This window comes from Cucumis melo, chromosome 2 (genome assembly GCF_025177605.1).
Source record: "Cucumis melo cultivar AY chromosome 2, USDA_Cmelo_AY_1.0, whole genome shotgun sequence".
NCBI classification, from domain to species: domain Eukaryota; kingdom Viridiplantae; phylum Streptophyta; class Magnoliopsida; order Cucurbitales; family Cucurbitaceae; genus Cucumis; species Cucumis melo.
Genome location: NC_066858.1, coordinates 15,298,415 through 15,442,593, shown reverse-complemented (window position 1 = coordinate 15,442,593; position 144,179 = coordinate 15,298,415). Strand labels below are relative to the sequence as shown.

The 144,179-nt window shown below is 32.5% G+C and overlaps 11 protein-coding genes and 1 long non-coding RNA gene across 22 annotated transcripts; 9 read left to right on the top strand and 3 right to left on the bottom strand.

Moving 5' to 3' along the window:
• The first annotated feature begins 35,538 nt into the window (after positions 1 to 35,538).
• On the top strand, positions 35,539 to 36,335 carry LOC103487448 (uncharacterized). Its single transcript, XM_008445775.3, has 2 exons — positions 35,539 to 35,873; positions 35,969 to 36,335. The coding sequence occupies exons 1-2, from the start codon at positions 35,723 to 35,725 to the stop codon at positions 36,226 to 36,228; spliced, it is 411 nt and encodes a 136-aa protein (XP_008443997.1). The 5' UTR covers positions 35,539 to 35,722; the 3' UTR covers positions 36,229 to 36,335.
• A 7,055-nt stretch (positions 36,336 to 43,390) lies between these two features.
• LOC103487446 (uncharacterized) lies at positions 43,391 to 45,506 on the top strand. 3 transcript variants are annotated; one of them, XM_008445774.3, is made up of 3 exons: positions 43,391 to 43,503; positions 44,056 to 44,209; positions 45,142 to 45,506. In XM_008445774.3, exons 2-3 carry the CDS (start codon positions 44,058 to 44,060, stop codon positions 45,290 to 45,292), a joined length of 303 nt encoding a protein of 100 aa, XP_008443996.1. In that variant the 5' UTR covers positions 43,391 to 43,503; positions 44,056 to 44,057; the 3' UTR covers positions 45,293 to 45,506. The 3 variants fall into 3 exon arrangements, with proteins under 3 accessions (XP_008443996.1, XP_050937584.1, XP_050937585.1); XM_051081627.1 differs by having other exon boundaries at positions 43,435 to 43,534; XM_051081628.1 differs by lacking the exon at positions 43,391 to 43,503 and adding an exon at positions 43,505 to 43,552.
• An 863-nt stretch (positions 45,507 to 46,369) lies between these two features.
• Positions 46,370 to 49,786, top strand: LOC103487445 (uncharacterized). Its single transcript, XM_008445770.3, has 5 exons — positions 46,370 to 46,883; positions 48,639 to 48,895; positions 49,071 to 49,167; positions 49,314 to 49,380; positions 49,468 to 49,786. The coding sequence occupies exons 1-5, from the start codon at positions 46,825 to 46,827 to the stop codon at positions 49,519 to 49,521; spliced, it is 534 nt and encodes a 177-aa protein (XP_008443992.1). The 5' UTR covers positions 46,370 to 46,824; the 3' UTR covers positions 49,522 to 49,786.
• Positions 49,787 to 65,221: 15,435 nt separating this feature from the next.
• Positions 65,222 to 67,470, top strand: LOC103487444 (EIN3-binding F-box protein 1-like). Its single transcript, XM_008445769.2, has 2 exons — positions 65,222 to 65,439; positions 65,531 to 67,470. The coding sequence occupies exons 1-2, from the start codon at positions 65,415 to 65,417 to the stop codon at positions 67,348 to 67,350; spliced, it is 1,845 nt and encodes a 614-aa protein (XP_008443991.1). The 5' UTR covers positions 65,222 to 65,414; the 3' UTR covers positions 67,351 to 67,470.
• Positions 67,471 to 78,354: 10,884 nt separating this feature from the next.
• On the top strand, positions 78,355 to 79,619 carry LOC103487443 (EPIDERMAL PATTERNING FACTOR-like protein 8). 3 transcript variants are annotated; one of them, XM_051081626.1, is made up of 4 exons: positions 78,355 to 78,635; positions 78,742 to 78,797; positions 78,925 to 78,975; positions 79,332 to 79,619. In XM_051081626.1, exons 1-4 carry the CDS (start codon positions 78,563 to 78,565, stop codon positions 79,488 to 79,490), a joined length of 339 nt encoding a protein of 112 aa, XP_050937583.1. In that variant the 5' UTR covers positions 78,355 to 78,562; the 3' UTR covers positions 79,491 to 79,619. The 3 variants fall into 3 exon arrangements, with proteins under 3 accessions (XP_050937583.1, XP_050937582.1, XP_008443990.1); XM_051081625.1 differs by having other exon boundaries at positions 78,395 to 78,635; positions 78,742 to 78,975; positions 79,370 to 79,619; XM_008445768.3 differs by having other exon boundaries at positions 78,412 to 78,635; positions 78,742 to 78,975.
• Positions 79,620 to 80,415: 796 nt separating this feature from the next.
• On the bottom strand, positions 80,416 to 87,730 carry LOC103487442 (CBL-interacting serine/threonine-protein kinase 24). Of its 3 annotated transcripts, XM_008445767.3 has the most exons (15): positions 87,555 to 87,730; positions 86,909 to 87,429; positions 86,202 to 86,264; positions 86,027 to 86,098; positions 85,811 to 85,918; positions 85,630 to 85,704; positions 85,481 to 85,534; positions 85,099 to 85,224; positions 84,706 to 84,795; positions 82,486 to 82,608; positions 81,654 to 81,773; positions 81,342 to 81,458; positions 81,207 to 81,263; positions 81,056 to 81,130; positions 80,416 to 80,961 (listed from the first exon to the last, which is right to left on the bottom strand). In XM_008445767.3, exons 2-15 carry the CDS (start codon positions 87,071 to 87,073, stop codon positions 80,893 to 80,895), a joined length of 1,314 nt encoding a protein of 437 aa, XP_008443989.1. In that variant the 5' UTR covers positions 87,074 to 87,429; positions 87,555 to 87,730; the 3' UTR covers positions 80,416 to 80,892. The 3 variants fall into 3 exon arrangements, with proteins under 3 accessions (XP_008443989.1, XP_050937581.1, XP_016899826.1); XM_051081624.1 differs by lacking the exon at positions 86,909 to 87,429 and having other exon boundaries at positions 87,555 to 87,729; XM_017044337.2 differs by lacking the exons at positions 86,909 to 87,429; positions 87,555 to 87,730 and adding an exon at positions 86,341 to 86,469.
• A 6,272-nt stretch (positions 87,731 to 94,002) lies between these two features.
• Positions 94,003 to 96,496, top strand: LOC127148240 (uncharacterized). 2 transcript variants are annotated; one of them, XM_051081623.1, is made up of 6 exons: positions 94,003 to 94,167; positions 94,874 to 94,990; positions 95,080 to 95,336; positions 95,427 to 95,642; positions 95,718 to 95,909; positions 96,018 to 96,496. In XM_051081623.1, the coding sequence occupies exons 2-6, from the start codon at positions 94,879 to 94,881 to the stop codon at positions 96,459 to 96,461; spliced, it is 1,221 nt and encodes a 406-aa protein (XP_050937580.1). In that variant the 5' UTR covers positions 94,003 to 94,167; positions 94,874 to 94,878; the 3' UTR covers positions 96,462 to 96,496. The 2 variants fall into 2 exon arrangements, with proteins under 2 accessions (XP_050937580.1, XP_050937579.1); XM_051081622.1 differs by having other exon boundaries at positions 94,005 to 94,167; positions 95,991 to 96,496.
• Positions 96,497 to 111,908: 15,412 nt separating this feature from the next.
• LOC103487441 (uncharacterized) lies at positions 111,909 to 113,536 on the top strand. Its single transcript, XM_008445766.2, has 3 exons — positions 111,909 to 112,770; positions 112,875 to 113,047; positions 113,152 to 113,536. The coding sequence occupies exons 1-3, from the start codon at positions 112,210 to 112,212 to the stop codon at positions 113,315 to 113,317; spliced, it is 900 nt and encodes a 299-aa protein (XP_008443988.1). The 5' UTR covers positions 111,909 to 112,209; the 3' UTR covers positions 113,318 to 113,536.
• Positions 113,187 to 116,053, bottom strand: LOC103487439 (equilibrative nucleotide transporter 8). The gene is made up of 2 exons (XM_008445760.3): positions 115,340 to 116,053; positions 113,187 to 114,837 (listed from the first exon to the last, which is right to left on the bottom strand). The coding sequence occupies exons 1-2, from the start codon at positions 115,896 to 115,898 to the stop codon at positions 114,143 to 114,145; spliced, it is 1,254 nt and encodes a 417-aa protein (XP_008443982.1). The 5' UTR covers positions 115,899 to 116,053; the 3' UTR covers positions 113,187 to 114,142.
• Positions 116,054 to 116,181: 128 nt separating this feature from the next.
• On the top strand, positions 116,182 to 117,066 carry LOC127148239 (uncharacterized). Its single transcript, XR_007819090.1, has 2 exons — positions 116,182 to 116,318; positions 116,815 to 117,066. It is a non-coding gene; the product is annotated as an uncharacterized LOC127148239 (long non-coding RNA).
• Positions 117,067 to 120,915: 3,849 nt separating this feature from the next.
• On the top strand, positions 120,916 to 128,014 carry LOC103487440 (nuclear pore complex protein NUP1). 4 transcript variants are annotated; one of them, XM_051081621.1, is made up of 8 exons: positions 120,916 to 121,365; positions 121,760 to 121,815; positions 122,515 to 122,681; positions 124,051 to 124,264; positions 125,048 to 125,359; positions 125,468 to 125,554; positions 126,457 to 127,116; positions 127,278 to 128,014. In XM_051081621.1, exons 1-8 carry the CDS (start codon positions 121,095 to 121,097, stop codon positions 127,734 to 127,736), a joined length of 2,226 nt encoding a protein of 741 aa, XP_050937578.1. In that variant the 5' UTR covers positions 120,916 to 121,094; the 3' UTR covers positions 127,737 to 128,014. The 4 variants fall into 4 exon arrangements, with proteins under 4 accessions (XP_050937578.1, XP_008443983.1, XP_008443985.1 ...); XM_008445761.3 differs by having other exon boundaries at positions 120,919 to 121,365; positions 121,757 to 121,815; positions 125,045 to 125,359; XM_008445763.3 differs by having other exon boundaries at positions 120,920 to 121,365; positions 125,045 to 125,359.
• Positions 128,015 to 139,816: 11,802 nt separating this feature from the next.
• LOC103487499 (axial regulator YABBY 5-like) lies at positions 139,817 to 143,683 on the bottom strand. Its single transcript, XM_051081620.1, has 7 exons — positions 143,299 to 143,683; positions 142,280 to 142,399; positions 141,457 to 141,601; positions 141,273 to 141,321; positions 140,635 to 140,710; positions 140,434 to 140,502; positions 139,817 to 140,090 (listed from the first exon to the last, which is right to left on the bottom strand). The coding sequence occupies exons 1-7, from the start codon at positions 143,374 to 143,376 to the stop codon at positions 140,046 to 140,048; spliced, it is 582 nt and encodes a 193-aa protein (XP_050937577.1). The 5' UTR covers positions 143,377 to 143,683; the 3' UTR covers positions 139,817 to 140,045.
• Positions 143,684 to 144,179: the final 496 nt, after the last annotated feature.

Sequence of the window (144,179 nt, the reverse complement as noted above, 5' to 3'; positions counted from 1 at the left end):
TTGTGGTAGATTTTCAAATATTATCAAATAAAATCTCTTCTAATATGGAAATAATTTATGTATTAAATTTAACATATAATAAATCATTAATATTTTTTTCATCACCACGTAAAACATCATCAATTTTCATCCGGCGCTGGAAGAAGAAGGAAAGAAGAATCGGCGAGCTTCAATGTCATCACCATCATCGGCATCGAAGGGACATAAAAAGATGTAAATGTGGGAACCATCAGGTAAGCCAAAATCAATGAGTGAGATTCCATCATCACCCTGGAAGATGAGACGTTCGGGATCATGGTCGAAAATGAAGATCAAACGATGAGAAGGGAGGTTGCGTTGGAATAATAAGAAGAAGAATTATTGTGTGTTTTAAAATTAATTATGATGGAATAAGAATAAGAATAAGAAATATTTTAAAAAAAATCACCTACTTTATAGATAATTTTAAACAAATATCTCAAAATTTAATCTAATTTTTTCACATTTCCGTTCCCATGTTTTATATTTTTCATATACCTACATAATATATTTTTTCGTAATATACTATATATTTTTCATAAGCATGAATTATATAATATACTATATATTTTTCATATACCCTAAAAATATTTTAAAGCATGAACTACGTAATATACTATATATTTTTCATATACTCTAACAAATTTTGTATATAACCATAAACCTTTACTCACCGGAAAAATTTGAAGGAGATGAACAGAATAAGAAATAATGGACGGAGAGAGAGATCAGACGGAGTGAAAATTTTTTGAACAAAATCACCAAAAGAAAAGTAATTGCGGGGTAATTTCGATTATAATATTACCATAATAGAATTAATTACATACCATATTTATATATGATATCTAATAAATGCAAATCTTGGTCAACTTTCCTTATTTCATTTTTTTTATTTTTTAATATATTATTAATAATAAAGATGGGTAGTTTGGTCTTTTGAACTCTACATTTATGCAAAATTAAAGCTTAATTAAACATTTATGAAAAATCTGATAATATTAGGTCAAAATTATAATAAGAAATTCTATTTTAAGTTATAATGGTTGAATTTTTTTTTTCACTAATAGCCCAATGGGTCACAATATTTCATAAAAATTGGGTCAAAATGTAATATACAAGCACATTTAATCTTACAATTTTTAAAATAAATAAGGAAAGAAATACCACATAGAAAAAATAATTTAAGCATTGAAAAATAAAGAAACACCATAAAAGGAAATGTATCTGCATAAGAAAATAAGTACCTTATTGAAAAAGAAACAAACGAAAACGCGTAGAATCAATATAATTAAAAGGAGCGTTTGCAAAAATAGCAAAAGAAATTATGATAATAAGATCTATTATATTACATTTTCTAAATTTTAAAAGTAGTAAATTTAAAAACAAATAGTCTTCAGCTCTTTGATAGTCATCTAATATATTTAATTATTTGTCATATTTGTAATATGAAAAAAAAAATGTGTTGTGAGTTACTTTTTTTCTAAATCTTTTTTAATTTGATGCAATTTTTCTAATTAAAATTAAATAAAATCTATACTTAACCAAAAAATCCTTAAATGAAAGAACAAAATAGCGTATGAATCAGATATTAAAATAATATACATTAATTACAAACCAGCAAATTGTTGCTATAGATTTAATTATTTTGAATATAATAGCTATATTCGCAGCTTATCCATACCAAATTACCCACCCCCATTAGGCCATACCTAAAACCTAAGCCCATAACGCTGGCCCAGGCCCAGGAAACGGTAAATTTCCACCTAGGCCCACTAATTTCAAATTTTATAGTTTTATTATTTGATATGCATTAACTTTCAGAAAATAAAAAATACAATTAAATACTTTGCACATTTGTTTGTCCCAATCTTCCTATTTTTACACTGTTTAGTTGTTAAATTACTCCAAATCAAACATGTAAATGTTCTTCACCTTTGCCATTTGTGTTGCTAACTTTTTACCAAAATCTTGTTGTTTACACAATTTTTTTTTCTATAGTACTATTGTGTTCTCTCATCCCAATCATCCTTACAACAATTGGAAAATCCCCTCCCAACCTCTTCTCTCATCTCCAATTTCTTGATCCATTACTCCACTTAGACTACAATTATATCTTCATCATTAATTTCATTATAATCATCAAACAGTAATCGATCATCCATATGATTTAGATTGGATGTAATTCTAACTCTTTGCTTGTTATAAATGATGACTTAACCAAGTTTTGAACTTGCCTTGTGTAGTCCACTTCATCTAAAAATAAATTTAAAATGTTAATATGGATGTAATATTTCTAAAAATATTAGGGTTTAGATTTTGTGCTTAAATATTTTTTTAATAAAATTGAATTTCAAGAGGTACATAGTTCCTTGTTCTCAAATTAAATAGATTAAAGATTTACATTACCTTTTTTTTATGAAGTGAAAAATATATAGATTAATATATTTTCAAAAATGTTTTTAAAAATTACACCTTTGTCTAGATGCTCTTTAATTTGTGGGTGGAGCACAATAATAAATAATAACCATGTTTTTTATAGTTTAATTTAAAAATTAAAACACATTAAAAAATTAGTTGAAAAACGCCTAAACCTACATTGTTATCATTCATGTTGAAAAATTACCCTCCCTTCAAATTTTGATTTTAAGTAATATTTAACCAACAAATTCAATCGCTACAATTAGGACATCTACTCAATAAAAGCTAACTTAATATAAAATAAACACCCTATTAATCAAACACAAAACACTATGAGTGTGTTTGAGAGAGGGAAAGAGTTATGGGAAAAAAGGGTTATGATAATCCTAGTGTTATGATAATTATGTGTTTGGGAAGGGTTTATTGGTAGTTTTATTGTAATATGTGTTTGGGAGAAGGAATATGAAAGGTAGTGTCATTATACTATTTATTTAGGGAGGGATTATGATAATAATGTTATAATAGCATGTGTTTGGGGGAACGATTATTATGGTAGTTGTTCACACGAGATTTCAGAAGAAATTTAATTCACGGAATCGATCTTTGTATTGATTTATGTATTGTGGATATAATCTCTAATATTTACTCCTTTGATTCTTTCTCTCAAATACAAAAAGTAAAATTTAGAACTTCGTGGTCTTCGATCTTCAAGAAGTTGTAACTACAAGTCAATTCGAGCTTCAATCTTCTGGAATTCAAGGAAAGTTTGATCTTCCAAATCTTCGATCTTTCAGAAGGATGATTTCGAGGTTGATGATAACTTGCACGTCTTGAGAGTCTTCAGAAGTTTTTGTCTTCAATTCTTCAGAGCTTCGATTCTTCTCCTCAATCAAAGGTCCCCCAAATGAATGGTAGATGTCTCCATTTATAGAGAAATTTTATGGGCTTTAAGTGGGCTTAGGCCTGTTTGCTTGTTGGGCTTGGGCATGGGCTTATCTGTCGGTTGGACTTAGGCTTGGCCCATTTGCTTATTGGGCTTGGGCCCATTTGCTTGTTGGGGTCGTGCCCGGGCCCACTTGTTTGACAAGCTTGGTCCATTATTTCTTACCCTAATTTATATTTAGGGCTTAATTAGATCGGGTATAAGAAAACTTAATTATCCAAACCCAATCAAATTATGATTATCACAATGTTTATTGTGATCATGTGACAGAATTTAATTGGCCAAATTTTATTGCTCAACAAATGCCCCCTTTTCGAGATTCGTACACCTGCATGAGTGGATGAATTTTGAAAACAATAATCTGAGATAAAAAATACAAGCGATTTGTTCTTGATTTTGGCTCCCATTAAAAATGTCAAATTAATCACTATGCATTCGAATATGAGTGATTAAAACACTATGTGAAATTTAATTAATTAATTTATTATTATTATTTTTTTAAATAGTAATTGGAAGATTGCCGCTTAAAGTAATGAAATTGGAATATTGTCAATTCATGAATGTAAGTTGTTTATTGTTGTTATTATTATTTTTTTTTACTCTAATGTTAATTCTTTTTTTTTCGTGTTCGCACCAACCTGAAGCTCTATCAAAGGTTGGTTCCATTTTTTTTGTTTACTATTAATGATTTTTTTTTCTTCTTCTCTTTTTTTTTAAAGAAAGAAAAAAAAATTGGAGATCTCATGCGAGTATATATGAAGTTACGATCTCCTGGATGCCCTGCTTCTATGACTGTCAACTTTTGGGGTTTGTTCATGATAGACGATGCAACTCTATCATGACGCCCTGCTGCTTACTCGACGCCTAAGGTTTGTTCGTGATAGACGATGCAACTCTATCATGACGCCCTGTTGCTTCTTCGACGCCTGGGGTTTCTTCGTGATAGATGATGAAACTCTATCATGACGCCCTACTGCTTCCTCAACGCCTGGGGTTTATTCGTGATAGACGATGCAACTCTATCATGACGCCCTATTGATTCCTCGACGCCTGAGGTTTATTCGTGATAGACGATGCAACTCTATCATGATGCACTGCTGCTTCCTCGACGCCTGGGGTTTGTTCGTGATACACGATGCAACTCTATCACGACACCCTACTCAATCCTCGACGCTTAGGGTTTGTTCGTGATAGACGATGCAACTCTATCATGACACCCTGCTGCTTCCTCGACGCCTGGGGTTTGCATGTGATAGACGATGCAACTCTATCATGACGTCCTACTGATTCCTCGACGTTTGGGGTTTGTTCGTGATAGACGATGCAACTCTATCATGACGCCCTACTGCTTCCTCGATGCCTGGGGTTTGTTCGTGATAAACGATGCAACTCTATCATGACGTCCTACTGATTCCTCGACGTCTGGGGTTTGTTCGTGATAGACGATGCAACTCTATCATGACGCCCTGTTGCTTCTTCGACGCATGGGATTTGTTCATGATAGACGATGCAACTCTATCATGACGCCCAACTGATTTATCAACTTCTAGGGTTTGTTCATGATAGACGATGCAACTCTATCATGACGCCCTGGTGCTTCCTTGACGCCTGGGGTTTGTTCGTGATAGACAATGCAACTCTATCATGACGCCCTACTGATTTGTCAACTTTTTTTTCATATACTCTTTGTTCCAAGACAATGTCATCGACACTAACTTGCTTGTGATGATTTACTTTTACAGAACGATGGTTTACTTCACGGAACGATTCTTGTCTGGAGTCCGACATCTCGTAATACTTTCTGATAGAAATCAACCCAGAGAAGATGGACTTAGTCTCATTGTGGAGAAGCCATGGGCTGGCGCTTTTGCAGATCATTGGCCACGCTTAGACAACAACTCAGTTCTTCTTAGATTATCCGTGGAGGTACCTTTGTCTGAGGGAAAAAGCGCATGGGTCTTGCAATCTTCTATCCACAATGAGGCTCCTAATTCTGGCAGAGCTCTCACTCTTGGACAACGTTTAATTGAAGGCCAAACACGTTGGGGTACTATGACCAAGGTCCCTGGAGAGTTTTTCTTTACTGACTGTTATTGGGAGTGGTTGGATCTTGTAGTTGGTCGAAATACACGACTTCTTTACAGTACTCGTTTATATGGCGCCGTAACAGCTTCTTTGTACACTTATGATCGCAACAGTGATGTTGTTAGAGCATTTTGTGAAGCATGATGTCCTTCGACTAATACTCTTCATACTATAGCGGGCAAGTTATCCATTTCTTTGTGAGACTTATGGTCCTTTGGGGGTCTTCTCATTGAGGGAGATTTCTACGAGGAAAGGATTCCTTCTTTTAAGGAATTAACCTTCACATCGCGGGACAAGACGAAGTGTCTTCCAACGACCTGCCAATATCTTTTCCAGGCGTATTACTCAATAGTTTGTACGCAGAGGAATGATCGCTCGGCATCTTCTAAGAATGACTCCCAAGTAACTATTGACTCTTGGTTTCGTTCTGGTATCTTGGATCTAGGAGCTATGATAAGCCAACAACGCGAAAGCAAAAGAAGGCGTCGCGCTCTAAATCTACTCAAAACCCTTGTGGTTCGAAGATCCAAGCTCGTGAGTGGTCTTCTAGGGAGAGCATGTTATTTGCAGAACTTGGAATCAAGGATGATTTGAAGGATGAAACGTATTTAGCTGCCTTCTTATCTTGCTGGTTGTGCTTTTTCGTATTTCCTCAGAAAGGATCGTTTCTTCGTCCTAGAGTATTTAGGACTGCAAGCCTAATGGCCGCTGGCACTATTTATAGTCTTGCAGTTTTAGTTTTGGCGAACATATACCATGGGCTAGGTTTGATAACCAAAGCCTCCAATCCGATAGGACACATGGAATTTCACTTTTCCATGCATTACGTCCATGGCTGGTTAGCCCATTATTTTGGCACACATTATCCACTTCCCACAGAAGTTCGAGGTCCCAAGATGACTAACTTTTCAGGCAAAGGCGAGTCTATTTATTTTGGCGAATATGAGGCACGAGAATTGATCCATAATGGTGCGAGAATTCAGTGGCACGCTAACCTCCAGAAAATAAGTAAACATAAACGCATGGTTGATACCCATGATTCATCGTTTCTGCAAATGTAATATTTCGTAAGCATGCGTTCTTGCTACTTGTCCTCTCGTTGCGAAAATACCTGGATCATAACATCATACAGTCCATATCGATTTGGACGACAGTTTGGCTTTTACCAGGACCTCCCTAATGATATAGGGGGCATGCCACCTGCGATCACGCTGGATAATATATTATATCACTGGAGAATATGTACGAGGCGTAACACTTTATTCGAGCTATACTTGTCCGTTCGTTCGTTAGAGCCTTGCAAGCATGTGACTCAGCGATTTACAGACTGGTGGACCACGAAGCACATGACCTATTTTGAGGATAACAGACACCATTTGGTGAGTAGTGCCATTTCTCCCCCTTCACAGCCTAGACTACCGAAGAACCGAGGGAGCAACCTAGGTGGTAAAAAAATTGGATTGGTTGAGGCGATGGCTCCTAATCTTGAAGAGGAGGTAAAGGAGCATAAAGATGAGAGTGATAGCAGCAAAAGTGATCGTCATTGGAAGAGACCTTTGAAGAAAGCGAAGGTATCAGGTGATCATCCCGACTGGTTTGCACGTTTTCCCTTCCATTTTTTTTTGTTTTGTCCATCTTCTTCGTAAGTGACTTATTAATTGTTTACTTATGTCGTCACCATTGAATGTTCATCTTGAAGGACTTATAGAGCCAGACAGTGATGAATCCTTGACGGGACCTCACGTAGTTGATTCGGCCTTTGAGGAAGTTGGTACCTCGAAAACTCCCGTTAATAAACCAGCTGAACAATCCTTACGCCCATCTGCTCTTTTCGAGGAGATTCGTCGAGGCAAGATGACAGTGGGGGGAAAAGACCTTGAGAGCCATTCATCCAAAGAAGGTGTCTGTCCTAAAGCATCTTTACCAAAAGTTAGCTCAACACATGCTCCCCTTAAGTTTTCTGAATTACCATTAGGAACTTCTAATAAACAGACTATGAGAAACTCTGAACCTTCTCAGTGGGTTGGTGAAAAGGTGGTTTCAAACTTCTTCCAGAAAACAGCCTTATGTATGTGGGAGGATATTCAAGATAAGATCATGCGAACTCCTTTTGAATATATCCCAAGACTTAGGCCAGAAATAGCGACAGTTCTCTCGGGGATTGAGAAGATCCATGCGGATGGCCTGACTTCTCTTGAAGAGTATCTAAATAGTTACCTTAAGAGGGTAGACAATTTTAACGATGTGCAATCTTCATATTCTGCACAGTTGTTGTCGACGGACAAAGCTCGTCAATTAAATGAGAAGACATCTACCATCAAGGAAGCTTTGACTTTGGTGAAACAACTACGAGGAGATGTCAAAGTTATTCAAGAAAGAGCCGCAGAGTTATCTTCAGAAAGGAAGGAACTGGAGAAGAGACTTTGGAGCATAAATGCTGAGTCTGAACAACTGTCGATTTTATCTTGTGAAAAAGCGGAGGCCATAGACCAACAAGAACTAGAAGTTGTCATGCTCCAGGATGAAGTCAATACCCTTGAAAGCACCCCTGCTATTACTAAGGAAGCGATCGAGGCACTAGCTACGGTTCGCCAGAGCATGGAAGCTGCACGAGAAGAATTTAAGAACTTCAAGTGGAGGCTTTGATTTATGCCCTCTTTGCCCCCTTTTTCTTTTGCTGCAAACCTTGTAGATGTGAAGACTTTCAATTGAAGGCACAATCCATTTTTGGCAAAGGGAAATGTTTATTGGTATATCTTCTGAGACTGTTAAAGCAGTGGCCAAATTTGCAAGTGCATCAGCTTTCTTATTTTCTGATCTCGGTATATGCTCCAATATTATGCTGTCAAATTTGTCCATCAATCTTCTAGCATAACTAAAGTAAGGCTTCAAGTCTTGATGCTTTACCTCGTACTGATAAGAGAGCTGATTTATGATTAACTTCGAATCGCCAAATATTTCTATGCACTTTATCCCAAATTCTGAAGCCATTTGGAGGCCGATAATAAAGGCTTGGTACTCGACAACATTATTTGAACACAATTCACCGAGTGTGAAGCTATATGACAACATATGTTTCTCAGGAGAAATGAAGACAATGCCAACACCAGCTTCACTTCTTCGTGTCGCACCATCAAAGAACATGATCCAGGGCTCCATGCTTTCAACAAACAATACTTCCTCATCAGGTAAGTCGTCACATAACTTCCAATTTAATGGAACTGGATGATCAGCCAGGAAATCTGCCAATGCCTGGCCCTTCACTGCTTTTTGGGGGATATATAAAATATCATATTGTTGGAGTATAATAGCCCACTTCGCGAGGTGTCCCGAGATGACTGACCTTGATAAGATATATTTAACAGGATTAGCTTTTGCCACCAAGTGTATAGTGAAGGCTTGCATATAATGTCACAGTTTATCTATTGCAAAGAAGAGGGCGAGACACATTTTCTCAAATGGAGAATAATTTAATTCAGCTCCTGTCAGAGTTCTACTTAGATAGTAGAGTGCACATTCTTTACCCTTATCATTTTCTTGTGCAAGTAATGCCTCGAGCGAAGTCTCTTGAACCGCAATATACAGTATTAATGATTTTTCAGCTGCAGGCGCACTTAAGACCGAAGGGTTGAGCAGATACTTTTTTATGCTATCAAATGCATTTTGGCATGATTGGTCCCAATCAAAGACTGCATCCTTCCTCATTAGTTTCTGGAATGGTTGACATCGACCTGCAAGAATAGATATAAACCTTCTAATGTAAGCCAAACGACCTTGCAATCGTCTCAATTCGTGCAGGTTCTTCGGACTTGGCATCTTCTGGATAGCATCAATTTTTGAGTGATCAACTTCGATGTCGTGATGTCTCACTATAAATCCCAAAAACTTCCATGAAGTTACACCAAATGCACACTTGAGAGGGTTCATTCTTAGTTGATATTTTCTGAGGCGATCAAGTACCAGCTTCAGGTATTTCAAGTGATCGCATTTCTTCTTGGACTTGACTACGAGATCGTCAACATAACATTCAATGTGTTTATGCAGCATATCATCAAAGATCCTTTGCATAGCACGCTGGTATGTAGCACCTACATTTTTCAATACGAAAGGCATTACCTTATAACATTATATACCTTTTGGAGTTCGAAATGCTGTTTTCTCCTCGTCATCTAGAGCCATTCTAATCTAATTATATCCTGACGACCCATCCATGAAAGATAAAGCTTCATGCCCTGCAGTTGCATCTATCATGATTTCCATGATAGGCAAAGGAAAGTCATATTTTGGGCTTGCGTTATTTAGGTCGCGAAAATCGATACAAACACGTAGTTGGCCATTCTTCATCCTTACGGGAACAATATTAGCTATCAATGTTGGGTACTTGACTTCACGAATAAATCCAGCCTCAATGAGCTTATTTACCTCTTCCTTGATTTGAGAAATGAGATCTGGTCGAAATCGTCGTTGAGCTTGCTTGACTGGTCGATGCTCTGGTTTGATGGCTAAGCGATGAACGGTCACCTTTGGTTCGAGTCCAGGCATTTCCTTATATGACCATGCAAAGACATCTTTATATGCTTTGAGTAAGTTTACATACTCATTTTCATCATTGTCAGAAAGTTGGGTGCTTATGAAGGTTGGACGAGGTTCTTCTTTCGTACCAAGATTGACTTCTTTTAACTCGTCAATCGTTGATTGACCCCCATCCTCAAGTGATAACGGAGCCACTTCGGCATCCTCTTCAAATATATCATGATCAGATATCTCTTCTATTGTAACTTGGCAACAACCGGCCACATCTACTTCATCTTCTGGTTCATTATCTTCAGGTCGAGTAAAAACAACATCATGTCGCTTTACTTTCAATGAACCCTCTGTATTTACTAAGACGAACATATTTCTTTTCATTCTTGATGGAAATGCACTACGAATTTCCTCGTCTCCTGTCACTAGGCTAGATTTGTTTGAGACGGATATGGAGGCTTTCTTTTGGCCTCTTGTTATTGACATGCATAACTTTTTGAAGGTAGATTTTCTTGTGGTCGGAGTTGGGCTTATAGATTGTACTTTCTTTGCATTTGTGTTTAGCCTTTGAAAGGCAGAAAGTCGAGTGGAGCTGCAGGTTGAAACTTGATTACAGTCTTTCGCTATCGATGTACTCACCCTCTGGAAGACTGAAGGACGTATAGCAAAAAAAGCAATGCGATCAAAAACTGAACTTCTTTGACTTCTATCTTTTTTGCCCTCTTCAGAATCTTTGCTTTCTTCAACTGTAATGTGGCATGTATTCGCAACTTTTGCTTTTCCTTTACCAGTTATTCGGACTGGTTCAAAAGACTGATATCCAATTTCAACTCTGGAATTAGGTATAGAATATCCTTGTTTCTGAAGCTTCTTTTGAGTAGGAGAAAGCTCAGGCCTTTCGTCAAATATTTTCACGCTTTTAAGCTCAGTACGATTTGTAAAGTCATAACCCGTCTTTGCCATCAACTTATATGCCTTTGGGTCGAATCCCTCCACTGTTCGTCTTTCTAGAAGGTATGCTTCTAAGTTCTTTTTCTTAATTTTTTTCGCTTCTCCTTTCTCTATCTTGGTAAGTGGCGCGGTGAAATTTTCCTTTAATATCTCGGTATTTTTTACCGTCAGGTTTTTCGAACATTCTGCAAATGGTGATTCTCCCTTCTTACGTCGGGACAAAGGAATATAACGTAAAACAGGGGGATTTGAGACTTTCTTTTGTAAGGTTGCTATCTTTTCAGCCTCTGGCGCCCTTAACTTAGTTTCAGTCGTCGATTCACCATTTTGTTGACTATTAAGTGCATCCCCTTTATTTGATTTCTTGCTTGTGATCATTTCTTTCTCGTTCTTAAAAGTGCCCTTAGTCACTAGAACTTCAGTTGATATGATTTCACTCACGTCTTCACTTTTTGTATAAAATTTTGCATCAGCAAAGTGAGACTCGGCCTTTGTAAATGGCCTAGAGTCAGCATCAACCTTCCTAATTCCCTGTTTATAAAATTTGAAGCATTGATGAAGCGTGGAGGTTACTATTCCATTTTCATGTATCCATGGATGTCCCAATAACATTTTATAAGTAGTCCTCGAATCGATCACATGGAATATTGTGCTTGCCTGCAAATCCCCTATGACGATCTCCAAACGAACAGTGCCTATTGCCCGTTGTGCTCCTTGATTAAAGCCTTGAATCACCAGTTTACTATTTGATAACTCTTCTACTGAGATACCTAATTGATTCATTGTTGACTTGGACAGAATGTTGACGGCGGAACCGTTATCTATGAGAATTTGATTAAGCTTTTGCTCCCGAACGTATCCTGACACATATAAAGGTCTATTATGAAGCTTTGACCCAAGTAGCAAATCTTCATCACTGAATGATATTGACATACAACAAGAATCACTCGCCTTCGTTGGTGATGTAACAGTAGTCGAGACATCATCATTTTTTAATATCTTGATGATTGTATCCTTAACTTCTCGTGATAGTGTCAACAAATCATTTATGCCTAAAGGAAGTAAATCCTCTCACCTGGGTGTCTCCTCCATTGCATTTAAGTGGAAAGCGTCCTCCTCCGTCGTACTGGTAGTATGACACGAGACTATTTCCATTGGAAAGTTTTTAGGGAAGAAGTCCTTTAGAATTATCGGTCGTCGTGGTCGAGAAAGCCCCTCACTTTCTTCAATAATCGGTAGAAAATTTCTCAGGTTCTTTCTTATGTCTCTTCTCTGAGACTTACCTTTGCTCCTGTATGTTCGGTACGAGCTGGATTCTTTTTAGGAAAAACTCTGCTTGCGCTTCTTTCGACGCGTTACCAGCGTCCATCCCTCCTCAACATTATCTACTTGTTTTTCTTCTTCCTTGGGGCCATCAGCCCGGAAGTCCTTCATTTGTAAATCCTCCGGTGAAGAATATATAACAACGGGTTCCAACGATCCAAATTGGATTAGACTCCCTATAGCAGACAATCTACTATCTGACTGTATGATTACTGCGGCGTGATTTATTTGTGCCACATCATCAAGTTCTAGCTCGATCTTTCTGTCTAGAGCTAACTTTAGAATCAACTCCTTCAACAAAAAACATTTTTCAACGGGATGGCTGATGACCTGATGATATTTGCAGTAATTGGGATCGTTTACTCTCCCCATTTCTGTAGGTCATTTACATTCGGGAAGTTGAATGAGTTGTTTTTTCAGTAGTTGGTCTAACATGTCAGGTAAGTCAGAGTCTGGAAAAGGATAAATTTTTTCTTGCCTCTCTTTCAATGTTGGACGTCTTTTTTCGCCTTCGTCTTGGTGTTTTTCCATTTTCTTTTCCTTTGAGACAAGCTTCAAAGGGGTCGTACTGATGACCATAGCCTCCTTGGTAGCACCCTTCAATACCTTCTGGGTGCTCTTCACTTCTTTCTTTTCTTTTCTAACTTCTGAGACTAAAAGATCATTGTTTCTTCTATTAGCAATACTTAACTCCATATCATGAGCTCTGGTTGCTAACCCTTCAAAGGTACGGGGTTTTATTCCCTATAAGATGTACAGGAGTCCCCAATGCATTCCTTGAGTGCACATTTCTACAGCTGATAATTCAGATAATCTATCTTTGCAGTCAAGGCTTAATGCTCTCCAGCGATTAATATAGTCAATGACTGGCTCACCTTTTTGCTGCTTGGTTGCAGTTAACTCTATCATGCTAACAATACGTCGGGTGCTGTAGAAACGGTTGAGAAAGTCCCTTTCAAGCTGCTCCCAACTATCAATGGATTCAGGCTCCAAGTCGGTGTACCAGTCGAAGGCGTTTCCTTTGAGAGTTCGAACGAACTACTTGACTAACAAATCTCCTCGTGTACCAAAAGTTTCACAAGTTTCGATGAAATGAGCAACATGTTGTTTTGGATTGCCCTTTCCATCGAACTGTTGAAACTTGGGTGGCTGGTATCCATGTGGCATTCTCATATTGTCAATCCTTTTCGTATATGGCTTGGAAGATAAAGAGAACATTTGAGCAGGTCCACCGTATTGAATTTTGATGGAGTTTGCAATCATCTCTTGCAGCTGCTGGACAGACAACGATGCGATCGAGGTAGAATTTTGTGGTTGACTTTCTTGCATAATCGCTTTCCCTTTGTTAACATTTTTTATAGTGTGTGTGTGACTTGATTCAGCAGCGTCACGACTTTTGATGTGATTCTTCAATAATGCGATCTCAAAATCCCTTTCTTCAACCGCCTTCATGAGCATATTAACCTTTTTTTCGAGCTCTGCCATTCTGTATTCGCTTGTATCCACATCAGTTACCATAACTGACATTTTATTTGGCTGTGGCACCTCCTCGTTTGAGCGCTCAGACAACGAGTTGTGTTCGTCAATCGCAGGATTCTCTTTGATTACAACTCCACCTTTTAGTGGCTTAGAGATTTGCTCCCAAATATTCTTTGCAACTTCAAAAGGAGGCATATCTTCAGATGACTAAATCTCTCTTGAGCGGCTGCGAGTGTTTAGCCGCTTGCCGAGGTCACTGAGAGCTTTGGAAGTGTTGCCTTGAGATGTCATGATTTTCTTTGGATGTTCTTCAAAAAGAGAAAGAGATGAAAGGTAGAGATGGTCCCACTGAGCGTGCCAAATTGTTCACATGAGATTTCAGAAGAAATTTAATTCACGGAATCGAACTTTGTATTGATTTATGTATTGTGGATACAATCTCTAATATTTACTCCTTTGATTCTTTCTCTCAAATACAAAAAGTAAAATTTAGAACTTCGTGGTTTTCGATCTTCAAGAAGTTGTAACTACAAGTCAATTCGAGCTTCAATCTTCTGGAATTCAAGAAAAGTTTGATCTTCCAAGTCTTCGATCTTTCAGAAGGATGACTTCGAGGTTGATGATAACTTGCACGTCTTGAGAGTCTTCAGAAGTTTTTGTCTTCAATTCTTCAGAGCTTCGATTCTTCTCCTCAATCAAAGGTCCCCCAAATGAATGGTAGATGTCTTTATTTATAGAGAAATTTTATGGGCTTTAAGTGGGTTTGGGCCTGTTTGCTTGTTGGGCTTGGGCTTGGGCTTATCTGTCTGTTGGACTTAGGCTTGGCCCATTTGCTTATTGGGCTTAGGCTTGAGCCCACCTGGCACTCTGGGCTTGGGCCCATTTGCTTGTTGGGTTTGTGCCCTGGCCCACTTGTTTGACGGGCTTGGTCCATTATTTCTTATCCTAATTTATATTTAGGGGCTTAATTAGATCGGGTACAAGAAAATTTAATTATCCAAACCCAATCAAATTATGATTATCACAATGTTTATTGTGATGACGTAGCAGAATTTAATTGGACAAATTTTACTGCTCAACAGTAGTATTATTATAATATATGTTCGGGGGAAGAATTATTATTGTAGTAGTATTATAATATATGTTTGGGGGAAGGATCATTATTGTAGTATTATTATAATATGTGTTTGGGGAAAGGATTATTCTTGTAGTATTATTATAGCATATGTTTGGGAGAAGTCTTATGAGTATGATAATACTTGTTTGGAGCAAGGATTACGTTAATTGGATTTAGGATATTTTTTTAAATAAGGAATATTAATATAAGAATTAAAAAAATAACTTATAATTTTTTTTTGTAAATTATCAATATTCATTTATGTAATTGTAACAACTCAAAATATTTTTTACATACGATTTTAAATATTTTTCTTACGAATTCCATGAGTAACAAAATATTTGTTTTCTAAATCGTTAAGATGAGTCTCATTTAATTTTTTTTCTTCTCTTATGTTCTATCGTGCAAAATTAACTTGTAAATCTGTTAGCGCATGGAAACAAATTATTTCCACGTGTACGCAATTGAGAAAAAGTCTTTCAATAGAACCTCTGGTTAACAGTCAACGAAAACAGTACATTCAAACAATAGTACAACAATATGTTACCAATACATAGGAAAGCAAAATGAAAATACAGACCGTAATGCTTGAATACAAAGAGAAGTTCATATGATACGAAGACAAAGCATGTATTAAGAAGAACATATAGACAAAGTCTGAAAAGCCACTGATACAAATACAACAAACAAAGTGGTCATTGATTTTCATCAAGAATAATGTTGCAGTATGGGTACTTCATATTGTCGAGAACGTCAAGGAAAGCTTTCATGTCATCCACATTACGCATTAGTATATTCATTAAACGACACCTATCCATCAATGTCAGCTCAGGGATGGCCTCTAACTATCAAACGACCTCTTGCCGCGTTTGGCTTACGTCTTGAAGTTGTAGGACAGGCCATTCAACAATGTGGTTAAATTGTCCGTTTTCGTACTCAATCGCAGTGTGAATTACGTCCCTATTGTCTGTGGCCTGTCCTTCACGTTTCCGCTTAGACCCATTCGAAACACACCTACTGTCACTTACCCGAGCGGTTCTTATTCCCATTAATTCGTCAAGCGACATGTTCAATCCCTGACTATACATAGGCTAAAAGTCCATATCCGGTGCAACGTCAGCTGCAAATGCCTCATACCCAGCAAGATCGTTTGACCCAACATCCGCAAAAGTCTCGGGTCTGGCTTCCATCGTACGATTCTTACCAAAGACGTATGACAGTTCGTCATTATGGGAAAACAACTTATTAAGGAGGTCCTTCACCGCCGGATGACTCTATTCAAGTGCAACAATAAATGGTTAGTTCTTTTTGAAAATATACTACAATAATTGTTCAAATTACTAATAACGCACCTTGACCCAATTGTCGAACACTTTTTTCTTTGCGACAATGCACTTTTGTTCATCGTTCCATCCAAACCCACTACAAGTCGAGCCCACATCTCGACTACCGCATGGAACATTCTTTACAACAATTTTCTTTGACTATCGATTGTTGAAGCATGGACGTTACAACTTGGGATCTTGAAGGCCATCATTCTCACCAGCTGATTTAGGTACTCGAGTCACTCAACCAGACCTGCCTCTTCCCCTTTCGTCTAACTGTGCTTAAGTAGTCTCGATGTAGATTCCATGCTATAAATCAAAAGCAAACATATTATTGTCATTAATTTCCCTACGATTATAATACAAATACATAGTACATTCAACTCCTACTGAAAAACGGTTTGTCATTCATTTACTTGCGTAATCAATACATTCGAAACAAATATATTCCAAAAACTATGACAAAATAAGACCCAGTGCAATCACTACTTAAGTATGAAAATGAACGATAAACATTCAATTATGGTACACTAATTGTTCTACTGGTTACACAACTCCTAGTCACTAAACATTTCATCTGCAAGCTCGTCCCTCCACTAACTCCACTCATTGGAGGTCTCTATGTAATGTATGTCATCACTGATAGTAGTCGCGTGGGTGGCATCAACCTTATCTATGTCGTCTCTCTATTGATAAGGCTGTGCAGTAGACAACATGCGAGTATTGTGCGACATTGGACTTCTACAGGGTAGTATGACTTTTATCGCAGTATCGCTCACCGACTTTTCAAGACATCGAATGCTTTTTTTATTACATTACGTGCAGACGAATGCTTCATATTGAAAAACTCTTTGGACATTGAAGGTGCATTTTTGGTGCCACGTCATTCCTACAAGTGGTAGCTTTGGACTCTGTAGGGTGTTAGGAAACCCTTTGGATTTGGGTACACGGCATCAACCAGGTAGTAATAGCCTGTGATCACATTGCACGATTAAAATGCCGCAGCGGTTAATTGCTAAATTGCATTTATACATACAGTGTCGTAAGTAGTTACCTTTGAACACCTTCCGGCCATTAGGTCTTGAAGTGGCATCACGAAGAATACATGAGTCTGCAGCTAATCTTTCCCAACCGGCAAGTATGTAAACGAAATCTCATTTTGTGTCACACACGCCAAGGACATTTGTGGCGACCTCCCTTTTAGTGTTCTAGACCTAGCCTAGTCACTTGTTGGAATATTGACTTTTATGTATGTCTCATCTAATGCACCTAGGTAATTCTGCAACACATAACTGATGATTACTAACAAGATCTAATGTCGGATGGTTGGAAGTACATAGTTCCAGAGAAGTGTATACCTCAAACCACCTCCATCTTTGATTTGTGCAACCGTTAGGCACTGATTGTGGTTTTTACAAAAGCTCGTCATGCAGTCGAATAACGACCAATAAAATCATTTTGAAATGACGAGAAATTGTCTCACCCGATCGCATGAACTCCCGTTGAATCATATGGTTTTTCACATCGTGTGCGAGAATGTGGAAGAACATTTCTACCATCTTCTCAACATCGACGACTTTCGTCGACGTTAGTCCAGCAATGGTCCTCAGTAGGTGGCACTAAATGGCGAAACATCTTCGGTCTATTTCGTACTCAAGCGACACATTAAATCTAAGGCATGAATCATGTGAAAATAGGCTAACTGTCTAATTCAATGCCTAGTGTCATGCGAGATGTCAGTATCCTCTTCGTGTCGTTATTTAACAACTCCAACATTATTACGAATTGACGTTAGAATGTTATGAACGCATTTAGAAGAGACGCAAACTCGTGTTCGTCCATTATAAATTCGAGATTGACACCCTGTTGGAAAAAATTCCTAAGAACTCGTTACATTTGAATGCTGTTAGACTAATGACATACGTGAAATTAAGTTTACAAATGTTGAAAATATGTTCAATTTTATAATTTGTTTGTAAATTAACCAGGGGAGTTTGTAAAATATGTTTATAAATATAATTTGTTGGTAAATTAACCAGTGTCCTCAAGTCCCAGCTGCTAATGCAACTTGAACTGTTCGAGAAACACATGGCGTTGGGTCAAGGCAAATGAAAAAGCTCGAGCATACATCTTGGCAAGCTTATCTGAAGTATTGGACAAGATACATGAATCAATGCTCACTACTCGTGAGATTATGGACTCATTGTAGGAGATGTTTGGTTAGACCTCTTATCCGATCAAGCATGATGCTCTAAAATACATTTATAATGCCCACATGAATGAGGAGCCTTAGTGCGAGAACATGTTCTCAATTTTATGGTTCATTTCAATGTGGCAGAAATGAATAGGGCTGTCATCGATGAAGCCAGTCAGGTTAGCTTTATTTTAGAATCTCTGCTAGAGAGTTTCCTGCAATTTAGAAGCAATGCTGTTATGAATAAGATTGCCTATATCCTTACCACCCTTCTCAACGAGCTACGGACTTTCAAGTCTTTGATGAAAATTAAGGGACAAAAGGGAGAGGCAAATGTTGCTACTTCCACAAGAAAGTTCCTTAGAGGTTTGACCTCTGCAACTAAGCATGTGCCTTCTTCATCTGGCACTAAGAAGTGGAAGAAGAAGAAGGGTGATCAAGAAAATAAAGCTAATATCATTGCTGCTAAAACAAGCAAGAAAGTTAAGGCTGCAAAGGGAATATGTTTCCATTGCAACCAGGAGGGACATTGAAGAGAAACTACCTCAAGTACTTGGCAGAAAAGAAGAAGGCCAAACAAGGAAAATACGATTTACTAGTGCTAGAGACTTGTTTAGTGAAAAATGATGATTTAGCCTACATGATGATTTAACCTGGATAATTAGTTCCTTGTGGCAGTTAGAGACTAGAGAATGGCGATGTGGGTTAGAACTGGGCATGTCGTATTAGCGGTTGCAGTGGGAGGGCTTTGACTTTGTTTACAGAAATATTTTCTTTTATTACAAAATGTATATGTTGTTCCTGATTTAAAAAGGAACTTGATTTCTGTAAAATGCTTAGTAGAACAATCTTACTCGTTAACTTTTAATGTAAATAAAGTGTTTATTTGCAAAAATGGTATTGAGATTTGTTCTGCAAAGTTAGAAAATAATCTTTATGTATTAAGATCATTATCATCTAAAGCCCTCTTTAATATTGAAATGTTTAAAACTGCAGTAACTCAAAATAAAAGACTTAAAATTTTTCCAAAAGAAAATACTCATCTTTGGTACCTAAGATTAGGACAAATAAATCTCAATAGAATTGAGAGATTAGTAAAGAATGGACTTCTATGTGAGTTAGAAGAAAATTCTTTACCTGTATGTGAGTCATGCCTTGAAGGTAAGATGACCAAAAGACCTTTTACTCGAAAAGGTCATAGGGCCAAAGAACCCCTAGAACTTGTACATTAAAATCTATGTGGTCCTATGAATGTTAAAGCAAGAGGAGGATTTGAATATTTCATCACTTTTACTGATGATTATTCAAGATATGAGTATGTTTATTTAATGTAACATAAGTCTGAAGCCCTTGAAAAGTTCAAGGAGTACAAGGCTGAAGTTGAAATTGCATTAAGTAAAACTATTAAAACATTTTAATCGGATAGAGGTGGAGAGTATATGGATTTGAAATTTCAAAACTATTTGATGGAATGTGGAATTGTATCCCAACTCTCAGCACCTGGTACACCTCAACAAAATAGTGTATCAGAAAGGAGAAATCAAACCTTGTTAGACATGACTCGGTCTATGATGAGTTATTCTCACTTACCTAATTCGTTTTGGGGTTATGCACTGCAAACTATAGTCTATATTTTGAATGGTGTTCCATCTAAAAGTGTTTCTGAAACACCTTTGAAATTATGGAATGATCGTAAAGGTAGTTTACGTCATTTCAGAATTTGGGGTTGTCCAGTACACGTGCTTGAGACTAATCCTAAGAAATTGGAACCTCGTTCAAAATTATGTTTATTTGTAGGCTACCTCAAAGGAACTAGAGGTGGTTATTTCTATGATCCTAAAGATAATAAAGTATTTGTATCGACAAATGTTACATTTTTAGAAGAGGACCATGTAAGGGAGAACAAACCGTGTAGTAAGATAGTATTAAATGAACTTTCCAATGAAACTACTGAACCTTCAACAAGAGTTGTTGAAGAGCCTAGTACATTAACAAGAGTTGTTCATGTCGGTTCATCTACTATGACACGTCAACCTTAATCGTTGAAGGAACCTTGACGAAGTGGGATGGTTACAAACTTACCTATTCGTTATATGAGTTTAACTGAAACCTTAACTGTCATATCTAATGGCAACATTAAGGATCCATTGACTTTTAAGAAAGCAATGGAGGATGTGGATAAAGATGAATGGATCAAAGCTATGAATCTCGAATTGGAATCTATGTACTTCAATTAAGTTTGGGATCTTATAGATCAACCTTAAGGGGTAAAACCTATAGATTGTAAATGGATCTACAAGAGAAAAAGGGGTGTATAGTAAGGTATAAACTTTTAATGCTAGACTAGTGGCAAAAGGGTTATAGCCAAGTTGAGGGAGTTGACTATGAGGAAACTTTCTCACCTGTTGCCATGTTAAAGTCTATTTAAATACCTCTGTTCATTGCTGCATATTTTGACAATAAGATTTGGCAAATGGATGTTAAGATTTCCTTTTTGAATGGCAATCTTGAGGAGACCATCTATATGCAACAACCAAAAGGATTCAAAACTCCAAATCAAGAGCAAAAGGTTTGCAAGCTTAATCATTCTATTTATGGATTGAAACAAGCTTCTCGATCTTGGAACATAAGATTTGATACCGCAATAAAATCTTATGGATTTGATCAAATCATTGATGAACCTTGTGTCTACAAAAGAATCATCAACAATTCAGTAGCTTTCTTAGTTTTATACATAGATGATATTCTACTCATTGGGAATGATGTAGGTTTACTAATTGACATCAAACAATGGCTAGCAGCCCAATTTCAAATGAAAGATTTGGGAGAGGCACAGTTTGTTCTGGGTATTCAAATCTTTAGAGATCGTAAGAACAAAACGCTAGCTTTGTCTCAAGCATCGTATATTGATAAGATAGTTGTTAAACATTCAATGCAAAACTCTAAGAAAGGATTACTACCTTTCAAGCATGGAGTTACTTTGTCTAAGGAACAGTATCCTAAGACATCTCAAGAGGTTGAGGAAATGAGATATATCCCTTATGCATCAGCTGTTGGCAACTTGATGTATGCTCATTGGACTGTCGTTAAAAATATCCTCAAGTATCTTAGGAGAACGAGGGACTACATGCTTGTGTATGGTTCTAAGGATTTAATTCTTACAGGATACACAGACTCTGATTTTCAAACTGATAGAGATTCTAGGAAATCTACTTCAAGTTCAGTGTTCACTCTTAACGGAGGAGCTGTAGTTTGGAGAAGTATCAAGCAAGGATGTATTGCTGACTCCACCATGGAGGTAGAGTATGTCACAGCTTGTGAAGCTGCCAAAAAGGTTGTTTGGCTTAGGAAATTCTTGACTGATTTTGAAGTAGTTTCAAACATGTCAAAGCCAATTACTCTTTAATGTGATAATAGTGGGGTTGTGGCTAATTCTAGGGAGTCCAGAAGCCACAAGCGTGGAAAGCATATTGAACATAAATATACTTGATTCGAGAGATAGTGCATCGAGGGAACGTGATCGTCACACAGATAGCTTTGACGCACAATGTTACTGATCCATTTACAAAGCCCTTCATGGCTAAGGTGTTTGAGGGTCACCAAGAGAATTTGGGTCTACGTGACATGCCACATTTAATCTAAGGCAAGTGGGAGATTTATTGGGTGCGTATTGTATGCCCTAATTTCTTATTTTGTGTACTATTATAGTATTTTAGCTTTAATGTTGTACACCCCATTAGCTTTAGGACAAGTGAGAGATTGTTGGGGTTGATGCCCTAAATCTCGTGGTCTTGTAGTTTGTAATTGTATATATTAAACAAACTTTTTATTTATCTAATATAAAATAAAGTGTTTTATTTTGTTTGACATTTAATTGCATTAACCCACAAAACCAACAAACTAACATCTAAGGTTATCTTATGTAACCTAAACATGTATGTGGAGACATACAAGTGGATCATGTTTAAGTGATAATCTAAATGGTCTATAGTAAATGGATAAGGTTGGATACCTTATCCTGGTGACACTACGAAGACGGCTTGCTTTGTAATTGTTACAATTGTTCTAAAGTGCTACAAATGATTTGATCCTAATCATTCATGTCGAAACATTAGAATGAAGGTATTTTATACAAGGAGTTTGTATAAGACCGGACCATAAAATGAATAGTCTCTCTTATTAAAACCATTACTAGTTGAGCATTTCACCAAGATGACCATAGGTAACTTAACCTGGATCCTGAGTGAGTTGTGAACTCTTGCCTATGAAGGTGGTCCTTTGATTTGCATGGGTGAGAGTGGTTTACGTTGTCGACTCAATATGCCTACCATTTTGGGGATTCGTTTGATTGGGGAGTTGGGAATACAACTATACAATAAGGAATTCACTCCTCTATAGATAGAGTAAGTAGAGAAATTGCTCTCTTAAAGGCTAATTCCAGAGCTTAAACAATGTGGTGCCACATCCTCTCTTGGCATGAGAAGAGTTCAGTTATAGTAGGACTATAATTATTGTTCATTAGAGGAATTAGTGATACTTAAGGAGTTAGATGTAATTACAGAGGCAAAATGGTAATTTTTGGCTTAGTTGTACTTACAAGCAATTTATGAAGGGTTATTGCATTATTGATTGGTTATAATGGACACAAAAATATATCTACAGTAAGAAGAGTGCAACTATTAGTCTTTAATGGAATGATTAATAGTTAATGAATAGAGATTAATTTAATTAAAAATTTTAATTGATTTAATTTGAATTGTTCAAATTGATTACAGGAAATAAATTGTACATGATACAATTAATATAATGTATTTGATACATTATAATATAAAGTTCTTATGAGAGAAGTTAATATTTGAATATGATTCAAATAATAATAATAATAATATGAATAAAATTCATAGTTTAAAATTAATATGAATTCAATTTATATTAGAACTATAGATCATATGAGAGATCTAAACCATTGGTTATATTATATGAGATATAATATAGATTAAATTTATATTTATTTTATTTTATTTTATTTTAATTAATATAGCTTTTTAAATAAATATAATAACTCCCTATGTTGGAAAGATGGAGGAAGTTATTTTGATACATTCCCCCTTCATATCAATGGTTCAGATATTTCTTAAAAGGAAAGAGAAATATTGATAAAATGTTCTCTCTGTTTTTTTTTAATTAATCGATCTCTCTGCATTCCAAAAGATAGTGAATTCTCTCAAATTTTCCTCACCAAAATTACAGAAGCCCACAACTCTCTGAGATTTTTTACCTGAAGAATAACGATGAAGACTTCGTGGTGTTCTTAAAAGCTTGGAAGAAGAGTTCTTTAAGGTTCTACAAATGTTAGTTTCTTTACATCTTTTCCTCCATGGAAGCATGCTTAGGCTTTTTGTTTTTCCTTTGAATTTGTTGGTTTTACAAATTGAATTTCACTTGCACAACGTTCATACGCTTTCGTTTTGAGAATTCCATACCTTCAAGTCGGACATAGAATGCAAGGAGGAAGGTCCAAATATATAGTAAAGGAACTATCATAATAAATAAGGCAACCAGCATTAATTAAGTCCAACAAGAATCTCATAAAATAGGGGATTTTGAAAATGAGAGTGACAATTCAGCAAAGCTACAGTTAAAGTTGAAGAAAGTAGCCATGGTCATATTTTTCAACACAAGTACACAGTAGCCATCACATTGTTGACATAAAAACAGAATGCTAGAGGAATAGATAGTTTTATCAGAAACAAAGTGGCAGTAACAACAATTCCATGTAACCATGGAAATGGAAGAGCTTCTAAAACAAATCCATACTTGTGAGGAAGACAGAGTGCAAAAGAAAAACAAGTGAGGAACAAATGGAATGATCCTTTCTTTTAATTTAGATGCAGGGTTCATAAAATGGAATGGGGGATGCAAGACAGAATCAATCACATAGGGAGGAAAATCAAACGAATACATGTGAGAAACACATAGTCACGGTGATTAAACAAGTTGACAGACAAAGCATTAGAAAAAAAAATTAACAGAAATCAAATCATGCATCATATAGTGCCCAACATTAAATTCATTGCTGGCAATGGAAAAACAAATGTATATTGGATCCAAAAAAAAATCAAAGAGACCACCAATTTACTCATCATGAGCTGAACATACCTTTGGTGCAGATCGAAAACCTCTTCCATGCTCCGCCATGCCCCTATTCGGCTTCCTTTCAGCATATTGATGTAGTATCTATGACAATAATGGTCGTTCGGTCGAAAGAAAAGTGCAGTAAACTTGTTCTAGGACCGACAAGAGTTGGGGAGTGACAAGGGCTCCTCGACACACGAAACGTATAGAAAGATGGAGAGAGAATGAGAAATGTTTTGAAGGTAACGCACGTTTGTGGCAACCGATCAACGAAACACAACATAGAGAGAGGATGAGAAGCATTTTGGAGGCAGTGTCAAAACTCAACCGTTGCAAAATGAAAATAGGTTTCAAGGGCAAGGACAAAAGAAGGGGGGAGAGTAGGGCAAAAATCGAAGATGAACATCACGGAGAGATACTTCAAAAAGGGGAGGAAGGAAATGTAAATAACCTTTCTTTTCAGTTAAGTGAAAAGAGGAAAGGAGAAGAGATCAGAAAATGGGAAGATAATCACAAGAAAATGGAACGAAAAAGGAGAGAAAAATGAGGGATTTCGACCAAAAAAATCAAGTAGGTTTACAAGGGGTGTACGACGGAAGATGTGTAGGAGAAGATAGGTTAAATGGGGATTAGGGCCAAATTCATTATCCTTTTCCCCCTAACCCAGAGGCCCAAACACACCCAATATATTAAATAAAAAATTCAAATGTTCTTAACTTTCACAATCTATAAATGTACGATCTATACACATAGATCGAGATAGACATATAATAATGTCATAAATGGTGTTTTATAATATAGACAAAAATCTTATCGAACATAGAAGGTATGGTTCAACGTAGAAAATGAATTTTATTGTTTATATATGAACAAAAAACATGAAATTAAAAGTAGTAAAACGTTTTTAAATGTATACATAAATATGGCTTTCTATAATGGAAAAAAAAAACAAAAAAATCGATTTTTGCAAGGAAAGACTTACAAAAATATTTGTAATATAATATCCAAAAATAACTAGTATATAAAATTTAATTCTTTATTCTCCTCTCTAATTATCCAAAACTTTGCTAGGCGTTTTTTTTTAATATTACCAACAATCTATAAATTTCTCGTTGAATATTTTAGATAGTTATATTTTGAAAAAAAAAGGTATAACTAGTATCCATCCATCTTTTGCAGTTTGCACGACCTAACTAGCATCTTGATAAGAATACATCATGTTTGGTACTATCTTGATATGTAAAGAAAAGAAGGAGCATGTGATGTGATGTTGCCTGCACTTAATCATTTTTTCTACTAACTTTTTCTTTTTTCTAATATGTGGTTGAATTTTTATTCTCATTGATTTTGGATTGTGTTATGATTTAAATGAGTTGTGTTCGAATAAAAAAAGAATACGTGAAAATTATTCTCTCTTGTTGAATAATCACGTTGTATAAAGACTAAGAAAGCGAAAATAAATATAAAAATTGTTTAATGCATGTAACCAATGAAATGTATGCTTAAATAATATGAATACATAGGACCATAGTTTATTGTAAATCGTAATCAAATCGTAATCAAAGATGACAAGTTCTTTGGTTTTTGTGCATTGACCATTTCTACCAAGAAGAAATTGGCACCCACTCATCCAATTCCAAATATATTATATTATATTTTCCCAATTTTTCAACATACAAAATCAATATTAATGGTCATCGTCAAAGTTTTTCTTTTTCAAGGAGTAGGGTTGGAGAACACATGTTAAATTCAAACTTCTCTTTATTTTTCTTGGGGGTAAAATGTGTTTTTTATTGTTTCGTGTTTTTAACGTAATCTATATTGGCTTTTTAGGAACTTATTAGGATTAGAGCTTTATACGTTCTTTGGTTTATGTGGATTTGAGTTTTCCTTCTGCATGTTTGTAGAGTCTGATGATGTAAATCTTATTAATGTTATAAATTGTAAGTCCTTGATCATGGTCGAGTTGTCGGACTTTTGTTTCTAAGATGGTTGCGTTGGGTTTGTCTATATGTGTGGACTCTTTTTGTTGGTGTGGGCACTGGGCAAATGGGGGTTGCCCATTGTTTGGCGCGTACTGCCTTGTATGTTCGGGTTTGGATGGATTTTTTTTGCTTCTAGATCTTTTTCAAGGTACGTGTTGTATTTCGGATGTTGTCTTCGCCATTTTTAGGTAGAAGACATGTAGCTTTGGTTAGTTCTCTTCCAATGCATATCATTTTTTTAAAAAAAAAATTATTTTATCATTAGGTTTCAAAATGTTACATATTTAGTCTTTAAATTTTGATTTGTATTTTAATTTAGTCTGTAAGTATCAAAATGTTACAATTTTACCCTTAAAAATTTGAGCTTTGTTTCAATTTAATCCATGAATTTAAAGATTTTATATTCTTAATCTCATTTACTCATTAAATACTCCCTTACAAACATTGATGACAATAATTAATAATAATTTAAAGTACGTATGAAGTAAAATTTTTAATTTTATTTAAAAAGTGACGAAAATTCTATGAAATTTAATTAATTATAATTCATTTAATTGTTTGAAATGCATTAACAGTGAAGACAAAAAAAAAGTATTTAATGAAAATTGATGTTAAAATTTAAAAATATTAAAATTTAGGGAGTAGTCGAAACAGAATTCAAATATTTATTTATTTATTTGTATAATATTATTAGAGGTGAACCACGAAATTGACTTTTTATTTGTGGTTAACAAAATAAAAATGTACAAATTTGGTTTGATATTGATTTTAATTTTAATAGCATATTTTTATGAAAGAAAATAAGTAAATAAAAACAAGTTACTTGTTTACTTTTTGTTCTAATTCATTTTTAAAACGATATTTGTAAATTTCATTTTCAAAATTTAGATGAACAAAACTTATGGTTTTCTTCTTTTCTTTTTCCCAAAAAAAGTTATGGGTTTGTTTTCAAAGTTTGAACATTAGAATATAGCTTTAAAAATTTTGAAGGGGCCAAAAAATAAATAATTTACACTTCAAAAATAAAGAAAAGTATTATTAAATAAGTCATAATATGCTTCTCAAAAAAGTCATAAGTAATATTGTGATCAAAAGCAAAATTTTGAATTAACTTTTGTTAAGTAAACTATCAAATTCATTCTATCTTAGTCCACCAACCAAAGAATAACTCTTTTACCAATTTAACCAAAATGCTTTGAATTATTATCAATTTTTCATCTTTAATTACTAAATAATAAATAATATAAATGACTATCGACATTGATCCATAATATATGATAGTAGTTTTTTCTTTTGGTTATGTTCGTAAATATTTTGAATTTTTTTTGCTATATCTAAAATGAGTCTAACTTCAAACAACCAAAATTCAACATTTTTTATCCTTAGTTTAAAATTTTGAAAAATCTTAAAATCAATAAGAAAAAAAAAAAGAAATTAAACTTTGTGGTATGTGATCTTTTTTGATTAATTAATATATTAAATTTATGTGGAATGAAATTTAAAGATTAAAAGTATATTAAATACAAAGTTGGAAGTTCCAAAAACTTAATACAATCTACAAATTTAAATACCAAACTTGGGATCTAATCCGTAAAAGTATTTAATGGTGATTTAAATGTGTTGTGATTTGGTAACAGTAGACAACAAGAGGAAGAAAAAGAGAAAAGAATTTAAAAGAATTACTTGCAAAAGGACATTTTAGTTTGTATATTTAATTCCCATCTACTTTTCAATCTTTAACTTTACTCTCACTATTTTTTCAGTAACCTTTCAATTTAGTTCCTCCTACTTACTATTTATTGAAATTGTTTAAACAATCCCAATCATTTTCATGAAAAAAAAAAGAACAAAATATATGAATATATTGTTAAATTTTAAATTAAAATGCTAATGAAAATATAAAAGATAATGAAAATTTTACGATAAACTAGTAGTAGAGACTAAAATTAAGATATATTAAAAGTCTAGACACTAATATTAGACATTTAAAAATACATGATTGTTGTATAAATACCGAAATGATGTTTTAACCGTAATTTTATCGTGAATTTCTTTCTTTTTTTTTTTTTTTTTTTGCCATAAATTAGTATACAAATTAGTTGGAATGGGTTAGTTCCACAAGAAAACTTATTTGCATAATTATGCCCAAACATCATGACAAGCAGTAGTAGATCCAAAAATTTTGTATAGTGGGGACACTATATAATAAACACATTAGAAAAATGTTAAAAACAATTTTAATATCTTCAAAGATTGATTAATTTAACACATATTACAATTGTCATTTATGAGTTTTCATGTTTTAAAATGGATCCATGATAAATTTATTATCTAACTTATCCAATAAATTTTTCTCAATATAAGTTAGATGACAATCATTCATCAATTGATCTCTCATTCGATTGCGTAGTCGAGTATTCACAATATTCATAGTAGAAACTTAAGTAAATATATACATAAGTAACGTAAATGTGAATTTAAAATTGTATCATAAAAAGAAAAAAATAATAATACATTTTTTATGGAATATTGTTGAAAGAGTGAAAGTTTTTGTTGCATTTTTTTTCTAAATATTTGTTAGATAACGAATGATGGCTAGAAAACAAGTTAGGGTTTTATCTTAGTTATGTTTTTCTTCCTCTTATTAATAAATTTTCTTTCTTTTATGACATTATTGAAATTTAACTATAAAATTGATATTTGAAGTCTTTGTAGAAATAAAACTATTGAAATTCGGAAAGATATTTAATATTTGGGGAAAGAAAATTAAGGATGTTTGGAATAAAAATATATTTTGTGAAAATTTAGGAAGAAATTTTGATTTTTTGGGAAAGAAAATTATTAATATTTGGAATAAAAACTATTTTTTAGAGAAAGAAAATTATTGAAAATTTGAAAGATATTTGATATTTTAGGAAATAAAATTAAAGATATTTGGAATAAAATATATTTTGTGACAATTTAGAAACAAATTTAATATTTGAGGAAAGAAAACTATTAATATTTGAAATAAAAATTAGTTTGTTAAAATAGTTACAATGCAAGACTTCGACCCTTAACTTAAAGATTATAAAGTGGGGTTACAACCACTACACTAGAACCAAAAATTGATAAATATAAACCATTATATAATATATATTGTAACTAGACATTTCAAAGTTAACTAATTTAAGATTTCAGTATAAACCATTTTTAATTTTTATTGAATTATTATTTTAAATGATAAAATTGTTAAAAATATTTACAACTATAACAAAATATCAAAGTCATCTATTAGTATATCTATGGGTTATAATAGGTGTCTATCCTTCAACGATATTGATATTTTATTATATTTGTAAAATATAATAACTTTAAAAATTAATATGTAAAAATTAATATGTCATGACAAGAAACCAGAATTAATAACTTTAAAAATTTATGTATCAAAGGAACTCGTAGGTGTCTAATCCAGTTTAAGGCATCTCGATTAATTTTATGATGCAACATATGGATTCTATATTTATTATTATAAAAAGATTATAACAGTGAAAATATAGGTAATTTAAAAAGAAGAAAAAGTTACCAAATAGAAGTAGATAACAAGGGAAGGAGAGTTATGAGAAAGAAGTTGATGAAGGGGAAAGGAAGAAACGTGAAGAACAAGTGGGGGGGGGGGGGGGGGGGGGGGGGGGGGGGGGCACATGGAGTCGGGATACCAACGCCTAACGAAGTCAAAATAACGTGAAAGGGTAAAGGAATTTGATGTGATGTCTATGTCTATGTTTTATTTTATATGTATTTTTATTTCTTCATTTATTTTGTTTTCAAGATTACCACAATAAAAAAAAAAAAATAATAACACTATTATTCAATTCTTTTTCTTTTTAATAATTGTTACCCTATAATTACAAAAATGGCTCTTTCTAACTTCATATTATTTTAAAATGAGAATTTAAATTTCTAATAGTAAAAATGTTAAACTCGGTTGTGGTCCATCATCTTTGAAATTCATATCTATTTGGTCCTTGAAATTTCAAAATGAGCATTTTAGTCTCGAAAGTCTGAAAAATAGTTATAAATGGTCATTGAAGTTACTTAGAACGTTAGTTGATTAATGAAAAAATGATGTAGTAGTTAAATATGATTAGTCAACTTGTTAGATTGATAAAAAGTATTCTAACAAACATTAACTTCAAACTTTAAGAGCTAAAAAACATATTTTGTCCAAAAGCAATGGAACTTAATGTTGGATTTCTGACCTAAAATCATTAGTTGATTAATTTAATTATTAATAATTAATTTTGTCCAAGAATCAAATAACACGATCACACGCTTCCGTCAAGATCCAATTCCCTTCACCTAATTCATTAGATTTTTACTTATTTTTAAATTAATTAATATATATTGACAATGATGGCAAAAATGTAAAATAGATATTTGTGAAAAGTCAATGTTAAAAATACAAATATTGAAACATAAAAGACCAAGTGAAACAAAACATACCTTCTAAGAATAACATTGTAACATTTTGAAAGTTGTTGACTAAATTGAAATCAAACTAAATCTTTAATTAAAACCGTAGAATTATTATTATTATTATTATTTTTTTTTTGCATATTTTCAAAATTTCTTTAAATTCAATTTTAATGATTTGAAAATTGCATAAATTAATTTTGAGTGATGAAAGATGTATTTATTTTAGTATTTTAACCTAACAGCTTTTCAAAAATATGTTTTTTTTTTTTTTTTTTTTGGGGGGGGGGGGGGGGGGTTGGGAAACCTCCTACTAATACAACATGAAAAAGCATAAAAATAACTAAGAAATCAAACTAAAGCAATAAAACAGATACACATCAAAAGTAACGTGGTTAGAGAAGAAACCATGATAAAGAAAAATTACCCTTCATAAAAAATTATTATACTCACACCAAAATCTATCTACATTAGAGCACTCTTTTAAAACATTACACCACACACAAAATCGAGCTAGTATACCAAATTTAAAGTGCTTTGAATTGCAATGATTTATAAACCACATATCTTTTTTTTACGATGCTTGAAGTTTATCATTTCCTTAAAACTTTTAAATGTTGGATAATAACAGTTATAATGTTTTGCCAAAATCTAATAATTTTAACAATTTTAAAACCATCTTCAAACAAGCACTTGATTATATTATAACATCTATCGATATTATCTACGAAACTTTTACAAGCTACAATGACATAGATCAAATTGTTACGAAATTTTAAATAACTCAAACTACGTAAGTTGAATGGTTTTTTTAAGGGCATATACGGAAGTGTAATTTTTAGCCTAGAAGTGTGGAGCTATGAAGGGATGTAGAAAGAGAAATATATGGATTGGAATTTGGATAGGGTAGAAAGTGATTGTGAAAGTCCAAGTTGGAGTAGAACGACATTGTATGGAGCAATAATCTTCAATCTTGAATCTTCGATCTTTGCTAACAACTCCAATATTTTTATCTTCGACTAAATGTTGGAGTGCAATCAAAATCCTTGCATTGATTAGATTAGGAGATGATCTTGATTACATAATTAAGTAAGGACCACAATTTCGAGTAGTATGAAATTTTCAATGAATAAAAATAAATTCATGATCAAGAATAGTTAAGCCTAAAATGGATAGTAGGATACATAATCAAATATGTTAGAATTATATTAATATTATTGATCATATATTTTAGTTATTCATGTATTTCTAAATAATATAAGTGAATGTGCTTAAATTTTTATTACTATTTAATTATTGAAAAAAATAATAAACCTATTGAATAAAGAATTATGAAAACGAGATTAAGGATTAACCATGGTTTAAAGAGAACCTAATTCAAATATTCCTTTTATTAAATAGTGATCTCCAAATGGATTGTTGGGTCCTACAATTTAACTTTATTATTCTACTTTAGCCAACATCTTCAATCATAATAATTTGTTCCCTTCTCATTGATTTATTTTCATACAAAAAAAAAAAAAAAAAAACTAACCTTTAATTTATCTATATAATAGATCTATAAATCCTTTCAAACTATTGAATACATCCATGATCCATAAAATAAAATATTCAAAATATGAAGACCGATAATTAGAGGTTAAATTAAAAAAAATAAAAAATAAAAAGAATGGAAGTGAAGAATGAGCATAAACTCATTGCTACTTTTCCCTCTATGATACCCATTCCCCCACTCTATTTTGAAAATTGGTCCATATTATATTATCTGTCATTGATGTTCTTTAATGGTTATATACAATAGAAAATATTGACTTGGGATATTTCTTTATGTTCACTTTGCATTATTTGCATGACTCTTTATTTTATATTTCATCATGTCATAAATACATTCCATTCAACATATACTACTATTAACTATATATGGATCAAAATCCCAATCTTACAAAATATTAATCCTTTTTCAAGTTTTGTGCCTACTACTTAGAATCTCTAATTTTGAAAATAAAAATATAACTTTGGTCTTGAACTTTCAATAAAACAATAATTTAGTTCCTCGTACGTTAATTTTGTAACGATTCAGTCTATCTACTTTTCATTTTGTAACAATTTAATTTCAACTTTACTATGCGACTATTTAGTTCCTGTACTGTACTTTTGAAATTGCAACAATTTAGTTTCTAAAATTCTAAAAAATATCCGATGTCAAAATTTATTTTTTATTTACGCGAGAAATCTCACAAAACCATGACAATAATTTAAATGGTTTGTGATTTCAACTAGAATTCAAAGGTTTCCCAACCTAATTATAGAGAAAATAAAAGAACATAGTGTTGTAATTTGGCCTACATGGCCTTACCAAATCCCCACAAGCCCCCAACACTTCCATTATTATTCAACTAAACCCAACACATATCCAATACATTGATATACCCCATCCATGTATAGATTTAAAAATATATAAGAAAACATCATAACCTATTTAGATAAATTGGTAAATTAAAACTAATATTAATTATTCCTTATCTCTATACTTATTTATAAGTATTCGGTTCAATATAGCCATAAGGCATTAAGAAGAAAAAAAAAAGATGAAAAGGTGGTTTCTAAAAAAGAAAAAATGATTGCAATGTGAAAGCGATGGTTGAGAGCGGGAAAACTTGGTCCACATCCCACGGAAAATCATCTTTCCCAATTTGCCCTTCCCATCCCCTTGACGTGTCGTCCAATCCAAACTTCCCTAGCCACAACAATTCTTTTTATTCCTAAATTGGCCCTCTTCCTTTTTCTTTTTTCTTTTTCTTTTCCTACTTCCAATAAACTAAAATGATCACTCAATATTGTAGTAATCTCTTATATTTATGTTCCTAGGCTTTGATTTTCCAAATTTCTCTAAATTTATTTTACCCTTGTACTCATCTTTTTCTCCTTTACTAATTCCTTTTTTCTTTTCTTCCTTCCTCATGAAGTAAATAGTTTGATTTTTATTATTTTAACCCCTAATTCAAGGTTTTTTATATTTTAAAAAATATACCTAATTTTTATATTTTCAATTTTGTAGATAAATAAATAAGTAGATCAAAGTGATCGTCAAAGTCAAGTCAAAAGTGGTCGATAGAGTTGGTTACAATTATTGCTGTCGAACGTGACATTGGAATTGGTCAAAAGTGAACATCGAATGTGATGGTTGGAGTTGATTGATATAACAGTATTAATTATGACGATCTAATACGAGATAGATGATCTTTAAATATTTTTTAAATTTTTAACAATTCTATAAAAAAAGTAAAATAATTGAGATAAAGATTTTCTTTTCTTTTTTTTCTTTTATAGAAATTGATTCCAAAGGATATATCTTAAAACCGACTATTTTTTACCAACATTTTCTTTTTAAAATATGTGTCGAATGTTTGTCAAATTTTAAAAACAAATAATTTTTAAAACCAAGCCTTTTAAAAAATATATATATATATTTAATAGAGAGTTAAGTGTACAAAAATTGAATAGGGACGGAACTCAAAGTTTGAGACTAAAACTAGAAAGAGGTTTGAATCGATTATATAACCAATGAATGTTGAACACATATGAAATGAAAACGTTGATGATTAAAGCCAAAAAAAGAATCCCTAAAGCTTTTTATCTTGTAATGTGGCACGTGTCTACACATGCACCACAGTGACCAAAGAAAGAAACTTTGTTGGGTTTTCAAAACTAAAAAAATATAAAAATAAATAATAATAATAATAATAATAATGTGTTTTACTTTGGCATTCACTCATTCAATTGCTTTGCTTATCTAAGAAAGAGAAATCAATTTGGATCCATTTACAATCCCTCTTTCACATTATAAAAATAAAAATAAAATTTGGCAATGGCGTTATGTTTTTAACTTTAATACTTATCGGTTAATTTATTTATTTATTTGAAGAAAGTAAAAAAAGAAAAATGGAGAATCCAATCCAGCCGTCAGAAATAGACAAAAACAGGAAAGCAAAAAAGAAATAATTATATTTTATTTATACATCATAATAATAGGAGCTTTGGTTTTATCATACAAAATTATGCATCCATCTTTCATCTTTCATCTTTCATCTTTCTAGGTCCTCCTCATTTCCCTTTTCCTTCTCTTTCCCGAATTTGGTAGAAGCTACTCCCACTCTCCCATTCCGGTTTCCCACGAACCCCCCAACCAACCCAAATTATATATATATATTTCAATACTAATTTAATCAGATAAACATGCTTTCAAATAGTATTCATGTGCTATGCGTACTAATTGTGAGTTCATACTATGATATTCAATCTGAACTTGAGAAGATCAACATGTAGATTCCTAATATCGACTCCACCGGTACACATCATTCATACACTTACAAACATTAAAACATGACCACCTATTAATACAATCAAACTATCTATAATCAATTCCAAATACGCAAAGTCAAACAATGAAAGATTGTAATGTCCACAAACATTACTTCAAAATCAAAGAAGCTTAGACCAAGCCACCCATAATACCTGCCCCACAACTCCACTTCTTGCCCCCTCTTTTTTTCTTAAAAAAAAATACCCTTTAAATTATCTATAGTCTTAAATGAATTACTTAAAAAAACAAAGAAGAAAAAAAAAAAAAAAAAAACTATTGTCGCTTCGATTACATCACCTTCTCCTCTGTCCTATTTATAAATCCCTCTCACTTCTCTTTTACCTTTGTACTCTTCCTCTTCTTCTTCTTCTTCACCTTCTTCCACATACAAAAAGGAAAAAAGATATATGTCTTCCATGATGAACTCACAAGGAATGGCTCTGGCCACAGCCATGGCTGCCGTCTCCGGCACCGTTATTCTTCTCTCTTTCTGCATCCAAAAAACCATCCCAATCCATCAATTCTCACCTCCAACTCTCCGCTCTTGTTTTCCCTCCGGTACTAATTAAAGCAAACCTCTTCTAATTTCTTTTTTTAATCTCAATTTCTCTAATTATTAATTAATTAATTAATTCCTTTTTTTTTTTTATCAGAGTCCAGCAAGAAAAAGAAGAAACAGAATAATCACAAGAAAAGGGTTCATTTTGCAAAGGACGTCGTGGATCCAATAGGTAACGGCGAAGATTTTCGAAGACAACACGAAATCGCTTATAACAACAATTATTCCTCCTCTTCACCGGCGCAAAACCCCCCTACAGCGGCGGTAGACCCAAGAATGCCGGCGAACAGAGTGGCACTTTACAACGGGATTATGAGAGATCGTGTTGTTCATCGATACACTTACTCTTGTTGAAAATATTTTTCTGTACAAAAATTGAAGTTGATTTCTGGCTTCTGGGTGTTTCGCCAAATATTGTAAATACCATTTTTCTGTAGAAATTGAAGTGATTTCCTCCTCTATTTTTGTTTTAAGTATCAAGAATTGGGGGTTTATTTGTTTATCTTGACCGACAATAATTGGAGCTTGGTTTTGGTTTGGTTGAGGAAGCAACTGTAAGGCAACGGTAACGGCCTTTTTGGGGGTACTGAGGAAGGTGATGTTATGTCAACAAAAAAGAAAAAAAGAAAAAAAAAAAACTATAATTGAAATTTGAATATTTAATATGATGAGTGTGAGTGGTAAGTTAGGAAGATGAATGGGCAAGTTCTAGGATGCTTCGTTGTTTTTGGTAGCCCATACACACCCAAAACGCTTATTATATATAATCCAAGCGTGCCTTCACTTGTATTTTATAATATTTTGATTTTCAAATATAACTAGTTTCATTAATAAAAGGGTATGAGGATGTATTATTTGTTGTGTAAAGTCTCAATAATTGACCTGCTTAGTAGGTAGTTGGTGGTGGGTTTGTGAGTTTTGCTTCTCAAATTAAACCTACCCCTTTTCCAGCCGCTTTTTTTTTCAAAGAAAAAAGTGAATGTTAGTGAAGATAATGTGGGATTTTTAATTGTGGTATTGTGGTGATTGGGAAATTAATTAAAAGGAGAGGGCATTGGAAAATAAGAAAATTGTGGTTTTGTTTGGGGGCAAAGGCCATGTGAGGGAGCTGCAATTTCCATGATCGGTTCAAAATGGGGACAACCAAACACAATATCCCCAAACTACCATATTATTAAACAAATAAATAAGAACATGAACACCAAGTGAGAGAATTTTTGTTTTTCTTTTTCATAATAATAATAATAATTAACATGCATGTAGTAGTGTAGTGTATTATTTATTTATTGTAATATATGCATTAACAAAAAAAAAAAAAAAGCTGGATTAATAAAAAGAAAAAAAAAACAAATGAAGTTTAAAAATCGTTTATTTTTGGAATTTGTTTTTCAAAAGAGTCTTGGAAGTTTCCGATGTCAGAGTGATGGGACTTTGGTTTGAAATTTGGTTTAGGCTCCACATCTTTCCATCTTATTTATTTGAAAAATGAAATTGAAAGGAGAAGATATAAAAAAAATCCTACTTTTATAAGTTTTATGTTTGTTTTTGTTAAATAAAGAAACTATGTCGACACTATGACACTGCTAATAAAATCATAGTTAACATTTAATTTTGTTCCCATTAAAAAATTCAGGTATAACTAAGAATTTAGTACACCTCCTAATTCTATCAGATTATAAAAACTAAATTCTAATTTTTCAAAATCAACCTATTAGTATATTTTGGCATTTCAACTCTTTGGATTTAGTTCATTCATTCTTTTAGTCTTCTCATTGAATTTTCTTTTCTAATAAGTGTTTGTCAATGCTACTGCACCATTAGCCTAAGTTTTTCTTCTTTTAATATGTCTATAGATTAATATTAAAACTATTTTATTATACGTAACAACATTCTTATGATTAAAGTCACCGTTTACTTTATTTAAAAAGCAAAATTTACTTTATAAATTTCATTGAATCTTAATATATATTAGTCTCTTTGGTAAATGGTAAATATTAAATCATTGGCATATAGACCAAAGATTCTAACGAGATTAATAACAAGATTTGGATTGTGACAATAGTGACAAATAATATTTAATACATTAACTCATATACTTTGTAAAACTTGAACACCTACAATTGAGTTAGGATAAGGAGCATTTTGGATTCAATGACTAAATAAAACTACAAAAGACCCTTAATTAATTCTCTCAGGCTAGTCGAAGAAGCGTAATTAGCTAAGAAATGGAACACTTGGTTACATTGATGGAAGAGCAAAAGTGACGTTGATATGTAAGCAATAAATTAAGAAAAAAAGTTAATGTAGTGTTGTTAATTAATAAAAAGAAATGTTGGGAGAGGGAAAGTTGGAGTTGGGCCAATAATTGTAGAAGGTCGGTGGCCATATATATATATATATATATATATATATATATATATATATAGCTTGCAAATTCTTAGAGTTAATTGGACAACCAAACAAATATTAGGTGTATTAAGAAATTAAATCTCCTATATTGGTGTCTCGGTTGTTTGACTTTCATGTATCAATAATTTATGACTTATACTAAGTTGATTATTATGCTCATTTTATATATGTGGCATGATCAATTATTTGTGTTTCTAAGTAACATGCAGTTTAAGTTTGGTTTTTTTTAGTATATATAGTTTTAAATTAGTATATCATTATGTCTTTCTCGGACAAGGTTTTTGAAGTAAAAAACTTAGTTAATAGAGTCCATATCTTTCTAGAAAGCGTGAATGTTCTTAAGGTTGAGATTTTGAAAGAAATCTTTATAATTTTGGGGTATTTGTTTTGTTAAAGGATTCTATGATTTACTATGCAATTTTATAGTTATGAATCTAAAATGTAGGAGAGTTTCTCTATTTATATAATTTTATGTGGTAAGGCGGGTTTGGACTTAGATGATCTTTAAGCCAAAATAGCCTACTTTTTTAGGTATCGTTTGACAATGAATCAAAATATTATGACCTATTTATTTTACGTAGTGGTCCTAATAAGGACACATGGCATTATCAAAATCTATCAATATATGTTTATCTTTTATTTAATTTGACGGAGACATATTGAATTTTAATTTGTCCTAATTTTACCATTAATTTGATACATAACATGATGATTTTTGTTGGTCAAAAACTTTCATCCACTCGAAAATAAGCAAATATTTAATAGAACCACATCTGTTTGGTAGAGAAGCTTAAAACAAAAAATTAAAAACAAAAGGATTAAAGAAAAGATATCGTATTTCATGTTTTTAGATATAGGTTTGCTAGATTCTAATTTTAGAACAATTTTACGATTATCCACTAAATATTAGTTGACAATAAATTATTATTAATTTATGTATAAAGATATGTTTTGGTTAAAAGTTTATAAAAGCACTATTAATTAATATTATAGGATAAATTGAAATTCTCGTCTAACGTTAAAATTTAGGTCATACAATTTATAATTAGAATGTATTCCTATAGTTTGGTAAAAATTTCATATATATAATGATCTCTATGGTATGAATTTTTTTTTATAAATAATCTCTATGAAAAGGATAACCTCCTTAAGAACCTATATGAAATTATATCAAATCATAGGAATTAAATCTAAATTTTAAAACCATAAGGACTATATGTGAAGGTATATTAAATCATAGAAAAAAACTATATGGATTAACTTTTACCTTTTATCCACGTTAAAGGGACTAACTTTAGAGTCAACCTAATTTATAATACATTATGTAATACAAATTTTAATTTTTTTAAAATTGAGTTGAGTTTAATGTTTTTTTTACCAAATTTAGGCATCAAATACAGAAGCCAATAAACCTGAAAACATAAAACATAAGTCATTAATTTTTTTTTAATGTTTTTCTAATTCAATAACATTGAGGGAGAGAGAATTAGACCCAATGAATTTTTTAGTTAGAAGGGTACATAAGTTACTAAAATTAACTATTTAGTGAAGTTACAAAGTTTTTCAATACATTTTAGAGACAAATAAATATTCTCATTTTTCTAGAATTAATTCTTGTCCCAAAATTGAAATTGATTAAAATGGGAAAAAACAAACCAACAACCAAACATCAATCCTTCAGGAAAAATGAGAGAGGAAACAAAGGAAGGAAAAGTTATAGGTAAAAAGTAGATGAAGTCTCAAAGGAAGAAGAAGCTACAATTACTTAGATCATGAACAACTTTATTTGCCTCTCTAAATTTGACCTTGCTTACTTCTTATCGTCCATTTTTTTCTTTTTATTATTATCTCTACAAACTTTCATACAACTAACCATTTACTTTCTTAACTTTCTTTTATAACCATTTATTTCTTCTACTTTTAATTTTTTTTACCAATTTAATGCAATAAATGTAACAATTTAGTCATTATATATTTTTAATTTTTTTTTATCAATTCAGTCCTTATTGTAGAAATTTGTATGTTAAGATTTAATAATACTTTTTTTTATAAGTAAATCAACAAATAAATTAGAGACTCAATATTTTGTATGTAATACAAAGTTTACATTATTAAAAAAAAAAAAATAGAAATCTGACATTTCATTTTGACAATTTTTTTTAATGTTAGAGACAAAAATGTTATAAATTTGAGAATACAAAAATTAAATTTAGATTAAATGGTTAAAAAATGAAAAGCGTATAAATCAAATGAAAGGTTTAGGGAGCAAAATGTATTTCTAAACTTATTTATTTATCGTTTTTCCAAAAAACGTGTGAAATGAAACTTTGAATCTAAATCTTTATGGAATGGTTGGGGTTTAACAATATATATATATATATATATATATATATATATATATATATATATATATATTTGTCTCAACCATATTTTATATACATCGAGAAATTGTTCTAGATATAAAAATAATAAAATTATTTACATCAAAAGAAAAATGTTAAAGGTAGATCGATGAATTTTGCTATATTTTATAAATAATTTTAATATTTTACTATTTTGAAAAATGCTCCTATTAAATACTTTCTTATTTTTTATTTTTATATTGATATTAGAAAGTAATAAAATAAAATAAAATATTTGAGACAGGATCGGACAAGAACAAGATGGAATATGTTTCCTATCCCTCGTTCGAGACCCATTTAGTGTCCCCAGTTTAACTCCCTCCTCAACCAAATTGGGGATTCTCCATCATGGTTGAGGAAGGTCCCGCAAGATCTGATCTAACATAAAATTTTCTCAACCTACCCACAATAAATTATAAGAAAAATATATTTTTGAATTTTAAGATCAAAACTTATGCAAATTAATTGATTGACTAAAAAATATACTTTAATTTAATGGATGAATGGAAATTTAATATTACAATCATTTTCTTATAATAAACTTGGGTAAATGTAAATAAGACTGTTTTTCCCTGTTACAATCGAGAATAACTTTTGAGGGAGGAAAAATGTATCGTAAGTGCAATAACATCATATAAGCATACAAAACCAATTTGAAATTAAGTTAAAAGAAAAAAGTATTATAATTTAATATTATATTTCGTCATGTTTAGCTTCCAATTTACATATGACATATTGATCAATTAAAAGAAGAAGAAGAAGAAGAAGAAGAAGAAGAAGAAGAAAGAGATAAAGGGAGATGGAATAGTAAAAAGAGAAGATTAAAAAAGAAGAAAAAGTAAAGTTAGGGAGGCATAAGATTGTGAAAGTGGAGTATGAGGAGATTAGCATTCATCATATAAAAGTACACTTTAGAAAGCAAAAGTACTTTATATTTTGCCCTATGAAATTCTCCAATTACATCCTTTCTCAATGACTTCATACTCATTTTACTTTTTGACCTCTTTTAAATCAACCCAAATTATTGGTTCACCCTATACACAAAAAATAATTCCCACCTCTCTTTAGAAAAATGAACACCCACCCCTATATATAAATATATAAAAACTTTTATTTTAAAAACATTCCTAAAAAAGTAAGATGACACAACCATAGAGCTAACTTTCTTAAATTTAAAAAAAAAAAAAAAAATCACCAATGATCATCAAATGAAGCTTACGTTATGAAATCGACAAACAAAGAAAACAAAAAAAAAAAAAAATACAAAATAATAGAGAATTGACACAAATAATATAGTTCACAAACAATGTATTAGCTAAATTCACATGTAGATGAACAAGATAATTTTATTAGAAATAAAAGTCATAATGTAGATAAAGATGCTCTTTTAAGATTATAAAGTCTATATAATGGACTTTTCTAAACTTATGATCAAAATTGCAGATAACATAAATATAGCACAACTAGACATTGCCGTCAAATCTTACTAAAGTACAACACTTTCATACTCCAATCACAAATCTAATTAGACATCTAAACTTCCATGTAATTGATCGTTTGAAGCACTATATATATATATATATATATATATATTAGATTTAAGAGATCATAACTACTTGAACAAATATATTCATGGAGAATTTGAAAGGTCCATTTTTCATTTTTAATTAATATTTGGAGTAGCTCGGTGGAAAAGTTAATAAAAATAATAAGTAAATGAGGTATGAGTTTGATAAATTAAAATTGTAGTGATGTTTTAGTTTGGCATTTTAGGTGGGAGGGTAGGTAGGTGGCATTTTGAATGGCTAAAACTTTGGTCAAGAATTGGTTACACACTCCACACCATAGAAAAATAAGTGCTTTTTTTTTTTTTTTTTTTTTTTTTTTTGTTGTTGTTTATATTTATTGGATAAACTTTAACTTAGGGATTAATATTAAATTAATTTCTCTTATTTCATCATTATTGTTGGAATCTCTCTTAACATTGTCTCTCTGTTCATCACTTAGTTAATAAACAAATAATTTACCTTGGAAATTAAAACTAAAATAAAAAAATAAAAAAAGAATTTTCAACATCATTGATTTACCCCCACGTAATCTTGTTCCAAATTTTCCATTCATGTTTCCTTCTCCAATTTGTCTTCCCAATTGTTTATACTTTTGCGTTTAAAATAAAATAAAGTAAAGGTAATTGAAACAACATTGTTCGACTAATAAATTAATAAATTTATGAAAGTTTAAAGTTTAAATTGATATAATTATGAAAGTTTTTGATTTAAGTTGTACCTACAACTGTTAATTTGGAGTTTAAATTGATACAATTATTAGCTTGTAGTTTAAATGATACAAACTTCAAAGTTCACAAGTATAAAGTAATATTTGGCTTTAAATTGTAATTAAAATATAATAAATACCATTTCACAACTTTACTTGCTTCAAACAAAAAAGATTTACACAAACTATTGTAATTTAGGCTAAAACTTGATGTATCCATAACACGCTAAATAATAAATATGATTATTCATTGATTATAATAAGTAACTTAGTGCTCCAAACATCCTATGGTAGGTTAAAAGGTTTGAGTGCAATAAAGGAGAATTATAGAAATCAATATTCAATAGGACCTATCTTGTTCTGTTCATTGAATATGGGCCCTAATGGGCTGACCTAATCGATATGGACATATTGGCCTTTCTAGTAAGCCCATTAATTAAGAGTCTTGAATATCAATCAGATGGATACGGAAGAACAAAGTTCCATATTCCGTACTGCTTTTAGTCGTTCATCTCAGCTGCTGACCGTCGTTCTCGATCCGAGGGTATTTGCTAAGAAATCCTTCATTTTTTCAGTTAAGATTTGCATCAACAGTAGTTACTGCAACACCCTCTTCCTGTTTTTTTTCTTTGTTAGATTTCGCTTTCAATTTCATTTAGGGTTTTAGGGTTTTGTACCGATTTCTGTTTTTGCAAGTTCTCTTTTTAACTTCTTTATGCAAAGGTTGATTTGTTTCGATTAATCTTCTCTGAGTTATTTATTTATTTATTTATTTTGAATGATTGAGGAAGAATTTATTATTGGGTTAATCAAGTAAAAGTTTAGTGTTCTTAATCATAAAACGGAACTTCAATAATGAGATTGTTAGGGGGAGCTCATTGGATCTCTGCAAAATCCCATTCGTTTCACTTAATGAGATGAACAGTTGTTGTTTCATCACATTTCTTTTCTGGGTTTTCAATTCAAGTACTGGAGGACAGAGTTTTGCCTTGTAGATCCATGAATTAACCATTTTTTTACTGGAATTTTCAGTGTATCCTTATTATTTTCCCGTAATGGAGTGTCGCTTGATATGCTTGCTTTTATTTTTCTCCAGCCATGAAAGTCCGTTCTTCGGTGAAAAAGATGTGCGAATTTTGTAGGACAGTGAAGCGTAAAGGCCGAGTATATATATACTGCTCATCTAATCCCAAACACAAGCAACGCCAGGGCCTGTCTACATTTGCATGTGAAGGTCCTTCTCCTTCCTTGTAAGTGCTTAACAACTTTCCTTCGATATAGGCAGTGTTTGTTATTGTTCTTTGAAAACGGACTTTATCCATAATTAGGCCAAGGAATCCCAAGTTATTTCTTAAGGGGTATTTCATGAAAGTAGTTTGAGTTTATGTAAAACCAAAGAGGACAGAACTCTTACATATAAAATTGTAAAAATAAAATGTCCGAGGCTGAGCGCTTCCCTCTTGACTTAGGGGTGGCGTGGTATTCCACAGGAGGGTTTTTTTTTCTTCTTTTTTTTCCCAAATTGTGGTGCATTTCTCAGTCGCATTGAGCTTAACATTATCACTTTCCTGTGAGGGTTTCAATGGCCGCTTTACTGCCCTAGCTTTTGCAGTCAAAGCGAGGGGTTTTGCCAACATTAAAAATAAATACATATAAAATTGTAAAACTTTTGTGAATGAATGCTTGATTTCTGGAAACTGGTTTTTCAAATTTGGCACTTACAAGTCTTTCCAGTTCCATCCTCTACAATGCAGCTAGAGTTTTTTTTGGGATTGTTGGAAGTTGTTTTGTTATCATGAATAATATGCTCAGTTTACATATCCATATATGGTATGCAAGTTTATATTTGGGATTAATTTGTTAGGATTATTCCTAACTAGAATAGTATTTGAATATATTGAAATATAAAGAAGAAATACAAGATAATCCAAAACCAAGTTCAAGATACTTGGGAATCTTCCTCTTGAACAAACTAACTCAAGCCTTAAACCACTCAACTAATGCATACCTTCACTCATTCACGCTTCCATTCAGTAGCTAACTAACTTTCTATCTAACTATCTAACTATCCATTTATCCTGATACCCTTTACTAATATCATAAGAATATTTTCTTATCTAGATACCTTGCGTTATCTCATGATTGTTGTAGCTAAATGCACTAAACTTGGCCTGTTTTTCAGGTTCTCAAGAACCGAGGTGAAGCAAGAGATTCTTCCCAGTCAAGGCTCGCGAATGGGGCTGGCTTCTCTCATCCCCCAAAAGAATGAGCCAACAATGTTGCTTGGTTGGAGAATGGGTCTGGCTTCAATCCTGTTGAAGAAACACAATTAGCTTAGTAATAAACAAAAAGGAAGAAAGAATATTAGTCATTGGTTTCTCTTCGACCTTTGATTGACAATACCAGTATTTTCAACTAGGATTCTGCTCCTAAAAAGAAATAAGCACTGCTGCTCTGAGTTTTGTTCGCTATTTGAGTTGGTTTTGATATTTAGAATTGGAGGAAGAGAAGGTGTTACATTCAATATCATAATTGTGTTTATTGCTAGGTTGTTTTATTTTTAGATCTGCTAGCCATCTATAATGTTGTGATTTTCAATCCTTAATTTTCTTCCAAGTAATTCTGAAATCCTCAAAAATATAATTAGTTAAATTGTATGCTAACAAGTTGGGAAAGTTCAAATGCTATTTAAGTCTCAGTTTCAATATCCAATTCAACTATCTCTTTACTTTGAACTCCATACTTTTACATGTTATATGCTGCAATCAGTTAGCTAGTTGCCATCTATTGCAATATAAAAATTAAAATGATCCAAAAGTTTTCATTCTTAGAGATCAAAACTAAATTTACAGTCGCTAGTTTCAAATATAGTATAGCTAAAGAGTAGAGTAGGGGGGAAGTAAAAACAAAAGTTTGACAGTTTTGAGGTTGAAAAATGGGAAACTTATAAAATTTTGTTACATAGAATAAAATAATGTTGGTGTGGTTGACCTGATGTTCAATTTGTAATTCTCTTTGAGTTCAATTTGTAGGTTGCGTTTTACATCATAAGTACTCGCACGCATTTTCGGATAGGCCAAACCACTAAACTAAGTACACTCCTAATTTACAGGTATAAAGAGTTGGAGGCGCGAGTGGAAAACAAAAGTTAAGTAAATCTCTCCATTGTAAACCTAACTTTCAACCATAGTAAAGTATGATACTAAACCTTCAAATTTTTAAAATGGTAGTTATAATTTATGCATTAAGCTATTTTCAGATTGAGAATTCAATTATATTTTAGACAATAAGATATATCTATTATTTATTCAAAAGTTGAAGATTTGGTATTACTAATTCCAAAGTTGAAGATTTGGTCTCCTACTTTTGAAAAGAGAAAAAAAAAAATAGTTAGAGAAAAATATAGACCATGAAATGAAATGCTTTGAATGAATATAAATGAAGGTCTAAGCAGTAGATAAAAAATAAATCACTTATTTTGCTGCCAATAATGGGAAGCAGTGACTAGTGGGGGCCAAAGCCACACAAAAAGGGTGTATAAACCACTAGCAAAAATCCACCAATTGAACTATCCATAGTACTGAAAGATAAATTCATTACTCAAAATTGATACTTTGATACCAATCTCCTTTCTTCCCTAAATTTCTAGGAAACCCACCAAATTTCTTTTATGCTATTTGGTTGATTCTCAATTCCCACTCAATTAAAAAAAAAAAAAAAAAAAAAAACTTTCCCCTTTTTCCCTCATCTAACTTTCAATTTTCTTGCCCCAAAGTCCACTCTATCTCTTTCCAATTTAAAATACTGGGTTTTGGTTTTCCCCTCAATCGATGTTCTTCTCTGCGCTTTTGGCTTAATTTCAACCATGGTGATGCTCAATAGTTCTTTCGCTGCTTGGATCAGCCGGTTGTTTGCTTGCATGGGGTAAGTTCTTTTATCTTCCTTAACAATCATTCAATTGGGTTTTCGGAAACACTTGTTATCTTTGCTCTTAATGGAGTTCTATGATGACCCTTTTGTTTTAGCTTTCTAATTGGTTTTTTGTTCTGACTTACTGAGTAGTGAATAATACCATGGATTTTACTGTTTGAACTGTAATGTTGAGTTGAAATGAAAAAAGGGGTTTGGGGAAAAGTGTGGGATGTCTTGTTCTTTTTGGATTGCGAGTATTTGGTTATATAAATCTTTCATTATAATGAAAGAATTTTGATTGCTTATCGGTATTGCATAGCTTGTTGAGTTTTAAATTTTGATTGTGTATGACTATATTCCATTCCAAGTTGTGTGGAAATGGGGCCAATAATATGAATAAATTCATTTTGTTTGTTTTCTGGGCGAAGGAGGTGAAAAGCTAAATCTTTTTCCTTTTATGAGGCTGCCCTAAAAACTTTAATCATCTATGAAAAAGGTCTGCCCTAAAAACTTTAATCATCTATGAAAAAAGTTAAGTTCTAAAGAAACCATTACCGTCCATCATGTATTATTATGACTCTGAATTCTGATTATTCACGGAAAGGAGTTAGTTCTATGAATGACTACTTTATTTACTTTTGAACATATTCTCTTTCGTTTTCACATTGGACCATTCTACTGCTGTGTGAATCCATGGAGTAATTGTGGTCATGCTGATTTAGTAGAATGAATTGATGTGAATGTGGATCCTTGAAAATGAAACTAAATTATTACCATTTGAAGTTTTTAATTGGAACTTGGAAGTACGAAAGCATTCCCTATTCTTTGTTATGTAGAAGCTGAGTTTTGATTTTGAATAGTAGTTGAGTTGTTTAATTCCTGCGCAGTCATTCCCAGTTCCCTCTAAGCTCTTCTTTCACTTTTTTCTTTCCTGTTTAAATGGTGTTATGCTTATAACTTCATCGATAAATGCATAATCTGATAATCCATGTTGTCGCTCATTCTAGGTTTGCTCTGATTTTTAACATACTTGGTCCTTTTTCCAAACTGTTCTTTTTGTGTTCATGGTTCCATCCATCCAATTCATTATGAGAACTTGAAAAATTTAGAATTATTCGATGATCACCTGAGAAGCATGGAACAAATACGAGATATGGATACGGCACAAACGACATGGACACGATGACGCCTTTTTGTTTTTAAAATTAGGACACAGGAATGAAAAGGATACTTTTATTAAAACATACATTTTTAAAAAGTATGTATATATTTTTTAAACCAGAAAGCAATTCAAAATCAGTAAGTTTATGAATTTATATGCTTAGAAATTAGTTTGATGTATTTCACCCTCAAATTTTGTTCTTTGTGTCATATATATATGTGTGTTTAGTATATGATGGATGCTAATAAATGTTGGTTTGGTTCTATTTTAACTTCATATAACTAGTGTTTAGCACATCTATTGCATTAACAAGTGTATGATACGTATATCCAAGGGAAGTGTCCAACATGTGTCAAATACAAACATGATAACCAAACTAAAGTATTTAAGCTTCTTAGATGACCACACTTCATTCAATTTATAATGTGCATTTTCATAATTTCTGTTGTTAATAGTTGTGTGTTTGCATCTTCTTATTTTCAGTGGAAACTAAAAATGATATGATTTGACAACTGTCTCAACATTGTTGATGACTGGGTGCACATGCTATGTTTTTGCTGCAATTTTATATCATATAGTGCTTTATTAGGTTTATAACAGTGCAGGGGTTGTTTTGGATGCTGCACTAAACCCACACCTATTATTGCTGTGGATGAGCCATCTAAAGGATTAAGAATTCAAGGACGAGTTGTTAAGAAACCTAGCATATCTGATGGTTTTTGGAGCACAAGCACATGTGATTTGGATAATAGCACCATTCAGTCTCAACGGAGCATCTCGTCTATCAGTACATTAAACCTCACTCTCAGCAATAGCAATGTTGCTGGCAGTGTGAGCAGCTCTTCTGAATTTATAAATCATGGCAAGTTTCCCCTATTATCAAACCCTTGTTGAATAATTGGTAATAAAAAAAATGTCTGAAGTTGTGTAAGATTCAAGGTCGTTAACTGGAATTAAGGATGACTATCATTGCTTCAATAAAACCCGGTCAATGTAGAGACGAGGGAACTACTTATTTTCGTTTCCATTTCTTTCAGGTCTCCTTCTCTGGAATCAGACTAGGATGCAGTGGATTGGAAGTGGTACTACTAAGTTGACAGATGAAACTCAACAAAGACAGAAGGCAAAAATCAGGTCAGTTCACTCAATCTGTCTGCCTTTGTAAATAGTTGGCACCATTATTAAAGCGCCATAGGCATACAAAAATTGAGAACTAAAAATTTCCTTGTAGATCATATTAATCTCTATACCATGCGTACATATATGCATTTGTTTTGCAGTTGGCGTGCAACGTATGACAGTTTACTGGGTACAAGACAACCTTTTCCCCATCCAATTCCTTTGTCTGTAAGTTTGCTGTTGAAGCCGTGTCATTTCTTTCTCAACTGTTGATTGATTCTATGAATAAGAACTTCAAAATCTTTATTTCAACAGGAAATGGTCAACTTTCTTGTGGAAGTATGGGAACAGGAGGGTCTATATGATTGAAAATGCTTTTGTTTTTGGATACATTTCTTGAATCTTTAGGAAGCTTCTCTGTACGGAATGCAAAAGGGTTTTTCTTTTTCTTTTTCTTTATCAACAATCCTACATTTTTCAGCTGTACAAATGTATTTAACACCAATGTGCTTGTGCACTTTTGGCTTTTTAAGACAGACAACAGAAGAAGCAACTGCCTTTGATAGTGTTGAGTCAATATATATTATTGGCATTCTTGAAAATATGGAATCTTATAGCCACCATTTTCAATGTATTCTCCTCTCTTGTTCTTCACTGTTCATTCTATGAATAAGAACTTGAAAATATCCACCATTCACAGTTTCTGTCGGCTCCTCAAGCATCAATGAAAAACTTTGTTGCATCTAAGAACAGCCGCAAGTTTGAGTTGTTTTTGAATTTGTATCCACGATGGTTTAATTGTATATTCTTGAAGATATTATTAGTGAATATGGTTTGTCAATGGATGGATATTTGGAAGATATGATATTAGGGGAAAGATGGGAGCTAAAGTACATAGAAACTTTCAATTCTGGGAAGGTTCAAATAAAAGATTTGTTCTTGAACATTTATTCGTAAGGGGCTTTTGGGTATAAGCTATCATGTGATTATAATAACAGTCAAAGTCCTAGTATTTACTACTTTAGATTGTTTTTATTATTTTATATTTATCATTTTTTTTTATTTTTTGTTATATGGTTTACTAATTCTTTTTCGAATTAAAATAGTTTCCACCTCAAACATATTTTATTATAATCCAAAATAAAATAATCTTCAGATTACTCAGGAGTTTAATTATAATAATCAAACATTTATAAGTTTCAAAATTTGTAGTTAAAATTTAAATTTTTTTTTTAAAAAATGGATTGAGTATTATATACAAATTTGAATTTAAATTTTATAGAAGTTATTAACTTCAATTGTGTCGAGTAGTTTCATAAACCACAAGAATGTAAAGATATGATTTACCTGTCAAACATGTAATAGTGGACTTGTTATCTACTGAAAGTCCAGAGGTAGTTTTGTAATTTCCTTACCCTAATTCTTATTCTTTTTTACTAAGTTTGTGTTGTCTATAAAATTTTCCCTCTTGTACAATGATTTGCATGAGAAAATAATAAAAAAATATCGACATCATGACTTTTCTTTCTATACTAGAGTTACCATGAAAATTTGTGTGTCCTACGTCTCTACATTCAATATGGTATCAAAGTAGGATATTGAAGAAACCCTAAACGATCAAACACTTGATGGAACCCAAGCAGAGGAGACAGTTGTGCGTTTGTTAGGTATCCTCTGCACCAACAAGGCTATAAATGCTTCCACCCATCTTCACGTAAATATTTTATTTTAATTGATGTTACCTTTCTTGCGGTGCGAGTGCAAGTTTAACTGAGTGATCCCCTTATAGTCTATCTATTCTACTTGGATTACTTTACATGACCTAGACTCTTACAATATAGTCCTACCTACAAAACCAAGTTCCTTGGAAAACCAACTATAGGAGAAGTTCTAGAAAGGAAGTTGTTTAGCCAACTCCAATCTAGGACTCTGGATCTTTATGAGATCAAGGTATGACTGGTTATATTTACTCACACATTGTTAGGAAAGTAGGTGAGGATGAGAATGACAGGTCCAAGACTGTAGGTTCTAAAGATATATGTGAAAATGGTAACATTGATGAGATTGAGGTCATTACATATAAATAGGGCAATGTTGATGAAAATGACATGTAAAAGGGTCATCCAGGAGATGTAAGTATAATTCATCTCTTGATTTACCTATTGTACCGAGGAAATATGTCAGGTCCTTTACAAAGCACTCAATTTTTTAATGTTTCCTACAAAGATCACCCCTGTTCAAAGCCGTTACCCAAGAGTCTAACCGTGTGGTCCCCTTAGAGTGCTCTAGATGGAAAACTTGCAATCATGGAAGAGATGAGAGCCTTGAAAAAGAACAAGACTTGGGATCTTTGTACTCTCCCTAAGGGGCATAAGACCGTGGGATGAAAATGAGTATTTACGCTCAAGTACGGAGTAGATGGTACTCAAGATGGACATAAGGCCAGGCTAGTTGCAACAGAGTTTACTTACGTATGGAGTTGACTACTCTAAGACATTTTTTGCCTGTTGCAAAATTAAACACTGTTAGAGTCTTGTTGTCAGTTGTTGTGAATAAAGAATGACCTCTATATCAACGTAATGTTAAGAACACATTCTTAAACGTAGATCTAGAAGAGGAATTGTATATGAGTCATCCTCTAGGGTTTGAAGCTCGGCTTGACAATCAAGTTTGCAAGCTTCAGAAGTCCTTGTATGGGTTGAAATAGTCTTTGAGAGCTTGGTTTGATAGATTTACCACTTTCCTCAAATCTCAAGGATATAATCAAAGGCACTCTGATCACACTTTGTTAACAAAAGTCTCCAAGGTGGGGAAATTTACAATACTAATAGTTTATGTTGATGACATTGTGTGAGGATGACACAGTTGAGATCATCCAGGTGAAGAAAAAAATGGGGGATGAATATGAAATTAGATACTCGGGGAATCTAAAGTTCTTTCTTGGAGTGGAGGTTGCCAGATCTAGAGATGGTATCTTAGTATCCTAGAGGAAGTACACCCCTTTATTTACTAGCTAAAATAGATATGGTGGGATGTTGGTCTTGTTGATACGTCTATTGAGTTCAATGCCAGACTCAGAAATTCAGATGATAGAGTTTCTGTTGATAAAGAGAAGTATCAACGTCTGGTGGGAAAGCTAATCTATTTATCTCACCATGGCTTGACATCTCCTATGTTGTGAGCACTGACAGTTAGTTCATGCAGGCTCCTAATGAAGATCAAATGGAGAAAATTAACAAAAGTTCGAGGTATGAAAGTGATTTCTGATAAAGGTTGAGGTTCAGGAAGACTAGCAGAAGGTGTATAGAGGTTTGTACGATTCAGATTGGACGGGTTCTATTGTTGATAGAAAATTCACCTCTTAATACTGTACCTTTGTGTAGAACAATCCGATTACTTGGAGAAGTAAGAAGAAAGGAAGTAGTGTTGAAGCTGAGAACAGGGCTATAAGTTTAGGAATTTGTGAGGAAATTTGGCTTCAGAAGGTGTTGTCTGATCTTCGCAAGGATTATGAGATGCCTATGAAGTTATTATGTGATAACAAGGGGACTATCAGTGTTGCTAATAACCCAGTCCCGCATGGCAGAACCAAACATGTGAAGATTGATAGACACTTTATCATGAAGAGACTAGACAATGATAGTATCTGTATTTCTTACATACATTCGAGCTAATAGATCACTCATATTCTCACAAAAGGGCTCCTCATACCAAACTTTGATTTTTGTGTTAGCAAGTTGGGTCTTTCCAACATTTACTTGAGGGGGAGTGTAACAAATAGTGGGCTTGTTATGTGTTGAAAGCCCAATTGTAGTTTTGTAATTTTTTTACCCTAATTCTTATTTTTTATTATTAGGTTTGTGTTGCCTATAAAGTTCCCCCTCTTGTACAATGATTTACATAAGAAAGTAATAAGAAATACCAACGTTGTGATTTTTCTCCTTATACTAAGGTTTCCACATAAATTTGTGTTTGTTCTACGTCTCTACTTTCAATAAAACACAATGTTATTGAAACAATATGTAACAAGATAAAAGACAAAAAGGAAATAAAAAAGAGGAAAGCAATGTAAACAAGAATTGTTAACCTGGTTCTATATAACTGTACATACATATGGAGATCAACAATGTGCTCGATGAAAAGAACTCCACTAATAATGTCTAGCAATTACTCACTATCAACAATCACACTAAGCTTAGCTTACTACTAACGAAGAGTTTAGGCTCTCCCTAAACTTGAGATTCTTATCAATTGTACGTAATGTTTAGGCTTTTTTAAACTCGAGACTCCTCTTAAAACAATGCAAATCTTTCCGTTTTATGTTTGGAAAACTTTGTAACATTTTAGATTCTCCTCATGAAACTAATTTCTCAAAGCTAAGACACAAATTTTTTCAATAAGCTCAATTACAAAAAGAAAAAAAAAAGAAGGAAAAATTGCAGTACAAAATTCATAACCCTAAAACACCAATATAAATATATATATATATATATATATATATATATATATATATATATATATAACTAGAGTTTATCTTTTGTAATGCCCTTTAATTGGTTTGGATAAGTAAATCTTTTCTTTGTGGAAATTTTCTTGGATTGGTTCAATGTATCATTCAATTACCATAAGATCTTTGAAAATCAACAAAGTTTAATCACTGAAGAAAAAAGAAAGAAAGAAAGAAAGGTATCAACTTGATGTATTGATCACAAGATAGCAATTGAAAAATAATATTAAAAGTGAAGTTGGAAAATAGCAAAAAAGATAATTTTAGTTGGAATTTGGGAAATGTTAAAAGGCTGCAATAGCAATAATAATCCCAATTACAATGAATCTAAATAATCCCAATATTTATATTTCTTTTAGCCAACCTTCATTGACCAATAACACAATTTGCAGTCTGTTCTTTAAATTCCATAGACATTATGGGTTTCCTTTGCCTCTTCTTTGTCTTTTCAATTATTAAATATTATAATTGAAAAACTTTATGTTACATTTTATTTACCTCTTCATAAATCTAAAGGAGGGATCCAATGATTCTTTCCATTTTCTTCCCATCTCCATTATCATCTTCCTATTATTTATATATTAATATCACATTTAATTCACTTTTAATTATTTTGTACTCACATTCAACAAACAAAAATATATTTTACTAACAAGGATAACTAATTTAACAAACAGATGCTTCCTAAACTCTGTGTTTTGTGTCAAAAATATTCCTAAACTTTTAAAATTTTGAAAAATACCCTTACTATTAATTTTGGATGAAAGCCATTAAAGTTTTGTTTTCAAAATAGCCTTGAACTCCTTAAACTAAAAAAGTTCAAATATATATATATATATATACATATATACACACCAAATTTCTTAGCACCTAAAATAAAAACCAAAATTTTAAGTTAAAACCATAGTTCTAAATTGTGTTGAGAAATGTGCTTTGTAGAGTTGAAATTGTGTTGATATTGATTATGATGTAATGTGGTTTGTTCTCTAGTTTGATCCACTGATTCTCTCTCGATTGAATACTCACGCTTGATTTAAGGAAGTAGAGCTCTTGAAGTTAGAGTCTTGGAAGAAAAATTGTATATTCAAAGCAACTTCAATCTTTGATGATGGTTGACTTTCAGGAATTAGGGAGTTCTTGGGAAAATTCTCTCAAAATCTTTTGAAGTAAAATTTTTTGTGTCCCTTAAATTTATATAGAGAACTCTACTATTTATATAGAGAACTTCTCTATTTACAGAGACATTCGGTGGGCTTTATGAGCTTGAACTTTGTTAGCCCATTGATTAAACTCATGGCTCAACCACAATGATTTGAGTCATTTAGCATTTGGTCTAAAATTAATTAAGCTTATTTTTGTTCAATTGAACTTTAGCCCAAATAAATAATATTTAATTGAACTAAAATAATCAACTTGATCAAACGGTTATGATGAAAACACGTAAAATAATCAGAATTTATATCTTTAATTTCAATTTAGGACACATGTCAACTTTTAATTAGTCTCAAATTCAATTATTTGTACTTTTTGTCGTTAGTTTGGTAAATGATATGACAATTTGTGATTGATCCAAAATTTCTTGTTCAACAATAATGTCGATATCTATATTGATATTTTCACATTTCCATGAGTTCGATATTGTTAGGAGGGAGAATCGAAATTTTCGTCACATCTTTAAAAAATCCACAAATCACAAAAAATAAACATCAAAATGAAACTAACATAATATAATATAAATAATAGACATGTTTACTTATTTGAAAATAATAAATAATTTATTTAATAATTTGAATTCATTTTTTGAAATTTTTTTATAACTTTTCCAAAAATATCTATCGACGTCAATATTTCTATAAAATTAAGACTTTGATATATTCCTCGACATCGATATTTTAAACCATGGTTAAGACATAAAATTCTACAAAACTTTACCAAATTTCAAAATAAAAATTTCTCTTTAAAACATACTAAAACAATAATTAGCCAAACAAAAAAAATCTCACACTAATAAATCTATCGGACTATCATTGTGTTTTAATAATCAACTGCAACTTTTCTTTGACAATTAGTTCTATGTTAATTACAACAATAACTTATCTATCATTATATATATATGTTAATATTCAAATAATTTAAGATTATGGTTTTAACTTAAAATTTAAGTTTTTCTTGTTGGTGAGAAAGTTAATATAAAATTGGAATCCATGAGTTTTTTTAAAAACTTATTTTAACCTCAATTGTATTATCAAACTTTTTCAATATATTTTTTCAACAAAACTTTAACTTTTTCAATTAGAAAGGGTATTCTTAAACTCTTTTTTAAAAGTTTAAGGGGAGCAATTTTTAATCTTTTAAAAGTTAAAAAAGATATTTTTGACATAAAGTATGATGTTTAGAGACTTTTTATTTATTTATTTAACCTACTAGCAACAAAAAGGAGTGTCTACAAAGAAAACATATCCTTCAATTTGGAAAGCTTGGAGACTGTTAGATAGTCTCTAAGGGGTGTTTGATGAACCGTTATGGAATGAGTTTGCGTTAATGTAATCCAAATGCCGATATCAATTAAGTTATGCACTAGTGTCATTTTTATATATTTATGGTATAAAGTACAATTGCAAATATAACAATTAGTTTCAAAGGATTAACATATATAGCAACATTCTTTAAAAAAAAACAAATATAGTAAAATTTATTGAAGCCTATCACTAATAGATCATATGACAAATATTAGTTTATCATTGATAGGCCATAAGAGTCTAACATCGATAGAAAGCTATCAACATTATATTTGTGATTTTTTTCAAATGTTTCTATATAAATACTTGATTATTATCCCTAAAGTTACTACCAATTTTAGTTATCCTATGATATATTTAGAAGTAATTTTGAAATGGTAAAAATAAGTTGTCATTTTCAAAATCACGAGAAAATACACTTTTACTAATTCAAAATCAATGTAAAAAAAGTAAAAATTGCAATTAAATGTAAAAGCTAAATATTAAGTAAATTTTGAGTGACTAAAAACATGTTTGAGAATACTTTTAAAAATGTAACTTCACATACACGTGCACGAATCGAGGAAAAAATCAAGATCGATAAATTTGGACTTAAGAAAATAGGCAAAAGCTTAGGTAAAATAAAATCTTATGATCCTAATTTATTAGGATAGAAAAAATCCATCTCATCTTGCCCTACGAGGAAAAGGTAAATTTGAGTTAGGTAAAATAAAATCTTATGATCCTAATTGAATCTCATTCTCCCTATAAATACATCATTATAATTCCATAAGATTTTTTTTTTCAGTATGTGATATATACAATAGGGGTGTTTAAATAACTCAAATAATCCGAACTATCCAACGCAAATTGTAAGAATTGAGTTAGGTTAGTTTTTATTTTGGATTGAGATATGTTGAATTTTTTATGTTTTTTCGGGTTGGATTGGGTTCAGGTTACACTTTTAAAAATCTAAGTTGACCCAACCCAACCCAAATTTCTAATATTATTATATATATTACAACTTAAACATTATAATTGATCATACACATTATTATAAAGTTTTTTTTTTCTTTCTGAGTTTGTAATAGATAGGTTGGATTTTGATGTATTTAAAATTTGAGTTTTATGAAATTTTAGGTATTAAAATGTGTTGTAGACAAATTTAAGTATTTGGAATTAATAAATAATATACTTAAAAAAAATAACCTAACAACCCAACCCTAATTTTGAGGGTTAGGTTGGTTTGGGTCGAACATCTTATTTGGGTTGTCAATTTGACCAACATAAAAATTCGAATTGGTCCAAAAAATCTATCAAACCAACCTTGCCCGACTCATTTACACCCCTAGCTAATATGTAATATGTGATTTAAAACTTTGTTACAGAATTTGTTTGGCGTATTTTATTAAAGGCAAAATTGGAGCATCAATTCCTTATGGCTAATATTTATTTTTTTAAAGATAAGAAGTTAGATTGGGTTGTTATGTTGGGTTAAATTTATTAATAAATATATGGTTCATATTTATTAATAAAGATAAGCCGTTGATTTTGGTTGTTACTATATATTCTCTGTAGTTGGTTAATATTTATCAATAAATATATGGTTGATGGTTTTTTTTTTTTTTTTTAATCTTGATCTAAAATACATCTTGTAGGCTTTGTGGGCTGTCTGGTATATTTATTTATGTGGAAGATAGAAGTGGGTAAAAAGGTGCAATAGATTCTATATTGAAAAAGTCTTTTATGAAATACTCAGTTTGCATGGTATGTAGTGTTAAACACCCATTTACACTAGCATTGTGAGGTACTTGTTTGAGAATATTTGTGCAAGTTAGAGAGAGCCTAACATTGAAGGTTATTTTGAGGAGTCTCTCATATGGGAGCGTAGATTGAATCCTTGGTTCATACATCAAGTGGTTTAGGGGGAGCCTAAACATTTATCTTGTAAAAGTCATATAATTCAAGATAGTTGATTCTCAATAAATTATGTACTTGTGATCCTCTTCAATTTTTATAAATGATATTTTCAATCAGACTTAAGGTCCTCCATATATAGGTGTAATTACACCGAATTGGGTTATCAACGTGCTGGTGTTCTATTCTGTATTTTCGTATTGTTACTCACGTGTAACTTCAGTTATTAGCTTGATCGTTAATATAAGCCGCCAAGTAAATAATCGTGACTTCTTTTTTTAGAGAAGGTGGGTCAATTACTCGTCCTTCAATTTTAGATGGAACAAATTATTCATATTGGAAAGCTTGAAGGATTACTTTTCTCAAATATTCTATTGATTGCAAATCTTGAAAAGCTATTGTGATTGGGTGGTCTCCTCCTCAAGTTACTGATAAGGATGGAGTTGTCGGTGCAAAACCTGAAATTGAGTGAATAGTGGTAGAAGATGAAGCTTTGACCGGAAACTCACGAGCCTCGAATGCTAATCTTCAATGGAATGATAGGAATACATTCAGATTGATCAATACCTATATTTCAGCTAAGGAGGATTGAGATATTCTTGTTGTTGCACATAAAGGAATCTTTAAGGTAAAAATGTCTCGTTTGCAGATGCTAACTTCAAAATTTGAATTCCTCAAAATGATGGAAGAAAAAACTATAGCTAATTTTCATGTTCGTATCCTAGACATGGCAAATGAGTCATTCTCTCTTGGTGAAAAATTATCTTTCTTTTCCTATTTTTTTTCTCATGTTATTATTTCAGCTATTAGCTTGAGCATTAACTTAAGTCGTCAAGTAATTAACCATGACTTCTTTTTTCAAACTTCATCTAAATACTTCTGGCTTTTTCTATATATTAATAATTTTTCTTACCGTCTGATGCATTGGAGTTTTATTTTTATTTTGTAGTTCCTCTCTTTACTAAATTACAAATGTGTACTAGGTGAATGTTAGGTCAAATTTCATATCAACATACAATAAATAAATAAATAAATATAGACATATAGACAGATTTGCGTAGAAGAGGGAATGGAACATTTTATAGTTGTTTCCAAGTTGGTGAAGTAAAGATGAATGAAAATAATTTAGGTGAGAAGTGTTCAACTTGGATTTGCAAGAGCACTATAAAAATTAAAAAATGTGATGCCTTATAAATTAGGAGAAGCATATGTAAATTATTAATAATATTATCATTACAGCCATACATTGCAAGTGCATGCATTCCACTCATTCAAAAAAAATTAAAAAGGCCATAGGAAATATTTGAACTGGACCCCAATTTCCAAAACGCTAACCTAAATTAAGAAAAATAATCTTCAACTTTAGGTCTCTTTTGGGTTTGTTAACAAGGCTTAATTATGATTTTTTTAATTATTGAAATCGTTTAGTATTCACATCAATAATAATAATAATAATAATATTATTATTATGAGATGATGTATTTAGTTTCTTAATTACTTTAAATCAAAGGAGGTAGTGATGGAACAACCAACCTCTATATTAAGAGTATTGTCACCAAAATGTGTTCTATCAAGTATTACTTTGTGGGTCTATTTTATTCTGTGGGTCAAGTTCAGAAGTTTGAATATCAAATATGTTTGGGTCGAACTAAAACGAATAATAAATTAGGAAGTTAAGTATTAATTATTACATCGTCACACCATGATTTGGACTTGTGAAGTTAATATTTATTTTAAATCATCTGTACTTTTAATCTTGGGTTCGATTTCCTAGATATTCCTCTTTAATATCATGTCCATAATGTTACTCAAGAACAGGTTAATTGCATAAGTAACGTAATTTTCAAAATGAAAAATTACTTATTTTACTTCTTTCTTCTCTACATCCTATTAAATATATTTACAAATTCTAATAAAATTTTAAATTATATTAATAATAAATATTCATACACACAAATTTATCAATAATGGATCCAAAATTTTATTTTATTTTACAAATATTTTTGTTCTTTCAAAATCTTTATTTTTCTTTAATTTTGTTTAACATTTTTGTTTTTTTTATTCTTTTATTTTAAATTTAGAATTAGTCCTTAAAGAAAAAGGACTTTCTTAAGTTGTTGTTTTTAATCTTTTTTTTTTCTTTTTTTTTTTTGTCTACATATTTTCTTAAAAAATTATTTTACATATTTTCTTAAAAATTTATTTTAAATGACATACTTACGAAAGTATTTATAAATATAGTAAAATACCACTGTTTATTTGTAATAAACGATAATAAACTACTATTTGTCTCTATTTGAGGTGTAATATAAACTACTATTTGTCTCTATTTGAGGTGTAATATAAACTACTATTTGTCTCTATTTGAGGTGTAATATTTTATTATATCTGTTCGTATAAATTAGTAAAATCAATCAATTAAGTGACAGATTTTCAAAATTACTATCTTTTTATTTTTATTGTGATCTTTTATGTTTTATTTATTATTTTGAAAAAATTACATTTGAGTCCATTAAACAATCCACTTAAATTAAGTAGGGAAATTGTCGTGGATAGCAATAAAATAAAATAAATTAAAATAAATAAACAATAACACTATTTACAAATATAGACAAAAACAACTAAAATGAGCAACAAAGAATTTGATAGGTTTTGTTATAAGATAGTTTCAATATTTTGTTATTTTTTAAAATATCTTAATCAATTATAATTGATTGGCCATTTATTCCGTAGAAAATTAACCAATCAGACAAATAGAAAATAATTAGGTATGATGTAATTGAGTCTATTAAATCAAATGTAATTTTTTCAAAATAATAAATGTAACATAAAACATCAAAACAATCAAAATGGTAAATTTGATAAAATATTTAAAAAATATAACGAAATTTCATATTATATCAATAATAGACATTGATAGACACTGATATCCTTCTATCAGTGATATTGATAGACAACGATGGAAGGTTATTAGTTTCTAAAATTGATAGAATCCAAAATTTTACTATAAATTGTAGATATTTTAATTTATTTTTCTATATTTAAAAATGCTCCATCAAAGGATAAAATGAAAGTAACTTCCATGTTCCCAAAAATTAACTTGAATTTACTATACCTTATATTAAAAGGAAAACAAATTCAACACTTACAAAGATTTAAAATAGACAAATTGTTATATGAATAGGAAAATTTAGAAACTATACCCCAATGTAGCAAAAAGAGAAAAAAAAATCAAATAAGTAAACTAGCAAATAGAGAATTTGACAAGTTTTGTTATATTTTATAAATAGTTTTATTTTTTTAATTATATTTAAAAATGTTAGAAAAAATAATTAAGCTATTATTTTTAAAAATAATTGAATTTAACAAATAAAGCATTATCTTAACTCAAAATTTTGAGTAGAAAAATTACCGAAAACAAAGGAAATAATAGTTAAAAACAAATTAAAAAGTGGTGTTTTCTTTTTTCTTTTTTTTTTTTTTTAAATAGAATTTAGCATGAAAATTTATTTCATTTTAATTATTATTCAAGTAATTTTGCTTTTAGTAAAAAAAAGGATTTTTCAAAAATTGAAAAAAACAAACTATTTACATTCCAAAAAAACTACTAAAAAATAAAATTTAGTAAATAATTTGATTTTTTTTTTCTATTTTTGATAATTTCTTAAAAAATAAAAATATAGAGATATAAAATTTAGCCTCAATACAAGTAGAAGCATCTCGAGGTTAAGTTTTCATTTATAAAACAAAAAAGTATTTTGGACCGTTGTTTTAATTAACAACTTATTTTTTTAAAACTTTATTTGAATATATATATTTTTTTAAAAAAATTATATATGTGGTAATAATACAACCAGTGTGTAAAAAAGGGGTAAGATTGAGAATAAGAAAAATTAGGAAATGGGTGCAAACAAAACCATGGTTTCTTATTTTGAAACAAGTGGAAAATTGAACAAAAATTAAAAGGAAAAAGGAAAAGTAGTAATTAATTAATAATACAAAAAGGAATGTAAAGAACATAATAAAAAAAATAATTGTTTGATTTTTATAGGAATGATTATTTAAATTCAACTGGATGAAGTGGTTAAAGAATTGAAATCCAATTGGTCTCAGAAATCATTGTCTTTCCAACTATTTCTCTCTGCCCACATAATTATTTGACTTTCTTTTCCTACAATTTTTTAGTCAATTATAAAACTATATTTATCATATCTTACTTCAAATTCATTGCATTACTATGTACTTCCTTTCCAAACTACCAATTTAATTAGCATCTATCCATCATTGTCTCAACAAAAATAAAATTGACAAATTTTTGAACGAGAAAATATGTACATTGGTGTGGTATAAGTTACATGTATTACAATGTCTACGTCAAGCAAGTTTAGGGATCAAGCTAATTTAATTTAGAGTATCATAATTTACTTATCTCATATCTGCTTCTCTAGGTTTCCAATCCTTCTCTCCTTATCTGATTGGAGATTCCAATTGGCTTAGTTGCATATAAATCTTTTTTAGATTGAGATCAATCCGACTCAACATTCTTGTCATGTTCTCTAGGGTTTCATCCCTTACTTAGCTTATGTTGGGCTTTTGACCTTGCTAGTGTTGAGGTCGATTAGATCAAATTATCTAGAGTTCACTTTTATTTTTCTTTTGCTTCTATTTGACTATTTTTATCCTTGTTTCTAGAATTCACCCCATAACATATATACTATATTTGTCACATATATAATCAATAAAATTAAACTAATTTGTCAAATAAAAATATAAAAATTAAATGTGATAGTTTTGATTATGTAACATTAAAATGTCACGGCGATGCTAGACTATCATCACATATTTTTTCTCTACTCTTTCAATTGAAAATAAATTTCTTAAAAAGTAATCGACTTTACGTAACTACTCCAAAGGTTAAAAGCATGGGAAAAATTTAAAAGCTTAAAGTGTATATATATATTGAAAGACTTATTAAGGATTATAAATTTTAGAAGGTACAAAATATATCATACTTTTAGTTGTTTGACTCTCACTTCTGCCAAAAACTTTGAAATGACGTTGTCCTAACAATAATAACATTTATGTCTCATATTAGACCTCCCTTTTAATTACCAAAAAAAGAAAAAGTAGAAATGGGAGTTTTTTCCACCAAAATCAATGAACTTTATGGGTTTTTACCAAGTATATATCTTTTTGTCAGCATAATTTCATACATCCCTTCTTGAATGCATAGTAAAAGAGAGAGAGAGAGAGAGAGAGAGAGAGAGAGAGAGAGAGAGAGAGAGAGAGAGAAATCTATTTAAAGTTATTTTTATGTTTTAAAAAATTGGTACATGATAAAGTTTTAATTTGCAGAAACACCCCATTTTATTGGGCTATTTGGGGAAATAAGTGAAAGTTGAGGGGTAGAGAAGAAAAGTGGAGGGGGTGAAAAGTCATAAGCGTTTAAACATAGGTTTTAACTTGAAATGAAGCAATGGGTACATATTATGTGGCTGACTACATCCATTCTTCTCATTCAACAATATAATACACAAAAGCCAACCCTCCCCTCCCCCACTTTATTCATTTTTTTAAATCTTTTATGTCAAACTCAATTCATATTTCTTAACCCAATCAAATCATGCTACTTATAAACTTTTTACTTTTACTTTTTCTTTTTAAAATTGATAATGTAAATTTGGAGTAGAATAATGTGTGAATTGGACACCTATAAACAGGGGGAGAGTCCCTGGTTTTCTTACTTTTATCAAAATTTAATTCAACTGTTATTTTTTAAATTCAATGTTATACAATTTTAATATAATGCCAATTGCACACCTATACTTCATTCTAATCATTCCCTAACTAATGTTTTCTATTACATAATTTGGAGTAGAATACCTATTCGTTTTATTCAAACTCATATAAAACTTTACAAGATATTTTAGGATTTATTTAGATTAATTTATTTGAAAATGTTTGATAAAACTATTTTAATTGGTTGTCATACACTTCGATTCTTTTTTTAAGTAATAACATATCTTTAAAATTACAATCGAAAAAGTAAACCAAATACAATTTTAGTTGAAACCACATAAACACATGTTGCTTTTGAATGATGACTATTTTTGTTACACTTCCATATCATCTTCATTGTATATTCTAGTATGATGTTTTTAAAAAAACTGGTTAGGTCATGCCGATCTCACTTGAAACATAATAAATCAAATGTAATACAAAAACTATGCCTCGTTTGATTATGTTTGGTGTGACTTACCGATGTTTGATAATCATAATGAGATATAAAGCCCCATAATCTTATTAAGCAGATGAGGAAGCTCGATTCGATTGCAATTAAAAATTATGTGAAAATAACCATAACAATATAATTAATTACAGATAAATAAGGAGAGAATTATGAAAATGTAACCATAAGCAAAGAAGACAAATAACATTGGCAAAATATACAAGTAAGCATAACCAAAATTATTCAAATTACATGTGTGATTCAGAAATATTATCTCAGTACAATTACACCACATTACTTGATGGTTTGGTACACTAAATGTCAACAGGTCAATCAAATGATTAGTACATTTCATCCAAAGTGTACGAAATGGGCTTTTGACAAGATTCCCCTTTTTATATATCTTGTTTCTTAAAAAAATTGATAAATCATTTATGATATGTATATATATATATACATACAAGTGGAGTCTTGATGGATGCAATTCAACTAATATATATTTAGATTATAATGTAACCAAAAACAACGGAGCAAATTCCCTTGATTTAAGCAAAAGACAAAATCTAAAATAATATATATATATAAAAAGATGGATCAATTTAAAAATTTGTTCCTCATTGTTAGTTAACGTAATCAACTAACTTTTTTAATTCACGGATTTCTATCTAAATTTTAGATCCATCAAATGCAAAACTACAGTATTAAAAGAATTATTCTCTTCAGTTTTAGTAAATCTGATGTCTATTCTCTACCGTTCTACGTCTTTGAGACTCAACTTTTGATTTAACAAATAAAATGATTGAATGACATTGTCACCGTACTTACTTTTTTAAAAACAAAATTTTAAAAAAGTCTTTCCTTTTCAATGGAAAGAGTAGAAATTGGCTTCTTATGAACCATACATTGCATGCTACCACTTCATCAAACTTTCTCAATTTTCTCTTCTTTCATCACATTCTTCTCAACCTTTGTCTTCATTTTCAACCCCTTTATATTTAATCAACGACGTTTCCATTTATAGTCTCCATTTCATTTTCTTCTTCTTTTTCCTCCTTCTTCACCTTTCCTCCATTCAATTTCAAAACTTTCTGTTCATCCCTCTGTTTTCCTCATGCCTACTCTCCTTAATTACACTGGTGAGTTTCTACTTTACGTCTTCTTCGATTATTATCAATACCCAACTCATTAAATTGTGTACTAAATTTCGTTTATTGATCGATTAATTAGGAGATGATGAATTTCACCCCACTTCCATGGAGGATTTCCCCTGTTTTCTCCCCGTTTCTTCTCGCATTAATGTGTGTTTTCAACCCAACAAAAGGGTTCGTGCCAATCTCAAAATCCCATTTCGGAGAGACGATACAAATCCTTCTATTGATGATCTTCCTGATGAATGTCTCTTTGAAATCTTTAAACGTTTGTATAATGGGAAATCAAAAAGCTCTTGTGCTTGTGTTTCCAAGCGATGGCTTATGCTTCTAAGCAGCATCCGAGTGGAGGAAACTGAAAATAATGGATATCTTACAAGACATTTAGAAGGGAAGAAAGCTACAGATATAAGACTTGCTGCTATTGCTATAGGAATCAATAACAAGGGAGGATTGGGGAAGCTTTCTATTAAAGGGTTGAACTCTATTTGTAGAGTTACTAATGTTGGTCTTACATCCATAGCCTACGGTTGCTCTTCCCTTCGAGCTCTTTCGCTTTGGAATATCGCTTTGATCGGGGACGAGGGGTTGTTGGAGATAGCTAAAGAATGCCATTTGTTAGAGAAATTTGATGTATGTCAATGCCCTTTGATTTCCAACAAGGCTTTGATTGCAATAGCTGAAGGTTGTCCTAATTTGACTGTTTTGAGTATTGAATCTTGTCCAAATATTGGGAATGAGGGTATGCAAGCTATTGGAAGATCATGTTCTAAGTTGGAGTCCATCTCTATAAAGGATTGTTCTCTTATTGGGGATTCCGGAGTTTCGAGTTTGATCTCTTCTGCTTGTTCTTCGTTGCATAAAGTGAAGCTTCAGGGTTTGAATATCACCGATTTCTCTCTTGCTGTGATTGGACATTATGGAAATGTTGTAAATCATTTGACCCTTTGCAGCCTAAAAAATGTGAGTGAGAAGGGATTTTGGGTTATGGGAAATGCTCAAGCTTTGAAGCTATTGGTTTCATTGACAATTAGTTCTTGTCAAGGAGTTACAAATGTAAGCCTTGAAGCCATAGGCAATGGATGTAAAAGCTTGAAGCAGATATGTCTACAAAAGTGCAGTTTTATTTCTGGTGAAGAACTTGCAGCCTTTTCCAAGGCTGCAAGAACTCTAGAGAGTCTCCAATTGGAAGAATGTAACAGAATCACAATTTCTGGTATTATCGGTTTGTTGACAAACCATGAATCAAACCTCAAATCTCTAGTGCTTGTTAAATGCTCAGGAATCAAGGATACAACACTGCAATTTCCTTTGCTCTCTTACAGCTCGTCTCTTCGATGGCTATCGATACGCAATTGTACCGGTTTTGGTGCGGGAAGCCTAGCCTTAGTTGGGAGGCTGTGCTCTCAGCTTCAACACCTTGATCTTGTGGGGCTCTATGGTTTAACAGATGCAGTGTTGGTTCCTTTACTTGAGAGCTGTGAAGGACTAGTGAAGGTGAATCTCAGTGGTTGTTTGAATTTAACCGACAAGTCGATTCTCGCTTTAGCTCGACTCCATGGAGCTACTCTTCAACTAGTTAATCTTGAAGGTTGTAGGAAGATCACTGATCAGAGCTTGGTGGCAATAGCAGATAACTTACTAGTTCTCAATGAACTAGATGTTTCCAATTGTGCAGTTTCGGATCGTGGGCTCATCGCGCTCGCTCGTGCACAGCATATCAATCTGTTAATCCTCTCATTGGCAGGGTGTTGTGGGATAACAAGTAGAAGTTTGCCTTCTCTTGAAAGATTAGGAAAAACTTTGGTGGGGTTGAACCTCAAAGGATGCAACTCCATCAGCAATGGCTCAATTGAGGTTCTTGTAGAGAACCTGTGGAGATGTGACATCCTTGTATAAACAAATTTGGTTGTTTTGTTGTCCATATTTTTTCTCTTAACACGAATGCTTGTTTATACCTGAGAGCTTTTGTTGATAAAAATGAACTAATTTACAAGAATATTAAGCAACCAAAAGACAAGCTATGATCTTGGCTTCAACCCTTCTCTGCATTTTGGACATTCAATTCATTACAAACTTGTTTTTGTCATATCATTGTTTATTTTTCATGGGTTGGATTTAGCTTTTATGACTAAAAACAACGAAAACTAACCTTTTGTTTAAGTTACAAAACACCGGCCAACATTAAATTGTCGGCTCTTCGTCCAAGGTCGTCTCACACATTCAAGAAAAGATAAGAACACAAAATTTTAATAATGGAAAAGAATATGTATTTTTATAAAAATCACAATGCACCTTCAAATTGCGTATTGAGTTCTCATCAATTACCGTCGTTAATGGACTCTGCAAAGAATTCAAAGTTGATTGGTGCTTACTGACACAAGCAAAAATACTAGATTTTTATTGTTTTTATTGTATTATATATACCCATTAAAAAGTGATTGAGCATTGAATTGAAAGAAACCAAAACCAAACACAAGCCATGAAGATGAATTTAAGTAGCATATGAAGAATGAATTTTAGTTTCCAGATTTGATTTTAGTTCCTATATATGATGTTGACAACACTGTTGAAGTTCAATCTATTAAATATTTTATTCAATTTAGGTAATAAATGTTGTGAGTCACTTAAATGTCCATTTAGAGCTTTGAAGCTCCACTGAATACCTGAAGTGTTTGTCTTAAAGATGTACAATTTATTATAACATTTGAAAATTTAATCACAAATGCCTCTAAGAACTCACTTTGGTAATTAAAGTGATAAAATGATAAGAAGATCAGTGTGAATATAGGGACAAAGAGAGGAACCCTTTCAGGAGTAGTGTAGGGTACCCTTAAAAGTGAGATTAGGATAACATGGCCTTTGTAGAGTTGTTGAGCTGTTTGCAGTTGTAGCAGCAGCACCTTTCCCTAGATTTCATTTTAACATATATATATATATATATATATATACACACATATACATGAATTTTAATTTTAATTTATCAGTACTATTTCACCACCTAATTTGGTTCAAATATATTCACAATCATTTTTGAAATTTTCATCATTTTTTTCAGTTATTGATATTTATAATAATGTGGAACATGAACTAAAATTTGGCAAGAATGAATAATAGCACATGAGTTCCCTATTATAAATAAGTAAAATGAATGGAAACATAAACTAAGAGCATTGAAGTCATGTATGTATCATTATTCATTTTTTCTTTCTTATCTATTTTGTTTTTCTACGAAATCCATTTAATACTAAAAACTTGTACTTTCGTTTTAACATAGTATTAGAGTTAAAATATTGAAATCAAGATAATATCATATTTTTTCCATTAATATCAAGAGTAATGGATACTTGAAAAGACACTAAAAAACTTTATTGATCGAGAACAATTTTGGCATATATGATCTAATAAATGCTTATTGAACAACGGATATTTATATATATATACCTATTGGTATATATGTTTCTTATAATTTCTTTGTATTTTGTTGTAAACTTTTGTGAGGTATATAGTACTTAACCAATTGATATGTAGGTTAACAAGTAATAGATGATATTTGGTGGGAGGTCATATTGTTAACAAAGGAGGTTTTAATTTAGTAGGATGGACACAACAGTGTTCTCAATTGTGTGTAATTGTGTTGTGTATGCACCCATTACTAGGATTTGTATGTCATTGCTTCCAAAAGCAATTTAACATATGTTACTAACATACAAAATGGTTTTCACCCAATTATACCAATATAAACAATTATTTATTTGAATTGAAACATCAAGAATATTAGGAAGGTTGAAGAGAAACTAGAAAGAAATTAGTTGTTGAAGTGGAAAATATTGAGACATTTTTTTGCATTGTCATGTATTGTTAATACGAAAAAAGAAAAGGAAATATACTTTGGAAGAGTCATTTATTTGGAAAGAGACTTCTCCTACTTCTATTTAAGAGGAAAGGTCAATGGTAGATAACATAAATATTTCAAATACGAACTCAATTAAAGTTTTTTTCATATTTGGTCATTCAAAGCAATGCATTGTTTTCATTACTTTTTGATTTATTTGAAGTAAAATTGTAGTGGGTGGTAATACTGGGGATTTGCAAAGCTTGTCGCAATGTCACCCATTTTTCTCTTTTTGCAGATAAAGGGAAAAGAGTCTGATCTAAGTGATATACTTGATACACCTAATACATATATTTATATACATATGTTGAAAATGACAGATATTAAATATTTTTTAATTTAATGATAATTAAGTAATTATGACTAATGACATTTGGGTAAGTAAAATAATGAGAAATTTTTGAAAATAAGTTGATTTTTATCAACTTTAGGACAAAAAACGTAAAACACTTCTTTAGAAGGCCTTTAGGCAATAAGTGAGTTATTATAATTGTTTGTGTTCGGGTATATATTATTTTTGTTTGTGGTTTATATTTTTACAATAAATATAATATTTTTCTTTTCACCATCTTTAAACAAAAATTCAAAATCTTTTACCATAAATTCAAATATTTGGTATATCAAGTATATGTCAAGTGCCTATTAAAGGAGATCAAGTGTATCTATATGGACGTTAGTAGTGTATCGAATATATATTAATAGTATTGTATTAGTCATGCATCAATGTATATCAAATGCATTAGGTGTATCAAGTATATATCATATGGGTTGAACTTTTTTTAATTAAATCCGTTTTGTAAAAATAAATAACCCTGTGGTATGAACTTAATTTCTTTAATTTATTTTGTCATACATACAAGAAACTCTTATTTAAATATAATAAAAAGCATAGAAGTGTGTATATGAATCATTCATTCTTTTATTTATACTAGCTCTTGTCACGTGATTTGTGTTTCATTTTTATTTTATTGCCTAGCTTGATTTTTTCCTCCTAACAATTTTTTTTTTGTTAAACATCTTCATTTTCAATTGATTAATTTTCCTCTCAATTGTTCTTTAAGATTAAACTTATAAATAGTTCTTAAAATAGAATGTCATGACGATTGCTTGACAATTCTACTTTGCATAACTATTAAAAAAATAAGTTAACTATACTACATCGGTTTACCATTCTAAATTCTAGAAAGAGAGTTGACGAGGGAATAGAAAAATACAAATTAAGAGAGGGTGGCAAACCCAAAGTTTTTTTTCTTATGTAAGCACATATAGATATTCTTAAATATGTCAATTGATGAGATAATTTTTTTTTAAAAAAAAGAACAATAACTTCATAAATCACATACTATCAATTAAGGATATATTTTTTCGTAGAATCTTTTTCTATCGTTGTTTGTATTGGCCTTCGAATATACTTTCATTTTTAGTGATGTTTATGGATTTATTAGATCAAACTCAATAACTTCTCGATTTGATCAGCCTAGCCCCTAGGTTGGTAGATCGATCGAACACTCAGCAACTAATGGAGATATTCTAAAGTGCATGTTTTATGTATCAACTTGAAACATTGATGAAATGTAAAAAAATTTCAAGAGATATATTTTTAAAATAAACAAATCTAGAAAAGCATAAAAAACCAAAAAAAAAAAAAAAAGAATAGTAAGGAAATGAACAACCCAAGATTGAAAACTGCACGTAATTAAGATATTCCTTCTTATTTTGAAGACTATCCAAATTGTGTGCAAACTCCAAGGTAGAAAAAGGGGTTTTATAGCCATCCATATTTAAGAATTCTTAAAGGTTCATTCATAGTATTTTGTGTAAGAATTAATAATTAAATGGATTATTAGTTATTTTCATTTATTTATTAGTTACAACTTTTGGTTTTCTTGAGCTATTAGAAGTTGGAAAGATTTTCGGTTTTTTTTGAGCTATTAGTTATTCATAAGTTACAATTAATTTGCCTAATCAATTCATAAAATCACCCAATTTCTTCTTCGATTAGCATAAAAATAGGAAAGGAAAAAGACAACATTGTCATCTACCTTATTATAGAAGTTACTTATAATGAAATGTCAAAAATGGGAAAAAAAATTCTCTTCATTCAAGCTTTTATATATACTATAGATTTACTAGCAAACAACGCGTGCAATGCACGTAAAAATCACATACGGAAAAATTATAGTTTTAAATTAACTTTATAAAATTAGAACAGTCATTTCAATATTTTCATATTTATACATTTTTTATGTTTACATGGTACTGAGTGAAAAATGAATAATAAATTTAGAAATATCATAATTTACTATCTAATAACTTTAATAAAAAAATTAAGTGAAGAAAAAAACATGAGCGAGATTCTCATTGTTACATTAAAAAAGATTCTCTACATAATTTAAACTTAAAGAGCATATACACATTTACCTATCAACCACAAAGTTGGTGGTTTAAGTTTTCCCAACTTCTGTTGTGTACTAAAGAGAAACCTATAAGAGAAGAAATACACACAAAGCATACTTCTATATAAAAAAATAGAAAAACATAATTTGATTTCTTTTTTATCCCTAGTATTTTGTTGTGATTTGTTAACATGAGTGAAAATAAAATAAAAAATAATGACATATGTGTACCCAAATATTTGAAAATGAAGAACTTGAAAGGTTAAAGAGACACAAAAGAGTTAATATGAGATAAGAGAATATGAATAGTTGGAAGATAGGGAGATTAAAGGATAGAGAAATGTGAATGGATTTGGATAAATTTAAATGACTCAATTAATTGGAGACAAAATTTTAAAATTTTGAGAAAAATTATAATTAGTAGATAAAAAGTTAAAGAAGTGTAATTTAATGGCAATAAACATTAAAATGATGTGAATGATAAAATCGTCACTAAAACAAGACAAAAAGAAATTTATAATGAAGAGAGTAAAATAGGACTAAAAAGTTTCTCCACTTCCATCTTTTTATACTACCTTTTAGATATAGTATAGATGTTTTTCTTTTTTTAATTATCATGTGACTAAAATTTTAGAAATAAAATCGTTTTTTCATGATAACAATTGTAGAGATAAGGGAAGTGAAAGATTATATCAATTAGAAACTAAAAAGTTACATCACTTAAAGTTTTAAACATTACAATTAAAAATCTAAACTTAATTTTATAAGTAAATTAATAATTTATGCCACAAACCCATATGAAAACCATCAACATGTAATTTTGTAAGTAAAAGGACTTATTTAAATATATATATATTGAACCTAAATTTATGAACAAAAGGAGTATCAACAAATGTTTCGCCAATGGTTTTTCATATAATCTCTTCTTTTATCTATTTTCTACCATTTATTACAACAAAAGAAATGGTTAAGTACTTGCATTCTCATATCGTAAAATTAAGGAAAATCGTTATTAACGTCCAAATTACTAACAGTATTTTAAAATATAAATAAATTAAAACAAGTATACTTTAAGAATTTTTTAGAAAAAATAAAAAATTCACAAACTATTTACTCTCTATACTATTTTTACTTATATCGTCTTTTTTAACATTGTAATCACTAAAAACAATTTCTTTAAATGTAACAAATTGAGTCAACTTGCTTATAAGTATAATAAAATTTTATTTTATATTTGTGATAGACCTTCATATATTCAATTAGATATCTACTATTTTAGTGATAGACAGTGATAGAACTTATTTAGATTTATCAGATTTATCACCGATAGAAACTATAAATATTTCCAAAGTTTTATCGTTCAAAGATTTTTTTTTTTTTTTTTTTTTTGGTTAGGAAGGAAGGTGCATGTGTATGTAAACATCAAAATCCAATATACATTAAAGAGTGTGGGAGAAGAGGCCAATAATTGCATTTTTATAGGTAAAGCTTTAAATGAAGGGAAGATGAGAAAACTAAATAGAAAAGCAAACAAAAGCAGAGAAGTCCTTTTTGTAGGCAATTACACACTGTTTCTTTGTACCTCTTGATAACTACATTTCCATAAGTTTTGTCCTTTGAATATCGTTTTTATGTTTCGTGATCGATCAAGAATCAATTTTAAACTTTCGATTTTGTAGAAAGATACTATACGAAATGGTGTTCAATAAATGACTGAACCAATAGTATGAGATTTTATTTTACTTCGATTCGTTGTCGGTTGAGGCTTCTTTGTTATTTTATCTAATTGAATATTTTCTTTCTAAAAACTTATACGATTCTTCGTCCATTGAGAAATACAGAGATAAGGAGAAAATGATCAAGATTTACATATTACTGCTCTCTAATCTCGATTTGAAATGATAAACCTCAAGATTGAGAAAGACCCGATAGGCTTAATTTTATATATGAAATAAAACTAAACTAAATAATGATAGTACCTAAAATGATATCATAATATTAAATACTCTTGAACACCATTCTTTTTTTTTTTTCCATCAACTTTTATTTTTGATTATGTCATTTTCACTTTTCATATTAAAGCTTGGCTTATTAGATAACATTTATGTTAATTTACATGAATATAACAAGAACTCAAAAATATTTACGATCGATGTAACAAAAAATAAAAGTTCATGAAGCCGATAAAATATTTTCATAAATTTCAAGTTTACCCTTACGTCACTTTTCTTTCTTCTTCTTCCTTCCTTGTAATTGTTTTTCCTCTTCCAGATTTTCTTTCTTCTATTTTTAAACAATTTATTCTTCTATTTAAATCTTTTATTTCAACTTCAACACTTTCGGCAAAATTTTTTAAAACTACTTCATCTTTCTCATATTCGAAAATATCAAGATCGTTTAAATATCATTTTGACACTATCTAAATGATCGTTTACCATGGTCAATCGTTTAAATTTAAAGTCTTTTTTTTTCATCGTTTGTAAAGAATTACACAATCGTGTTGATATGATCTAAATTACCACTTACCATAATCAACACGATCTTTTAGCATGGTCAGCACAGTCGTTTAGATTTGAAGCATTTTTCCCATGATTTAAAAATAATTATACGATCATGTGGATATGATTTAAACGATCGCTTACCATAGTCAACACGATCATTTAGCATGGTCAACACGATTGTTTAAAATTAAAGCCTTTTTCCCATCATTAAAAAGAACTACACGATCGTAGGTCATTCATTTAGACTGTAGTACAAGATCATTTATAAGAAGATTACTCACACATGAGTGTCGCCGATTAATCGCGTGTTAATGGAGGTATTTTTGATATTTTTCATTATGAACTTGTGAATTTTTTTTTCGAAATTATTCTATAAATCGTAAATATTTTACTGATTTGTTATATTTAAAAAAAAAACCTAACATTTATTAAGTCTTTTTCAAAATAATTAAATAATTAAAATACTAATTAAACATATATACATATTAGCTCTTAAATAATCTCGTGTATACATCTCAATATAAACTTCATATATGTATATAAAAAAATGGAACAAAAATGAAAACCAAAACTTCTCACCACAATTTTGCATCAAATGTAGATTATGGTTACCCCTTAGATTATGACACCATTTTATAGATAATGTAAGCATACACAAAATAATGTAATTAAATTGTATCTTTCTTATGCAATCATTTAAAAGGTTAATGTCTTTTTTTTCCTTTAATTTTTAGTTTTTGATTCTTTGATTCTCGAATAAGAAAAGAAAAAAATTATTTACAAATTAGAGTAAAATCATTAAATTTTCTATACTTCATTCCATTTTTTTTCTATTTTTTTCTATATTTTATAAATAATTTCAATTTTTTACTATTTATGATAATTATATTTTTTATTTTTTATTTTTACTTATTTTTAAGATATTTTTTAAAATAGTAAAATATTAAAATTATTTATAAAATATAGCAAAATCCATGGAACTCTTTCTATAATTTTTTTTCTCAATACACTAAATAGTTTTATTTCTTTCTATTTATGATAATTTCTTTTTTTCATTATGATTTTACTTTTTTCGAAAATATAATCATATTTTTTAAAAAAATTTAGTAGAAATTGAATAAACAAATACATGGGTAAAAACAATGGTTATAAATAGGGGTGTAAGGACAACCTAGACTACCCAACTCATATTATATAGGTTGAGTTGAGTTAATTAAAATGTGAGTTAGGTTGGGTTGAGTCTCGGGTTGGAGAGTTGAAAAATCTGGTTTAATCCAACCCAACCCGAATTAATATATATATTGTATTTTGTTATTTAATTTTATTTAATAAAGTTAATAAGAAATTAGGTTGTTGCTTTTTCACTTTCCCTTTCCTCTCTTCTCCACCTCGCTTCGTCCATCTTCACCCTTGCTCACTTCTCAGAACTCAGTTCGTCTTCACCATTCTTCTTTTCCATTCATCTTCGTCATTCGTCTCCCTCTTCTTAGTCATCTTTTCTCTTCTTTTCTTTTTTCCTTTTTCTTTAAAAAAAATGTGGCGACATGTCTTTAGTGTTGTTAGTGCTACTTGGGTAATAAGAAGAATCTGGTGTTTGACATTCGAATGCTTTGAGATGATTTTTTTTTTATATATTTTTAGTTTGAACACATTGATTTGTTGCTCTATATTATCTATATACAAAGATTGACATTTGACATTAGCTTCAAGATACACTGAAAATGGAAAAACATAAAAGGTTGAAGGAAACCCTAAACCCTAAAGGAAAAAAACAACCCGACAACCTAATCCGATTCATATTTTACGGGTTCGGTTGGGTTGAAAACTTAATTCGGGTTGCCAACTAAAACAACTCGAAAATATGAGTTAAGTTGAGAATGTCTCCTAATCCATTTACACCCCTAATTTACTTAATTTTTCAAAAAATAATGAGATGATTATCAAATTAAATTCATTGTCTTTATTTTCTTTTGGGAAACGTAAATGAGCTTTGTTATACCTTTAGATCTTAAATAATAAATTAGTATAATTAGTATAACTTTCAATTCTAGATCTTGAATAATTCATCTAATTATGTTTTTGTTTTTGTTGTTTTCCGATAATTACAGGAATGGAGTTGGAACTTTTGTACTTTGGGCCATGAGGCATGAGCTAAATTTAATTTTCTTTTAACAACAATTATGTATTCTTTAAATATTCAAATATAGCATAATAACAAAAATATTTACAAAATTTCAAATTCTATTAATATAAATTTATTAACACACTGATATACAATAATAGAAGTTTTTCTATGTCTATCATTACTAAAATCTAAAATTTTGTTATATTTTGTAGGGATAGTTACAAATATAACAATTATATTCAAAATAATTAAATATAGCAAAATCTGTCCAAACCTACCAGTGATAGGAGTTTATCACTGATAGACCATGTAGTAAATGTTGGTATATCACCAATGTTTACATAAGAGTTTATCAGCGATAGAAGTCTCACTGACAAATTTTGCTATATTTGCAATTTCTAAAAAATATTGCTACATGCTTAAAAATTATTCTAAAAGTTTCTATCCATCATAATTACCATATTTTATAAATATTTAAGCAGTTTGATTTGACGTTAATTTACTTTCTCTAAAATTTGAACATGTAATATTATAAAACGTATACCTTACCACTGCATCTTCAAACAAAAAATACACTTGAAATACATGAGTAAATGATTTGAAATACGTGTAGTCGAGAGAAAGTGAAAATTTCTAATATCATCGTCGAATATAATTATTCACCTTCTTTATGGTTTAACCGTCAACAAATGATATATTAATCTACACATAATTTTAGTAACACTTTTAAAGATAATAAAAAAGTATCTAACATTTTCAAAGAATTACAAATGTACTAAAATCTATGATGTTGAACTTCTATCAGTAATAGACATTAAGAACTAAAATTAAATTTTGTTATACTTGCAAATTGACATATTTTTTTACTTAGATTTTCTAGTAAAAATATTTAATTTAGAAGGATATTGACTTGGTAAGGTTGATCATGCATCTTAATATGATGATCATAATATCTTCCTTCTTATTTGGTGTTCATAGAGATGATTTTACATAATATTAAACTAATGGAGATTTATTCATTTAAAGGTTAATCAATCAAAATGGGTTGAAAATCCAAAAACACATTTTTGGAAAACACAAAATTTGAAAAAGATAAAAGAAAAAACGAAAACCGAGGGCTGCAGAATGATTGAAAGAGAGTCAGTGTGGTAGACCAAAACACAAGCTATGGGTTTGACACTTCAATAATTTTAACTCCTAAACCATATAATTCATTTACCTACACAAAATTTATCACTCATATAAAATTTGTAATCTTCATTTTCTCTACTTAATTTACTTATTAAAGATTCATTTTAGTTTGTTGGTTTTGTGTAAGATTCCAACCTAAGGCCCTATAATGATAAAAAATGCATAGAATTACTTATTATACTCTTTAGATTATAATAGTTTATGTGGGTTCCGTACTATTTTAATTTAATTAAAATAATTTATATTTGAAACGTAAATTATTTTAGTTTGAGTAAAAAGTAGTGAACACTATTTCAAAAGAAACAAATAAGAATGAATTGAAAATAGTAAACACTATAACATATAATAAACAACTGTAATAAAGAAAGATTGAAAATAACAATAACATTGTAGTTAATTACATGTGTTATAATAGTTGAAAACACCAATTATTTTAATTGGAGACTCTTATATACGTGGGGCTGACTATTATAGCCCACAACCGACTCCATCAAAATCAACATATATATAATTTATATGATTGGGAAATGTTACTCATGACCGTTAAGATTCCTCCATTTTTTACACCTACGAGCACAATTCCAAATAAACCCATTGAAGAGAGAACCAATTAGAACGATAACTAATCATCTAATTCTTCAACACCAACCTGTTGGAACCTTCACCTAGTCTCATCGGGGTCATAGATAGATAACATGAGGCTCCAAATAAATAAATAAATAAACAAAAGTCCAAGCTTTTTCTCTTTTATGTTTCTTCAATGGTCTAAAGGAAAAAGGAAAAAAGGGTCGATTTATTGAGTTGGGACCCCCAAAAACAACTGATAGATGCACTGCACTGCATTAGGAAGACAAAGCCTACAACATTTCACTGTTAGCTATTTTGTCAACACACATACACACACAAACCTCTTTCTCTCTACTAACCCCATTTTTTCTTTTTCAATTTAACTCAAAATCCTCTTCTCTTTCTTCTCCCTTCACAAATTCATTCAAAAACAAATATGGCTTTAAAACACTCTCTCCTACTCATTCTTCCTCTCTTATTTTCCCTTTTTCTCTCCCACCCCACATCAGGTAAAACCCACCTCTTTACTCATTAATCATTCTTAATTCAAACTTAGAGGCAGAGTTGTATATTTTTATTTGTGTAATATCAATCCAATTTGTTTTGATATGTCAGGGCATGAACAGAATTTTTCTTCTTCTTCTTCTTCTTCTTCTAAGCAGAAGGAATTGGTAATTGGGTCAAGACCACCACAGTGCTTTAATAAGTGCTTAAATTGCAAGCCATGTGTTGCTGCTTTGGTTATTTCTCAGCGCCATAATAATAATAATAATCTTGTTGTTTCTAATTTGGAGGCAGATCTTCTTCCAGTTCCTGAAGATGATGCTTATTATCTTCTCTCATGGAAATGTAAGTGTAAAGATAAGTACTTTCAACCTTGAATTAATAAACATAAAACTTTCATTTTCCCTTGTATCATATATCTTATATTAATTATTAATTATTATTATTATTATTATTCCTCAAACCTTCTCTTTTCCTTAACACACTTTCTAGTCCTCTATTTTTAATTCCAAACACGTAGACATCACCTGTGAAATGTACAAGCTATTTAATGCGAGTATAAGTTAGTTGTTTTCGTTGATTGGTCTATGGACTTCACCAGTGAGTGTTAAATAACCTCAAATCAATTAATTTCAACGGTGGTGTTCACAATTGAAGTTTACATATTTATTATCTTCTCCTCTTTCTCTCTATCTATGTAGACTTTAGAGCTCATCTTATGGTCCAAATACCATACCAGGTTTAAAGAGAAGGGGTCTAAGCAAAAGAATGTTCTAAGAAAGGAAGAGACTAATGGGAAATTGAGATATTATGTTGTGGGTTTGTTTGTATCGGTTAGTCATGTGGTTTTGAGTAATTGAATGGTCATAGACATGATGATGAGTAGCAGAAAGAAAACGATAATGTTTCTGCTGGACCAATGTTCAGATCTTATGTTTGTGTATTCAGAGATAATATATATATATATACACACATACTTTTCATCAAAAGCTACCAGCCAAATTGAACCTCCCTTTCATAGTTATGAAGACATGTTCCATGAGTAAATGAAGAAAACAAAATTAAAAAAATGTTAACCTCTATCACCTCCTGTTTATTTTGTATCGCATTTGTATCGCATTACGGATGACCAAATCTATTGTATCTCATTTTATAAAATATCATGTTAGGAGTGACTATATGTAGCCCTAACGTGATAATCATCTCTGTTGTGATATCTTTTTTATTCATACGAAAATGCAACAAATTGTGAAAAAAATAGAAAAAACACAATGAAAATATTTTATTATCATCGCATTAAGACTACGACAGATCTGATCATCCCTAATATGATATCTAATATGATATCTTATAAGATGCAGTAGTGGACTATGACATAAGCAAATAGATTTCATATGTTTGCAAAGAGCAAGTTATTCATCAAAAAGAACCTTATCATCGTGTAAACAAGTCATCTGTACCTATACAAAAACTCTTAATTTTCACTCTCATTTCATTTTGTGGATGGACTATGTTCTGCGCAAGTAGTTTAAGATGAGAAAAGAAATTCATGAATACGAGTATTATAAGTTATAAACTTAATTTTCAAGAATCAAATAGTTGATATCAACTTCAAGCTGTTGATTTAAAGATTCAAACTTTATTAGTAGCCTAAGGTTTGAAGGAGGGAGAAGGAAAGCCTCAGATTTCTGACATACCACCATCATTCCTGTACAATCATCACTGATATGTTTAAGACTGGTACTATATAATTTCTTAGCATCTAAAATCACAAGAAGAATATCATAGCATTTAAAATCAAAATATTCCTTTATTAAATTTTTCTTATAATGTTGGAAAATGGATTATCTGAGACTTGTAAAGAAAATATAGTTTATAAAGGACTATTCGTTAGTTATTGACAAATTTACGTTCAACAGCTCACAGCAAAAAGATTCAAAATTTATTTTCAATCACATTATGTACAATCCAAGGCAAATTTCCTAAGGATGCCTTTTTCACTTTCCCACTCTTAACCATTTCTTTTCTTTTTCTCCTTCTGTGATGGAACCTTTAAATGCAGGAATGATGACAATTCCAAGTGGTCGGCATGAAGAAAATTAAACGAGCGCACATATACACACACTTCTTGAGTTATATCATAACAGCATATAGAAAATTCAGATCATGGAGAAAGTGAACCTTCATGATCCTCTGCTGCATCATTGATTAAATGTGTTTGTTCATTTGCTCCATGGAATCAGTTAGTAACCAAGCAGGGCTTCAGTTTCCCACACTCTCAGATGGTTTCCAGATTATGTTTTCTAGCTTAGCACAGAAATTCTTGTAGAACTACAAGCCCACACAAACAAAAAAGAGAAGTTTATGTAGGATTTAAACCTCCCTGTATCTTTTTGAGCATCGATGTCTAATTGTATGAAATTACCTTGTGATATTCTAGAGTATCTCCGGCAGCTTTGCGGACGTCCACCATAAAAAGGGATGGTGCCACCTCATAAATCTAAAACCCAGAAATAAGAAGTTTCTAAGAAATTTATAAAACCTTGGATTATCGATCATCATGTCTATAAGATTACCTCCAGCACAGCGGCAAACTGTGCAACCCTGTGTCCGGTCCTTCTTTCCAACCTTGTCTGTGAAGAAAATTGAAATTGAAATTAATATCATAGTATTACACTTTATTCTTCATGAGGGAAGAATAAAAAGTGCACCTTGAAATTACGTGTGTGGACATTTAATCCCATTGTTTCTGCTACTGCTTCAATGCTAGACATTATAAAGTTAGCAGGTCTACGAGAAACAAAACGTGTTTGCCGCTTTATATAGTCCTGTCATGGAAAATTTTCAAGAGAAAAGCATGAGATGAGAAAATTGGTCAATGTCAAAATTCCAACAAGTAGGTATAAAATACGAGATGGTCACACTATGGCCGGAGAGGATAATACTATGGAGCTCTTGACATTCTATGCCAAAAATGAAGAAGAAAAAGGAGGAAAAAAATAAAAAGCTTCACATGACCTAACCTGTCGCCGGTCAAATAATGGTGACAGATTTAATCCTTGAGATAATGTTATCATCTCAAATGCATTCATTATCAAAGGACCGTCATCATTTTTTTCTGATTGATCGGCTACATATTCATCCTGCAAAATGGCAAGTCCTGATGTGAGCGAAAAGAATAGATTTAGTGCACAAATATGCATGAAAAACATGTAAAATATTAACAAGATCAAGTAACACAAGCTTTAAACTAAAAGCAATTAGAAAAAGGAAGAACTCATTTCGTTGCACAGAAAATTCAGTATAGTATGCCCCATAAAAACATGTGGTTATATGCAGTGATTAAAAAAATCCAAAAAACAATTTAAACATACATGGTGTTAGGATACTTCCTAACAAGAACAAGATCTGAATTTATTATAATTGCTACTATGAGAAAATACAAGATAAACCCAAATATAACTTATACAGCACTTGGAACCTCCCTCTTGAGTACTCTCACCCAAGCCCTAGATCACTCCACAAAATAACCTCCCTTACTCACTTTATAACAAGTGGCAACCACCCTAGTAACCGCACTTACACAACAACTCCTAGTAACCACCTTTTACACAATAACTACAGTAACTTCCTATCTATCTGATTTTCTCTTATACCCCTTAACTAACAACATACCAAATATCTAGTACCTAACATATAGTTCAGCCATTTGTTTTATATCGAACTGCTCTCTCCTATAAGGAAGATGGGTTCTGGCAGCTTCAAGTAGTGTTCATTGTTGTATATTATCCCTAAATGTTTTCATTTTGGAGAGATGAAAAATCATAAATAGTGAGAAAGGAAATAAAGACCAACCTCAATGTCATCAAAAACAGCCCGAACATCATCTAAGTTTACTTCCTCATCTTCTCCAAGTTTAGCAGGGACGTAGTTTCTTCTGAACCATGGATCTTTTCTAATTTCTTCGATCCGAATTCGCTGCGGCACACAAATGAGAACCTCTGGTGAAATTTTTAAACAATACAAAGATACTAAATCCCTCATGATATGGACGCTGCTTTTTCTTTATTTAAGTACTCCACAAAGAGTGATGAATGCCAAAATTTCACGTGAACTAACTCACCCAACATGACAAATATTTTGATAGACCACCACCTCCTATAATACATCAGTACAGCCATAGAGGAAAGAAATAGATAGCAAGTTAGTTAGCCTAAACAATCAAATAAATAGTTAGGCTGTTATAGAAGTTTGTTACAGAAATAGTTAGAAAGTTAGTTAGCAGAAAAGTATAAATAACACATGAGTACAAGAGATTAGGGAGGAGAAGTTTTACGAGAGAAGGTTCCTATGTTCATTCTTGGAAGACAGAATAACAAGGAAGAGAATTCGATATTGTAATTCTTTCATTAATATCAATAAAGCAAGCTTACTAGTCACTTCATAAGAGAGGGTCCCATCATATTGGTATCAGAGCAGTTCAATCCTGAGCAAGAAAAGAAAAATGGCAAAGAAAGCCGAAGAGAGATTTGAAGCCATTGAGCAAGAGATTATCAATATCCAAACCGAGTTACAAAGAATACCAATACTTGAAGCGAAAATCACGAAACACTTAGAGAAGATAGATTCTCAGAATGAACAAATTCAACCTCAGTAACAATTAATCTTGAAGTATATCGAAGACATGATGAAAGAACAATCAATAACACACAAATTGGAAGGATCATAAAGCAAAATGAAAACAGAAATGGCAGAACTGATCGATGAGGTGAACGGAAATGAAAAAGATGTTGAAGAGAAAAACAATGATCAAAGTAAGTTCAAAAAAGTCGAGATGCCAGTGTTTAATGGTGAAGATCCAGATGCGTGGTTATTTCGTGTTGATCGATATTTTCAGATCCATAAGCTGACAGATTTGAAGAAGATGACCATGGCGACAATCAGTTTCAAAGGACTAACCTTGAATTGGTATAGAGCGCAGGAAGAACGAGACAAATTCAAGAATTGGTTGGATTTAAAAGAACGATTACTCATACGATTCCGATCAGTAAGGGAAGGATCGATTTGCGGGCAGTTCCTAAGAATCCGGCAAGAATCAAGCATGGAGGAATATCGTAATCAATTCGATAAATTGATGGCGCCTGTATCGGATTTACCAGATCGGGTAATTGAGGAAACATTTATGAATGGGCTTTTGTCGTGGATTAAGGCCGAGGTCGAGTTTTGTAGACCGGTCGGTTTAGCTGAAATGATGCTATTGGCCCAGCTCACTAAAAATTGGGAAATCATCCAAAACGAAGCCAATCTTAAAGGCTACAGTGGAGGGGAACATCAAACAGAATCAACAGAAATGCCCTATCTGACCGAGAACCATAAATGGAGAGCTGATCCAGAAGAAGTTTATGGATACATGAAGAATAAGATTGCTGGATGGGATGTGCTGATCAAATGGAAAGGATTGTCTTGAAATGAGGCAATATGGGAAGATTATGATGAAATTCAACAGAAGTTTCCCCAGCTTCACCTTGAGGACAAGGTGAATTTGGAGAAGGGTATAATGATAGACCACCACCTCCTATAATACATCAATACAGCCATAGAGGAAAGAAATAGATAGCAAGTTAGTTAACCTAAACAATCAAATAAATAGTTAGGCTGTTATAGAAGTTTGTTACAGAAATAGTTAGAAAGTTAGTTAGCAGAAAAGTATAAATAACACATGAATACAAAAGATAAGGGAGGAGAAGTTTTATGAGAGAAGGTTCCTATGTTCATTCTTGGAAGACAGAATACCAAGGAAGAGAATTCTATATTGTAATTCTTTCATTAATATCAATAAAGCAAGCTTACTGGTTACTTCATAAGAGAGGGTCCCATCATATTTCCAACACTCAGCAGAATAATGATACATCATTAAAACCAAAATCCCTACCCATGATACAAATTACAGTTCAAGACAGGAAATTCCAAAATAGTACAATAATAATGATGATTGAACTCGTTGATTTATAGAGAACCAAAAATCTCACAATTGGAGAAGCAGCAACAAAATCTCTGAAACTAAAAAGAACTCACAGTTTTAGGATTCGGATCAAGGATCTTCTCTATCAAGGACTTTGCACCAGGTGAAAACCAATAGGGACAGGAATACTCCGCTGCATTTATCTATGCATCAGAAATGAAGTTGTTAGAAACTTATCATTTACAGTTGTGAAAGCGTCGAAACATCATCTTTTGAGTACAAAAATCAGTTCATCCGTGCATGCTTCTCAACCTCCAGTACCTCATTACAGAAAAGATAAAATAATTAAAAAAAAAACACCATATTTCATTAATTGGATAAATATTGTAGATGTTGGAACCTAAAAAGCATTTTTGTATCAGGCAGAAATGGTATTCTTAATTATAGATATGAGCTAGTCATTCGGTTCTGAGGAAACTATGGTGATATAAAGATTGGAAACAGACCTTCATGTTTAGGGTGGGAAGGTCCGTCTCTGAAAATGGAAGATATCCAGCCATTAGTACATAGAGGATGACTCCACATGACCATATATCTGCAGCTGCACCATCGTAACCCTGACCACTAAGCACCTGCAAGGAGCAGCTTACATATTGATTTAAAAAAAACAGAATGATAGGTAAACATGAACACATTCCTAGAAGAAAGAAACAAAAGTCCAATGATTCAGATCAAAAGAATGGAACCACCTACTTAAGAGCATTTTAACAATGTACAGTACATACATTGGGGCAAAGATGTTCTCACATCCTGCACATCCCTTAAAACTCGTGAATCATAAGTCTTTAACTTGTACTTATACTTTGACATTGCTTATGGATAATGTACCTCGGGTGCAACATAATTAGGAGTTCCACATGTGGTGTGAAGTAGGTCAACACCCTGATCAGCAACAAAGCGGTATAGGTTAGAGAAATGAGTAATGTGCATGTAACTATTGTCAAAATTACTATCATTCAAGATAACCATCACAATACTTGTTGAGACAGTGCACTCAGCCCAAAGTCGGAAACTTTCAGATTTCCATCATCATCAAGAAGAAGGTTTTCAGGCTACACCAAGGAAACAAGTTATTAATTAGGACCAGAACATATGAAACATTCTTTTTGCTAGAACGGTGAACATCTAAACAAGATTCTCTATTTAAAAGTTTTGCACCTTAAGGTCCCTGTGATACACACCCTTGCTGTGACAATGAGCAACTGCATCTATCAGCTGGTGAAAGTATCGTCTAGACTCAATTTCTGGGAGCTTCTTTTGAAGAACCTGTGCAGATCAATTATATACGATCATACTTAGACAGTTCTGATGCTCGTCAATCTTATATAAGAAAAGTGATAATAGTGTTCAATTATTTAAGCAGGAAAGCCATACTATTTTATCATATAGTTCACCTCCAGAGACAAACTCAAGAATAATATATATCTTTGTCCGGCTAGCCAACACCTGAAATTTAGGGGGAGATATCATGAAAGATGTCAATAGCAGGAAACTAATTATCATAAATCCTACAAGTTATTTGAAACTGTCGTGAAGCCATAAGCAGTACCTCGTGCAGTCGGACAATATGTGGATGCCTAACAATTTTCATTATTGATATCTCCCTCTTAATCTGAAAGAGAATTTACAAGAGAAAAATTAAATTAACGAAATATTTATAACATGAAGCAAAGGGCAAGTTTTATTACATATAAGTGATAGCAGCATCCTTTCAGACATGAAGGTAGCAGGCTTATTGAATTCAAAATTTTAACGGGCAGAGGTGAGGCAAACAATCGTGCCCGAGCTCTGAGTTTGTTCATTTCTTGATTTCTGTGTAGTTTTCATTCAGGTGGAAATACTGGCTATCTAGAACTTTGAGATCATGTTTGAGCTTAAACCATGACAAAAGCCATCACCTCATATGGATAATCCTTGGTATATTCTCATGACTTCCCTAATAGAGTGATAGGCAATGTGAATCTTCAAGTGAGTAGTAAATCCATGTGTCTTACCTCCATAATAGGTTACAAATCCGGTTTCTAATTAACTTACGGGAAAGTGGAGTTAAAATAGATTTCATGATGTTCAGTTGAACAAAAAAGAGATGCCCAACAAGCTCGGATTAATAATACAATTGCTACAGCATCGAGTTTGGATTAATGGTACAAGTGCATATGCTGAACTTTTATACGAACATGGCAATAATACTCATTAGGCAGCACTATGACATTAAATCCTCCCAGACATTTATGAAGAATTCAGGTAAGTAACTACCTGTTCTACCATTTTGTGCTTGAGAATGCTACTTTTGGCCAAAACTTTCATAGCCACACCCTCCCCCGTCTCCGTGTTACATGCAAACTTAACCTTGGCAAACGTCCCTTCCCCAACGGTCCTCCCCACCTCATACTTCCCAACTTTTCTAGTAAGTCGCTTCATGATCGTACTTCCCAGAAGAAAACAAACTCCTAATAGTTCTCAATTAAGAACAGCCATCCAACATGACGCACAGAAAAACCTCAATCGCCTCAATTCAACAAAGAGTCATCAAATAAGAAAAAACAATTCCTCAATTATTCTATTCCGTAACCCAAATTAGCGTGAATTGAACGGCCGAGCTTGAAATCGAATTCGAATCATACAGCTCAGCTTTGTGCAAGTCCTAATTCCGCTACGCACTCAATTTCTCTTCATGAAACACAATCTTCTTAATATTCTTCTTGTTTTTCAGCATAGGTACCGAAAATTTGAAACAGTAGGAGGGAAAATTGATCAGAAACAACCGACAGAAGAATCTGAAAGCAGAGAAAAGCATAAATCGTGCAAAATTCGTTTAGTAATTAGAAGGAAAATGTGAGGAGCAGCTGGAAGAACAACAATTGGAGGAGCAAAGTAAGAATATTCCGGGTGAGATACTTACCGGAATTCAGTTAATCGCCGGAGAAGGAGCAGTTAAAACCGGGAAAATGGGGCTACGAGGACCGGCGAAGAAATGACAAGACAAGGCACCAACCGAAGCAGGATCGAAAATGATGGGTTTGGTAAAAGAAGGAGGGCATTCTCAAAAGAGGAACAAGAAACCAAATAAATTTGATGCCACTATGCAAAGTTAACTAATAAATACCTTCTCAAATATGTCATTTTGATTCCTACACTTACAATTACTTATCTTAATCCATCTTATTGTTGGTACGATAATAGTAAACAATAGAGAGAAAGAAAGGTATAAACTTCAATCGTGAACAACCTTAAATCCTTGTAAAGTCGATTGAATAAATTATTAAGGATAACGGTAGTCGATATCATCTTTATTAAACGGATGACTCAGTCTCATATGGCAATTGCTATCTAACGTGAAGCTTATTGAACAATAGCTATATCTTCTCTAATAGTAGACTCCTCATTGCCAGAATTGGTTGATTCGTTATTTCTTTTTCTTTCTTTTTTTTTTTTTTCATTTTTTCTACGTGTATGTATTATATTTGCCTTCACCATTCGTGAAAACAACATAGCTGTAATATTTTGCATAAAATCTATCATAAGATTGTTCTTTCTTATTTTCCTTCATTTCAAAAACATAAAGTTGGTATCAGAGCTTGTTGTGGTTAATATCAATCAATCTCAATCGTATACTTCTTCGATTATTACCTTTGAAAACTTTTCCAATTCACCTTTGAATCAACTCCTAAACGAGATTATGTCGATAAAAAATAGAGAAATCTAACTTTCTTCACTAACAAAACTTAGTTTGGAACTAAAAAGTTAGAAGGCTCTTAATTAGAGACATGTTGAGCCATAGGAAGTTCATAAGATTGTAGAGTGTATACCTTTGTTGGAAGATTTATTTAAATTATAAATTGAAAATTTTGAAAGAAAAGAAAAAACTAAAAAGTTAAATATGGAAGATCAAATAGTTAATTAGGGAATGGAGCATAAAGTTATACATTGAAATATAATGAAGTACATCATCATTGATTCAACACTCGTGGCTTAGGTTATTGTATTATTTGATTTAACATATGATAGGATAGGGAGACCAATATAAAGCTTTTGGTAAAAGTAGTTTGACCTTTCTTTTTCTTTTTCTTGAAACTAAGGATCATTCAAACTTTAGACTAACAAGAAAAGCCTTCTATTAAGAATAAAGAGCATCCGATTAAGAATATAGTAAACAAACTTAGTTTATAAAACACTTATATTTAACAAAATGCAACCAACCAACCGTATTATTTACATTTTTAACCTTGAGTAATTATTATTTAAAAAAAAAGTTTGAATGCAAATGACTCTTTGAAAAGCATTTCACTGTCGCTTGTAAATGACCGATCAAATGAAATTTATACTATCGATCAATGTTATCTATATATACTACTAAGTAGTACAAGTGGCAAGACCAAATCGATCCACAGGAAACTCAAAAAGATTAATTTCTTAAAGTTAATTAGTTAGTTAAAGTGATAAATGAGCAGAGGGGGTTGATGTGGTGTGAGATTCGAATGTGCATAAAAATAAAGACATGAAAATGTAAACAATAGAAATTAATGCAATCAAAAGAAACGTTCTAACTTAGAAAGAATGGAATCACTCGTAATTTTGATTGTTGAATTATTAAGTATTTGATGAAAAATTTGTAAGAAATTATGAAACGTTTTTTTGAATTAATTGTTGACCGTTATTTGACGTTTTAACGTTTATGAATTAATTGTTGATCGTACTGTTTTATTAATTTTTGACCGTTTTATAATTAAATTCGTAACGTTTCATAATTAAATTTTTAATGTTTCCTTAATGAATTTGACCATTGGCCGATCCTCCCCACACTATATATAGTTGCCTCATTCTCATTCTCATTCTCACAACACACAACAAACAATCTTCTCTCAAATTCTCATTCTTTTAAAAGTTCTCCGAGCTATTCTTTTTTTAGTGTTTCGGTTCCAATTAGTTTCTGTGCAAAACTAATTGACGAAAAAGGGTTGTTTTATCATGGGGACAATGAGGCATACTTCTGTTTGCACGATTCAAAGCAGAGCTGCGAAACGTCTTAAAGAGAGCGTGTTTCACGACTTAGCCTTTCACTAATCCAGTTTCTTTTTTACAGTCTTTGTTCCTTTTAACAATCCGTTCAGTTGCTTTGTTTCTTTTATCATTATTTGCCGAACTTGGACGATTTTTTGCATTGAAGACCGAAGTGCAACAACAATTTTAAGACGTTTCTTTTCTGTTGTGATGGCCAGACAAATCCAATCCGACTTGATGTCTTCTGATCTCAACCGTCTATTCCGTTTTGAAGGAGCACAATTCAAAAGGTGGAAACAAAAGATGTTATTTTTCCTCATGCTGAAGAAGGTGGTCACTGCTTGTACTACTGAAAAGCCAAAGGTTTCAGAAAAAGATCCTACAAAAGAACAACTAATAATCCTCGCCACCTGGACGGAAACTGACTTCATCTGTAAGAACCTAATTCTTAATGTTCTTACTGATGAACTATATGATTATTATAGTACCATGACTACTGCAAAAGAAGTGTGAGATGCGCTACAAAAGAAGTACGATACTGAGCGGGGTCAAAGAAGTATGCTGTCAACCGATACCTGAGATATCAAATGACTGATGACAAATCCGTAGAGGCACAGTCACATGAAATCCCGAAAATAGCCCACGAGATTATCGGTGAAGGTATGTCATTCGATGATCAATTTCAAGTTGCTGTTATTATTGATAAATTACCTCCACTGTGGAAGGATTTCAAGAACACCCTAAGGCACAAAACCAAGGAGTTCTCACTGGAAAGTCTAATCACTGGAAGCATGATAAAAAAGAAGAGGTGAATGCTATCCCCAGAAAGAAGTCCACTGCAGTTCTGAAGTCGAACCTGAAGCTGAAAGGAAACAAGATGAAACGAGGATCCAACAAACAAAACAACCCACAGTCCAGAAGTACGGTACAAATTGTTTGTTATAATTGTAATAAGCTTGGTCATTTAGCTAGAAATTATAGAAACAGGAGTCGTCCTGCTGCGTGTCACAATCGTAACTTCTCAACACGATTGTGCGGCACTTGTTTAGCTCGATCAACAAGTCAGCCGTTCGAAATTCAGAACCCGCAGACAAACTCGCGGTGTGATGTAGCCTCCCTCCACGTTCTTGGAAAAATATTTTTATAAAACGGGAGAGAGAAAGTAAATAGTTGAAAACATCATAAAGAAAGCATTGAAGACTGTCAATTGCAAAAAAAATAGCTTAGCTTGCAAAGAGCGCGACAAGGCTTGGGCAGGGGTCAGACTAGTCATGTACCCCTTATAATACATATTGAGAATCTTGGCCTTGGCAAGCTTGCATATGAAAAAGCCGAAATGTCACACTGTGACTCGGCGACACCTAAAAGAAAGAATTAATCTAAACTACTTTCAAGACATAAAGATAAAGTGATTTGGGGGTATTCGGGCATACGGCCAACGGTAAATAATACCTTGGACAATTATGCCCTTGACATTTTCCCCCACTTAAACGGTTGACGTCCTCGTCAACTGGCGAAGCTGGAGCTCTTCGGTCTTCTGGGTCCACGCTTCAAGGTCTTCGACAGGTCCTCCACTGGTTACCTCCACGAGGGGCTTCTTCCGCTTCACCAGGAATTTATGTATCTCCCTCGTGGGCCTTCTACCAGTCCTTACTCTATCAGCAAGGGCTTACTCAACTTCTCTGTCTTCCTCCAGGTCCAGGTTGACAGATAATCATACGGCGTTGTTGCACCGTCAATTGGAAGCTTGGTCATCCCCTCGAACTCGAGAGGGCATCGCTTTTGATCTCTCATCTCCTCCATCGGCCTTAAAGCTTCTTCTAGGCACACTCGAGCGATGTTGGCCATCCGTTCACATTCTTCTCCAACTCGGTGGACTTGAGGGCGGTCTCCTACATAAGGGTCATCAGCGAGGGGCGACAATACAGAATGCCTCTTACCTTTAATCTCAAACGGACTTCTCTTGATCAACAAATCTGTCTGAGCACTATGACCGAATTGGGCTACCTTCAGCAGTTGAACCCAATTCTTTTGTCTGCCATCAACACAATGATGCAAGTATTCTCCGAGCATACAGTTGAATTGCTCGGCTTCAACTTCAGGAGTCTTGGTCGCATCGACGACTTCAAGACTTGGCCCCTCGATCATGGCTTGCTTTGCACCATTGAAGGCGGCCTGACACTCGAAGTTCTCACTCCACTGAGCGTCTTCTAAACTCAACAACCCACTTTGGTGGCACTCCCCTACATGACTCAGCGTGTTTATCTGGCTCTGCACAGAACAACACTCTCCTCCCTTGGCATCGGTAATACTCAATGGCACCACGGGGAACTCGTATGCTTCATGCCCAGTGACACAAGTTGTCTCGAGTCCCTTTGCCTTCGTTGTTCTTACTCGACAATACCTCGATCGGATGTTTGACTTCGGGAGATACTTCACCCCACGGGGGCGGTCCACCCGCCTCGTGAGCATGGGGAGTGGATATTTGCACCGCACTGTGAGCTTACTCTGGGTACGACGGTCAACACATTGTTGTGGGCTTCTGTCCTTCTTCTTCAGGGAAAGGACGCGGGCTCCATACGGAGCTTGTACAGGTATACTACACCCTGTATTCGACAACATCTCTGATGGCTTCCGAAGTCTGGCTAACTCCGACAGCGCCATGCGATAAGCATTCTTCGCATGCGCTTTTGTCTCTGATGGCGACTCTACCCCATGGTCGGTTCTCCTTCGCATCGACGAGGACTTGGGCCAACTTCTTGGCATCACACCATGGCACTTCTCTGGGACACACAGAGTGTCCTTGGGGACTGTCTCCCCCGGCTTTTCCAATGCCCCAAGCAGAATCTCCACAAATGGTGGTTCCTTTTGAGCGCGACTCTTGTCTAGTTGCATGGCCGATATCATTTTAAACCCGTTGGGCTGACGAATCTCTGCTTGCACTATCGTGGGAAATGATCCAGTAATCACTAGATATCTGGCTGAGGGCATTGGTATAACTTGATGTTCAAGGAGGAACTCCATTCCTAGCACTACATCGAAGTCATCCATCTTCACCACCACAAAGTCTATGCGGCCCTTCCATCCTCCCAACTTTATCATCGTTTGTTTCACTAATCCGACGACGAGTAGGGCAATGGAATTCATGGCCTTCATTCTTCCTGAGTCCTTCTCCCAACGGAGTCTTAGCCGTCTGGCCTCTACCTCTGTTATGAAGTTATGGGTTGCACCGGAATCAATCATAGTGCTTTTCGTCTGCTTTTGATTGATCCAGGAGTTAACATATAATAAGCCCCCTTTCGTGGGTACGTTTCTCTCCCCTGACTTTTTCTGGAGAGACGACAGATATTTTATGGCCCCTATTCGAGTCCTTTCGCCTCCATCTATCAGGCCCACTTCATCCTCATCTTGATTTGGCTTATCATCTGAATCTACGATTAATGAGGCCTGAAATGTATGAAAGTCGACTTTATTCGGGCATTCTCTTGCCAGATGTGGCCTACCACATATGAAACAGCTGAGGCGGCGCTTGGGTGGGCTTTGATTATTCGGCCTTTGCCATGTGTTCTCTGTCTTTGACTGGTGAGATCTGCGGTCTTTACCAAGGCATTTCTCTCCCCCTGTAGTTTTGGGAGAACTCGGACGACTATTCCTGTTCCTTCCAGGTGAGGGACTTTGGTGACGTCTCACATCTTGAGAGTCACTTGTCAGATCGAACAACCGTTCGGCTGCTGCATACGCTGACATGAGGTCTTGGACCCTTTGTTCATACAACTTGGCCCTTGCCCACGGTTTCATCCCTTCGACAAAACAGAAAACTTTGTCTTTCTCTGACATATCGCGGATGTCTAACATCAACCCCGCGAATTGTTTCACGTACTCCCAAATCTCACCAGTGTGTCTTACACTACAAGAAAATGGAGAATTCCCGACGCCGAAAAGCACGTCGGCATAAAGAACGTCGGGAATAAGGGCTTTCCCGACGCCCTCAACAACGCGTCGGGAGAGGCGTCGGGAAAACCACCTTTCCCGACGCACCATGAAGGCGTCGGCAAAAATACATCGGGAAAAGGGGTTTTTCCCGACGCTGTGAAGAGTGCGTCGGGAGCGGCGTCGGGAAAACCTTTTTTCCCGACGCAACATGAAGGCGTCGGCAAAAAGTAAATCGGGAAAAGGGGTTTTTCCCGACGCCGTGCACAGTGCGTCGGGAGCGGCGTCGGGAATAGGGGTTTTTCCCGACGCCGCGTTAAACGTCGGGAAAAGGGGTTTAATGCGCGTCGGGAATTCCTCTTTTCCCGACGCATTTTGAGGGATTTCCCGACGCCACGTCACTGCGTCGGGAAATCCCCTTTAAATTCGTTTCAGTTCTGTATTCACAGAACCGAAGCCGAGAGGAGAGGAGAAAAAGAAAGGAGAAGAAGAAGAACGTCGCCCGACCGTGCTTTCCTTTTGTTCCGCCGCCGTCCGTCGCCGACCGCCTCGCCGTTGTTCCTCGTCGCCGTCTGCCACTTTTGGTAAGTGAAATATGTAAATTTATTCAGTTTTTTTAGGGTTTTTTTTGATAAAAATTAGTTTAGGGTTTGTTTTTTTTTTGTTTCAAAGTTAAAAAAATGTATGTATTATTGAAATTGTTTAAAGTTCTTTTTTGTTTTTGTTTTAGTTTTGCTTTAGTTAATTAGTTTTAGGATTAGTTTTAGAATTTAGATTTTGAAATAGTGTTAGGATATAGATTTTGAATTAGTTTTAGGTTTTAGTGTTGAATTTGAATTTGAAGTGGTTTTAGGACTTAAGATTGACGTTGAGATTGAAGTTGAAATTGAATTTGAGATTGATAAAAAATTTGAATGTGTAGAGATTTTTGAGGTTATATTGAATTGGGGGGGGGGGTGTTTATTGAATTTGAGATTGTGATTTAGGATCTCCAATTACTTAGTCGTTTGAACTTTGAGAAATACCTAATAAACTTTTAATTTTGTGTTTATACAAAATGTTTAACATTCTTCAATCTTATATACGGATGGTTTTAATGGGTCTACTCAACATATTTCTTTTTTGAATATGCTTAAGTCTATACCGAGATGTCTTGATCTGATAGAAATTCTATGGGGAAGATTATCTTGTGTACAGTGGTCGTGTAATTATTATGAAATGGAATTACTACTTATCTGGGGAGAGGGAGGTTTAAGTTAAATTGAAAATGTTTGTTTTCTATGTCCATAGCCATTATGTCATATCGACCATCAAATTTTATGGAGACGGACGATATGTTCCTCCAGTTTGAGGACGATTTAGATAATAACATCGCGGGAGGGTCATCATCTGTGGGCGACAATACGGGTGAGTCTAAGAATTTTCTTCATTTTAACTTACAAATATTTCATGTTCTTTTTTCTAACATTATATGTTATTGTCTATTTATTGAGCAGAGTCTTCTTCTCAACAAACGACTCCGACTCCTAGGAGACGTGCGCAGTCTCGACTCTTGGAGTTAGAGCGCCACGTTGCAATAAATGGGCGCATTCCGATGACGATCGCCCCTGGAGCGGAGAAGCCTATTTCTCCACACGCCGTTCGCTTCAGCCAGGCGATAGGCGTGTGCGTGCGAAAGACATTTCCCGTCCGCTGTCTTAAGTGGACGGACGTTGGGAGAGAATACATTGAGGTCGTCAAGGGCGACCTCCAGGTAATTAAATGCACTACACATTTATATATGATTTCATTTGAAACATATCTAACTTTAGCCAATCTAATGTGTTATGTTTGTAATGTGCAGCGATTCTTTGTGCTTGATTTCAATGATCAAGCAATGAACAGGTTTGTTGAGCATCAGATGCTCACGACCTTTAAAGAGTTCCGGGCCGACTGTCATAAACATTTCAAAAAGTACAGCGACCCGGAGGAGGCTCGTGCCAACCCACCAAACGCATTGGTTGGACGTGATGAGGATTGGCACTTCCTCTGCGACCATTATATCAGCCGTGCATTCCAGGTATTTGTCATGATTAATTATGATAACAAGTTTTTATATGTATAAGAAATAAACAATATAATTGTTTTAATGCAGGAGCAATCACGGACAAACAAGGCTGCTAGACAGAAGCAGCCTTACAATCATAGTAGCGGGTCCAAGTCGTTTCTACAACGACAGCATGAGCTCGCTGAAAGAAGAGGGCAGCCGGTCGATCGTGTGGAATTGTTCCGGGAAACACACGTTCGAGCTGGGACATTCGTGTCGCAAGCCGCCGAGGATGCGCATGTAAGTTATACCCTTATTAATTATCCACTTTTATTATATATTTTTGCGCGTTACCTAACATAATTTTTAAATTTGTTGCAGAATCAAATGCTGGAACTCCAATCCCAGCCTATCCCAGAGGGTAGTCAGCCACTCTCTGAGGATGAGATATGCGATCAGGTGTTGGGTAGACGACCAGGCTACTCAAAAGGCCTTGGTTGGGGACCCAAGCCGAAGGCCCGCAGAACGGCAAGTGCAAGCAGTTCGTCGACATCTTGTTCGCAGTCCACACAAAAAGAGATTGAATTACAAGCTAAACTTCATGAAGCTTTGGAACGGATTGAAGTACAAGATAGAAATCACCAAGCATTAGCTTCACAAGTGGAAGCTATGAAAAAGATGATTGAAGACCTAACTCGTGCACAACAGGGACCACCACATGATCCCTATCTTCATTATGTTTATGTTTTTTCTATATTGAGAACTATATTTTGTTGTAGTCAACTTATTCGTATTATTAATTTTAATTCTATTTTTTTAATTTGTGTTTGTATATTTATTAATTTATTTTAATTTAATCCAAAACGTCGCGAAATTTTTTTGAGCAATCCGAACATCATTGTGAATGTTTGAGCAAAATATTATAAGGAAAAAAGTAAAAATAAAATATTTTTAAAAATATATAAAAAAATATTTCCCGACGTTCATTACGTCGGGAAAAAAACGTCGGGAAAGGCTTTCCCGACGCCGGAATATGCGTCGGCATAGACGGCGTCGGGAATAAGGCTTTCCCGACGCCGGAATATCGACGCATATTCCGGCGTCGGGAAAGCCTTTCCCGACGCGGCTTTGGTACGGCGTCGGGAAAGCCTCTCGCGACGCATTTCTCCCGACGTGCTTCCCGACGCCGTTTTGTACGTCGGGATATCCTTTTCCGACGTACTTTGCATTTTCGCCGACGTATTTCTGCGTCGGGAGTGCCCCCGTTTCTTGTAGTGTTAGATCGCGCAATTTTCGTCGAGCAAGGATTTCTACATTCTCAGGGAAGAATTGCGAGCGAAGCTCTCTCTTCAGGGCGTCCTAAGTGTCTACTGTGCAACGTCCTTCTTGTATGTTCACGTATCTGGACCTCCACCACAACTTCGCATCTTCAGACAGATGCATCGTTGCCACTGTCACTTTGACTTCCTCGGTGACGGTGTTTGTAGCCTTGAAGTACTGTTCAAGGTCGAAAATATAATTCTCTAAAGCCTTTGCATCTCTTGTCCCACATAAAGGCTTTGGTTCCAGGATCTTTACTTTGCTAACCGAAATTGCTCCTCAAACTGGAGCTTGGTTTGTCATTGCTCGCATCGTGAGATTCAGCCTTGCGTTCACGTCTGCGATTTCATTCCTAACGACATCGAGGGTGACTCTAAAATCCTCTGACATGTCGTTTATCATCTCTAATAGTATCTTTTGAGAGCTATCTAGCTCGCTGACACGTTCTTCCATGTGGGTAACAAAGCCTGATGAACTATCTCCACGCTCGTAGTTAACAGTTCTTCTGATGCTTATGTTTGTTTCTAGGGTGTCGACTCTTGCCAAAACTCTTGTATCGGTAACGCTTCGACACGGCCAGCTACCGCGTCGATTGCATCAGTTTTCTCGGAAATTTCATCGAGACGAGACTCCAAGTAGTGGATGGAGTCAGGAACTTCGACTAGGTAAAGCATCTGTTCTTCTAGCTCTACTAGTCGGTCTTTCTGGGCCTTGCTCGATGGATTCGACGACGACATGTTTCGGTCTTATCGTCAATTAGCCAATTTGGCTCTGATACCACTTGTCACAATCGTAACTTCTCACCACGATTGTGCGACACTTGTTTTGCTCGATCAACAAGTCAGCCATTCGAAATTTGGTTCAAACTCGCGGTATGATGTAGCTTCCCTCCACGTTCTTGGAAAAATGTTTTTATAAAACGGGAGAGAGAAAGTAAACAGTTGAAAACATCATAAAGAAAGCATTGAAGACTGTCAATTGCAAAGAAAATAGCTTAACTTGCAAAGAGCGCGACAAGGCTTGGGCGGGGGTCGGACTAGTCGTGTACCTCCTATAGTACATATTGAGAATTTTGGCCTTGGCAGGCTGGCATATGAAAAAGCCGAAATGTCACACTGTGACTCGGCAACACCTAAACGAAAGAATTAACCTAAACTACTTTCAAGACATAAAGATAAAGTGATTTGGGGGTATTCGGGCATATGACCAACGGTAAATAATACCTTGGACAATTATGCTCTTGACACTGCGCAGGCGAACCTGATAGAAGATGAATTAGTAGTTATGATATCTGAAGTTAATGTGATTGGGAGGTCTGAAGGTTGGTGGCTAGACACCGGTGCATCCCACCATGTCTGTCACGACCTTAGTCTTTTTAGAAAATATAATGAAGTTAAGGATAAGAAGATCCTTATAGGAGATCATCACACAACCAAGGTGGTCGGTATTGGAGAAGTAGAACTGAAATTCACATCCGACAAGACGCTTGTGCTGAAGGAAGTTCTCCATACTCTAGAAATTCGAAAGAATTTTGTCTCTGGATATCTCCTCAACAAGGCTGGATTCACACAAACCATAGGATCAGACTTGTTTACTTTAACTAAAAACAATGTATTTATGGGGAAGGGTTACACTAGTGATGGCATGTTCAAATTGAATCTGGAAATTAATAAGATTGCATCTTCTACTTACATGTTGACTTCTTTTAATGTTTGGCATGTTAGACTTTGTCATATTAATAAAAGATTAATTAGTAACATAAGTAGGTTAAATCTTATACCTAAGTTATCTCTACATGATTTTGAGAAATGTGCATGTTGTAGTCAAGTTAAGATAACTAAAACCTCGCATAAGTCTATAACTAGAGTAACAGAGCCTTTAAAATTAATTCATTCTGACTTATGTGAATTTGATGGCACTTTAACTAGAAACATGAAAAGGTATGTAATTATTTTTATAGATGACTGTTCTGACTATACATTTATTTTTAAGCAGATAAATAATACATGAAACTACTGCACCTTATTCTTCTAAAATGAATGAAAAAGTAGAAAGAAAGAATAGAACTCTACCTGAGTTAGTAGTTGCTATCTTACTTGAGTTAAGAGTAGCACCATCTTGGTGGGGTGAAATAATTAAGACTTTTAATTATGTTCTTAATAGGATTCATAAATCAAACAGTAAAACTTCACCATACGAAGTCCTCAAACATAAAACACCAAACTTGTCTTATCTTAGAACTTGGGGTTGTCTAGCTTATCTTAGAATACGTGATCCAAAGAGAAGGAAATTAGCAAGTAGGGCCTATGAATGTGTCTTCATAGGATACGCTGAAAATAGTAAAGCCTAAGATTCTATGACTTAGGAAACAAAGTAATCATAAAATCGAATGACGTAAATTTTTTCGAGGATAGATTTCCTTTTAAATGTAGAAATAGTGGGGGCCTATATAGTCAAACTAGTGGGGGCTCAAGTTCCAGTAGTCTACCTTTAATTAGGATCCAAACCCAAGACAAGGAAATAGATCCTGAACCTAGAAGAAGTAAGAGAGCTAGAACAGTAAAAGACTTTGGAGAAGACTTCGAAATGTACAACGTAGAAGATCCAAAAGATCTAACAGAAGCATTATCCTCAGTAGATGCCAATTTATGGCAAGAAGCTATCAATGATGAAATGGACTCTCTTGAATCCAATAGAACTTGGCATCTAGTTGACTTACCCCTGAATGTAAAGTTATAGGCTGCAAATAGGTTTTAAGGAAGAAACTCAAACCTGATGAATTAGTAGATAAGTATAAGGCTAGATTAGTAGTAAAAGGATTTAGGTATAGGGAAAACATAGACTTCTTTGATACTTTTTTCTTGATCACTAAAATCACCTCTATTAGAGTGTTGATATCTATAACTGCCCTGAACAATTTCTTAATCCATCAGATGGATGTTAAAACTGCTTTCCTAAATGGTGATTTAGAAGAAGAGATTTACATGAAACAATCTGAAGGTTTCATAGTTCATGGCCAAGAATCCAAAGTTTGCAAACTAGATAAATCCCTCTATGGCCTAAAACAAGCTCCCAAGCAATGGCACGAAAAGTTTGACAACTTACTCTTGTCAAAAGGATTCAAAGTAAATGAAAGTGACAAATGTATCTACTATAAGACTGAAGGTAGGCTATGTATTATCATATGCCTATACGTAGATGACATATTAATCTTTGGATCAAACTTGTACGTCATAAATGATGTAAAATCTATGTTGAGTGAAAATTTTGACATGAAAGAACTAGATGAAGCTGATGTAATCTTAGGCATCAAAATTACAAGAACTAAAAATGGAATTTCTTTAGATCAATCTCATTACATAGAAAAGATTCTAAAGAAGTACAACTACTTCGATAGTAAACCAACATGTACACCTTATGACTCTAGTGTAAAATTATTCGAGAACACTGGTGACAGTGTTAACCAATCCGAGTACGCTAGTATCATAGGTAGTTTGAGGTATGCTGCTGATTGCACTAGACCAGACATAGCTTACGCCGTAGGATTACTATGTAGGTTTACCAGCAGACCTAGTCTAGAACATTGGAATACAATAGAGAGAATAATAAGATACCTTAAGAAAACCCAAAACCTAGGATTACATTATAACAAGTTTCCCGCTGTACTTGAAGGTTACATCGATGCTGATTGGAACTCCCTCTCAGATAACTCAAAGGCTACAAGTGGCTATATTTTTAATATAGCAGGAGGAGCTGTAGCTTGGAAATCCAAGAAATAGACAATCTTAGCCCAGTCAACGATGGAGTCAGAGATGATAGCACTAGCTGCTGCTAGTGAAGAAGCAAGCTGGCTTCAAAGCTTGCTATTAGAGATTCTCACATGGGAAAGACTGATACCAGTCATACTAATCCATTGTGATAATACTGCAGCTATTGCAAAAGTTCAAAACCGTTACTATAATGGTAAGAGACAACAGATACGTCGTAAGCATAGTACCATTAGAGAATTGCTCACTACTGGTACAGTGATAGTGAATTATATAAAGTCTGACGATAACTTGGCTGATCCTTTGACGAAAGGACTTGCTAGAGAAAAGGTTTTTAAAACCTCAGAAAGAATGGGATTCAAGCCTATTAAAACTTGAATTACTGTGAGGTAAACCCAACTTGAAAGACTGGAGATCCCAAGAAACAAGTTCAATGGTTAATAACATATCACAAGTAAGATGATGAGAATTATGCTAAATATTTAAAAGTCTCATTCTTATGTTTTAGCGATTAGCATGACATCCAGAAGCGTATGATGAGGCTGAACTTTGTTCTTAATGAAATCTATACTTGATATTAAGTAGGGTACCTAGCTATAGGAGTACTTTTGATAGATTCACCTTTGTGAATGTGGAAGTGAGGTCGCTTTCTATGGAATTCTGGGCAGATTTCTAGAGCATTCACTAAACTGGGATATACGTGCAAGGCCATAAAGCACGGGCTATTTTAGAACTTCACTCAAATAATGTTGTGTGTACGATAGCGTTAGAAGTAAAGTTCAAAACTACGAGTTACTTTACAATACTCTAAACTATTGTCACTACGTAAAGGTTCAAGTCATCAGACACCTTTACTTAAGCACAACAACTTAAGCACAGCATTGTAGAGACAGATGATGCTCGATGAAAATGTCTTTAAAAATTTTCAAGTGGGGGACTGATAATAAAAAAATTTCAAGTGGGGGATTATTAGATGAAAAGTTGGTAAGAAATTATGAAACGTTTTTTGAATTAACTGCTGACCGTTATTTAACATTTTAACGTTTATGAATTAATTGTTGGCCGTTATTTGACCGTTAACGTTTTATTAATTTTTGACCGTTTTATAATTAAATTCTTAACTTTTCATAATTAAATTTTTAATGTTTTCTTAATGAATTTGACTGTTGGCCGATTCTCCCCGCACTATATATAGTTCCTTCATTCTCATTCTCACAACACACAACAAACAATCTTCTCTCAAATTCTCATTCTCTTAAAAGTTTTCTGAGTTGTTCTTTTCTTAGTGTTCCGGTTCCAATTTGTTTCTGTGCAAAACTAATTGACGGAAAAGGGTTGTTTTATCCTGGAGACGACGAGGCATAATTCTGTTTGCACAATTTAGAGCAGAGTCGCGAAACGTCTTAAAAAGAGCGTGTTCCGCGACTCAACCTTTCACTAATTCAGTTTCTGTTTTGCAGTCTTTGTTCCTTTTAACAATATGTTTAGTTACTTCGTTTCTTTCATTATTATTTGCCCGACTTCGACGACTTTTTGCATTGAAGACCGAACTGCAACAACATTAAGGTATAAATTTTAACTTCTTACCTATGTATGGCTCAATTGATTAGAAAAGCTAGCAATGGTCCTAAATATCAAATTAGCCAATTTAATTAAATGAGAAGTATCCAAATCAATTTAACTAACCATGTTACACTTTAGGAATTGTGCTACAATACATTTCTAATAGGAAGAGCCTAATAATTTACTATGGTTTCCCCTCCCTTAGGTCAAAAGAACAATGTTTTCTTTTACCACAAATCACAAGCCTATCTAACCTATTACTTCTTAGAAACTAACATACAATTATTTGACACCTATTATACATTAATCTAAAGCCACAATCAAGTATTAATTGTCAATCAATAACAAGGGAATGTAATTCATAATAATCAATAAATCAAGAGTAAAATCTAATGACAAAAAATCTCAATCTTATCATTAAATAGTTCAAAAAAATAAAATAGGTTCCTCCAAAAATCTCAAAATTAGAAACAACTAAGATCTTTTCATTTCCATAATGATAAAAAAGATAAAGACATCGTTTTGACTTTATTATAGAAAATAGATGGAAGTAACCTAAAGTCTAATGTTGTAAATAAATAGAGGGAAAAATGAACAAACGGGTGGTCATACGTCTAAAATGGTCACCCAAATCAAAAGATAAGATCTAAAAACTGAAGCTATGAATTTATATCAGTGCAATAGTGCTCCAGTGCCACGATGGAGTTTTAAAAATGCAAATTCTACACTCGTTTTAGGATAGTCTTATAATTTTATACTCTTTTAGTCTAATTACTTTATTAGGACTCTGGGTTAGTCCATTTTAGCTCAATTTTCTTCCTAACCATTGACTCTACCTTTTTGACTCTCGAAACCTATAAAATAATTAAATTGAAATGTAAAAATCATAAAATGATCTTGAATTAAGCAAAAGATTAGATAGCACATTTTTCGGTGCTATCAATGCCTATTTGAAAACCACGAATGGATCACTGTACATTTGTGAAGGTCTCCACTTCCGTGTTCGATACTTGAAAATTTCACCAACATACGACTAAGTTAAGCTAGATTTGTCGCTACTCTGGTATCATTTTTTAGAACAACAACTTTTTAGGTATCTCTACAATAGTATAATATTGTCAACTTCGAGAATAAAAAAACCGTCATAATTTTGCTTTTAGCTTCACCCAAAAGTTCGTATACAAATAGTGATAGTTTGTGGGACTTTTATATAGCACTCCTGACAACACAAGGTACATACACAATAAACTCTAACCTACAATTTGACGTAAAAGGCCAAAAACCCATAATCACCTACCTTTCTTGTTTTTCCACATATTACACTCATACATATATTCACTTATGTGAAAAATATATTGTAATTTAATTTTAGATGACAATGGATACATGAGAATTTAAAATGATAAAAGTATTAACAATTTGCTAAAAATTGTGTGCAATTGAAGATTTATAAGAAAAAAGAGAAGTTAATTTACCAAAAATTACAACCCCTGAAAATTATACTTTTCTATATTACACAGAACTGTAACTTATATACCCATCACTTTACACCACAAACGCATAGTTAGCAACTATTTTATAATAACGATCCGTTTGGATTGCTTACGAAAAAAAATGTTTTTGCAAAATATATTTTTTAAAAAATATTTTTGTAAAATGAGTTTAACATCTAAATACATATATGTTTGATTTGACCTCTTTATAAATGTTTATATGAAAAATTGTGTTTGGTTTGTCTTATACTAACGATGTTTGTACTTAGGTCAAATTACCCTAAAAGACTATTAAACATTATGAATTAATTTTATAAAAAAATACACACATTTTGAATCTTTTTTTTCATAAATATATTTTAAAATTAATCGCACGTTATCTTTAAATTATTAATTTTTTAGTTACTTTAAACTAAACATTATTTATTTATTATTATTTTTATTATTTTGACATATCAATTTTAAAATCACAAATATCTTGAAATGTAAATACATAACTATAAAGAAAAATAATTTGATTTCTAACAACAAAATATAAGATAAATAATTTTTCCTATACAATATAATATCAATTAGACAAGAAGATATGCAATTCAATCACGTTCTTCATTCGTCTTCATTTCACGAATCTAACGATCATGTTCTTCTTGACGTTCTCATGATTTCTTTCAAAGTGTTAAAATGAAGTAGATTTACAAATCCCTATATTTAAATGTATACGAACACAAATTAAAAAATATTCAAAGTATTAAAAAAACAAAAAGAACGTTGGAGTGAAAAATAGATAGTAAAAATGAATAAAAAAAAATAGAGGAAGAAAAATAGATATTTGGAAGGGATTCCTCGTTAAACACCATATAAACATTTATTCTAAAATTTGGTTGAATTTGTTTTCTTTAAAATGATTTATTTTATAATCTTATTTTTCTAAAAATTATTTTAATTCAATGTCAGACACCTCAATTTATCTTAAAATGAATTATTTTAAAAATCAATTCAAACACACCATAAATAATTTTCCATTCTAAACATAAATTGTCTTATTCTAAAGACATTCGCGCGCGCGCATATATATATATATATATAAACCTTTTATTCTATGATTAACGGATGAACTCAACATTTCCTTAAATCACCAAGTGACCAAAATAACTTAAGCTTATGGTTGTGATTTCATATTTAATTATATATTAGTTTAAAAATCAATTTCAATTAAGGAGAAAATAACCTTTGCAGAGGCTTAAACACAAAACCTCCCTAGACCATTTGCTCTAGTTCTATCTTAGACCATTTAATTCAGAAGGTTAACTGTATGGATGAAGGAAATTTAATTATATCATCTAATACGATCAATATCGATTTAGAAAAATTAAAATAAAAAGAAAATAAAGAACATAACTGACTGATTGACTTTTATTCATCGATTATCGATATTGATTTGAACATTTACTAGATGATTCCTAGTTAATGGAATGATTATAACTTATGGAGAGAGGATAGCAGCAGATTGATTGTATTTGAATGTTTTTGGTGGAATAGTTTATAGGGAAACGTGGGGGGGAGTGATGTAAGAATCCACGTTTTATTGTTAATATATAAAGGAAAGGACGGCACCCCTTCTGGCTTCTATTATTAACCATCCTCCAATACCTTATTTAAATCACGTGCAAAATTCTTTCCTTTTTTCTTTTCATGCTTTTTTTAATCACAAAAACTTTTGTTTTCTTTTCAATTTTAATCTGAGGTCCGTACTATGCCACGTGTCCCAACTTAGATGCTGCCCACCCCCCAAATAAACCAATATATATTATTAATATTAATAAGTTGCACTACACCATCTAAACCAACCAAATGGATATCAGACTCTAAATTACTGCTTTCAATCAATTAATTTTAAAGTTGGTGAATGTAAGATTCTTTTTTCTTTACCACATCCATCTCACTTGTATGGTGGAAGAATCATTGTGAATAGTAGTATCTTGTCGACATCAATTATACACTAAAAATTATATATAATGTCTTTCAAATAGATACGATCTATATTTATTACTTTCAAGAATAATATAAAATTTCATAAAAATAATGTAAGGGTTTTCAATTTAATTTGAACTAAACCACGTACTCTTTTATTTATGTCCAACCAAACTTGGATATAGGATCTTTAGTTTAAGATTTTCCATACCATATTTTATTGTACCCACGAATTGTTGTTAGGACTACTAAAATATACTATTAGTTACAAATTGAAAAGATTTTGTTTTGAGGGTAATTTTGGAATACATTCGTGAAGTATAGGTGTGAGTTTGCCATATTTCTTAGTACTTTTTGTTTTTGTTACATTTTTCAAAATCATACTTAGCTTAAAAAAATTTATCCATACCAATTTCTTTTTTTTCTAGTACAATTTAGGATAACTTATTACTTTTTGTCTTTAGGTATATATTTCTGTCAGTTAAGTTAAATTTTTGTCATCTCCGATTTCTCTTTTCTAAATCAATGTAGGAATGTTATTTTCCTTACATGTTCATTGGGTAGATTCTAAAATTATTTCAATTTTCTAATCATAATTCAATCCTACCCACTAATTAATTAATTAATTAATTGTACCTTTTTTAACCACTACAATATCAATTCTCAAAATTATGTTTTGAGAGGTCATGTATCTCTAAAATACAATACCAATTTTTAAAATTATATTTTGGGATGCATAGTTGACAATTTATTACATAATAACAATGTTAACATGATTTTTTTAAAATTTAAAAATAACAATAAATCATGTCAACGTGAACATAATTTAACTGATATGTATTTGTAATATTAATTTCAGAATCAGAAGGTTATGTTACATCATCTTAAATTACTCATCTTAGATTTTCCATTTTCTTTATTTTTTTCTTAATGGATGTTGTAATTTTATTAATTAGGGAAAATAGTAAATATTACACCCTTTAAAAAGTGACCAAAATATGTTCCCGATCAAACAAAATAACTTGGAAATTGGTAAATTTATTGGGGAATGATTTTGTGATGGGCCAATTTTGGGCCAGAGTTGAAATGGGCTTTTGACGTGGAGGTGTGGTACCCCACAAGGGGAAGGACGGACGGTAGAATGAAAAGAAAGTAACATTTGGCGATGGAGTGGGGTCCATTTTGGAAGATTCCCCGTTATGATTGGCCGATGAAAAAGGTTGTGGAAAAAAGAATTGAATGGCCGTGATTGTCCCTATCAGGTGATTAGTTCTAAATTTTTAACTACGACAATTCTTTTATTTATTTGTCGTTTCTTGGAATTTTGTCTGCTTCCATTGGAAGATTCCATATTTAGAAAGAATAAATTAATAAATAGATTGAAATCAATTTTTATATAACTTCTTTGGTCTCCTTCACTCAATTACCTTTTCTTATAAATTTGGCATGAGGGAATTCAATATGAGAATAGTTCAGAGTATTCATTAAGTTTTACCCTTGATATTTGATTTAGTTTCACTTCTAGAGTTGAAGATGATTGTAATCGATGCATGGAAGGTTTGGGAGATAAAAAATAATCATGTATTCAAAAAGATATCTACTAGTACTTATGTTACCAATGCTTCTTCTGAGAAGTGTGTCCAAGAGGAGGAAAGTTCATGTGTGGGTGGGGAACCATTTGAATCATCCTCTTCTTTCTTATATTGATTAGTTTCCACTTTGGTATTCTAGTCGGGTTGGATGTTTTAAGATTATGTGAGTTGTATCTATTTAAGTTGGTCTTAAATTTATAAAAATACAACAAAGTCAATGTTTTTTAAACGATGGCCATTTAGAAAGATTTTCTTAGTATTATCTCTCTAAATGTACCAACCCATCATCGTAGAATCAAAGTTTGTTAATATGTTAAAAAGAAATATTCCATGGATCTTGTTCATAAGTCTCCATTTTCATTCTTATAGTCAAAAGAAATATAGACGTAAAATAATAAAAATGATTTGATGAAATTTTCATAAAGCAATGAATCAAAAGTTGAAAATTTTACAAATTTCCATAATTTGCATGTGGGAGTGGGAGGAAGAAAGAAGATAGGATGGTGAAGGTGGGAGGGACTTTCTTGTTTTTTGTTTTTTTTTTTTTTTTTTTTAAATAAAAATAATAAAATGGGAGCCGCCGATACGATAGATGAAGTACGGAACGCACACTTTGCCTTCATCAATAAATAAAATAAACAAAGCAATAAAGTAATAATAACTAAAATTACAAAAAAACCCATAAAAATTGACTTAGTCGCCATCGCATCGCATTCTTAAATTCAACATGCTTCACGGCTCACCGTTGAATCAAGCATGGGGTCCATTCATTTACGGCAACTTTTGCACTTCGACCGCGTGGGTCCCTAAAAGCTACGTCCAGCCAATACAGGAGGCAGGGAGAGATCTTTCATTGTCGAAATCGTGGATGCACCTTTCTTGTTCACGTGACTGATTTAATATGCGTCGTTAAAAATCTGACACCCAACCAATCAGCAGTCCACGTAGGTCCTGACATACGTGACGTGTTACTCCCACGCACTCCCTCTTTACCAATGACTTTTTCCCTCATTTCTCTTTTCCTTTTCTTTTTGCTCTATATTTCAATATGTTTTCGTTACATATTAATTTATTAATAAGTTTAGTTCTATTTTTATTGTTTATCTTCAATATTGAATGTTTATCTGAAATCTCATTAAAAGACATGTAAAAAAAAATTGAGGTCTTAGTGTATATTTGACAATAATTTTAAAATACTTCATCGAGTGTTTGGAACTGAAGTAGTGATTTTGGAAAAAGAAATTGAAGTATAACTGATTTTGTAAAATTGTTTTTTAAATAATCAAATTTATATGTTTGGTACAAGTGATTTTTCTATATTTAAAATTATAGAATTATTTTGTATTGGTTCTAAAAGTGAATTTCGAACTACCCTATTACTTAAAATTGCATTTTCTACTCGAGAACTTATTATTTTAATCATGGAAAATATCTATTTCTATTATTTTAGTGTTAAATTCTTATATGTATGTATGTTATTTTGAGTAAGATGAAATTTATAATACATATGGAAAGAAATATCAAAATATACACACTTGTTTATTTTGTTAATAATGTATGTTATCTATTGTTCTACTATTTAAAATTTTAAAAACCAAGTTCACATATAGATAACCAATAAAGTTTTAGTAAAAACTAAATTAAATAGTCATCTTGGGATTGATTCTCTGTCAATCACTCAACAAAAATCACCTATCAAAACCGACTCCCCCAAAATCAATTAGAAATGATTTTAGATTATTCTAAAATCAATTTTAGCTCATAACAAACACCATCATTTTTATAAGAGAAAAAAAATCAACTATCTAAAAATCACTCCCAAACATACTATAAACCATTCTTGTTATATTCAAAATTATTACAAAACATGTACTTACCCTTCTAAATGTAAAGTTTTTATTATATATAAAAATGATTTAAAATCATATTGTTACGATGCTTTGGAAAATTTTTAAACATGACAAAAGTTATTTTAAAATTCTCAAAATCACAAACAAACATGTCAAAATTTTTTAGCTTTTAAATTTGAAAAACCATATTTATTTCCCTCGAAACATAATTTGATAAGCAAATCTCATTTGATTATGTTTGTTATTATTATCCTACTTTCTATAACCATAATAAAATGTAGGACCTACAATTAAATCCTTAATCAACAAATGCAATTTGATTTGTGGAATTGAAGATGAATTTTCTAATTACATTTAAAAATTATGTGAACCAACTAGTCTTTTATAAGTAGTTTCGAGTCAATTTCTAATTTTCTTCTTAAATTAGATTTATATATTTATGGTTACAACATGAAGAACTATAAATTTAAACTCAAACTTTAGGAAATGAATTTTTTCCATGTTTGGAATAACAAATGAGATAAAAAAAATTGATAAATGCACAACTTCAATAATCTTACCCAATATGGAAAAATGGGAATCATTGTTACCTAATTGTTACACAAAATTACACTTTTCTAGTGCTCATTTTAAAAGTTATGTTTTAAATCATTAAAAAAAATTTCTTTAAACGGGTAGGTTTCTATAAAGACAAAAGTTTAACATTGAATTAAAAAAATACCATATGGCTTAATTTAAAATGTTATTCATAGAGAAATGCATCCTTTGATCATTTTGTTTCATCTTTTTATGAAAAATGTTTGAATTGATAGTGACCCAACAAGAAAACAAATTCTTAAAACTCCTTTCTTTAGTTTTAAGATTTTAACTTAAACTTTGAAAACATTCTTAAAAAGTATACATAACCAAATATAAAACAAAGAACCTTAAGTGGGAAATAGTGTTTCTTAAGTGTAGTTTGAAGTTATCCCCACATATGTGTTTAAATTTATAATACTCATGATGAGATAACTATAATAGTAACATGGTTTTTTTTTCTTTTAATTTAGTACAACGTCATACCAGACTTAACAACATACGATCTATGAAAATTCTTTTTTTTTTTTTAAACAATATATGACTCAAAAATCGAGCTTAGACTTAGCTCGAGAAGCTACATATATATAACACAAGTGTATATATAATTTTAATTTGTTACAATGTTGTAGACCTTCGACCTAACCCTCCACATATAAAGTTTTTATAATTTGGGATAATTTTAGCTAATATTTCTTTTTATGACAAAATTAAACATTCCCCCAATCGATGAGAAGAATGCATTACCAAAGAATGTTTTGTTTAGCAGTATGTTTTTATTTTACATATTAGGTTAAACTATTACTCATTACACTTTAGTTAACGTTGTTCTCGAATGTTGTCATTGTAAGCCTCCGATCATGAGGTTGACATTTGATTTGCATCTTTCGATATGAGTTTCTCTTTTTGAACTAGCCTACATAAGAAATCCTCGGACCAACGTGGTGTCATGCCTATCACACTCTCTGATGTCTTAAGTCAGTATAAGAGAGAATATTGCTTAGCTAAGCACACAAGAAATAAAGCCAGTGCTCCCTTTTGAAGATTACTTAGTCTTCCTCTTTGAGATTATTATCGAATGTGGTTGCTTATAAGCCCACATCTTGTTATGTGTAGTGTCTACTATTTTAGGGTTGCTTCCAATACTTTAGGCAGCAAGATGTCAAATTGAACGAAACTCAATTTTTTCTTGATTGATATATATTTACTAGTTTGTCCATCATCCCAAATTTGGAGGCACTAGCTTTTCCTTCCGGACACACATTTCCCTATGCCTCTTCCCAATACCCTATAAGCTTTGGGCTCGCTTGTGGGTTTCGTGAAGTGAAAACTCTAGTAATTTAAATATGAGGAACCCTTTTGTTGTGAGCCCATAAGATCAAATTCTAAAATCCTCAACCGATCAATGTGAAGTCAATCGATCCAAAAAGAAGAATTAGATTTGGGTTACATTTTGATCAAGAGGCAAGGGATGAGGAGAACTTATTTCTTTTGCTTCAAGTTCGAACAATCCACAAGTACATTGATCAATAACCTATTTGAATGTTCTTGATATGCATATAACTCTCTAACTCAAAAATTATAAAGTGGTGATAAGATCGTTCTAACTTCTATCAAAAGATTTCGTTTAAAAAAACCTAAAAACTCGAAACTAATCGTACATTGTCTCCACTTTAAACTCTTAGGCCAAAATACTTAAAAGTTCCTTCTACCACTAACTTGAAAATACATAAATAAAACTAAAATCTCATATTGATTTCATCTTGTACTATCGTGAGAAACCAATTATATAGCCTTTGATAAAATTTGTATATAAAAAATTAGAGATAACTAAAGTGGTTTTACTTTTGATCTATTTTGCTTATAAAATAACTTGTAGATTCAAAGTCGATGAAAGTTTTAAGCTTGCCCGATCTTTAGTTTATTAGACCATCTAAGTAATTCTATCATCTATCTTAATTTAGGTGTTGAGGTCAAATCGGTTTTAGAGTCTCCTTGGAGTGGAATACCTTAGAGTATTATTGTTCAACTTGGTTTTTGGTTCTTTTAACTTTGGACACGTTTGGACATAAAACTTTGTTTTTGTATGCACTAAAATAAAACTAAGGTGGTATGACATATGGGTGTGTGGTATAATAATAACAAATGAAGAGATGTTGAACATTTTGTTTGGAGCCTCAGCCACCAATCTAGTTGCTAAAACCCAAACATCCCCTCTAGACTTGGGAGAGAATAAAATTTGAAAACCTTGTGCCCCGGTACACGGTTTTTCTTAGTTGTCACCAACACAAAATCAACGTTGCAGATTTCATCTTCAATTTCAATTTCTCTTATAAAAATCCTCCGGTTGCCGCCATTTGGTTTAGGTCAGCTCTTAAGCAAATCAATCACACACCACCAGAAGAAAGAAAACAACATCTCATTTCTACCAAAAGAAAAAATATCAACTCCAATCTTCTTCCATAACTATGATCCTTAGAAGTGCTTCCACTCCCCTTCTCAATTCATGGTTACACCATTCAAGAGATTCGTCCTTAGAGCCTGAGATTGTTTATCAAATTCCCAAATCGCGTTCCATTCTCCTCTCTGGCTCTCCCAGTTGTTTATCTCCGATAATCGACGATTACCCTCGGAGGATTACTCGAACGCTTTCCGAGACGGATCTTCAGGACCTGTCTATGGCTAAGATGAAACCTTTTAGCAGGACGCTTAGTGGGTTTTCTGAAATGGCCGAAGAAACTCATGGGGTTGGGTTTAGCTGCTCCAAAACCGCGTCTTTGAGCTGTGGGTCGATTTCTGAAACTGGGGAGGATGGTGGGTTTGTTAGTGTTTTGGTTGGTGGTGGGGTTGGTGGTAGTGGTGGAAGGATTCATGGTGGTGGAGGATCTGATGGTGGCGATGATTGGAGTTTTGGGTTTGGAGATTCGAATCATGGGAATGAGAGTACGGATTTGTATTATCAAAAAATGATCGAGGCAAATCCTGGGAATTCAATGCTTTTAAGCAATTATGCTCGTTTCTTGAAAGAGGTAAATCTACATTCAATTTCAAATCCCAATTGATATATGATTTGTTTAATTTCAAACATTTGGTGATTCTTTTTGTATTTATGATTAATTATTTCGGGTAATAGGTACGTGGGGATCTTGTGAAAGCTCAAGAGTATTGTGGGAGAGCAATTTTGAACAATCCGGAGGATGGTAACGTCTTGTCCATGTACGCTGATCTGATATGGGAAACTCAAAAGGACTCTCCAAGAGCTGAGAGTTATTTTAATCAAGCTGTTAAGGCTGCCCCTGAAGATTGGTAAGCTTCAAGATTTCATGATTAGATTCATACTTTTGGTTTAGAGTTATGGATCGAAAGTTGTTCGATGGCATGAATATTAATTGGTTTTATGTTCTCGGCAGTTATGTTCTAGCTTCTTATGCACGGTTCCTTTGGGATGCTGATGAAGAAGAAGAAGAAGAAGAAGAGGAAGAAGAGGAAGTGGGGGAAGAAAACTTTAGAGAAAAACCAGCAACGAGCTTCTTCCAAGGAGTACAATCCCCACCCCCTCTTGCTGCTGCTTCTTAGTTCTTAGACTTCTCCTGGCTTCATATCTTTTGTATCATACCTTCAGAGATAACATCTCTTAACCCTGTTTATATTCCCTTCTTGGCCTTAGTATTAGTGTTCTTTTTTGTGCAGTAGTGAGTTGTATCGTCCAAAGATATTGAATTTCTCCCTACGGAATGAAAGTTGTAGAAAGAAAATAAGTTATAAGATATATTTTAGCTTTATGTTTAGAGAATATTCTTTCTGTGTCTCTGTTTCACTCTTCATTGGGGCATGTTTTGGTTCTGAGTTGCATTATACAACTGAATGAAATGGACTCTTGTATATTTTGAAACAACTGTTCTATTGCCGATTATTCATGCTCAGCCTGCAAGCCTAGAGTTTGCAGGATCTGATCTGGATAGTTTAAATTGGGATGTCACTACAATTCCTTCATAAAATTTTGTTTTTGAAGGAGAGAAAATAGAGTGCCTGAATTTACCTGTAAGAAGAAAGAAACGAGGAAACTACTACAACTGGTTTCTAATGCTAAATCTGTTACTACTACCCTAGATTGAACATGGAGAGAGATGCCACTTGAGTGAAAAAGTTTCTGTCAGCTTCTTCTTCATGTCTTCGAGTTCGGTTTGCTTTTTTCAGCAGTTGAACATGGTGGTGTGGTGGTGGTTTAAATGTTAAGCCTGTTAACTTGTCTGCTGGCGCACTTTATATCTTGTTGAAAATTTGGCAAAAAGTTCTCTATTCAGACAATTTGGACTAGACAACATTTTATCAGCTTGTAGTACCTCTTTTGTGAACTTCTGTGAACGGGGTACTGAACAATTTATTGAGTTTGGTTCAACTTCAAAGGATCCAAAACCAGCCTAGAACGGAGCCACCGACCAACCCAATGCCCAGGAACACAACCATTACAATGGCAGACAACTCTGCCTCTGATGCAGGTAATAACTTGGGAGTACTGATCATGATAACACTTGTCAGATACCCATTGCTCAAACCGAGCAAAAAAGTCAGAACAATCACGGGCAATTCGGTTCTTAGCCACCTTGGGCCGTGGATGCAGGCCATGAACAGTGGATAAAATAGAAGCCTGCTGATGCAAAACCATGTTGCTTTCTTGATGTTTTTCAAGATGTATATTGCAGTTAGAGATTTCCCAACTAAGTCTGCAATGTTGTATATTGTGATCAGCAGAATAGGATACCAATCTTGAAGCAGGTTAGATTCCAGGTCCTCAGCTATGAATCCTGGAAAAATTGATAGTGTAACGACATAAGTTATGAAAATTCCGAATGCAGGCCACCGAATTTTAGCCACCACTGTCCAGAACTTGGATTTTGAACATGGAGGTTCATCTAGAAGATCTCTATAATAATGCTGCATCACTGGCAGCTTGCACAACAAGTTACACGACACTATGCAGCAAAAGAGGATCGAAGCACCAACAATGAAGTACAAATGCGCGCTCTTTTGTAGACCCTTTGGCGATTGTGAAAGTGAGGCCTTTGTAATAATCCTCAAGATTGAAACAAGAACACCTGTCGCCATCAATTTACTCAGTCAGGTTCATGTCAATAATTCTCTAACTTCATGGAATTCAGAGCAGCAAAATAAGCTTAAATTTATGTTTAGTTTGGTCAGGACAAGCATGTTTCGCATTGACTTTTGTACTAGGATATGATTGAATATTGAATCAATTGAAGATTGAATCCTTTTGAGATTGTTTGTTTAGTTTAATAAGGCAGGAAATTGTATGTGGTTTTCAATTTAATGCTATACACCAATACCTAGTTGCCACATCAATAAAGATCATTAAAATATCAAGACACTTTACAGCCATCCCATATTAATTCTATACTTATTCATGCAGTTGAATGGGGAAAGTACTTCTTTTGTTTCCCTTTCGGGCAACTGAATGCACATGCTTTCTAGGCCTAGATCATGTCTGGCACTTTCTATTGGTGTCCACGATTACACGATATCCGTTCAAGGGAAAAAGGAAAAATATAGTTAACTTGAAGGTTTGGACATAAATAATACCTGAAGAAGCAGTCCCTGCAAACACAGCCTGCATAAATTGTTTTGGCAGCCTGCCAGCTGATCCTATCAAACTTCCTGCTACTAAGCCATCGGCCAAACCACACGCGACAATTGATGCAACGATCACACTATAAGCTTCGTTTGGTCTCCAGTTCGAACCGGTCATGCTTGAAGCCCAATCCATAATAGGAGACACTAGAATAGACAGGATAAACAAAGAAAAACCCATGTTCATTCGAAATCTAAAGCTCGTCTTCTTTGACCATCCATCCCAAGCAATCATAAGAACCAGAAGGAGCACAGAAGAAGTCATGTAAGCAACGGAGAAAACCTTCTCGACATGTTTGGTTGGATACAGGTAGCCAAAGTAATCAACTGCTGTGATTGAAGCATTCCAAGGGAGCAAATTGCCAACACCAAGCAAGAAATGGATGAAGTAGGCAATTCTGAAAGTATCCCTTGGTTCTTGCTGATCTCTCATAATAGCCTTTTCACCTTCCATTTTCATATTCAAGCGTTCTTCTTCTGGCTTTGTGCTATTGTTTGGGAATTTATGCATTGACAAAACAACAGTAGCTTGCCACTCTGAAATGATGTGTTGATGGCGATGGGTATCATATCACTTTGAGAGAGTCTGAAACTATTCAAAGCTTAAAGCACTGTCGTTGAGGTTATCAAGATTGGTGGCTATAATTTGTAGGCATGTTTGATCTTTTTCATTATTGATTACCATTAAAAACAGCTTCCCTCAGTCTTACCACTACAATGGAGGGGACTGATCTGCTCTAGCCTTTGAAATCCTTTATTGAAACAACTGACAGCTCAGTTTGTTTGGATCGCAGATGTGATTGATGGGTTGAACTTGGAACCAATATGACTCATGAAAGTAAAGCTTCGTGGGGACAAGAAATGGATGGGCAATATTAAGCTTGGATCCCTTTATTCTACTGCTACACATGGGGAGCGGCACTCTCTTCAGGTTCACCTCTGAAATTCTCAAACTAGATATGTTCATTCCATCTCTTTACTTCAATTTCATTGCATAATTATGTGGTTTAAACTTCAAAAGTGTTCATTAAGTTACCATTTTTCTGTGCTTTGAAAGATCTAAATGCTATTAGATTATTCACTACTGATCTAAGACAGAGCCAAAACTTGTTATAGTAAAACTCATATGAATTGGAAGGTCATTTCAGCTTGGCTAAGGTATCACATATAGCTGATAAGCCATCCGCATGGGAGAATTTGATTCTCTGTTTTTCCAGTCAGGGAATTTTCATATTGGAGAAGATTAATTACCCCCATCCATCCTTTTGTCTTTCTTCTTCCTGTCATTTCGTACTATCTTCTCTTGGTTTTTTTATTCCTCTTTTTTTTCTTACCTTGATTAATCTTTACAGAATTTATATATGGAGATGAGTTTACATTTGTGAGGGACTTGCATATCTTACTTTAAATTGACTGATATTCTTCAGTAGGAAATTCGTCCATATCATGGTTGTATCGCACACCATGAATTGTAGATTCAATGAACGAATAACAAGTGGCTTCGATTACACACTTAGCACAACAAACGAAAGGACGAAAATTTGTCATACTTCCAACTTAAAGAGAAGTAGATTTCTTAAGTTTTTATTTGCCATACATCCTATTTGTGATAATACATACAAACAGAATGTATAACGACATTGATTCAATACAAATCATAGGAAATTAGAATCTCTGTACCTAGTTAGAAGTCAAGTGAGATGTTTAGTCATGTATGCATCCAATCTAATATGTTTTTTTTTTTTTTATTGCTAATCAAACTGTAAATGGTTGATGCATTATTATTGTTTGGTGCACATCAAATCCAAGCAGAATATATAAAGGAATTGAAGCCAAAAAGCCTACCAAAAGTTTGAAAGTTTGAATTGTGATGCACATCAATCCAAAACCACTCATTTAGAAGCTTTTGAAAAGAAAAAAAAAACATTTTGTTTTACAAGTCTTTTTTTCAATTGAGGTGTGTAGTGGGAAAGACAATGTTTTTGACAAAAATGCGATTCCTTGGTCCTAAAAATTGGCATATATCATGCTTTTGAATCAAATACACATTTTATTAATCCATCAACGAATTCAAGGGGTTTGAAGTTCAAATTTTTTCGTTTAAACATATTAGATTCTCCACTGTTTTTACATTATAATGCTCCCTCCTACCATTACATCTATCGCCTTCCAATGAATGGAATCTCCTTTTTCTCTTCAAATGATTGTGACTTTAACAACATTGGGTTGAAAAATGGGGGAATCTTTTTGTAAATCGTGGGAGTTTCTATTTCTTTTTTGTCTTTATTCAGCATTCCTTCTCCAAATCTTCAATAGGAAAAGGAAGGAAATCTAATTAAAAGTAACTTAATTGAGTGCTAGCCTTTGTGATGATGACATGTATTTTTATAATTTTGCAATATATAATGTTGTTTCATTATGGAAATGTCACATTGTATATCATGATCAAATAATTTTGTTCTTTGACATTGATGAGATCTTGACACGTTAATTTTCTTTTCAAACCTAAGATTGTTATGTTTTACCGTCATTAATAATAGTAACATTAGGTTTGGTGTGAGAATATATACAATTGGGATTAGACTTAAAAGGAATGGAGTATTAATTCTTTTGAGTACTACAACCCAAATGGATTCTGTCTATTTTGACAACAAATTGATTTGCTAGAAACAAATGATGTTACGTTTCGACATGTTAATAGCTTGATTCATGATCATGATATTTACTTGTTTCTAGTAAAAGTGAATGTGGTGTCGCACAAACATTCGTTGTAGAGAGTTTAGGAACTTCTTGTTTTACGTAACTAATTAAGTTAATGGCGAACATCGAAAGAGATTGACATTTCTTAGTTTGATTTACCATTAACATTAAACTCGATTTTTGCTTCAAAAAATTTACATCAAACCAAGATTAGTATGATAAGTGTTGTGGATGATCCTAAGACGTAAACCCACAAGGTTGTAGATTGTAGATTGTAAACCTAGTGGACTCGAGCAGCCTTAACAATTAGAAATTTATGAAAAACACTTTAGGGGTCATTTGGTTGGAGGAATTTCTGCATGGAAATTAACACAGATATCCAATTCTCATGTTTATTTTACATTTTTCAGCTTATTCCCTAAAAAACGGGGGATTTTCTCTTTTTTTTTTTTTTTTTTTTTTTCATATGTTTTCTAAAATTTATATATATTTTTATTTGGAATATAGTTAGTTAATAATTAACAAAATAAATATAAATATTTTTTATAAATAAATAATAATATATATAAATATTTACTTTTTAACTTATTTTTATAATAAAACAATATTAAATGAATGTAATTACATTTTACATAATAGTAAGAAACATTTTCAAACATAGCAAAATAAACGAAAATATTTACTAACATATAGTAAAATTTTAGATTCTATCGACCGATAAACTTCTATCAATTTCACTAATAGAAGCATATCAGTGTTTATCCATGCCTATTATTGGTAGAATTTGAAATTTTGTTATATGTTTGTAAATAGTTTGTCAATTTATTAAGAATAGTTAAATTTAGTTAAGTAAAAAGGTTATTTTTCAATAATAATAATAATTGATTACTTTATTTTTGTAATAATTATTAATTTTTATTTGATTATTCATCGGGAACGAATAACCTTTATGGATTATTTATAGTCAACTAATTGTTTATTGTGATTAATTTTATGTTGCTTCATTCTTTATTAACCTATCATATTTATCAAAAAACAAATTTGGCATTCTTCATCAATATATCATATTTTTTTATTTATTTTCATTCTTATATAATATATTGTTTATTAAAATATGTTTTCGTATATTATTTAATTAAGGTTGAAATTACTAATGTTGAACCTAATTAATTATAAAAATATTTATATATTAGATTATAATTAGTTGAAGTTAATTAAATATATTATTGGGTTAATTTTGATCATAAATTACTCAAACTTTAAACTATTTATAATTTAAATTATTATTAATTTTTATCCATATATTATAGTAAAATTAAAAGTTTATAAGAATTTCGTGCTTAATTTCATAATTTAAATACAAACATGATCTTTTTATAAAATTGTGATAACATTAGTCATGCACAACAAAACAAAGTCATCTTTGATTACCGAACACAATAATCTCATATATTGTATTTTTAGACATTCTTTATTTTCAAACATTTTTAAAATCTTAAACCAAATGATATCTATTTCTCAATCGAGAACTCTCATCCATATTTTATTCTCTATCTCTATCGCTTTATGAGTCAAATTCCTAGTCGAATCGATATTGAAAAAAAGAAATTGACACATATTGGCTTCCTAAATTTATCTGTTAATGTGCTACGGCGTCTTAACCTCAATCTTGAAGTGATATTCAAATAGCAATCGCTATTTTGGACATGATGCTTACTTTGAAAAGTTTGGTTTTCCAAAAATTTATGTATGTCTCCAAGAAAAGACATTTGTATTGGTGATACATACAAATACATATATATACGTATGAAAAAGTGGCAATCCGTAGAATTTTATCATTACATTCCATCATATCATTATAGGTTTATCTTTTATTTTAATTTATATAAATGAAGACCACATTTGAATGATAATATTAGATTAAATTAAAGAGTCATTTCTAAATATAATAAAAGATTTTTAAATATAGCAAAATTTATCAAATTCTTCCTGACTTATTTAAGTTTTGTTTTCTATATTTTATAAATAGTTTTAATTTTTTTCGATCCATATAAGTTTCTCAAAATTAAATCATATTTTTTTAAAAAAGAAAAAATTGAATTAAATCCAACATGTAATTTTTATGAATATTTTTGATACTTTTGTTTGTGCTTTTAAAGTCTAGTCGAGATTAAGCAATCAAACAAGCTAAGTTCCTCATGGTGTAGAAATGAGAGCAATCGAAACATAGATATTAAAAAAAATATAATATTAAAATAAATAAATAAATAGATAAATAATGAATAAAAAAAGATATTATAAAATTCAACATAATCCAATATTTGTATTACAAACCCATCAAATGCCTCTGTTTATAGAAAATTTGGCAAATTACATGATCACCAAAAGTGAATATGTTCAGTAGATATCAGAAGAGTTGGTATCAAGACATTTGGCAAGGGAGTTAGAGGCAGAGAGAGAAGTGATAGGACCCTATGAACATCTATATTAATAATATTTATTATTTTCCCTTTCTTGCCTAAATTTTCTGTTCACAAAAAACTTTTTCAAAATCTAAAAAACAAAACGCAATAACTTGGGATGTATTTAGATAATTAGTAAATTGATGTAAAACTTTGAAAAATCATATTCATATAGATGTGAAAACATAAGTGGAGTCAAATAATTGAAAAATTAGGTAAAGTATTTGATACAAAAATTGATAAGACCCTTTGGGAATGGTGGATCTTGTCCCAGAAAAAAATATATTAGTTTAATAAGTTTTAAAAAAGTGAAAAATAAATAAATATAGTGAATCACATACAATTATTTATTTCCACATCTGACGACAAGTCGTTTCAACATTCAACAAGTAATTAAAATGAATGGTTGAAGATTGCGGCCATTGGCCTCCCAGTCGTCTCCACAAAGTCGACATATCTTCAAAAAGAAGCGAAAACCAGTCGACGTAGCTCTTACTGCCACTCGCCGACGCCCAAGGCGGACCCCGCTTCCCTTGGACCTAAACATGGAGACGCCTGATCAAGGAACGTCCTCCACTCCATACCCCGGAGGAGGAGGAGGAGTCGGAGGAAAAGTTAGAAAGCCAACCACAAGAAAGCCGCCGCCAACCCCTTACGCTCGTCCGCTGCATAACCAATCCGACAGGCGCTGGCTCTCGAAGCTCGTTGATCCCGCCTACCGCCTCATCACCGATGGCGCCACTCGACTGCTTCCCTTTTTGTTCTCGAAACCACTGCCCTCTACTGCCCTTCCGTCTCCCGGAGACGTAGATCAAGGTCATTAGCGTCTTTCCCTAATCTTCTCTCGTTAAATTCTCTATCTACTGCTAACTGTATAGGGTTTTGTACATCGCATTTTCTTGGTTGAAATCAATAACCTTTTTATACTCCCTATTCTAGTACTACGCATTTTGAGGAAATTGATGGTTTTTCTGATGGTAGTGAGTAGTGAGGTTTCGATTTTTTCTTCACTTAATAAACTTTTTGTTGCATTTACGACGCAACCTTTCTAATTTACTTCACTGAAAGTATTGTAGCTATGTTTTGCCATGCTGCTTGCATTAATCTAATCGGCATTGTTTACATCAGACTCCAGAGAATGTTATTTTTGGCTTATTATGTTCATTCTATTGTAAGATTAGTTGTTGATGATGAATTCTTTTTTCAGCAGATAAAGTGGAGGCAGACTTGGAGGATAACGTCTCTGGAGAAGAACCACCCCGCAATGTAAAATTCGCTCTTTTTTGTTTGTTTTTGTTTTGGTTGTTTTTTTTTCTATTGTTATAGTTTTGCTCTTCCATGGCCATGAGCACCTTCTTTTTTTTTATGCCACCTTACGAATGAGTATCCACTATCCGGATATTACTTTGATAACAGACAAATGAACAATCGATATTTGAAAGTTCTTACTGGGATTTTATTATTAAATGAGATCGATGTCAATAGAAATAGTCATAGGGCAAGGGTTACCTACTCTTAACAGTCGCTTCTCACTGGTGAGCGTACTTTGATTGGTGTGTTGTCTAGAAGGTTATAACTATTTTGACCTTGTGAGTGCGCTCATGCTTTTCTGCTGGTGGAAGTTATTGATCTTTCCTTAAACTATGACATTCACTCTGATGTTGATGTTTGTTATCCAAGAAATCTGATAGTTTACTAGTTACAATTTTATTTACCTGGTGTAGTTGCTTTTTTTTTCTTGTGTCTCTTTCCTTTGTAGCAATATTCCTGTATTGATTCTGATGGCTTGGAGTTACAAAATTGCATTGCTTATCCATTCCTTGTGGTTAGCACCGAAGGGAATGATTTCCTATGTCCTGTTTTTGTTTTCATTTAATTCAGTTTTACATTTTACCTTTTCATTTGAAAAATTATATGCAGATAGTAATGTGATTCATAGTATACATTTTGGTTCATTTCTTGCAGCAAGGGCAGTCTACCTTAGTTGGATTACCTGGTCCTAGTGGAGAGGCAATTGGATCAGGGAACAATTCTGATTTTAGTGGCTGCCTAAAGGGCAGAGAAAATGATATTTTGGCTGGGAATAGAAAATTTGATGTTGAAAAATGGATCCAAGAGAAAACATTTTCGAGGTAAATTGCAGAGTATGACTTTTTTCGTACAAAGCGATGTGTTATTTATTATCTAAGAAACATGAACATAGACATGATCCAACATGAAATTGTTATAGATACGATTCATTTTGTTTAGTAGGGTGTCTATTTTCTATATTTGAATATGTGAACATCTTTTAAAATATTTCAGACAAAAAATTTATTTTATTTTTACAATATTGGTGTTTGGAAGCCAAACTGAGAGATAGTAAGCAAAATTTTAAAGAAGTTCAATAAAGTAGTTTGTCTTCGTTTAAAAAAAAAAAAGATATTTTAAAGAAGTTTAAGAAGCCATTATGTTTATCTAACTGTGCAATTCCTTATGGTACTTAGCGGCCTAGCCTACAATTACGTATATTCAATCATTTGCTTAAATAACAGGTTCAATCTTTTTCTTGCTTTAAATTTATTCATTTTTCTCTTATTTTTGTTTATGTCGATTATTCTATTTTATTTGTTTTAAAGAAGGGTTTTATTCAACATAATATAAAATAATTGATCTAAACAAGATGGGAGAAAAATAAATAAATTCTCAGAAAGAAGATATTGAACTTGTTATTGAAGCATGCGATTCTGTAAGGAATTGCACAACTAGGTTTTATGTTTCGCTTTAGGCTGCGATTTTGAAGTCTTTACTGTAACTATTCTTTAAACACTCTTTTGCTTGACTGGAGTCCCTTCCTTCAGTTGGAATCCTTTTGGTGGCTTGACTTTTTTGTATGCTGTTTTCTTCCATTTTTTTTTCTCAATGAAAGTGTTGACTTTCATAAAAAAATAATAATAATAAAAAAATAACAATACTGAAAAAAAAAAAAAAAAGATTTTAAGAAGTGCTCAACACAATCCCAACAGACGCTTGACTAGTCTCTAATGTCCACAAGATGTGAGACACAAACATGCTCCCTAAACTGTATATGTTCATCTTCAACTCTTTTCATCGCAGAGTTCAGTTGAAGTGTTTCCTCACTGAAATGCAAAGGGATGAAACATTAGGGTGAAGGAATTATTTTAATCATGATCCCATGGTTGAAATTCTTTCCCCTGCTATGAATTAATAGGTAACTTGCTTCTGAGGTTGCATACAAGGGGTAGTCAAATGTCCATATATAGTAGTCTTGATAATTTCATTTCTAATCATATTTAACAGCGCTGCCTCTTTTCTCTTTGTATAAACTGGTAGTGGTGCAAGACCTCTATGTCCAAGTGATAATCAAATGTCCAATATTGGTGTTCTATTATAAACGCTTAGTCGCACAATGCCTCATGCTCTTTTCATTCAATTATACATTTTCTATAGCCACATAGTCAGTTGGATACTGGACTTCTCTAAATTGGCTGATATGTACAGGGAGGAAGTTAGCCGTTTATTAGAGATACTTCAATCAAGGGCACTTGAGCCGTCTAATAAAGTGGACGGCCAAACATTTTCACCACAGAGCATTGAAAAACAAGTTGAACAGCCATCTGCTGCAAATAGAGTTCTAAAAATACCTCATGAAGGAAAGCAAGAAGATTTGGAGAGGACTACGTGGGGAAACCTAACCCCTCATCCACATTCATCGGTCAGTAGGGTGAATCCTTGAGTAGTTTCTGTTTAAAATAAGTAAAGTAAATATTTCATTTCTTTTATGAACTTGGAACTTCATTTAAATCTGGTGGTCTTAGTCAATGTCTGTCAATTTGCCAAATTGCTTTGTTGTTTCACACATTGGTGCAGATTGTGGGATTATTTCTTCCATTTCTACGATCTCCTATGTTCTTCAATAGGTTTTACTAGGCCATGCTAGGATCTTTTAAAAATATATTAATCAATGTATATTTATACACACACACACACACACACACTTACACAAACATATATAAATTTGAAGATCAAATCATCCTAGATACCTATTTTTTGTATTGTTTATTAGTATAATATATAAAACACCAAGGAGGTTAGTTCAGTCTTGGGATTGTCAAAACTAGATCAAACTACAATTACTAGGTTGTTCATATTTATATTTCTATTGAAGTTATCGTTTTAGTACTCTTCTTGTTTGTTAGTAATTAAGTTCTATAGAAAATAATCTGATATCAAATTGAAACACTAGTGATGAAAGCTGATGAGACATTCATTCATCAAAATAATAAAATGAATCGTCTCTCTGTTAGCAATGTAGTTAATTTGGTTAATGTTGAAATGTCAATAGGAAAATATGTAGTTAAAGGTCTAGGATGGAGATTTGTGCAAGAATCTTCAAATTTTCATTGCCAAAGTCTTCAATGTCTGTTAACTGTTTAGAGCTTGTTGTTCATGTTGCTATGCCTCTAATAATAGTTCAGCATTGGGTGTACTTTAGCAGAAACTAACTGACGTTGGAGCATCACCTGTGGATATTGCAAGAGCATACATGAACAATCGAAAATCTGAACCAGGCTTACTTTCTGACAAGATACCAGATGAAGGAAGGGATTTGGTTCATGGTGATCATCAAATGTCTAAGCCTTTTATTCCATCAATGTCCCCCAGTCCATCAACTTGTTGGCCTGGTGCCATGTCAGAAAGTCAGCGTGGTTATTTAACTCCGAGAAGTCAAAGAGGAGGTAGATTTGGTCTTCATAGTTTCCCTCGGACTCCATATTCTAGGAGTATCTTTTCAAAGCCCAAGTCCAAGGTATGCATATATGGTCTTCAATTCCTTTTTTCAGGTTGTGACATAGTGTATGTACACTTTACAGTAAACAGGCTATATATGATTAACCACTACTTTGCACGCTGACAGCTAACTCAGTTGCAAGGAGATGACCAGAAGTTTGTGACTACACCAACACCTCTCTGGCAGCAGTCACGAACTCCTGCTTATTCTCAGGTAATTTCTTTTATCATTATAGCCATTGGCAACCGACTAAAGACACAACAGCAATTGATTTTACCATTAAGCACTCATTGACTCAAAACCAGTTTCATCGGAAAAAGAAAAAAAAAAAAAAAAAGACTTTGTAGCATTTACATTGAGATTCAGTACTGAACATTTTAATGTGTCTCTAATGAGTAGCTATTTTAAGGTAAGGGTAGTACGAAAACCAATCATTTTAGCAAGAAGAATAAAGTCTGAAATATTAAAGAATAAAGAGAACTGCAGTATCCTTTTTGTGGATGTATGCATTACAGGGTAAAGCCAGAAACTTTTGTTGGGGATGGAGAAATTTTACATTCGAACTTCTAAAATAAACTTCTATTTTTTGAACTATACGGAGGCAATTTAGAGGAGAAACTATAACTTATTCTTAAGTGTTCATTTATCCTTGATCTTTTGTTTCTTTCATGCTCTTGCTCGCAGGGTGCATCTTGAGCTAGTGGTTTATTAAAATGTTTGTTATAGCTGTTGCTGTTGTGCTGCTTTACCTAACCGTATAGTTGTTTTGGCATAACCCTGATATATACTAGTTAGATGGTTTATATTTTTCATCCAGACGCTAGAATTTATGGATTAACTAGAGTTACCTAATTCATGGTGCCTGTAGGTGGTGGTTTAATTTTTAATTTTAGGACAACTCATTCTCAGGAGGAGCTTTTAGTTCTTGGGCATTTTGTTGTGTTTAAATATCTAATTGTACTTGAGTTCTCAAACTTTGGGTACTTTATTGAATTTTGTTTCTTATATATTATTTGCTGCTGGTACTCTTTAGCTGTTTGCCAAGCTCAAGTCCTTGCAGGTTCTACTTCTATCATTCTTATTTATTTATTTATTTTTTCTGTTTGTATATATAGATGATATCAAGCAACGATCTATTAGATGAGGCAAATGGTTCCTTTGGACCAATTCGTAAGCTTCGCCACAAGGCATCTGCAGTTACTAATTCTAGACGATCGGCGTACTTATATCCACCCCGACAACCAGACATGAAGGTAGCAAATTCCAATGCTTCAGAAAGCATTTTACCTGACATGAAGAAGAATCTGGAGCTTGGAGGAGCAAGCACCATTCCTCTATCACAATCAGTAGGAAACAACACCTCTGAGTCAAATCTTCCGACTCTCCGTCCACAGTCCAGTCAGGTTGCTAGGACAATCCTAGAGCATATTACTAGAAACTCACCTACTCCTAAAGAAAAGAAGGAAGAGTTAAAGAGAGCAATTGAATGGAAAAAAACTCCATCTTCCAATCTACAAACTGTCAAGCCAAATGAAGCCAGGAATCTGGCCGTAGAGTTAGATTCTCACAAAAAAGCGAATCAAGTAGATCAGATCTCTCCCCCCCAGCTGAGCAATACAGGAAACACTATGTCCACGATTCTTCCAAAGGAGAGTGCTGGCAGAAATTCTGATGCTGCAAACCAATATCCTTCTGGTCTGAAGTTTAGATTTAGCAATGCTGAACCAAAACACCAGGGTGATGCAGGCTTAAATATTGGTCGCTCGTCGCCTAAGGTATCACTGCAACTTTGCAATTGGTTTTAATTTGTTGATGTATCATTGACTGACCTTACAGATTCTTCTTTTTCAATTCTTGTTTTTTCTTTTTTTTTAAAAAGTTATTAGCATAGCTGCATAAGCTTGAATTCTTAATTTGTGATGGAATTTATGGGCAGGTTGTTCCAAAAACTGTTCCTGTTCCAGCTGTTGGAACCGCAGTGGGGACTCAAATTATGCCTTCCTCATCTTTTGGTGGTAAACCTGTTTTTCCATCCATTACCATCAACAAGCCTGAGTCGAAATGGGCATTCTCCTCTGACAGTGGTTCGGCATTTACTTTCCCTGTTTCCGGTGCATCCTCAGGAATGCTCTCAGAACCACCAACACCGTCCATCTTTCCATCAACAACAACCAGCCTTGGGGGAAGTCAGCCTCTATTACTGAAGCCTGAGGCTCCAGTTCCTTCATACAGCTTTGGCTCAAAGAAGTCCAGCCCTAGCCTTGTTTTCTCATTCCCTTCAACAAACAACGATACAATCTGCACTGAAGCCTCAAATATAAAGTTCAGCTTTGGATCCAATGATAATACAAGACTTTCCTTCAGTTCTGTTGGAAAAGATGCAGTTTGTTGCTAACTGATTAGACTTGTCAAGTACAGTTTTAAGTTGAACATTGGGGAAAGAAACTTATGGCAAGTGCCTTATTTCTTAAAAAAAAAAAGGAAAAAAAAAAAAAAACAAACAGGAAATTGCTAATTCAATCAAAATGACTACTTTTCTATGCCAGTTGATGGCTTTCCTTTATGTGTACTTTCCATTCCATTGACAACGAGATGGTATGAAAGCAATCCTGTTAGTTTTAATGTAACATTAGTTTAAATATTAATCAAAAGTCACATCATTAAGTTCAACAAGATTCCTGATTAAAGTTTTGTTTGTGTGGATGGATGTTGAGAACCTGAACCAGGAGAGGGAAAGTAGTTTCTCGCATGTGATATGTTTTTTTTTTCTTTTTCTTTCCTTTTGATGCAGATTCCCAAAGAATTCCAAGAAAAATCTGGGAAAAGGGAATGGGATACCTACATCTACAACTACATCCTAATTCCTATCCAAGAAAGAAAAGTAGAGATATTTGATTGGATGATGACAGGGGTTCAAGAAGGAAAAGAAGAGGATAGGACAAGAACAGGTACACGTGGCAGGCTTCAAATCACAAGATGAAGGAAGTGAGAACGAGAAAGAATCACATGTTGGTGTATGTATGTAATATATTAATATATATATATGTGTGTGTGTGTATATATATATATATATGTTGCAGGTAACGAGGAAGTAATTCCCTCCCCCATCAAGAGAGGTAAAAAAGGAAGAGATAAACTGAAATAGTGGGGGGTCCCCGTTACCCCCAAAATTTGTAGCACCGATTCATCAAAGTTGTGATGAATGAAGAAAAAAACAAACAACCAAGGGGGGGTTATTTTTTAGTGCGGAAGGAAAGGGGGTTTGGGATTGTGGGGAAGAAAGTCAGATTGAAATGACAATGGAAGTGAAATGAATGCGTTAGCAGACCATGAGTGTGACATTTCAGATTCTAAATGTCAGAAAGTTTCTTTCTTTCTTTCTTTCTTTCTTTTCTTTTCTTCTCTCTTTTTTTTTTTAGGGTTTGTGTGCAGCAGAGCAGAGCAGAACCGCCCAGTGGCAGCGGCCGCAGCAGCTGCACCACCGCTACCCCTGCTCCACTCTATACTCTTTTTCTCATGTCTTTTTCCCTACTTAAAATCAATTTCTATTTTCTTTTCTTTTGGCAGCCAGCTTGTAATCAATCCCTACATTCATTACCAACCACTTGAAGATCCCTAGGACATTCAATCATTATTATTTTTCTTACTTTCCTTAAACCTTTAACTCAACCACAATCTATTAATTTGTTCATGTTCTTTTCTATTCTATTCTATCCTTCGTTAATGTTGAGGAAGTGAGAATGCTATTCAGGGGTTGATGTTTCCTTTCGTCTTAAATAATATAATAAAATAATTAACCTATAATATTTTTCTTCAAGTTGAAAATTTAAGTTCTATTATTTGTTTTGTTCTTCAAGTGACAAATTTCATGCTATATGTTAATCTTTTTTAGTTATTTTATTTTGGAACTTTCTTATATTATTTTACCACATAACGTTAATTTTGGTATGTAATTTGAATATATTCCAACTTCAAATTGTTCTTCTCATAGATGTATACAAACAATTTTACTTTATTGTTTTTTGGAGAAACACAACAATAAAGTGTTTTTTAAAAGTATAATTAAAAAAGGAAAATCCAAATAATAAATCACGTAGTTATTAATGTACTCGTTTTGGGTTGTATTTTGGTAATTTTGCAATATATAGTTTATGTTTTATTTTTAGTTCATCTTTTGCTAAAAAGAAAAAAAAAGTAGGTTTTGAGTTTGTGTCTATTACTTAAAACTAAATGCTTTTTCCATAGTAAATTTAAATGTAATATATCAACACAATTAAAATTATATCTATATAAAAATTAATAAAATATAACATTTGTTCTTTATTTTTAAATTTTTGTATAATTGGTTTTTGATCTTTAATAAATGTTAATAAGTGTAAAAATAAAAAATAGAAGTTGTCTAAGTTTCCAAATTCTAAGTATGTCTAATAATTTGTCTAAAATATTGTAAACACTCGATTTTGTTTTGAATAGATCTCTTAAAAGTTCAAAAATTTAAAATTGACTAATCTATTAGACACAAAAATTAGTTTATGTAGTTAGATTACGAACTTTTAATTTTGTATTTGTTCAAAATATATTTTAAAAACATTAAAGAGACTAGGGTTCTATTAAACAAAAAAAACTATAAAACTTCAAAACTAGGGGCATTAAAATTGAAAATTTATGAATTTTTGGTTAGAAACAAATTTTAAAGAACATATTAAACAATATATTTTAAGTTTTAGAGACCATATCGACGGATATGCATAAAAATAAATTCTTCATTTGGTCCTTTATTCACGAATGCATAAATACCGTAGAGAAACTCTAAAGAAGACTCCCAAATTGGAGTCTCAGTCCAAACTGGTGCATTCTTTGCAAGGAACATTCGAAATATATCAACCACTTATTCATCTCCTACTCTATATAGCTCAAAATCTGTGGGATGAAGTTGAGAACCTGATTAATTAGCTGGAGTAACAATAACCACAATTTGGCCTCCCTCTACAATGAATTATGCTTCATTAAACAAAAGAATAGAAAGTCACTACCATTTTCAACAACATTGTTGTGGTTTTCTAGTCCATCTAAGCTTGAGAGGAATGGTAGGATATTCAAAAAACATGAGAAATCAATCATTGAGCTTTGGGAAGACATTCGTGCCCTCACTGGATACTAGACGAGTAGATCCTCTCTCTTTGTCAACTATAATCCAAGTCCCATTGCTTTAAATCTTCATGCTTTTGTATAATTTTGTTTGTGGTTTCTCTTGTTTGGGCTTATCTCTAGCCCTTTGTTTTGATTCCTGCTTCCTGTAATGAATTTCTTTATTCAATGAAGGGGTAATGATGAGGGTACTATGTGTCATGGGCAAACTTGTCCAAGCATTGTTTGCCTATGGCCGTATGTCCGAATACCCCCAAATCGCTTTATCTTTATGTCTTGTACATAGTTTAGTCCATTCCTTTCTTTTTTGTGTCGTTGAGCTATAGTGTGACGTTTCAACATTTTCATGTGCAAGCTTGCCAAGGCTAAAAATGTTCAAAATGTACTATAAAGGAGACATAGTAGTTGAATTCCTGATCAAGCCTTGTCGCACTCTTTGCAAGCTTAGCTTTCATTTATGTTGTTTTCAATGATTTCCTTTCTCTCTCACGTTTTATAAAACAATTTTCTCAAGAACGTGAAGGGAGGCTACATCATATCACAAGTTTGTCTACATATTTCGAATTTGGACGGCTGACTTGTTGACCGAGTAGAACAAGTGTCGCATAATCATGTTTGAAGGGTTACGATTGTGATAAGTGGTATCATAGCCGAATTGGCTAATCAACAGTTAAGACAGAAACATGTCGATGACGAATCAATTAGGTAAGGCCCAAAAAGACCAACTAGTAGAGCTAGAAGAGCAGATGCTCTACCTAGTTGACATTCCCGACTATATTTGCTTCTTAGAGTCTAATCTCGAAGGAATTTTCGAGAAAGCTGATACAATCGATGCGGTGGCCAGTAGTGTCAAAGGATTACTGATACAAGAGTTATTGGCAAGAGTCGACACTCTAGAAGTAAATATTGGAAGAATTGGTAACTACGAGCGTAAGGACAGTTTGCCGGGCTCTGTTGCCCACATAGAGGAACGTGTCAATGAGCTAGATAGCTCTTAGAAGATACTTTTAGAGATGATAAACGACATGTCACAGGATTTTTGAGCTACCCTCGATGTCGTTAGGAATGAAATCGCAAATGTGAACATGAGACTGAATCTCACAATGCGAGCAATGGAAAATCAAGCTTCGATCAGAAGGGCAGTAAAGATTTTGGAACCCAAGCCCTTCTATGGGGCAAGGGATGCAAAGGCCTTAGAGAACTTCATATTTGACTTCGAGCAGTATTTCAAGGCCACAAACACAGTTACTAAGGAAGCCAAAGTGACATTGGTGACGATGCATCTGTTTGAGGATGCCAAGTTGTGGTGGAGGTCCCGATACATTGACATATAGGAGTGGCCTTGCACAATAGACACTTGAGGCACTTTAAAGAAAAAACTTTACTCCCAGTTTTTTCCTGAGAATGTGGAAATCCTGACTTGGTGAAAAATTTGTGAACTGAAACACATTGATAACATTTGGGAGTACGTAAAATAGTTCATGGGGCTGATGTTAGACATACACATTATGCCAGAGAAAGACAAAGTTTTCTGTTTTGTCGAAGGGTTGAAACCGTGGACAAAGACCAAAGTATACGAACAAAGGGTCTAAGCCGCACATCAGTGTATGCTGCAGCTGAATGGTTGTTTGATTTGACTAGTGACTCTTAAGATGTGAGACATCACCAAAGTTTCTCACCTAGAAGGAATAGGAATAGTCGCCCAAGTTCTCTCATAGCTGTCGGGGGAGACAAACGTCCTAATTGAGACCGCAGACATTCCCAACCATATACAAAGAATACATGGCTAAGGTCCAATAATCAAGATATGCCCAAGCATCCCCTCAGTTGTTTCATATGTAAGAGGTCACATGTGGTAAGAGAATGCCCAAATAAAACTGCCTTCTATGCCTTTCAGGCCTCTTTAACCTCAAATTCAGATGATAAATTAAGTCAAGGAGAAGGTGAAGTTGGTCAGATTGAAGAAGGCGAGAACATGAGAATATGGGCTTTGAAATTCCTATCGTTTCTCCAAAAAAAGGTAGGGGAGACAAGCGTGCAGGGGTTTAATGTATGTTAACACCTGAATCAACCAGATACCGACCAAAAGCATTGTGGTGGATTCCAGTGCAACCTATAATTTTATAACAAAAGCAAAAGCCAGACGTCTAAGACTTTGTTGGGAGAAGGATTCTTAGGAAGAATATGAAGGTCGTGAATTTCGTTGCTCTACCTATTGTCGGATTAGTGAAACAAACGATGATGAAATTGGGAGGATGGAGAGACTTTGTAGACTTTATGGTTGTAAAGATGAACGACTTTGATGTGGTATTGGGAATGGAATTCCTCCTTGAACCTCAAGTCATACCAATGCCATCAGCAAAATGTCTAGTGATTATTGGATCTTTCTCCACAGTCGTGCAAGCAAAACATTCGTCAGCCTAACGGGTTTAAAACGATATCGATCATGCAACTGGATAAGAACCCTACTCGAGAGGAACCAAAATCTACGGCCATCTTGCTTGAGGCGTTGGGAAAATCGGAGGAGATAGTCCCCAAAGACACTTTGTGTGTCCTAGAGAAGTGCCATGGTGGGATGCTAAATAGTTGGTCCAAACCCTTGCCACCGCAAAGGATGATTGACTATGAGATAGAACCGCTACTAGAGGCAAAAGTGCCTACAAAGAATGCTTATCGTATGACGCCACCGGAGTTAACCAAACTTTGAAAACAGTTGAAGGAATTATTGAATACAGGATTTAGTAGATCTGTACAAGCTCCATATGGAACCCCAGTCCTTTTCCTGAAGAAGAATGATAGAAGCTTACGGGGTGTATTGACCGTCGTACCCTAAACAAGCTCATAGCTCGCCGCAAATATCCACTTTCCATACTCACCGGCCTATTTGACTGCTCACGTGGGGCAAAGTATTTCTCGAAGTCATACGACCAACCAATATGCTGTCGAGTAAGAATGACAGTGGGAGAGGGACTGAGATGACTTGTGTCATAGGACATGGAGCGTTCGAGTTCTCTGTAGTGCCATTTAGTCTTACCGATGTCATTGCAACCTTTTGTGTATCAATGAACCAAGTCTTCCAAAACTACCTTAACAATTCTGCTATGGTCTACCTTGATGAAATAGTGACCCATAACCTCACAAGGGAAGAACCCAAAGACCACCTTCAAAAGGTTTTTTAGAAACTGAAGGAAAGTGTTACTTTGTTCAAGGACAGATAAACGCGTTGGATCACGTGATGGAGTTTTACCAACTTGGTACGGGAAAAAGGAAAATTACCGCAATGTGTGATTGAAGAATACTGAAATCAATCACGGAGTTACGTTCATGTCCCATATTGGCTAATCACAACAGACAATTTGTGGAAGGATTCTTAAAAAGAGCAAGCTTGCTGACTGAGTTGTTGAAAGAAGATAGTTAGTGGGGTGGGAACCTCGAGTGTCAGGCTGCCTTCGATTGTCTAAAGCAAGCCATGACCGAGGGACCAATTCTTAGGGTCGCTGATGCGACCAAGTCTTTCGAAGGTGAGACCGAGCGATTCAACTATATTCTCAAAGAATATCTGCATCATTTTGTTGATGACAGACAAAGGAATTGGGTTCAGCTGTTGAATGTAGCCCAATTCGGTCACAATGCTCAGACAGATTTGTCGACTAGGAGAAGTCAATTTGAGATTGATGGTAGTAGGCATTTTGTATTGTCGCCGCTTGTTGATTGCCCTTATGTAGGGAACAACCTTCAGGTTCACAGATTTGTAAAGGAATGGGAATAGATGGCTGACATTACTTGAGTGTGCTTAGAAAAAGCTTCGAGGTAGATGGAGAAAAGGGTGGATCAAAAGTGATCCCCCTTGACTTTCGAGTGGATGATCAAGTTTCCAATCAACAGTGCAACAATGTCGTACGGTTATTTGTCCATCTGAATAGGAAGAAGATAGAGAAGTCAAGAAAATCCTTGCTGACGGAGTAAGAAAGGGTAGAAGACCCAAGAAGGAGATACATAAATTTCTAGTGAAGAGGAAGAACCTCCCCGTGGAGGTAACATGTCGAGAACATGTTGAAGATGTTGAAGTGTGGAAGCAGAAGATCGAAGAGTTCCAATTTTGCTAGTTGATAGAGACGTCAACCATTTAGGTGAAGGAGAATGTCACAGGCATACTTGTCCAAGGCGTTGTTTGCCTATGACTGTATGATCGAATACCCCAAAATCACTTTGTCATTATGTCTTATACATAGTTTAGTCCATTGCTTTTCTTTTTGTGTCACCGAGCTAGGGTGTGACGTTTCAGCATTTTCATATGCAAGCCTACGAAGGCTAAAAATGTTCAAAATGTACTATAGGGGAGGCATAGTACTTGAATCCATGACCAAGTATTGTCGCACTCTTTGCAAGCTTAGTTTTCTTTGTAATTGACAGTCTTGAATGCTTTCATTTATTATGTTTTTAATGATTTCCTTTCTCTCTCACGTTTTATAAAACAATTTTCTTAAGAACGTGAAGGAAGGCATCATCATATCGCGAGTTTGTCTGCGAATTTTGAATTTTAAACAACCGACTTGTTGACCAAACAAAACAAGTGCCACACAATCATGTTTGAAGGGTTACGATTGTGACACTATGGGGGTGCCCACCTAGTGGAGATGTTTGGGTGCACTTGCTGACCCAAACATATCGTTTTAAAAAAAAAATTATACTTGAACTTCATATGAATTTTATCCTTGTGACATAAAGTTCTTGATGCATGCTATTACACATACTTGAAGTCAACTTGTCAAAAATGTTAAAAGTAAAATAAAGTAAGAATTAAAATTACTATTTTCTAAGAGTTAAACAACTAAAACAGATGATATGAAAATTTATAAGCTAAAGGAAACAAATCCAATAATGTATGAACTAAACATGGAATAATGAAGATTAGGATTTGAACCTTTGAAAAAATATAATTAAATCCCTATCCAATATACAACGGTATAACTGCATAGTGAAATGGTCGTATTACCAAATTTATTTAGTTCAAACGTAGTAGTGGAGATTTAAATATCTGCATTTTCATCGTTAGTTTACATTTTATGTCAGTTGAGTTATGTTTATTTTTCATTTGTATTTAGTATTATATACATTAAGAAATCCTAATGCACCTACATCTTTTATCAGTTGAGTTATGATCGAGAAGTATGATCATGCGAGTGCTAAGGACGTGTCTAACATATTTGAGATATCTCTGGTGCACTTATTGATTCTTTGTTGATGTCATTTGTACAGTTTGTTAAAATAAATTAATACATATTAAGACAATTAATATAATTATATTACAACATAATTAGTCGATGTGAAAATATCTCAACCATTAAGATAGTAATAATGAAATGTGTAGCATTTTTATGGTTAATAGTTAATTGTACAACAACATTTTAAAGAATTGTAAATATAATATAACGAAATCTATCCCTTGAGGCTCTTCAGCAACACTCTCTCTGCTAAGGCTCTTCAGCAACACTTTTTCTACTAAGGCAAATATGTGGGAAAACATTTGCAACCTCACTGGTTTATGGGCAAAAAACAGAAAAATCTTTAAAGATTTCTCTTCTACGAGTATTGCCCTTAATATTAATGCTTTTTGTTAACATAATCAGACTTATCTCTAGCCCCTGTGTTGTAATAAACTATGTATCCCATAAGCTTTATTGAATATATTATGGGGATAATGAGGGTGCTATAAGATGTCCACCTAGTGGGAATGCTTTGGTGCACTTATTGACCATTGATATCTTTTTTAAAAATGTAACAAAATGTATCATTGATAAACTTTCAAGTTGATATAATTTTTGCTATATTTGCATTTTTTTCTATTGTGTTATATTTGCAAATAACTTTAAGCCCTATTGCTGTTTTTGCAATTGTGTATCTTAATAATATCATAATTAAATTTAGGCTAAAAGATCATTTTGCTACCTATTATTTGAAGTATTGGATGGAAAATTTGTAAAAAGAAAAAAATATATTATTTTATTCTCAAAAGCATTCCCACATTGATAAATTTAAAATGTGGAGACTCCTTCATATACCTAATTGTTGGCCAATGAGCTTGGACTTTGGGCACCCAAGTTTTGGGAGAAGGGAGGAGATATAGAGGAGAGATAAATTATATATATATTTATTAGAAAATATTTTAATTTTCTAACGTTTTAAAGAATTATGAAATGTTTTACCGTTAAAAATTTATTTAATTATGATTAAACGTTTAAGAATTAATTGTTGATTGTTTAACATTTTATGACCGTCACTTGACCGTTTAACGTTTTATTATAATTAATTTGTAACCGTTCATAATTAAATGAATTGATCGTTGGCCGATCCTCCCATGCTATATATACATCCCTCATTGTACATCTCAAAATACAAAAAAAAAAAAAAAAAATCATTCTTCTCTTTTGTTTCTCTCTTTGGTTTCTCTTCTACAATTTCGAGCAATTGTGTGTCTGTCAACTTTGAGTGATTTATAGATTACCAATTGGTTTCCGTGTAAAATCAACTGAAGGGTGAGGTTGTTTTATCCTGGGGACGACGGAGCAATAATTTGTTTGCACAATTCAGAACAGAGTCGCGAAACGTCTTAAAGAGAGCGTGTTCCGTGATTCAACAGTATTCTAATCTCTTTCTGTTTTGCACCTCTTTTAGTTTTTGAATCAATCCATCTTGTCATTGCTATTCTGCCTTTGCCATACCAATTGCTGAATCTGAACTTATTATGTATTATAAGAACGAAGTACAACAACATGAAGTTTGTTCAATTTAGTCTCTTTACTTTCAATTGGGCTAAAATTGTATAATCTTTATTGAGTTTGGGGTATTATAATAAGAGTGCTATGGATGTATTAATTTAATGAGATGTTCGGATGCACCTATTAATCTCTTTTACTTTTTAGTTTAATCGTACTTTCTATAATTGTTAATTTGTGTCCCTATTCTTTCGATATAGATCTTAAAATTTAGTCTCACTAGTACCTCATTGCCGATTTCTTAAATTTTTTTTGTTGCATATATAGAATTTTTATCATGAACTTTGAAAACATATTCATATTTTGTATTTGCTTGTATGAATGATAATTTCGGTACAACCTAATGTTGAGGTACTAAAGCTAAGATATATAGAAAGTACTTGAGAGTACATAAACTAAAATTAATTTTAACCCTTTTCCTTTTGAACTCAATTAACCCATGTGTTTAATTAGGAATATATAATTAATTCTATTATCATTAATCTTGAGACAATTTCACTTTGGGTAAACTACAGACTTTTAGGGTTTAGGGTTTCAGTCAATGGTTTGAATAAAAAAATTGAAAGCAAGCATTGATTTTGAATCTGAAAAAGATTCATCTGTTATTGTACCTTTAGTTAGTGCTTCTTTTTTTCTTCTCTTCTTCTTTCTTTCTTTCTTTTTTTAATTGTTAAATTAAGAGAAATAATATTTGAAAAGGGAAAGTGTGGATGTTTGAAATATATATATATATATATAATATTATATAGTGGTCCATGAGCTACTTTTTGTTGTGTGTGTGTGTGTGTGTTTGACAGTGGTGAATGGTTAATTATGGTCATAGCTGCATGCAGTCTATTGGTATTATGTTTGGACATATAAAATCTTTTCTTAGATAAACTTTGCCTTTTGTGTCTCAAAAGGAAAAACACCTTTTCTTTTCCCTTCCCCCTTTTTTCTTTTTCCCCCTCCTCTATTTTCAAACTCTATATTATATATAATATCTATTTTACCCTAATCTTTTCCAACATATAAAACTTATATATTCATCATGGCTATACATATATTTTTCTTGACATATAGTTACTCTATTATCATAATATTCGGTCAAGACCTAAGTATAATAGTAATTCAAGAAAGTATATATAGTCAACTCCTTTCATATATATCTAACTAATATTAATACCCTATATATGTTACGATTTTTCTTCAAACAAAAACGTTGTGTTGCATATTTGATACAAACAAAGTCCTATATACATAACTTTGGTGAAATTTAAAAAAACAAAGTGTCATGAAGGTTTTGTATTCCAAGATATATATGCGGAGGGTTTTGTTATCTTTTTTATTTTTAGCAAAATACGAGAGGAGAAATATCTCAACTAAGTTGACATATTCTTAGCACTTTCATTATACTATAACACCAATGTGATGTTAATTAAAACATAGGTCTTTGATCGCATATGTAACCAAATGAATTTGTTAAATATGATTACTTATAACTAATAAGTATTTATTTAAATAAGATGTGAATGCTTTGAATAATCATATAATGAGAAATAGTAATATTTTTCATACCCCAAAAGATTATATATGGATCATGAAGAGTCCATATCTTTCTCTTCTCTATTCCCCTTTACTAGATTATATTGGAAAGAAAAGTGATGGGAAGGAAGTGCAAGAATTATGCCACTTGTCTATATGAATAATGCTCCAAAGTAACATGTTAAATCATACATGTACAAACAAAAGAACTTGACTTTCCATATCCAAATGCCCATTGGAAGACAACACATTATATTGATTATTTTTTTAAATAATAAATTACCAATAAAAAATCTGGGGTGCGCACCGAGATATCATACTGAGGTTGACACCTCCATAACACTTTTATCATATTCCAGTTTCAGTCGATGGATATATCCAATAAAAAGATCAAGAAATTCAATATATATAAAAAAAGAGATTAATGGAGGGGATATTACCACCATTACACTATCATATATTTGAATGAATGGATGATTTAAATGTCATTGGTATAATTAAGATTAATAATTCTATTTTGCTAAACTAAAATAAGAATAGTTAAATGAGTGAAGACATATATGTTATCGATTAGAAGATAGCAGAAATTCTGATTTATCTACTTGGATTATTGTTTAGTTGTCTGGTAAGGAATTTGCTTCTCTAACAACTAATTCTAAAGTGAACTGATCTCTACTTCTTTTGATCTTCTATATGTAAATAGAGGGTTGAAGAATAATGTTCACAAAATTATACTACATATAACACAAATTCACACATATACACTGATGCATCTTTTGCATATAATCTAACCCATTTAGTTCAGTCCATTAACTTTTGAATGACCAAAAATTCTAAAAGTTAAAAAAAAAAAAAAAAAAAAAAAAAAAAAAAAAAAAAAAACTGATCTAGAATAGAGTTGATTGATGATGCCAAAAGCATAATTTTCTGACTAAAAAAATTAACTTGATATAGAGAAATGAGTAGAAATTAATTGTGGCATTTGGATCAAGTAATCCTACTTTTGATAACAAGAGTGGAAATCATATAGTGCAACCCAAACTCAAAGATGGATATTATAATAATTGTCACTTCTTGAATTTAAACAACAAATTCAAGTCATTGGCCTTTGTTTTCATGGAGTAAAAAGAAGAAGAAGAAGAAGAAGAAGAAGAAGAAGAAGAAGAAGAAGAAAGACAGTAGAGAAATTAAGCAATAAAACTAATTAGAGAGAAGGAAAAAGGGGCAGCAACTTTCTTTCATAATCAAACTGTCTCTCATTTGTTTAATAGTGCAGCCCTTGACATTAAACGTTCAGAACCCTGATGCCAATAAAACAAATATTAAACAATATGAAATTCATATTTAGTTTGAATGAAATTCAACAAAATACAGTAACAAATTCGAATTAAAACTTTATTCTCTCAACTTTAGAGTTTTCGTGTATTTAATCTTTTCACTTATTTGATTTTTTTTTTCTCTTTTAATATGATATGAGAGGAAAAAGAAAACCGTAGGTGCAAAGCTCATTAAGTGGTAGACGATTGTGGAGTTCTGATGACTAAATTTGTGATTTAATTTTTTTTCTTTTTCATTTGATTGAGTTTAATTAGCGTGCATGAGATGGTACGTGAATTAATTAAGAACGTAATAAGAGACACTTACATCATCTAGCTTCACTTGATTGTTGGTTTCCAACATCAGACCAAAGTGAATACGAGGAAAATGTGCCCACTGATCAAATTTAACCAATCAAAATCCAAATTAATTATTGAAAAAAAAGAACTAAAAAGTTCATCTACATTATTATTGTTATTGTTGTTGTCCAAAATTTAATATTACTATATCATCACTTTTTTAACTTACGTTTTTGGCTGCCGTACTGAATGCTTCCCTATGGCTAATCTCAGGATTACTTGCTTTGATCCTTTGGATTTCCTCTCTGCAACAAAATAAATCATAAATATCAAAACAAATTCATTAAAATTAAACCCCTAACTATTCTTTTTCCTTCAAAAATTAAGCTGACACACACTACTTCATGCTATTAATTTCTTGTTTTATGATTTGTTGTAGCCAATTTTCTTTTTCTTTTAACAATATACTACACAAGCAAGAAGGATTAGCAAGTGTACTAAGACATCTCAACCTTCCAAGTACTCTTATCATATCCAAGTGTACTAAGACATCTCAACCTTCCAAGTACTCTTATCATATCCAAGATAAAAAGAGCTAGGGTGCTCAAAAAATCCGAACCAATTTTGAAAACTAAAAATACAAGTAATTTTTATGATTGACATCAAAATTTGGAGTAAGGGTACTAACCAATACGTGGAAAATATTTGGTGCAATTACTATTTCCTTCTTCTTTTAGTTCAGTTTTTTCCTTTTTTTGTTAAAAAATGAATTTGGTTAATTTCAGATGTTTATGTAAAAACGAGGAAGTGAATAATTTGCAAAGTAATGAGATAAAGAAATCAGTTAAGGAGGCTTTAGTTACTCACTTTATGAACTGATTATATGCAGAAGGTACTCTCTGCCTCTTCTCGGGAGCTGGAAAAAAAAAAAGATAACAACAACTCATCAAAAAAATTTTACTTTCTTCTTCTTCGATTAAATGAGTTAATTCAAATAAACAAGAAAACTATTTAAAAAAAAAAAAGAGAAGAAACTAGAAATAATACTGACGTCGATTCACAACCCTCTCCTCTGCTGGAATTGTAGTGGGTACTCGAATTTCCATCTTATTAATATTATTGTTACATTTGGACGATGATCCAAAATCCCCTTGAAAATCAGCTCCGTTACAACCGTATAAGTTGTAACTCGGAACCTACAAAATTTTTATATACACAACTTTAACAACAACTCAGTAAGAAATACAAAATATCATTAATGGAGGAGTGGGAAAAGGAGAAAGAAAGTTTATGAAATGATGTTTCATAAGATAAGAGAATTCAGAAGGAAATATTCCAACATTGAAATGACTGAATCAGTTAGAAATAAAAGCATATAATACCTAGATTTGCCACTTCAATCCCAAAACACACAGTCAAAAGGGACTTTCACATCTCCATAAAAAAAAAAAAAGATTAAAAAATTTACACAAATTGTTCTTTCTTTTTTTCTTTGAAAGACTAGATGACAAAAACCTAGGTATATATAGGTTTAGGGTAACTAAAATAGGTTCAAAATCTCAAACCCCAAGAAAAATAATTACAAAAAACCTAAAAGAGCCCTAAACCCAAAAAAGCACAATCTAAGAAAACTAAGGCTAAAAGAAAAAGGGCATTAAAAAAAGGGTTAAAAACACTTCTCAATAAAAAAACCTGAAAAACCTGATAGAAAATGTTGAAACTTGATGGATAAAAGAGTTGGACATTGGGATTATATGGCGGCTGTGGAACCTATACTATATATATTTTTTTTAATTACAACACGATCTGATCAAAATAAGAAATTAAAAGAAGAAAAAGGAGATTAATTAGCTGTAAGTAAGAATTAGGGTTACCTGAACATCTTGCCAAGAAAGAGAGTGAAATGCAGCAGCCATATTAACGGACCACAAATTTGTACAGTGCCCACATCGGACTGTCACAATGTCAAACAAACTACTGCATGGAACACTCACCTGCTCATCATCAGTATCATCATCATCGTCATCATAACATTCGTTCGTTAAACCAAAATTTAAAAGTAAAATCTATGTTTATTTGACAGCAACATCAATTACGCAAGCGAGAGTTAGATTCAAAAGCTCAAAGCTTTTAAGCCGATGGATTGCGAGTCTAATTTTTTATTTTTTATTTTTAGGATGGAAAAACCTAGAAGGGTACTGTATTTGGTTAGGGTTTTTCTTTAATGGGTTGGAGAAAAGATTTGATTTTTTTTTTTTTTTTGGGTAGATGGGTTAGAAGTTTGGAGTGAGATCTTCATAAGTGATTTCCCCATTGAGGTAAAGCAGGTGGGTTTTCGAGGGCATAGAGAGTGGCATTTTTAAAGAAAAGAAAAGGGGCATTATACATGACTTGTCTTCATCATCCTTGTCATCCAAATCCTCTTATTTTTATATTTTTTTCTTCAACTTTTTCAACTCTATCATATCTCTTCTTCCCTAACATTTCAATCCCAGTAGTTTTCCTAAATTTTAAAATTTCTCAAAAAAAAAAAAAAAAGAAAAAAACGTACACACACACACAAATTAATCTTTCTCTCATAAACATTTTAAGGCACATATGACTTTATTTTGACTGCAAAACAAGAAGAAGAAGAAGAAAAAGTCTAAAAATGATGGAGACTTGACTGAATTGAAAATCAAATTAAACAAACACCAATAGAGAAATTTACAAAAAAAAAAAAAAAAAAAAAAAACAAAGAAAGAAAGAAAGAAAGAAAGAAAGAAAGGACCCCATTTTTCAAATTTCCATCAAGATCTAGAAAACACACAAACTTGCCAAAATTAACCAAAAAAAAAAAAAAAAAAGAAAAGAAATTAAAAGAAGGAAGAGATGATTATATATATGTGTGTACCGCAAGAACAATATTGCAAAAATTGCAAGGGATGTAACAAAGTTGTTCAGGTGCAATATCGAGGCAAGTGGTCGCCATGGATTCGAACCAATTAATTGAGCAAACAACACTTTTTTTTTTCTTTTTCTCTGAAGAGAAGAAGAAAGGAAGAAGAAGGAAGAGTGTGAAGAGAGAAAGAAGAAGAAGAAGAAAAATAATAATAAAGTAGAGAAGAAGAAGGTCTCTGATGTCTTTGTCTTTTCAATTTTGGAGAAACCCAAATGAGAAAAGTTAATAATATATAGAGAAGCCCTTTGCAAGAATAAATCCCCTTCTTGGATCTTACTGTAAAACTTTCACCTTTTTTTTTTATAGATATATATTCATTTATTTATTTTCGAAGCCCTCAAAGTAAGAGAGAGAGAGAGAGAGAGAGAGAGAGAGAGAGAAGGTATAAATGGAAGCTGTGGGAAAATTAAAAGGTGAATGAATGATATGTAATTTAAAATAAAAGAAAAAAAGAAAAATTCAAAGTGACCACTGAAAATATTGGGACCAATAGAGAGAAATTAATGAGAGAAAAGGGAAGGATAAAAGAGGATTATTTAAGAATATATCATCAATTTTCACTTTAAAAAAATAGTTAAGCTTAATGCATTTCGAAGTGGGTTTTAAGAGTTGATATACACTTTTGTTTATCATGCATGTTAAATTTTTCCTTTTAAATTTTTTAAGGCTCCATTTCTTTTTTCTTTTCTTTTTTTTAGGTATGCTCAACTTTGACACTAATTTTCTATTAACTTGGTTTATTTATTTATTTGTCTAAGTTTTAAGAGTATTTGCAAAATCAAAATCAACTACTAAACCGTTTATTTCTCTGACATTTGGTTAAAAAAAAGTCA

Excerpts from the sequence above, each read along its gene's own strand:
- LOC103487448 (XM_008445775.3), top strand. The coding sequence starts at position 35,723 with ATGTCTTCCATGATGAACTCACAAGGAATGGCTCTGGCCACAGCCATG. Across the intron at positions 35,874-35,968 it reads CCGCTCTTGTTTTCCCTCCG|AGTCCAGCAAGAAAAAGAAG; the intron begins GTACTAATTAAA and ends TTTTTTTATCAG.
- LOC127148240 (XM_051081622.1), top strand. The coding sequence starts at position 94,879 with ATGTCATATCGACCATCAAATTTTATGGAGACGGACGATATGTTCCTC. Across the intron at positions 94,991-95,079 it reads ATCTGTGGGCGACAATACGG|AGTCTTCTTCTCAACAAACG; the intron begins GTGAGTCTAAGA and ends TTTATTGAGCAG. Across the intron at positions 95,643-95,717 it reads ATATCAGCCGTGCATTCCAG|GAGCAATCACGGACAAACAA; the intron begins GTATTTGTCATG and ends GTTTTAATGCAG.
- LOC103487443 (XM_008445768.3), top strand. The coding sequence starts at position 78,563 with ATGGCTTTAAAACACTCTCTCCTACTCATTCTTCCTCTCTTATTTTCC. Across the intron at positions 78,636-78,741 it reads TCTCTCCCACCCCACATCAG|GGCATGAACAGAATTTTTCT; the intron begins GTAAAACCCACC and ends TTGATATGTCAG. Across the intron at positions 78,976-79,331 it reads TTATCTTCTCTCATGGAAAT|ACTTTAGAGCTCATCTTATG; the intron begins GTAAGTGTAAAG and ends CTATCTATGTAG.
- LOC103487446 (XM_008445774.3), top strand. The coding sequence starts at position 44,058 with ATGAAAGTCCGTTCTTCGGTGAAAAAGATGTGCGAATTTTGTAGGACA. Across the intron at positions 44,210-45,141 it reads GAAGGTCCTTCTCCTTCCTT|GTTCTCAAGAACCGAGGTGA; the intron begins GTAAGTGCTTAA and ends CCTGTTTTTCAG.
- LOC103487445 (XM_008445770.3), top strand. The coding sequence starts at position 46,825 with ATGGTGATGCTCAATAGTTCTTTCGCTGCTTGGATCAGCCGGTTGTTT. Across the intron at positions 48,896-49,070 it reads TTCTGAATTTATAAATCATG|GTCTCCTTCTCTGGAATCAG; the intron begins GCAAGTTTCCCC and ends CATTTCTTTCAG. Across the intron at positions 49,381-49,467 it reads CCCATCCAATTCCTTTGTCT|GAAATGGTCAACTTTCTTGT; the intron begins GTAAGTTTGCTG and ends TTATTTCAACAG.
- LOC103487442 (XM_008445767.3), bottom strand. The coding sequence starts at position 87,073 with ATGAAGCGACTTACTAGAAAAGTTGGGAAGTATGAGGTGGGGAGGACC. Across the intron at positions 86,099-86,201 it reads ATATTGTCCGACTGCACGAG|GTGTTGGCTAGCCGGACAAA; the intron begins GTACTGCTTATG and ends CCTAAATTTCAG. Across the intron at positions 81,131-81,206 it reads AGTTTGCCGCTGTGCTGGAG|ATTTATGAGGTGGCACCATC; the intron begins GTAATCTTATAG and ends TCTGGGTTTTAG.
- LOC103487441 (XM_008445766.2), top strand. The coding sequence starts at position 112,210 with ATGATCCTTAGAAGTGCTTCCACTCCCCTTCTCAATTCATGGTTACAC. Across the intron at positions 112,771-112,874 it reads ATGCTCGTTTCTTGAAAGAG|GTACGTGGGGATCTTGTGAA; the intron begins GTAAATCTACAT and ends TTCGGGTAATAG. Across the intron at positions 113,048-113,151 it reads AAGGCTGCCCCTGAAGATTG|TTATGTTCTAGCTTCTTATG; the intron begins GTAAGCTTCAAG and ends TGTTCTCGGCAG.
- LOC103487444 (XM_008445769.2), top strand. The coding sequence starts at position 65,415 with ATGCCTACTCTCCTTAATTACACTG. Across the intron at positions 65,440-65,530 it reads TACTCTCCTTAATTACACTG|GAGATGATGAATTTCACCCC; the intron begins GTGAGTTTCTAC and ends TCGATTAATTAG.
- LOC103487439 (XM_008445760.3), bottom strand. The coding sequence starts at position 115,898 with ATGCATAAATTCCCAAACAATAGCACAAAGCCAGAAGAAGAACGCTTG. Across the intron at positions 114,838-115,339 it reads TGCAGGGACTGCTTCTTCAG|GTGTTCTTGTTTCAATCTTG; the intron begins GTATTATTTATG and ends TGATGGCGACAG.
- LOC103487440 (XM_008445761.3), top strand. The coding sequence starts at position 121,095 with ATGGAGACGCCTGATCAAGGAACGTCCTCCACTCCATACCCCGGAGGA. Across the intron at positions 121,366-121,756 it reads TCCCGGAGACGTAGATCAAG|CAGATAAAGTGGAGGCAGAC; the intron begins GTCATTAGCGTC and ends TTCTTTTTTCAG. Across the intron at positions 127,117-127,277 it reads TTGGTCGCTCGTCGCCTAAG|GTTGTTCCAAAAACTGTTCC; the intron begins GTATCACTGCAA and ends ATTTATGGGCAG.
- LOC103487499 (XM_051081620.1), bottom strand. The coding sequence starts at position 143,376 with ATGGCGACCACTTGCCTCGATATTGCACCTGAACAACTTTGTTACATC. Across the intron at positions 141,602-142,279 it reads TTTCTTGGCAAGATGTTCAG|GTTCCGAGTTACAACTTATA; the intron begins GTAACCCTAATT and ends AAAATTTTGTAG. Across the intron at positions 141,322-141,456 it reads GGAGAGGGTTGTGAATCGAC|CTCCCGAGAAGAGGCAGAGA; the intron begins GTCAGTATTATT and ends TTTTTTTTCCAG.